Source organism: Carassius auratus, chromosome 14 (genome assembly GCF_003368295.1).
Source record: "Carassius auratus strain Wakin chromosome 14, ASM336829v1, whole genome shotgun sequence".
NCBI lineage: Eukaryota > Metazoa > Chordata > Actinopteri > Cypriniformes > Cyprinidae > Carassius > Carassius auratus.
The window spans coordinates 21,616,216-21,751,149 of NC_039256.1; the positions used below are offsets into that span (position 1 = coordinate 21,616,216).

Here is a 134,934-nt window from a genome sequence, read left to right on the forward strand (position 1 = left end):
GAGATATATTTTCTTCTGTTATGTTGAAAGTATTGCAAGCTTAGTAATAATATATGATTTGTGCAGACTTACCTGCAAACAAAAACCAAATAATTTAGGATCAAAAGGAGCTTTAGGACAATATATGGACTGCAGATAAATAGATTAGCATTTTCAACTCAATTAATTTGTTTTGTTGAATTCTTATGTTGATTTTTATGCTTGTTTTAATGCCTTGCGCTACAATGTCAGTTATGGCTCTCTGATCTACTGATCTAATTGATCAGTTGTAGCATTCAGCACTTAAATAATTTTTAATTAACACAGAACTTTATATTGGTTTTTTATCATACATTTGTTTTCATGTATCACTGTGCAGAGGATAGAGGATTTGTATTTTACAGTTTTCATTTAAAAATGTCTTGATGGATTCGTTTCTTGCAAGCACACAACTATTCACTAATCAAATTAATGGACTGAAGTCATATTGTGTATTATTGTGATGTTTTTATTAGCTGTTTGGACTCTCAGTATAATGGCACCCATTCAATCCACAGGATCCATTGGCAAGCAAGTGATATAACGTAACATTTCTCCAAATCTGTTCTGAGAAAGAAACAACTAATTTACCTCTTGGATGACTTGAGGGTGAGTATATTTTCAGCAGTCTCTGCAGTCTCTTTCCCCTCACGTAATCACTTCAAATCAATATTTTATGTTCATTAATTTACTTATTTGTTAAGTAGCCATGTAATTAGCTGCAGAATTGAAAGTAGTATTTTGCATCACCATCCTGATTAACCTGTCTGGGTTTATTTTGCTATAGATACTAAGTTTTGGCTTGTAAAGACCTGTACTTAAAATTTATGTCTTATATGGTATGCATTTTAAGGCTCCATTCAACAATTAAAAAAGGACATGAAATCTGATTGGTCAGTGGTCCAAGAGTTCTGATATAGACCTTATGCATCAGAGAAACAAACTTGCAGCCATCTTTAGAATTTTGTCTTTGAACTTCTGTTTTTTCTGTTGCTCTATAGCATGGCTGTTAGAAAGTAATTAGCTGGTAAAAAGAGTTAACGAACGTTATAATGAACATTGTAATATACAAAATGAATGTCATGTTCAACATCATTAGACCGGGAAGATTTTTGAATGTGCAGTTAATTCATAAATTCTAACGACCTTACCTTCATGCTGTGGAAATATAAACAGAACACAGAAAACAATGGAGGCAGGGCTGAAAAGGGGCAGGGCTACATAAGCTTTTGTGAATGAGTCATTGAATTATTTACTTGACCGATTTGTTCAAAAAGGCTAGAATGAAATACAACTATTCTATTGCTAGATGTTCAAAAGTCTCTGCTGTTTCTTTATTTGGAACTGTTTGGTGGAGCAAAACTATACAAAGTAACTAGCGATACTGTGGCTAAAATGTCTATCATTTGATATCACACTTGTAATTGTGCTGTTTTTTTAATACACAGGGCTGTCATGTCTAAACTGACTTGACTACTTTTGTGTTTGGGTAATGATTGTTAGGGTAGTGGTTTTATTTGTGGCTGACAGATTGATCCTTGTTTATAAGTGACTAGGATAAAGTACTGAAAGAAAAGCAGATATGTTGTGATATTAATAACTGGAGTATTTCTAATAAAATATTGTTAGAGATGTTATCAGATTGCTGTGAAATGTGAGTATGCGGTGACAAACAGTATTGCTACATGAACATGGCCTTACAGAGCTGGGGAGTTTCTCCAACAGACTTCCCAACTCTCTCCCAGAGAACAAGTTCTGTCAGTTGTGTCTTTTATCTTTTTCTCTCTTTTAGGACATGGTCTGAGCTAGATATGATGCATTTTCATGTATTTTTCATCAGAGGAGACTGATGTAATGCTTCCACATGGTGGTATGGCATGGTGATGACTTAAATTCTGGGTGATGTTTTGCTGTTGTTGTTTTTTATAGATAAATCGTGTAAGTGACTCATCTATTCTCACCAGTTGTCTCGGACTCTTGTTAGCCAGTTTAAATGAACAAATGATATTATCTTTTGAAGTTCTCATGAAGATTTTTTTTTCAAACAATACAGAAGCTAGAGTAGAAATCTCTGACATCAGCTTGTGTATTTCTGAATCATTATATAACATGAAATTAACATATTTATATGAAATTGAATATTTACAATTTGTTTCACAATTAATGTATATCGAAGGTACATTAATTAATTGATGATACTACTGTTGCACGATGATTTTATGATTGCTAAATCTGTTTCCTTTTTAACTATGAATTATTTCACTAAGCTAATGTGATTCAGTGTAAGAAATATCCAGAATTTCTCACTTCATCTTTGACATGTAACACAATGCATGATGATAAAATGACAGCTGATGTTGAATAATGTCTTACAGATGATTGCGCTTTCACTGTTGACAGGAACGTGCAAAAGATTATCTGTCAGTCCAGTGGAAGCTTTCGGATGACTATGTTCACATGTTACAATCCATGCATTCAGGCCTTTCATCCAAGGTGAAGGAGCAAAATAAATAATGATGAAGACACACCATCTATCTCTGTACTCTGCACTCTCTGCTACACTCTTTCCAAACAATAGTATGCAACACCTAAACTCACCAAAGTAAAGAGCTTCCATTTATGCATCTGCCATTTCACACAAAAAAATGTATGCTAGTATTTTTATCCCCACAGACAGTGACTCACCAGTGATTCATTCAATTCATTGCATGCTCCATTTCCACTATACATTGTGTTTTATCAAAAGGTGATTTTGTGCATTTTTTTGTACTTCATTTCTTTCCGACCTCAAAGGAAACAGAAAAAAATAGCAGCCATGATCAGAAGCTTTGTTGTAGCGGGCCTTTGATTTCTAATGGAACTCTGAGGACTAACTGCACATATGCAAATTGAACAAATATCTATGGTCATCAGAAGTCAAATATATTTTCTAACGATGCATCAAGATGTTGTTTTGAGAGTTCTAATGGCAGGGAAGGAAACTGTGTACTGTCAAGAGGCTTTATCATACTATCTGTTAGGGAGTTGTTGTTTTTTCATGTGTGATCATCATTTCAAAGAGCTGCTTGATGGCTGCATGATATTTTTATTTGTTTATGGATCGCTGGTCACCTGGTATTAAAGTGATAATTTATTCTAAAGGAATTAATTATGCATTAATAATCACTTCCACAAGGGATGGACAATGGCACTGGGAGTCTCTTCACTATAGTGCCTTATTTAAATTATGTTCTCTGTGAACAAAACAGCTGAATAATCACAACATGTGGTGCCTTTCCATTCAGGTCTGAAAAACTCAATCAATCTCTGATGATTGCTTTAGCTGGTATAAAGTAAAACTTATATGGTTAAAAGTCCTTCCAAGTAATAATTTCAGAAGTACTTCTATAGCTCTATTCGAATAGGACTATAATTTTCTAAACAAATTATTTAAGATCTTAGAACTTTATAGAAGTTGCTTTTTATTATAAACCTAACCGAGCAGAGAAATCTGTGCATGTGTCTTTCCTGATGCTGATACTAAAGAGGCCAGTCTTAGATGTTTGAGCATCGTGGATCACCTTAATTTTATAAAATGATATTACGTTTCTTTAAGGATGATATCCATGTTGAAAGCTGAAAAAATTAGAGCGCAAATGTTAGATCAGGTTCGTTTTACTCACATTTCTTAATTTGCTAAATTAAAAGTTAAAATTGCTAGATATAAACTCAGAATTGGATATTTAAATAAGAGATAACATTTCAGAATTGCAGGAAAAATTGCAAACTGTAAAATAGTAAAAAAATATATTTTTTATTCCATATAACAGAAACAGCCTTCCATAGAGAGACCATTTGAATCTGCAAAGTACTGTATATGTGGTAAACAAGAATTTCTTTAACCTCTTCCAGAAAACTAGTACCGTCTACATAGGGCTTTAGTATGCTGGCCACATCTTACCTAATTTGAAGTTTGAGAATTACACTTTTAAGAACACACAAGAGGATCCGTTTACATTTGGATGTTCTGCACACTCCTCCTTTACCTAGGGGCGCTTCACCTCTGTGTTCGTGTGTCTGAATTAATGAAGTTTCAGGGTTATATTGGCACGCTGACATAATCTGTAGTCACATAATGTAGAATAAAGCCAAAAACAATTACATGCATGGATGACTCATAATACGTTTATAACTCAAAATAATTTAATTACCCCCTCCTCTTTTTAACACGATTTCACACTTCATTGTGCGGTATTAAATGATAACAATGGCACACATTAAATACAATGTCTTTCTTCTCTCAATGTAACTATTATCATTATTATTAGCCAGTTACTACAGTGCCTATTTTCATAACAGCTAAGCTATTAATGGCCACGCCAGCTGTTCTGTTATTTCACTGTAATTTGAAACTGAAGTAATTCATTTTTTTTTGTCATGATGTCTTTTGTCATCTAGAACTGTCTGCTAATTAGGAAGGCCATTATTCAGTACCATCCGGAATCCTTCCGCCAAAGCCCTTCCCAATGCATTTCTGTCTAAAGAACATATATCTTTTACTTTTTTCTCCCCTCCATTCCATATAGAGGTTCTCCTATGGAACATTACAGGAGTTATTGCCCCTTGAAATACAATAAACCTAAATATCTCTGCTAACTTTAGTACATGTCTGAGGAACCTCCAGACAATGACAGATGAGAGCCACACTATCAGAACAACTGGAGGAGCTTCCGGAGGTGCGCTTTCCACCCCGTACTGATAGACACTTTCATTAAGTCTCTGTCCATACATCATTTGTCACTGGGGGACATTGACAAAGAACCAAACTGATACAATATTCTCCTTTCTATTTCTGTGCCAGCCATAGAAACAACACACACATGGCCACTCATTAAGCCACCGACTAACAAGCATCTGTGTAAGGTTTCAAAATAGTTCATAAATATAATATTAGTATTACATTCACTGTTTTGAAGCATTGAGATTCATTATGTTCTGGTGTTGAAGAGGCTGTGGTTTAATTATGGTTTCTGTGCACACGGCCAGCAGTCAGGACCAAGGACAGCGATAAGGTTAATAACAAACTTGATGTGCTATTAGTGTCGTGTTTTCTGACAGATCCTAATAGAAAATGAGTAGCTTAATTTATCTGAAATCATGTTGGTAATTAGGCTCTGCATGATTGTGAATATCTGTGATGCAATATGTTCCTAATTTTCGATTGTGCAGGTCTCTGTTGCAATTAATGAGTTGGTTATAAGTGCATCACTCATTGAACTCAGAGAGAAGCAATTACAACATGGCAAGTTGAGATTCACTTCTGAAAATTTACTATTTTTTACACTTTGTGTTATTATTTTCACCCCTTTTTGGTCTTTCTTTTCTTCTTGAATTTTGTGTTTAAGAAAAATCTAAAAAGTCTGATTCTGAGTGAAGAGTGTCATATTCTTCTAATATATTTCTAGCCTTTCACTGCAGCATCACTTTCATGGGATTTGAAGTATAAATTTACCTCATTTACTGGACTCATAATGCATTTATAAGTGTTCCTGGACAGATAATGCATTTCAGTAAAAAAAATATATTAGAAATATCTTGCTTTGCCTCTGAAATGACTTTACAGTATCATCAACCACTTTACCTTCAACCATCTTTCATGGAAAGACGATTTTTCAACAATAATTAATTTCTGTTAAATAAAACAAGCACCAACTCTACATGTATTTATGTATTTATAAATAAAACAGATTTAAAATCTTCCAACTTAGAGAAGCCAAAAACAAAGAAGCAATCCATCACTTGAAGATCGAAACCACATACTTTATTTTCATAGTTTTTTTTGTGAGATCCCCTAAACTGATGGAGCAGTTTTTGAATTGAACTCGGAGAGTGAAAGGTATGTTTTTAATACAGAAATATGTGCTGTTTATCTGAATAAGGAAAGAATATTGTTGACAGTGCATAATTTAAATTATAGTCATATCTAAGCTGAACTGAGGTATAAAGTAAACAAACACTTCTTCCATTAAATTCCTGAAACCATTTAAGAGCAATGTATTTCCTTTCTTTTCTATTTTATAAATAATAAAGATGCATAAAAAGTTTTGTGTCATTTTAGTACTAAGTACTATGTTGACATCCCACATTTATGTCACTTAAATGTTCTTAATAACTTATTTTCTAATAATAATATGTCAATAAATATGGCTCCAATCACTATATCACTAATACAATGTCACTATCATTTCCATGTTGGGACTAAAGTCAATTTAAGAGGCACCATTTAGCAAGCAAGTTGCTACACTACAGTTCAGTTCTGCTTAGAGCTTGAAGGTTTAATCTTGCTACTCCTGAGAGGAAAGCTATTTTATATAGTAGTTTAATGACACTTCCGTGGCAGCTCAAGTGGTGTTGGTGCTTCATGCATCACACTAAAACCCTGTTCTTTTTGTGTTGATGGTGCCAAACAGATGCCAGAAGTGTCACATTTCACCTCACTTCTCCCTTTACCTCAGAGACACTGTGAAGGCAAAAACAGTGTAACATTTGACTGATGCTTACAGAGGCTTGGATTACCACCTCAGCAACTAGCCAGATAACTAGTCCCCATGGCACTGCTTAGTTAACTCTTTAATGTGACATGACATTGTTCCAATAAACTGCATCTAATTCCTGTCTGGAGCTGGCCTAAGCTTCAAAACAACTTCTGAGCTTGCAAAAGCTTTTTACTTTAACTGGATTTACATCCAACAAGTCCAGGTGGTTGTCCTTCTGATCTGCTTAGAGTACGCAAGCCCTAGATTAGCACTAAAGAAGATTTGCATTTAGTCTACATTTGTAAGGAAAAAGAATTAGTTGATATTTAATGTAATGTAATTTCGTTTTATGTTTACATTTTTGTTTGTAATATACACATACTGTACCTGTGGAAGCCAATTTCATAACTGAGACTTAATTTCTCACAATTATGACTTCATTTCTCATTGTATATACCATATAACTGTCACAGTGTGAGTATTTCTTTTTTTAGTTTCACATTTATCATCTTACTCTGAGACAGAAACAGTTTCACGTTTCGCGTACCTGGTTACGTAGACAGAATAATTTCCACAAAGCATTTCATTCTTATTATAGGCATAAGAAACTTTGTGATTATGTGTAATCATGTGTAACTTTTGAAAAATATGCAGTTTCATTTTGAATGTCAGCACTAGGAATTCAACTGGAAAGTGTTCAATTTGCAACATGGCAACATTTCATAATGTCGGAAAAAACGTTTGAGGCCCAGGAGACTTTTGAGTCAAATGAAAATTCTCCAATGCTACAAAGCCATTAGCTTTAAAGCTTCCATTTGTGTATGATTTATTGCCCGGCGACAGATGCTTGAATCATTTTCAGCTTTGACAGTGAACAGGTTTAAAACTACAAACACTTCAGCTGTATAGAAATCATCAAGTCTTTATATGGTTTTCATGAAGCAGCAGAATGCATAAAACAATGTTATTTGTAATACACATTATTTTGATAGTTTTCATTTCAGGTAAACAAGGTTAGAGAAAGTTGTTAAAGTTGCATCAAATAGGCCTACATGTATAACCACAGCATACAGACACAGCTAAGATATTCCAGCCATATCATCAATGCCTAATATCTGTTCACTGTGTATTCAGATATGATATGTATTAGTTTAACATGCAGCCTGCATTGTGTTGGTAAAGCAACGTCCTCTAAAATCTGAGCATGATGGATGTTTTTGTGCTCTTTTTGCTAGTTTTACCTTCAGAAGTCATACAGTGTATTTCAATGCATGCACAGGGTCACCTTCCATTAATGCTAAGTGACAAGGTGATTTGAATGGCCACATTTAAAGGGCTAATGAAACACAAGAAGACAAAGCAGCCTGGGCAGCTTCCCTTTCTTAGACACACTGTAATCTGTCAGAGAGTGACAAACCTCCTGCAGGCATGACATAATAACTTTACCCTTGAATCACAGACACATGCATTCTTACAGACGTTTGTATATGCTGTTACTGATTCAAAGTGATCATGCCAAACGAAGTCGGTGGGATCATCAATATTATCCAAAGGAAATGGAATCCAGGGGCACCTCAGTAAAAGTCAGTGTCTCAGTATCTAAAGGACTCCATACGCCTGAGAACAGGCACAAATTGATATTGTAAAGGAAAAATCTGAAAAAATGTTGTGTAGGCAACAGCTTTAGCTTTTGTGGTGAACAATCATGCGTAAAGTGCTGTTTGTGGCACTAGTGATGAAATTGTGTGTTTATGTCATTACACTTCAGTTGCAGTTTGCATTTCTGTAATCTACTGTACAATGTTTTACCCAGTGGAAATATGAAGTTTGAGGCTAGTTTTCATACCTTTCAGTCTAGTGAATAAATCTTAGGGAAGTCTACTTCTGTATAAACACAAAACTTATTATTATTATAAATAATTGTGTTTTGTTTATAATATATATTATTGTTATTATTAATATTATTTATTTTATTTTATTATTTATTTATTTATTTATCTATTGCTAAATATATGGAAGTGTAGGATAAAAAAAATATAATTCTATAATTCTCACCTGGGCTACATTTGTTTGATCAAACTTATATTAATAACTGTAATATTGTGAAAGATTATTACAGTTTAAATAACCATATATATTACTCATTATCTGTCTTATCACATGATCCTTCAGAAATCATTCTGATATGCTGCTCAAGAATTTTTTTTTTTATATAAGTGTAGAAAAAGTAAAAAAATTTTATTAACACATAAAAAACAGCACTTATTTAAAATAATTTTTGTGATCTTTAATTAGTCACTTTTGATTATTTTAATGCATCTTTGCTGAATAAAGGTGTTAATTTCTTTTTTTCTTTTTTTTATTGTTGCTGACCTCAAAGGTTTGAAAAGCGAACCTTTTTCCATTCATCTTCGTTTTAGCTTGTTTGCCTTCCTGAGAGTCGGAGAAATCAGCTCTCCTTTGGTTCAAACTTAAATCTGCAGTCAAATTCATTAATTAATGTGTATTTTACAGTATATAAACCCAGCAGATACGAAGTGAAATGCATCACATTGTGTTTGTGTTTTGATGTAACAGCCCATTAGGTGGGTGCAGCCCTGACTCTGGAGATAAGTTCTATCAGGGGGCATAATCACTGGGAAGTGTTTCATTAATTGAGGATTCTCACTTGGCTGAGCAGCCAGTCTGCTTTTATCACCTGTTTGTGAAAGGCTCATAACTCAAACTCCACTGTGCTTCATTCACCGCTCTGCACGGGGCTGTGCTTGTATTTTAAATCTGTTTCCACAGGAATCTGAATGTTTATAACCAAAAACAGAAATGCTTGAATTTTGTGATGCATACAGATGGTTGCTCATATTCTTAATTTTAATAGACAAACAGGATGCTAGTGGTTCTAAATGGGTTATTGTCAAATTCAAAGGAAAACAAAATTAAACACGCACGCACACACACAAAAAAAATAATAATATTTGAATTAGGGTTATCCAGTATGTTGTCAGAACATGTTACCTGGTATTAAATGATCATTCAATTTATTATCATTCTAGTTGGGCAAAAATATCTTCTTTATTATTATTGTTACTTTCTCTTTTAATGTAAACGTTACAACCTTTTGGTAGGCAATTCATAGGATGATTCTGCTGGATATACTGGATATACTGAATGATTCTTCTGTGGCAAAAAAAAAAAAAAACAAAAAAAACATTCAGCATTGTTTATATTCCCTGTCCCTTGCTAGTGTACTCTGAGGACTTTTAACCAATCCGCTTTAGCCAAAATTGAGATTGTGTGGGATTTTTGGGCAGATTAGCAATGCTATCTCTCTGTAATTGAAACTGAGGCTTGTGCTAGCATCAATTTGGTGAGATTTGATTAGTTTTGCCGAACAAGCTGATCTGTCATTTTGAGAAAAAACTTTTTCATGGCTTGAGAAATGCACAGAAAGCAGTGCTGTTGATGTCAACCAGTGGTCATCATTGCTTGAGATGGGAGAAGAGGTGGATCAGTGCAAATCAATTAAAGAGGTAGGCTATGGAAAAGTTTTTTGTGTGGTGATGGTGTGGAGGATAAAGACTTAAGTTGGCAATCCAAATCTAGAGGTTGATTTTATTTTTATCCAGCTGCAAATACATGGTTTATAAATAATACATGGTTTTAAATTTTGAAATGCTAGTAATGCTATAGGCTAGTTTATGGTTTTATTAAAAAAGTTACAATTGGCTTCGAAAATAAACAGCAAATCATTTCATTGATCTTATATTAAAAACTCATATTGCTGATGAAGTGAGTTTATAAATTGCTACATTTAGTAAACCATTTTGTCTGTTTGAAGAATATTTCATGATGATGCTTGAATAATGTTTTGGTGATCTAAACAGGATTATACTGCCTCCTGCTGGATATACTGAATCATTTTATCTGAAGTGAATTATCCTAGTTATTTTAGAGACTTCGTCTGTCGGTCTTTCTTTCTTTCTTTCTTTCCGACATGTTTTGTTTTCCTTTTAAGGTCTATGCGGAGTAGCCCCCCAAAAAAATCACAGCCGTGAAAGTAATTAACCATTTTGATCTAATATGTAACCAGGTGTATACCAATTTCCTCAACATGAGGGAAAAATCATGCTAAGACGTATTTTTTATTATTACTTAATTAATTAATTATTAGATAGAAAGGTCAAAATGATCAAATATCAGTCATAGGCCTAACTATGAGTTTATAAAAAGTGGTAAGTGACATAAAATGTAGAAATTAGGAGTTAGAAAATCATAATTGTGTTATTATTCAAAAGTCATGATTTCTTTTTAAGTCATAATGCTTCCTTTTTAATTATTGTAATTATAATTGATCATTATAATTTACATATGAATTTTTTTATCGTTTTTATGTGGGGGAAATTGGCTTCCATAAATTGTTGAGACGCTTAAACAGCAAAAAATAAACTCGTGATGATTCTTCTTCCACGAGTAGTGGTGACTGGTAAACCGGTGTAGTGAAAGCTCACTCGTGATCCCTTCTCTGTCTCATGATTCACAACGGACAAATCAAAACATTGAACAAATGAACTTGAACTTCCGTGTTTACTAGGCGAGAGAAGCTCAAGCAGCAGAATGACGGGGGGGGGGGTGTTCGTGTTGTGTGCGTACTCATAAACAATCACAACCTAACTAAATCAAATTAAATAATCTATGCAATTATATTATTATTTGATATTTTATAAGAAAAACGCATGTTAACATTTCCTTAAAAATAACGCATACATATACTTACTGTATCTGAGCACCCCTTACATGATGGTACATTCCGTCGCGAAGCTTATTTCCCGCACTACCTTCCTTCCGCAGGGAATAACTGAACGTTTAGAAAACTTCGCGGAAAGACAATGAAGCCAATTTCAGTTCATGGCTTTATTGTTATATCTTTATGTCTTTTTTCACAGTTTGTTCGAGGGGTAAGAATAAATGCAGTTTCTGCTCCTGAGTGATCTGTTCTTCCTTACAAAGTTTATTAGGCTGTTTTGTGAGCTGTTTCACTTCGTGCTGGTGTCACGCGTTCCTCATTATTGTCTGTATTTCTGTATTTGCAGCTGGAGGATTGCAGAAGTGGAATGTATCCACCTAAAGGACCAACGTACTGCTGTTACTCTCTTCAAATATGCAGTTTGATGTGCTTCTTCATTTCAGATGCTCTGGACTATGTGGAGCTCATATGTTGACTTTAATAACACTTTTTTGGTTTATCTAGGTTTAAAGGTAATGTGACCTGGTACACTGTTAATCTCGATTTACCTCCTAGTGAGAGATGGACGCAAGTGATCAAAGATAAAAACACAGAGGTGAAACTCTTTAATAATGTGCATGTCTCTTATTGTTAAACAAGAAGGCTTTGATTGTTTATACAATTTTTATAAATAATAATGTTGCATTACAGTTGATCACAATGGTACAAACAATAAAAGACCTGGCCAAGGGCTTTTTAGATGGAAAACTTGTTGATTTAGTAGACGAGGAGCTGGTAAGCAATTAAATGTATGAATTAATTCAGACCTCTTAAAAATGCAGTTTGAATATTTTGATAGTATTTATTTAGATTCTTTGCTATAATTTATGTCCTCACTGTTTTATAGCCTTTGATTGTGGATACACTTCCACAACCTTTCCGTGATGAAATTAAGGGAATAGCAGCTGTTTCTGGCATCCCTCTAGGTAAGAATTTATCACTTTAGTTATTTTACTTTTGTTATTATTTATTTTTTATTTGTTAAATAATAATTGTGGTAAATGCATGCAATAAAATAAATTAAAGCTCAAACAAACTCCTTATTTATTCTTAATTATGCCCATTTCTCTAAAAAGGTATTGCAAATGTAATTTATTAATTCGATTTATTTTTGTAAATTTATTTTATGTGTCTCTCTAGGTGAAATTACACTGTTCAATATATTTTATGAGGTTTTCACTGTTTGCACATCAATTGTTGCAGAAGACTTTAATGGTGAGAAAATATAAATCAGTTTGCATAATGTTGTAAATCAAATTAAATTTTAATAAACATTTAATTGCATATATTTAATTTTTTTCTAGGAAATATTTACCATGCCCGGAATTTGGACTTTGGACTGTTTATGGGGTAGGATTTATTTTGATTTATTTTTGGGCAAATATTTAGGAAATAATAGGAAATTATTTACTAATATTCTCCCTATATTAAAAAAAAACATTTACAAAGTGGCAACGTTACCACTTTTAATGTTTTTTTTTTTTTTTTATAAAGGGGGAATAACAGTGTGCTGATTTTTTTTTCCTATTATTTGATGTCCCTTTTGATCTTGCACCTGGCCAAGACATTTTTGGATGTGCGTGCTCTGACCCTTCAAATATTTGCATACATACTTTATGTTATATCACAAGAATGATGTGTTTTTCATAAAGGTGGGATCGACAGAATAAAACCTGGACTTTAACAGAGAAGCTTAAGCCTCTTGTGGTGAATGTCAATTTCCAAAGAGGCAACAAAACCATCTTTAAATCAACAAACTTTGCTGGATATGTTGGCATACTTACTGGAATTAGACCTGTAAGTGAAATAAAAAAAAGAAAAAAATATATATATATACATACTTTTTTGTGTGAATGAAAAACAAGTAATTGTTTTATTTGTTTAGGGTGAATTCAGTCTGACAATGAATGAGCGTTTCAACTTTGATGGGGGTTATGTAGGTAAGATTTTTTTTAAATGATTATGACAATTGAAATGTAAGTGACAGGTATATAAACAGTTATTTTAATGTTTAAAGTCTGTAAACAACTAACACTACACAACACTATATATTTATTTCATCTAAACATTAGCCACAAATCATGGGTGCAACTAGATGTTTGTGATGGTTGACTGTTCGACGACATCATTAATTCTCACAGGGATTCTGGAATGGATTCTTGGATGGAGAGATGGAATGTGGATGGGTTTTCTCACTCGGAAAGTTCTGGAAAATGCTACCAGGTAAAAAAACAAAAAAACACCAGATTAGCTTAACATGAAACCACAACTTCCTTATTTCTCTTTCATGACCACATAGTTCTCCCTCACACACACACTATTTTTGTAATCATTTAAAAATAGCTTTCATCAGCTAAAGTAATAACATTCACGCTCTGAATAGGAACTGTGGGTAGATAAATATCTTTATTTTTATAAAACAAAAATATATAGAATTATAAATCTATTTCAGTGATAAGAGGACACAAGTACTCATAAGTCTTTTTTTTTTTTCTTTTTTTTGTGCAGTTATGAGGATGCCAAAGACCAGCTCTCTCTGACGAAACTGCTTGCACCAGCTTACTTCATCTTGGCTGGGAACCGTTCGGGTCAGGGTTGTGTGATAACCAGGACGAGAATAAACACATTAGACATATGGGAGTGAGTAAATCATGTCACACAGAAGTACCACATTTCTGTCTGCAATCTTTTGAACTGCCCTAAAATGTGGTGTTAATGATGTTAAAGACTTGATATGAAGCTTGGGAGATGGTACGTCCTGGAAACAAACTATGATCACTGGGATGAGCCTATGATATTTGATGACCGCAGAACACCAGCAATGAAGTGCATGAATCGAACCACACAAGCGGTATGAGGCATTTTGTGTTAAAAATAAAATGGCTATGTTGTAATAATTAAGAGAGTAGGCTAAATTTTTAAGTGCTTTTAAAATAATTAGCATATATAGTAACTAATTGTTCGTGAAGACATGTTTTCTAGAAGATAACAAATTGTAATTTCCACAGAATATTTCTCTGGCATCAATATATGATGTTCTGTCTACAAAACCAGTTCTTAATAAAGTAAGTCTTCCTTTCAGTTGAATTAACAACAGCCTTACACTTACATCATACTTATATTTGGTTAATTTTTTTTATTTATTTTTTTTCTTTCACTATTTTTGAGACAGAGGAAAAAAGTCTGTTTGATCACATTTCTGCATCTGGCCTAATGTCATATGAAGTGTAATAGTGAAACCATTTTCTGTCCTGTCTTTACAGTTGACAACCTACACGTCACTGATGGAAGTGTCAGCTGGATCTCTGGAGTCTTATATCAGAGATTGTCCAAATCCATGTACGCCATGGTGATCTGCCATCAAATCTGAATTAACTAAGGCATATGAAATACTGTTCTAGATATCTGTCATTACAGGGCAGTGTATAAGACAAGGAGGATGTTAAAAATCATAATGGTTGCAATTCTGCCTCTGAATGTGCACATCTCTCTTCTCATGGACACGTCTGTTGTAACTGATTTACCACTGCAACATTTGTGAAATTGTGCAAAAGTATAACTATTTCTTTTGCATAATAAACTCTGAATAATCACCCATTTTAAATGGAAATGTTGTTGTTTTTTTATTTATTTATTTTTTCCTTTTTTTTTTGAGTGTTGACTTTTTCTTTAATGTTTTGATGATATAAGGAAGTAAATTTTTCAGAAATTCTTGGTAATGATGCTGAAAATTGTTTTTGTAATTTATACTATTATTTATACTAATATTTTTACGTGTCTCTTTCTGGAACCTGATTTAGTAACTGTTTATGACATGACTACTGAAACTAAGGTCGGTCTCCAGAATTACAACAAGATTATTCACTTGATTTTTAGTTGTTTGATCCCTAGAGTCAAGGTATGCATTCACCTTGAGAACTTCATTTTTGTTTCCAAATGCAATGACTTGTTCTCCCCTTGTTTAACTGAAGAAAGTTCTGGCACATCCAACTGTTCGTTTCATCAATGCATTGGCAGAGGAAGTCAATGGGGCTGTAGTCATTTGGCCTTAATGCTAGGTAAATCTGGGTATTATCGGCATAGCTGTGAATGGCAATTTATTTATTTCTCATTATTTGACATATACATGCTAAACGAGCGGGTGCAAGAATTGATCCTTGTGGGACTCCGCATGTCATGGATAACCACTGCATTTTTCAGGGATTTTGGAAGAGTCCCAGAAAGAATAGATCACTTCTCGACACTTCTAATAGATCTGCTTCTAAACAGTTAAGCACATGTGTCAAGATAGCAGGTTGACATTTTAAGGTGCTGTATTATTTCTTCCAAGATTTTAGTCAGTTGCTTCAAAAACGGACATAGTAACTTCTTTTTGAAATTGCATTTGCTGTCGGAGCGCATTTTGAATCGGGGGGGATTGTCAGTCTCAACAGCAGCAAAAAGAATGCCATTGTTGTTTAAGTTACTGTTTATAAGGTTTGAGAAGAAGGACTGTCTAGCAGTGGCTAGTTCAACATTGAAACCATGAAGGCTGTCTTTATAGATGCTATTGTGCAGGGCCGTAACCACCAATCGCATCAGAAGATCTCATCATACGCCTTACATATTTTAGGTCACTGTTTAAATCATGTATCTTGTGTAATTTTGTCTATCAACCAGTAATTGGAGGGTGGAGTTGGTGTAAATAGCTTCTGCCAACAAGCTAAACTGGAGCTAAACTCTGCAGGGACACAGGCCCTCCAGGATCAATGTTCCCCACCCCTGACTTAGTTTAAATAGACACTTTGTTAATATTAACATTTCAGATTATTTAAATGCTTGGCCTTGCATGCTTTATAGCTACTTTACACCTCTGCTTGATTTAAATTGAACTAAAAAACAAATTGCAGCAAGTTTCTTTTATTTGCTGTACTTTTGGAATGAGAGTCCCTCCCTCTCTCTCTCTCTCTCTTTCTCTCTCTCTCTCTCTCTCTCTCTGATTTTGTTTTATGGGTGTTACAAATCAGGTATTCTTCCCTGTGTACCAGACATTCTTTAATCAAATTTTCTGTTTATTTTGTAAACAAATATCCATGTGTTAGATTTACAGTGAATTAAATGTGTGCATCAATGTAAATTACAGAGAATTATTTATTTATTTATTTTTATGTTAAAAAACATCTAAACTTTGAGGGCCATTCATTTGTTTTACATGAATTTTACTTTAAGGATTGAGATCAAATGTCTCAATTTATTATTTTATTTACAGAAAATGTTCAGTCTTCTTTGTGACGTCTCGGAAGCTGTTTGTAGTTATCTGCACATCTGTTTGGATCCAGAGTGACTCAGCTCAAAGTAGTGCACATCCAGTCACAGGAAAACTTTGTCAGGCACCAGAACAGACCTCAGAAGCATCTGTACAAGTTGTTAAGACTGTAGTTGTTCTTTAGTGCCTAAATTGCACATGACATCACTTGGTTTACAGTCTTTTATCTTTAAATACAGCATTGAATAAGTACATCTACAATGTCAGTTTTGCTTATCATTTGGATGCTTTGTACTACTCTGGATTTGTCAGACTCTGTGAGTATTGTCTTAAAATTAATTTGGCTTCTTTCTTATGTGTTCAAATTACAGTTAGTTACACCTAAATGAAGTGTGTTTATGTGTTATTTGTATGTTGAGTTTTAAGTAGTCATTCTGTGTGTTGTGTGTTTAGACTCCTGTCGAATGTGAAGATGAGATTCAGCTTCTTCGAGCAGAGTTGAAGAGTTTGGAACTTCGCCAGACAAAGCAACAGCAACTGATTCAACGATTAATGAATCACAACCAGATGGAATGAAACATTCCCTAAAAGCGGGCTCATTTTATGACACGGGAGACAATCAGTACATGGGTCAAAGCTCTATATTATTTTCTTAAGATGTAGTATTCATTGTGTAAATATGTTATACTTGTCTGATTATAAAAGCACAATATAATACTAACAAAAACCAATCTGCCACAAACAGATTGTGCTCAGATCTTCAGAAATGGCAATACTCAGAGTGGGTTTTACATGATTAAACCACTGCTAAATCCAACCCAGGTCAGAGTGTACTGCGATATGACCGATGGGGGTGGATGGACAGTCTTCCAGAGACGCTCGGATGGCAGTCAGTCATTTGACAGGTACGGAGAACTCGATTTCATTGTTTTGAGAAGACATGTCTATTTATTAATAAATTAAACATGAAGTCTCAATGTTCATGTATAGAGATTGGAATGATTATAAAACAGGATTTGGTGACATGAAGTCCGCTAATGGAGAGTTCTGGTTAGGGAATGATAATCTGCATTATCTGACATCTCAAGGTGAGTAAATCTATATATCTAAAATGAATGCAAACTGTAAAGCATATGTCATATGGCCATAATTATATGTATTGTATGTATGTATATAGAATAAATGTATATTATATTATATTATGTGACCCTACATATGACAAGCAATTTGAAGAACGGATTGATATTTATTCTATTACATTACATTGCATTATATTATATTATGGACATATTTTAATAAAACACCATCTGTTGCACAGACGATTACACCTTGAGAATCAATCTGGAAGACTTTGAGGGCAGCCCACCGTTTTGCGGTGTACAAAACATTCAAAGTGGAAAATGAACAGGTCTTTTTTATTAATCTCTTCATAATTATGATAAATGATGTTTGGATAAATAATCTGTGCCCGTTAACAGATGGCATGTCAAGTTTCTAATAGATCAGTACAGCAGGTTGTAAAACTGTATTCTATTTCCATTAAGAACAAAAAGAAGTGTTACACAAAATCACAATTTCTACAGTTCATTTGACCTGAATGGTATAATATCTGTTTATTTGGTTAATGTTTTAACGATCGCATTTGTCTTCTCAGAACCATTACCGGCTCCAGTTTGGCGTGTACACAGGAAACGCAGGGGACGCTCTCTCTGGCACTTACCATCCTGAGGTTCAGTGGTGGGCCAGCCATCAAGGAATGAAGTTCAGCACACGAGACAGAGATAATGACCGTTATAATGGAAGTTGTGCTCAGGAGGACAAGGGTGGCTGGTGGTTTAACAGGTTTGCATCTGTAACAGTGACAGAGCTTTTCTCATTATAGTAATAATGACAACTACAAAATCTATGAAGGCAGTTTTTCATACATTAAATATGAATATTTGCCAACCAAAAGGTGTCCACTGTGTTTTATATGTTGTTTCACGTGTATTCCTCTAGATGTCACTCTGCCAATCTGAATGGTTTCTACCACAGAGGTCCCTACAGTGCAGTCACTGATGATGGAATAGTGTGGTACCCGTGGCATGGCTGGTGGTACTCCCTCAAATCTGTGCAGATGAAGATCAGACCGGCCAGCTTTGAGCCTAATGATGTCTAATAAATGGATCTGTTATCTGAACCAGGAAGGAAATGATGAATTTGTGAATGATGCCAACTGACATTAGTCCAGCTTAGTAGTCAAATTTCTAAAGTATTTACATACGTAGTTAAAAAAGCTCTTCTCCTGCATGTAGCGCAAATAAAGTTTTCAACACATCCTTGCTGCATCCATGTGTTCTTTATCTTTAATTTTATTAATTTCCTAGTTAATAAATGAAGAAATACATTTAGAAATAAATCAGAATTAAAGAGTGAAGTTTTATTTAAAGTTGCATTTAAAAAAAAATTATTGAATATAGAATACAAAACTTGTCATCATTTATAACAATATCTGTCAAGGTCTGTCAAGGTTAATGTAGCTAATAATTATCATCCAGTAGTAAATATATAATTCTAAATTCTACAGAAAGTGCAGACACCATCAGTATCAGGGTACTTCGAAAACTGACAGGGTGTTTAGAGAACTGTTTTAATATAGTAAATAAAATTACATTTTATAAAATTGTATAAAATATTTTTATTTCCAAAATATATAGGGGTTGGAGTTTAAGATATAAAAAAATGAATTAATTTTTTTTTTTTTTTGAAGGTTGTATTTAACTTCTAAAACAAATTAAGTAGAAGAGTTTTTATAGTAGATTATTATTATTAAGATATTGTATAAAGTGTCAACCGTCCACATTATTTATTCGTTTATTTTTTTTTATCTTTTGTAATTATCATATTTAGTTCTCTTTAACTTAAACATAAATCCCTATGCTTAAGTGGTCGTGAACTGGAGAGGCTCGTGTCTTTCATGATGTGACGTCATTTAAGGAGAGCGTGAGCTCACCTGATCTCTCACCTTTCCAGTGCACGCGCTGCTGTTAACGGTAGACAAATCTGTGAATCCCAGTTTATCTCACTTGCGACGTGCGACGTAAGTAGGCCTACTCTATATGCTACCTAGATTAAGTTGAGACGTCAGTGTAGATATTTAACATTTTTACAGACGCACTTTTGTACAGTACGTTTTATCCTTGGTTATGTTTGTGTTGTTACTCGAGTCGCGTGAAGTGGTTTCAGTGTTTTTGTTTAGTAACGTTACATTTATTCGAAGGGCATCTTCTGCTTTCTTTCGCTTTACAACTTTGTTTCGCCTTCTCCACGTGTTATTTATAGACGGAGCTGCCAGAGATCCCAAACAGGCCTCTGATGTTTCTGTCAGGTGCACAAGACAATTTAAAGACCGCGATCAGGAAATAGATTGTGAGCTATGAGGGAGAAACATGAGCTCAGCAGGAAAAAAGTTACTAGATGTACAAGAATCCAATGAACTTGTTTTTCACCTTGTTTTACACCGTCCGTTCACCGTTCTGAGTGTCCTGATTTGTTTTTGATTGTGTACTGTGATTAAAATGCTTTCGACGTCAGCCAGCCTATGTAATGGTGTGTTCTATGAATAATTTGAAGTGCATGTTGGTTTGATGTGGCTCAAATGCACCATTAGTTGATGGTACTGTGGGACGTGTGTGTGCTATGCGTTGACCAGATATAGTGTTCAGAAACCGTGAAAAGCTCAAAGGGCAGTAGCTTTGAAGCAGGCTATAGTGCAGGTGCCCTTTAGGACCTCATACTGTAGGGGCAGACTTATCAGATTACTAAAACTTGGTTATTTATTCTATTTTCTTAGAAATATATTATATTTAGAGTAGTGTCAATGGAAAATTATCACCTTTTTTGTTTTGTGATGAGGGTAAAAAAAAAGGCATGTTGATGGCATAAATGCAACAATAACTGACCTTACCGTTTAAAAAAATTCTCTGATATACTGCCATTCAAAAAGTTTGGGCTTGGTAAGATATTTTTTTATGTTTTTGTGTGTTGTATTCACCTAGGCTGCATTTATTTAATCAAAATTACAGTAAAACAGTAATATTGAAATATTGTAAGATGTTTAATTACATTAATAAAATGTTTAAAAATGTGATTTTATTCAAGTGATGGTAGCTAAAGATGAATTTTCAGCATCATTACTCCAGTCTTTACTGGCACATGTTCCTTCAGAAATAATTATAATATTCTGATTTCTTAGTATTGTCTTTGTTGAAAACATTTGTGCTGCATAATAATTTTATTAGTTTTTGTGTGTACAAAACATTCCAGGATAAATAGAATGTTCAAAAGAACAGCAGTTTTGTGAAATAGAATGACACTATAAATGTAGCGTTATAAATAGACTACTGTATTTGTGGTCTATCTGTTCATTCTGATCAGGTTAACATGTTCTTGCTGAATAAAAGTATTAATTTTTATCAATTAAAACTCCTAAAGTTTTGAAGGGTAGCGTATGTCTTGCCAAATAGTCTCAAAAACTTAAAAAGTTATTTAATAAAGTTAGTAGTTATTTAATTAATGAAGATGATTTTGTGCTTATTTTATTGTTTTAGTGCCAGCAGAAATTACAGTCTATTGTTTGCTGAATCAAAATGGGTTGAATGATTTTATTTATCTTTTTTGATTATGGAAGTCTGTGGCCTGGTGTCCAACACTTATTGGTATCTTTTGTTAACCACGATTATGGATTCCTACTCGTGTAAAGACCTTTAAGTAGGGATTAGTCAAGAATAGTACTGTTCCCAGTGACAGATATAATACCCCTCATGCCTGCTATTACATAACTTTAGGAAGTCAAGGTATTACCTCGCATTTGTCAATACAAAGGAAGTGTTGCCGCTTTCTATGCCAAATATGCGTCATTGGATTACTTTTCTAGATAAATATGACATTTAAATTCTTTTGTGTATGGTATGTTTGGTTTTTTTTTTTATTGTTTTAAAATTTGTAACAGTTTTACAATTAGAGGTTTTCCACGGTAGAAAATATCTGCATGGCTGACATCCAGTTTTTCTCTTCATTTATCATCTGATTCCTAAATCCGTAAAAAAAAATGCTACTGGCTGCTTGGCAACAGCAATTGCTGCTTTTGGCCTGACATGCCCTGGCCCCTCCCCTCACGTCAGGCTTGTCTAGGATAGGGTAGCCAGTCACTGTCCTCTGTGAAGTTAGCCTTGAGGCTCTGCAGTGGGTTCAGTCGTGGCCCAGGCTGGAACTTGAAGAGCGCTGTACGAGTAGAGGCGTGTTTTAGTATGTAGGGACAGCCCAAAAGTGTGCTGACAGCAGCCTGGACTGTGCAACATTCCTATGAGACAAACCATTGCTGCGAGCCAGGAGTGGTGCTGAAGGAGGGACTGCTGGGTATTTTAGAGCTGGCAGTCTTTATATACGTGCATTTAGTGTAGTGTTTACCACAGCACTAATAGGATTGATCCTGAGACATGGAGCTGCGAGTGCTGCAGGAGCCTGAATGAGATGTGCTGAACTGACATAATGTTATGCCTGGTAGGGTTTTCTTCTTTTTGTTTTTGAATGTGTTTTAAAAGATTTTAGATGGCATGAAATTGATAAGATTTAGATGAGATAAGGGCATAAATGCTATTAGAATTCTATAGCATTTTTTACAGTTACAAGCTGAGGGTATTTAAATTAGGAGAGATGTAATTATTCATATTTTAGACCTGAATTAAAGTTAATGCAATTTGATTAATACAATACATCTGCATGTGATTTATTTATTTTGATTTATTTTGTTTATTTAACACTAATTGACATGCTGTAAATAAAAAAAAAAAAATTGGTAAGCTTGTCATGCAATGTGCTATGTTTTTATGCCATAAACTGATTTAGTGCTTCATTTGTGAGATTTTTCCTGACTTGGTTCTTAATAGGCTGCTTCAACCCTCAAGAATGAATGATCCATTGTATTCCACTGTTGCTTTTTATGAGAGTTTAACATATCAGTTTTATGTCCCTTCAAAGTTGAAATAAGACACATATATCAATAATTCTCCAGGCGGTAGTGAAGTGTTAACAGAGGGGCTCTTGTTTCTTTAATGCCCAGCCCTTGCATGAGCAGACGGACTGTAAATGACTAAGCACACTGTTAGTTCCTAAGGTAACCTTTCACTCTACCAGTCGAGTCGAGGAAGACATTTTCACACTCCTTTTTATATCAGAATATTAGGGAGAATGATGTTTCAATGAGAGTTGAATTTATTTTATAATTAATTTTTATGTTAGAAAAGGATGAGAAATGAATGGGATCCAGCTTTGAAATTTTTATATCTTGGTCCATTTTATTAACTTAAAGATTTTCTTAACCTACACATTTTATACATTGTAAATAAAACAAAGATTATTGGTGTATGTTTTACAAGGAAATACTAATGTAGTCTTTCTACAGTACTTAAAAAAAAAAACTTAATTAAATGTTACTTGCCATTTCTTTACTGGAAATTTGAGTGAAAATTGTTTCTGCACATTTTTTTCAGTGCACTATGTGATAAAACAGATGGCTTGCTGAAAGTTTGTGTTAATGATTATTCATGAGTAACATTAGAAGAATATCAGTTATTGATGGTCTACATTTTAGAAGCAAATTCCAAGTGACAGTTACTGGTCATTGTTTTCTGAACATTTACACATTAACCTTGTAAACAGGTTCTGGGTCTGTGATGTTTGGTAATGCTATTTATTGTTATACAGTTTTGTCTTATTCAGATTCATTACATAGTCCCACAGTTAAAGTGGTATGTATGGGGTTTATTTCAAAAGAAGTTAGACAGAGAGCTTGTCTCTGGATCTGCATAAACTGGCCTCTCTCCTCATTGTACTTGACAGAAGTGCATTAGAGCATGCAAGGCCTTTCCCTCAGCAGAGGCAAAGTATGCCATGCCTTTTTAACCCCTGTGGAGTAATGCAGTGATGTTAACATGAGGAGACACAACCCAAAAACATTAATGAGTGACTTTGGCACTCAGAAACAAATTGTCATTTCAGCAGATTGCAATTGAATTTTTTTCTTTAATCTTTAAAAACCTGTATTGGGCATCAGATTTCATCAAATTAAGTGACACATTTAGCAATTATTAGTGTTTGTGTTAAGACACAGCCAGCTTTCTGTGTCTGAAAAAGGCATGTCTGCTGGGGTGTAGCCATCCTATCACAGAGCTAGATCTGTCCCTACTAAACACAGTGAGGTGTTTTCACTTGCACTCACATACACATGCTCCCATTGACCCCTCACCAGTCTCCATCGAACCCACGATTTGTATCAAAGTCAGAACATGTTATGTTCAGGCCACTAGACCGCTTTATCTCAGCAGTTACTGTTATTAAAAGTTAATTTGAATAGACTAATTACACCTGTATGGCTGTTATTTGATGTGTTAGTTAAATCATTGTTCAAAATTTTGTGGTCAGTATTTTTTTATTTATTCAGAGTTTCTGAGATTTTTTTATAAAAACACTTTAAAATTAGTTTTTCAGTTCCATTTTAAGAAAAACTTGATAACCCAAGAGTTATCAGGAGGTTGATAACCCAAGAGTAAGCTCTTGCATTTTTAATGGTGTTTCTCTAGGAAACATTAAGAATTGAACAGGGGATCAATTTCATTGTTAGTCTTAAAGTAATTGGTCAGTAGATTATGTAACATCTCCACAAAGAAGATTGTTACTTTTGTAGCAAACAACACAACAGGTTTCACAAATTGTAATTGGCCAGGATGTGTGTTTGTACAGTGAAGTATTGTATGAACAACAGCTAATACCCTTCTAATTTCAGTTCCAGCACATGTTGAGTCACCTTCATATCCTTTATAACCTCTTACATCAATTTAGACTATAGATGCATTTAGAATTTCACATTTGTTTACAACGTATCTCTCTCTCTTTCAGGAACATTCACAGAATGGGTTTCAGTAAATAAAGCTGTGCTGAAGTAAAGGGACGACTAATACAAATCTCATAAAACGAGGTGTTTCAGGTAGATTTGGAATTGCTCAGCATCTGTTCATGGAGACCACAAGTAAATCCATGAATCTTACTTTCTCCATTGAGGACAAAAATGGAAATAACATCACCTGCCCCAGTGAGCATTCTCCTGATTCACTAAGGAGCTCTAGCAGTTTGAGTTGTGGCGGTTCAGACAGTCCTCTTGACGTAGAAATGGAGGACTGTATCACTCGCCCAACAAAAGACAAGACGACTTCCTCAAAGGTAGTGAAATCAAGCAGAGCAATTGCTGTAGACTTTGAGAGCTGGAATGAGAATATGGCTCTCTTGATGATAGTGGACACAAAAAACACTGAATGCAATGGCAGTGACAGAAGCTCGGAAACCTCCCCTGACTGTGGAGCGCGAGAGCTGTCTGAGGTGGACTCCTGCGAGCCATCACGCCGTGGATCCAGTGAGAACTGCTGCTCTGTGAGCTCAGGTGAAATGGTCATGAGGGGTACCAGCTTTGTCTTAAATGAGAATGACCAGCCACTTAGCGTCTCACTAATCGCTGAGTCCAGAACCTCCTTGGATATATCTTCAGATCTCGGCGTGGTATCTGGGATGTTACCTGATGTGTGTGATGGCTTAGCGGAGGTGCCACAAGCAGAGCCCAAGAATCAGGGCCTGGAGTGTACCTACATCCAAGCCAACAATAAGACCTTTCTCCTAGATGAGAAGTCATTGAGCAATGAGAAACTTGAATGTGTTACACCTGTTCATTATCACAAATTCAATGTGCAAAAGTTGGTATGCAACAGCAGTGGATCAAATCAGTCAACACCAGTGGAGGGGAAAACTGTTCTTATTACTGCTTCTGAGGATTTAGACATTAGTGGCAATGCTCAGACATCAACTCCAGTGCAGTCTGTGAATAACAAGACATTTTGCCTCCCATCTTTGTCTGAGTCACCTCTGAATAAAGATGAAGGTGATTCAGTGAGTCCAATGGCTCAATTTATTAGCCAGCAGCAAGGTGCTGCCTCTCAAAACCCCAAAACACCATTGATTTCAGCAAGTAAAAGCAAAAAAATTGAAATAAAACGATTTCCGAAGCCTAACTTCAGTAGTATAAAGTCAAAAATTATGTCACGTGCCACAAACCCCTTTAAGACATCAAGTGCACCAGTTCCAAAGACTTCATCAAACTCCATCCCTCAAACTAATGAAAGCCAGACTACGGACCAGCATAAGTCATCTCCTACCAAATCCACTTCTGCTGAAATAACCAGCACATCTGCCACACCAGCTCGAAATGTAAAAATCTGTAATGCAGCTAAAAGAACTCTCTCATCTTGCCAAGAAAGTGGTCCAGCCTCGAAATCTCGCCCACGTCGATGGTCTGAAAGCGCGACCTCTTCAAAAACAAGCAAGGATGGAACACAAGAGAAGAATTCACAGGTCAATGGTGTTTTGAAAAACCTCGTCACACCACAAAAAAACACTAAAGGAGGTGCAAAGACCAAACCTGTAGAAGCTAAGTCAAATAGAGAGGACTCGCAGGGGAATGAGTTAATGAAGGTTCGTGGGAAGAATCAGAAAGTCAGTCTGTTGGTAAGTATGTCTTGGCAAATAACTGATGTGTGGCTTTTGATGATGAAATGAATCCACAATCAATCCTTTTAGATGCTACAAGTGGATTTAGAGAGCACAACATTAGTAAATCTCAAACTATATACATACCGTAGCGCAAAACACAAAGATTGCATTAAATTAATTTAAGTTAGCGTTAGATGATGGTAAAGGTGATAGGGAAAATGAAGATGCATAATTAAAGTTAGTTTATCCAAAAATAAGATTCGTTGTTTAGTTCCATGTATTAATCCATAAGACTTTTGTTCATCTTCAAAATACAAATGTGAAAAAATAACAAAAGGTATTTTTAAAGAAACATCAGAGATTTCTCTCTATTCAAAATCTATTTAAACTTTAACATCTTGAAAAGTTCATAAATGGTTGGTAAACACAATCCATATGATTTGAGTTGTTTCTTCCAAGTCTTCTGAAGAAACATGGTAGATTAATATGATGAATAGATTAAATGTATAAACATTGATACACAAAGTACAAATAGAGAACATCAAATATGGTAAACAAAAGCAAGTTGGTTGCAATGAGACAAACCTCACGTTTTGAAGTCAAACTTTTGTTTGGAATACAGTAATCTCATTAAAAATGTCATAAAAATATCTAATGTAAAACTATAGAGTACTCGGTTTTAAAGATGAATGAAGGTAATACAGGTTTACAGGTGGTAATACAATTGAGTAAATGATGATAGAATTTATTTCCTCTTTCCTTGTTTCTTTATATATCCAGTATCACCAATAGAGCCAATCTCCACTGATAAAGATTAATTAAATGTCTCATATTTGGCCACTATTAAAATTTGTTAAGTTTTAAAGAAACTTTTGAGTGAGTTTTTAATCATTTAGGTCTGTTTTATTTGGGATTTTGCCATCTCAAACAAAGCACAGCTCACAAACAAAATGTTCATGCAGTGTACTGTAATTGCTGTTTTAATTACTGCTGCAAGAGGGCAGCAAGCTGAGTCTGTGGAAAATGTGTTCCATGTGCGCACATCAAATCATGTTTACAGAGCTAGAGAGAAAAAAAAAAAAAAAAACTTGGCAGTGACTTGAGAATTCCCATGGGGCTGTATTACAATAGCTGCTCACGTCTCAAGTCTGCATGAGTTTCAGTCTCACTCTTCAGATGTGTTATGGCCAACGCTGCTGTAAGCGTGGGGAGCTCAGGGTTGGGGCGGCATGCATGGGAGCGAATTGCTGAAAGGGGACTTCTCTTGCAGCCGGTGTCTGCCAGGCCAGCAGCAGCATGTGAGTGGAGTAGAAGCAGGCTTGGCTCCCAGCCATCCCCAGCCAGGACAGGAAGTGCCTCTACTGCTCACGTTCCAGCTGCAAACTTACGACCACCGCTTTCAGCTTCTAAGCTCAAACGTAGTACAGCGGGAAAAGATGGCAGCAGTACCTTGGACATGCCTTCACCCCGGAGCAAACTGAGCACATCTGATGGTAAGGGCATTTTGCACTGCAGAGCTCTTTTCTTCATGTTGTTTGGTCTGCTTTTATTTTAACGGTGTGAGTTGGTGTATAGACTAATGGTCAAAGTTTTGAGTGATTCATACTGTTTTTCTTTTTATTTGTCTTGTGTAGTGTCATTCCTGTCAGTCTACATTGTATGAAAACAATGGTGTCATGATACATTAAAAGAGAATGAATTGCATGTTGTAACATCAGTTTCTTTATCAGTAAAAATAGTTTTAGGGAGGACTTGATTTATTTGTAGATTTTGTACTCCTGATGTTCTAAAGTTACTTTGAGTATTAAAAAAAGAAAAGAAAAAGTATCTTATATGCTCCCCAGTACTGCATTAATAAAAAAAATATACAGTTTTATTAAATATTATTACAATTAAAAATAATATTTTTTTGCTTTAATATATTTTCAAATGTAATTTATTGCTGTGAGGGTAAACTTTCAGCATCATTACTCCAGTCTTCGGTGTCACATGATCCTTCAGAAATCATTCTAATATGCTGACTTGATGTTTAAGAAACATTTCTTATCAATGGTAAAAACAGTTGTGCTGCTTGATATTTTTGTGGGAGCCTCTAATTCTTCAGGATCCTTTGAATACAACATTTAGAAGAATGGCATTTATTTGAAAAACAAATCTTCATTTCATTAAGTCTTTATATATTGTTAATACTAAAATAATTCCATGTATAAACGGTTTATTTTGTCACAGATTTATGTTGGGCAGTATGTTTAATCACATTTCTACCGTGGGCTAGGCTGCTTAAGGTATCTTAAAAGCCAGATTTGGGTCGTTTTTGGAAGATTTAAAGCAGATGTAGTTAAGTGTCCAATGTGGGGAGAAAAACACAACTTCCTGTAACCATGAACTTGGCACAAAACATTCATTGTGTTTTTGGAGGCTTGCGTTAAATTGCCTTTCCATTGTTTTGTTTTTTTATATAGTGCATCTAAATAACAATGGCTTATTGTTTGTCACTTCCCTCTGCAGTTAAGCTTAAAATGCATTTATCTGTAGGTCCAAGTGCAGTTTCAGGATCCCAGTCCAGATCTGCTCTGTTCGCAGCTCCAGCATCAGCCTCCAAACTGCCTGTGAAGTCCAAATTACAGACCAAGAGCTCCAGCACTTCTCAGACAAATGGACATCCAAAGCAAGGTGAGCCTTCCCAGATTGTCAGCCCGGTGGAGAAAAAAATATATATTTATAAATAATTATTAAAAATGAAAACGAATTATGGATAGTAGTGACTGACTTAGACAAGATCAAACTCATTTTATCCAGCTTGACCCATATTCCCTGATAGGTCAGTGTTGCCTTAAATCTAAAGACTGATGATTAAATCCCTTCTAAAGGATTCAATCTACTTTAACTAGATTTTTGCAACATGTCAACTTTGAAATGATTTTAGCTTAAATATAAAGCTCTTTAAGTCCAAGTAGATTAAATGAACTGATATCTGTTTAATCAGAAGTAGCACACATTAAAATATAGCCTGCTTTTTTCAGTCTAGACAGTGATGCTCTTTTACCTTTTGAACATTGTGCTGCTCTCATTGGTTGATGGACATGTTGTTTGTATGGAGCGAGACACTCAGTCCCAGATGTCTGCGGGGCAGGGTTTGTTCCACCTCAGTTCACTTGGAGGGGTATGAGAAAGCAGTGCACATCCAAATAATGATGATCTACCAATGCAAACAGACCTTATTTTCTCATCATTATGTTTAACTCTCTGTGGAAGGTCATGCCTGTGTATAGAGGCACCTCGACTGAAATCTCAGAGCAAGTTTTTACTAATTCCACTCTGAATCTGCAGCCAAGCTCTTGTGCTCAGTGTGATCTGACTCTTTTGACATGTCTTCTTATCGGATCTTATCGCTTTTGTATTATTCCTTTGTTGTTTGCCTTTAATGGGAAGCCTAAGACTCCGTTGTGGAGAAGTAAGTATTTTGTTTTTTTGGTAGGCTACTGTTCAGATGTACAATTGCAAATATTTCCAAATAACTACAGTAACATGGGTACCTATATTTTATCAGGTAGTAGTGTTACTTTATTGCTGTTTGTGGTCAATTCAAGTCACCTTTATTTCTGTACTTCTTTATACAGTGACGATCATTCCAAAACTGCTTTACATGATTAAAGTAACATAATCAATGATGCAAACTTAAATGAGACTTAAATGATAAGTGTCTGTTAAATGCATACATTTTATATATATTTTTTGAAGCAGGTGTACCAAGACCGTAGTGTGATTATTCAGCTCTTATCAGTTCAGTGTTGGTTCAATTCATTTCGAAAACTGTGTAAAGTTTAATTCATTATGAAATGGCTCAGTTAAGTTCAGCTAGAAGTAGTTCTACTGAATAACAGTGCCATTATTCAGCTCGAGTCAGTTCAATATTGATTCAGTTCAATGATCTGGTATAACATTGTTGATGCTGTGAAATGAATCTATAATGGACAAATTCAGTTCACTTAAAAAGTGGAAGACAATAGCATCATTATTCAGCTTCATTTAGTCAAGCTTTGTTATCATCTGATATTATAAGTGTAGTCAAATTGATAATATTGCTGAATTTTAAGTGTTTTTTAAACCCCAGCTGATCAAGCCAGTGGTGACAAGGAACCCAAACTCCCCAGATCAGGTAACAGAAATGGAGAAAAAAACTTTGGGAGAAAGGCTCTCTTGCTTAAATGAACAAACACTGTCATATTGTGTAAAAAAAAAAAAAAAAAAAAGTTTTTAGTATTATAAGTATCATAACATATCAAAATCACTATATTAGCTCACTGCAGTGGCAGCCCATCAAAGAATGTACAATATCAGGGAGAGATCTTGTTTATAGGAGGTTATCATCAAAAATAGATGGGATGATAAAATCTGCTTACAGTATGTTTTATTGCTTTACATATAAGCCTCCTAGGAAATTTTCTCACAGGTTCACAAACTAATATGCATTAAGAAACTGTTGAATATTTCTGTTGGTTGTATATTTATTTATTTGTTTATTTATTTTAAATCAGACCATGCTGAGCCCCCTGTGGGAACCTTGAGTAAACCTCCTCCTAACAGAACCACATTGTTAAGGACCAAGCTGCAATATCCACCTACCAGGAGTGTATCGTCAGGTATGAGGAGTCATATTTTCAGTATCGTTTTTAGCATTAACCTTTGTGTCTCAGATAGAAGGCTAAAACAGTGAATCCCCTGAAAAGGCTAGGGGATGCCTGGGTCAATTCCCCAAAATTGAAAGAATCATGCAAGACAAGAAAATGTTTAGAAACTAAAGCCTTTTTAGTGCCATTCGTATTTTTTACATTGTGAAATTATTGCACCCCAACCTGTTCATTCAGTACAAGTCAAATGTTTAACAAAAATTATTAGACTTTTCTTATTCTTTACTTTTCGGTCTTTGGTCATCTATTTGGTTTGATTTTGAGTAAATCAAAAACACATCTTCTCCAGGTTCAGAGAAGTCTTCAGGCAGTCCTCTGAAAACCCCTACTACAACCCGATCCATGAGACCTGCTCCAACAGGTTAGACCCAGTTTATTAAATTTGAATTGAAGCATACAGTTATCACAGTAAATTGTCATTTAAAATACCTATACTGAGTGTTTTAAATGTATTTATAAAAATAAAAAAATAGATTTCCAGTATATGGCATTTGTTTCAAAGAAAGACCCTCTAATTCTAATAAATCCTGTTGCTACACTGTGTCTTGTCTGTGATCTGTGAGCGGGTCGGCAGTTGGCTTGCACTGTGTGAGCTCTGTGAATCCCTCTCAGCAATGCAGGATATTTAATCACAGCCAAGTCTGTAACACAGCTGACACAGTCCCTGTCTTGTCTCAGCCTGGCACATGTAATGTGTGCTTTCTTACCACCCATAAGTACTGTAATTAAGAATGGCGAATACATTCCTTTCAGGGATTAAGTCTTGGGTGTATGCATGCAGCATGCCTTCAAGCCAGTGAGACTAGACTCCATCACAATTATCTCTGAGAACGTTTCGTTCCAAAGCAAGTTTACTTTAAATAATTGTTATCCTACACCTTTGGACAGAATCAATTTGAATTTTTTTATGTAGTAAATTGATTCAATAGTTAAGTTTGTTTTACTCTTAGTAAGTGCTAAATCCAGATTTGTGCCATGTAATATAAGCCACTATACCATAACTCTGAGTCCACACTGACTATCTTTTTTCTATGTAATTTAATCAACTTAATTTGGTATTTTAATTAATGAAATCAATATTTTATTAAATTAGATAAGATAAATAGAACCATTAAAAATAGTAAAGTAGAATAATTTTACTTCATCCTTTAACCCCAGTCTTTTATTCCCCACTCTTTTGTTTTTAGATTTTGTGAAATTCCATATTCATGTGCAAGCCTTGTATTTCTTAAGCTTATTTTATGACCCTAGCCTCTAGTTTTTGGACTGCAGCCTGAACTGTGCAGAAATGCATTGTCTGCTGCTGTCAGCAACCCCACATAAACTTAATTATATTTCAAGCATAACATTATGTCGTTCATGGGCTGCATACTTTGTTTTCTGCGTTCTTGCTGGCATCACAGGCGTGTGTTAGACATTTTTTGTGATTCTCTGTTTGTGACCACAACGAAATCTGTTCCCTGGCCTTGTCATGGGTCTTATTTGAGAGGTTTAAATGCAACGTACATCTCAGGACAAATTAATATGTATGTTTGGGTTTTTATTATTATTTTAATTCAAATACTAACTTAAAAAAATCTATTTTTTTCATTCATTTTCTTGATTTGATGACCTAATCAGGGTTCATATCGTTCTGTAAGCTGTTACTTTCTCTCCTGTCATTTTTGACCCTCCCCGATGTGTGAATGAAGGAGAAAGCTGTGAGAGCGTGAACCCACTCACCCACCCACTCCTGCTCTGCTGCTTACTCCTCCCAGCTCCCTCCCTTCCCTCTCTCCTTCCTTCCGTTCACCCAGCATCCTGCACCTCCTTAACACCCAGCGAAGAGCGAGAGATGCTGAGCGTCAGTGGATGAGAGCTCAGACTGGTGGATAAATGCCTTCTGCTCTGCCTCATTTATCTCTGGGTCTCCTGCCTCTCTTTAATCCAGACTGCATCAGTTCATTTGTTTTTGCCAAAGTGTGACGGGGAGACATAGAGGTTTTCTCCTTCCTTCCTTCATCACAATCTTTGCCATTTTTCTTGGCAGATGTATTTATTTTTATATTTTTTGCTTTAGCCTCACATGCTCACCGAGGCTGTTGTTCTTTTTGTTTTGCTTATGAAGAGTTGTCCTTTTTCTGTCTTCTCGGCAAGATGTTTTTCTCTTCCAAATTTTCACTGTCCAACATCCATGTGAGGCTGACAGCGAAGGGATTGCTCAGAAACCTCCAGCTGCTGTCAGGATGCAAGAGCACTTTGGTGTTTCAGGCAGGTCTGTTCCTCAGAAAACGCTGTTGTTGTGGCTTTTCCTTCAATCTGCACAGACGTTTCAGAGTTTTTCTGTACAGCTCTCAAGGTGCCGTCTTCACTCACTGGCAGTGGTGTTGATTCTATCTTTAGACTCTGCTTTTCTCTCTCTGCCAAAGAGTATTTGATATTTTACATGGCCAGTAGGCATCTTCTTGCTAGCCGCAAATAGAGCCTGGGATCTTTTTTGCAAATAACATGTATATTTGTGCCACAATTTGGGTTATGGTCATCACCTACCAAGTCAGTAGATACAGTAAGTTCATATTCTTACCTTATTCCTCTTTTCAAGCGAGTTGGTTCACAGGTTTAGAAACCTAATTTTCCTGTTTTCAGATGCTCCGGTTATTTTGGCCTGCGGACTCGGGTTGAATGTAATATCTTGTAAATATTTTGACACTATTAATTCCCATCATTGAGATGAAGTAGACATGTTTGTGGCAGTAACTCTTCTTTTTATAGTGACTGGCCAAATAAGGAATCTAGTGAATAAGGAAACAACTATTTATTCCATGTTCGTAACATCACAGAGGACTATATTTGATCTCAGTAAGTATTTGGCTAAGGTTTCACCTGTTGAAATCTCCCTCTAAAAATAAATGCATATCAACTCCAATTATAGCATTAATGATAACCTTATTGATTGTTAAATCTATTTCTGCATGCACCTTCAATAGTACCTCTGACCTTTACGATGATTTGGAATCTTTTTATGTGGTTACATTCTCTGTCAGTATACATCGGCTAACCTGAAATTGGTGTAACTGTCAAGGCACTAATTGGGTTTTGCAGGATGGATAGGTTTGATTTATTTACTTGATAGATTTTTTTTTCTGCATTAAGTATCCTTTTTTTTAATCTGCATAACTGATATTATTTCGAGTTACTATAAGTGCTTGCACTTTAATGTACCTTCAGTCTGCTCTTAAGTGAGTTTTCCAGCAGAGGGAGCCACACGGATGTTTGCCTAGCAGTGACACCTTATGGTTTGAATTATACTGCATTTTTAATGTGTTGGCTAACATGATTTCTAATGTGCCACACCAAGACGACGACCTACATTTTTGCCTTTTAGAAATGCACTGCTAGTTTTTAAGAGAATGTCATATGAAAAATAAATTAAATTTAGGACCTCTAGAATCATGTTTGCAAGGCAAAAGCATTCAGAGTTTATTCAGAGTTAATTATTAATGGTGTATTTCTGTTTTGTTTTTAATTGATTTTTTTGTTTAAGGTCTCTGTTTAATGTCTGCCACATAAAATGTTTCTAAAAAGCCAGCCCGGATTACATTTCATTAGCTTGTTAAATATCATGCCAGGAGAGACTGGTCTGCACAAACAGAGGTCAAGGACTGTAGAAGTGTTTATAATATCGCCTCTTTCATTAGTCAGCATAGGCAAGTTTTTAAAAAGGACTAATATTTCCAGTTCCTTCAATCCAAGCTAAACCACTTTATTTATTTTATGGGTGGGTACAGTGAACTAACAGACTTAAGAGCCGTTTGCAACTTTGTCTTGAAGGAGTAACAGGATGCTGGAAAGGAAGAACATTCATATATACTGTATGCAGTCTGAATGTATTGTCAAAGTATTTTTATTTTTTATTTTTTTAATTACAGTATTCTGGACAATGTCTGTTGGAAATAGTTTATTGACATTTGGATCAAGTTCCAAATTGGTCAATGTTTTCATTCTTATTGCTTGGATGTTTCTCAAAAGACCCATGTGGAGTGTTAAACAATGCACGTTTTGTGACCTTCGAAAGCTGTCTCTAAAAGGACTATTGTGAATCCCAGCTTGGATTAATTTAGTTAGTTGTACAATTAAAAATATGCTTATAGACATTCATTTTCATAGCATTAAATGCTGTGCAAAATGTTTTTCTACGGTGTGGACAAACACGCACTGCTGAAACTGTGTGCATAAATGGTATTTAACCTTCAAGTATTCTGTGTGTGTGGTTTTTTTTTTTTCCTGCATTGTTAAGGCATGATATAAAATGCTGAAAATCATGAATCATTGCTAATCATTTTTTTTCCTACTGAAAGTGTTTCTACCTCCTTTTTTGCCTTCTAGAAACCAGAATTTTAATAGTTTAGACAGAAGTTTTGACACATTTTGTATTTTCTTTATTTTTCAGTTTTATATTATTATTATTTATTTATTTCATTCTTTAATTTTCTTTGGCATCTTAATGCCTTTGCAGATGTGTGGTGCTGTGAATCAGTTGCTGTTGGATTGATATCAAAGGAGAAAGGCTTCATGGGGTTCGTTGTCCCACCCCTGCCTTATTAAAGTTGGTATTTCAGAAATGTCAAAGGCTACTCACACCGAACTGTTATGTTATAACTCTGCTAGGACAAACTGGATTAACAACATAAAGACTTTAGGTGTTGGCATTGGGAAAAATGTTTCTATAAAAGCTATTTACACCTCACAGGGGTTTTATGGCTTTATATAGTGCCATTTTACACGCCGGTGACTTACTTCAGGTACCCTTCCTCTAGTAGTAAGGCAGCTTTGTAAGAGGGATTTGAGCCCTGATTATGTCCTGGTGTTATATTTATGAGATGATGTAAATGAAAGCCACTGTGGCATAGCCCTGCTAAAATAAGAGCTCTCTGATGGCCGGATCTGCAGAGGGGGAGATGTTATTTAGTGATGGGGTGAGCTGTTAACTCATTCAGGGTTGCATTTGGTGAAGGGTTGAATCTGTTTTTGGATCATCTCTTGGATTTTAATGAACATCTCTGACGTAGTCGGGTCTAAGGTCTATGAACTGGAGGAGCACGGTGCAGAAAAATAATGCTGAATGTTGTCACAGCACTGAATGCGTGTTCTCTCACAGTTGACAAGAACAAGTCAAGGACGATTTCCCGAAACCAGCAGCCCCCGACAAATGCGCAACCGGATCTGGTACCACCAGAGAGCAAGTCTAGAAATGTGGAGTACTACAAAACTGTGTGTGAGAAGAAGAACCAGACCATTCAACAGCTGGAAAACACGCTCCGATCCAACAACCGCAGATTCGAGGCAGTGGCGGTGGTCATAAAGCATCTATGTGCTGGGGTGAGTATTATGAGTTTATACTTCTTAAATTCATGATGAATCGTTCTGCTATACACCAGAGGTGAATAATACATGAAGGTATGATGTCTTTGATCAGTTAGGATTAGATTTCTTTGGTTCGAGTTCGATATTAAGGTATGTTCTGACCACCCAGCACTGATTATATTGGTTTGTAGACTTGGGTGTGTTTGCAGTCAGGTAATGTTGTGTTACTCCCTTCTGCTCTCTGTTTGTTCTAGTGGTGTTCTTTAACACTTAACTTCTTTATTACTACTTTATCACCTTACTTCTTAAACCTTCCCAATGACCTGTCTTGTATAGCTTTTCTCAAATTCATTCCATATGCAGTATTTTTTAAATAACCCTCCAAAGCTTTGTCTATTCAATTTTCACATTTTATTAACATTTTAATAGTAATTTTAATTTATTAATTACTGGTGCTTCCTCAATATGTAAATGTATACCAAATAATTGATCAATTTCTGTCAATTATTCCTCACCGTCTAAACTTTGGAATTTTACTTATTTGTTTTTTTTTTTAAAGTCATCTCATGTGCACCAAGGCACCAAAAATTATTTCTCAATAATATTTCAGATTATAATCTCTCATAAAATATATTTTTCTTTTGTAATTTACTTTCCACCCTAGATGCATCTATTAAAACTCAGGTTACATGTAATCTCTCCAGCTATTCCTGACTCTGGACCAATTAGAGCATGCTAATTTTGGAATTGTCCTTGTTAAAATGGGAATATGAAGGCAGTTTGGCTGAACATGTTTAAGTTAATGGTGTGAAAAGGACAACCGCCGCTGTGTAAAAGCAGTTTGTTTGAGCTGAAGCTGACAGGTTATAGTCTGGAGTGCATGTTGGCTGCTCCTGCAGAAACTGGACCAAGACCAACTTTAAACTAAAAGGCATTACTGTAATTAAGCTGTGGCACTTAAAGAATCAATCCATTTAAAAAAAAAAAGTGTATTTATGAACACAAAGGTCAAAAGGTTTCTCTTAGCACTGTAGATTGTGGACTAGACATTTTATTTAATTATACCTTTTAAAGTCCAAGGTTCACAGTTTTTCTTGGAGTGGTCTCTGCCATACAGACCACCACACAATAATTTATACAAGTGGAGTACAACATCAGCTCTTCTCTTAAGCCATGATTCTTTCCCTTTGGTCTGTGTGTTTTAAATGTGCGAGGCACAATTTCAATGTGTGCTGCTTTCGAAAATTCAGTGTTCTGTATTGACTGTCACCAGATGTATGAATCTGAAAACTGGGTGCTACAACATAAGATATAGTATATAGTGTATATAGAGCATGAAAGTAAATGTAGTGTTTTAGCACTGTATAGGAATGTGTTAAGCATTCATTAGGAGGTTGGGCTTCAGCATGTCTGTGTGAGAGTGTACCAGCTGCTGCCTTCATATGGTCAGAAGCACCAGAGAGCTGCTGGGGGCTGCTTCATATCCTTTGTTTGCAATGAGCTGTCAGCACACTGTGTGCATTGCCATAATTTCACTCCGAGAGGCCACACATGCTTTCCCTGAAGCAGTAACATTAATTACCATAGTTGATAATGATTGATAAATGTGTTTTCAATATTTTCCCACTAAAGTTCTTGGTATGACCACATAATTCAAAATATTTAGCTTAATTTATTTATTTTTTTATGATATTTAATGCTTTTGATACATTATTAGTTAATATTGTATTTAGTATTGATTTGCTTCACCAAACTGTACAACATTATTCATATGTTATAACTGCATATTTTTACATTTATTTATTTGTTTGTTTGTTTATGATGCAAACAAGTCTGCTGCATACAGAAATGGTTGTTTTTTATTGTGTATAGAAAACCGTTAATAAAAAGGTTACCATTTCTTCATGCCGTAAAAAACAGCATTCCTTTTTTACAACAATCATCATCATGACCAATAACAATAATTAACAATGGTAGTAGAAATAATGGTAAAATAGGTCCTTATGTTTTCCGTCATTTTCTATTCCATACAAAAATAATAGTATTTAATGATGATAATAAATTAAACAATTGTTACTATTATAAATTTTATAATAATTCATTGTTTTCTAAAATATATAAAAATATAATAGACTTATTATTATTATTATTATTATTATTATTATAATTATTATAAAAGTCTATTTTTTTTACTGCATACAGAAATCATAACAATAAAATAGCAACTTATTATTATTATTATTATTATTATTATTATTATTATTATTATTAAAATGTTCTGTATGCAGTAGAAAACAATGGATTATAATAACTTTCATAATAGTAACTATTTTATGGTTTAATTTATTATCATAAATGGAAAATAATGGATAACAACATTAGGACCTATTTTATCCTTTTTATTAACATTGTTATTATTGTTTTATGAGGATGATGTATTTTAATAGTTGTAGTAGTAATAATAATTTATTATTATTATAATTATAATTTTAGTTTTCTGCAGCACTTATTTGGTGTACAGTAAGCAAAAACTTGATATGGACTTCCAAATTTGAATCTGAAAGCCTTGATTTAATTATAGACAAATTAAAAGTGACATCCTTGTAGTTTTGTGTTGTCCAGTTGTTAACTTAATAATAAATATGAAAGTTAAATTGTATCCTGCATTGCTTTCAGGTAGCAAATTCTGAGGAGGAAGGCGTGAAAGACCGCAGTCCTCCTCTGTCCTCTCATGTCCTGTGGAAAGGTCACTGCACACTTCTGTAACACGTACCATTTCATTAAGTGCCACTCAATCATCCATCTGTCAGACATTGCATTTTGCTCTACTTGCTGTGGTTGTCCTAAAGTGCAGCATTTATGTAGCAGCCTACCAGGCACAATACAGCCGCCTCCCTCCATTGCCCTTCTCTTAGATATATTATGGTATCTTTTCACCACTGAGAAGGCGAGCGGTTGGAGGAGGTGAGAGCCAATGAGCTTTTTCCACTAGTCCCTCCGATGTTGAGTGAGACGGCAGAGAGAGGAGGTAGAGGTGGCAGAGGTTCATGCATCTGGGCTGCTGGCGTCCTGCATTCTGGACTGAAGTCACAGAGACGGGATCATGGGCTGCTCAGGCAGCAAAGTGTGCCTTAACGCTCCCTGCGCTGGACACAGGGTAAAGACATTATCCTCTCCGCAGGGTGCAGGGCAGGATAGATTAGCATTTGAAATGGGATAGCTGTGAATGTGTATATACAAAGCATGTCCGTTGTCTAGGATTAGTTTGTGGTATTCTTTAATCTGATTTGTTTCACTGTTTGATTTATTCTAATGAATATGCAATGACGAGTTCATAGCTGTAGTGTAAATGTCCCTCTGCAAGTGTTTGCACTGCTCCTGGGGGGAAGGGGCCGGTCAGGACGGCAGCACGCGGTTTTTGAAGCGTCTTTGTGTTGGTTAAGGAGGCTGACAGCCCTGCAGCTGTGCCGCTGGCTGTCCTCCACTTTAAAAAAGAGACAGTGGTGTGAGAGAGAGAGACTGCTGGTTTCATTGCTCTAAATTCATTTGTTGTCATTCATATGCTTGGTTTTTAATTGAATCTTTAAAGAGCTGTCATAGTGGTGTGTAAGCCACAAAGCTGAGCTATGGGGTGGTTGAATACCCATGCAGATGTCACGACTGTTGCACAACAATGGGTTTTCTTTTAATGCAACAACAAGTTACAAGGAAGCCTGTTTTTCTTTAATGCTTCTGTGCTGCTTTGCTAATGCAGTTATTTATCATGACAATCAAGCACGTACAAAACTGAACTATAACTCCGATCCATCCAGTCGTGTGGTTGACAGTCACCCTTCGAAGGGAAAACCTAATGCATAATTCATGTCTGTCAAAGGAATTTCAGAGCTGTTCATCATGACATTAGATTTCACTTGGCACTGCCCTGCTCTATTGTGACATTCTTTTGGCATATTGAATAATTTGAGTAATATGAAGCATGTGTTGCATTTAGAAATGATAAAGTGATTTTTCTACTGTTTTCCTGCAGCATGAGGAGACGATGAAGCAGCGCAGGGAGCTGTCTCAGGAGCTGGTCACCTTGCGTGAGGAGCTGGGTAAGTGTGTGTGTGTGTGTGTGAGTCATTGTAGAGTTCTTGGCTTTCACTGTCTGCGGAAAGAATGGAAAGACCTGCCAAAATGAAGCCGTTTGTAATTAATGTAATATTTGGATTGCTGGTCACAGGGTAATCATTGGGATGAACAATAGGTGTGCCGTTTCTTGCCGTAACACGCACACTACAGTGACCTCTCATACTACAGTGTGATAGCCTGTATCTGTCTTACCTTTTTTTTTTTTTCTTTTCTCTGCATTTTGCAATAAAAATATCAAAACAGTAGTGGTAATGCACTTTAGAAAACACAAATATGGGTAAATGTGTTATTTTAGCACTGCACAATCCGAGCTTCTTGTCATAGTGTAGTGCATCTTGGGATGCTGTTTAGATCTTATCAGAGTTCCTGCGAACACTACCATTCAAAAGTTTGGGGTTAGTATTTTTTTTTTTTTTTTTTTATTATTATTATTATTAATATTATTATTATTTGTTATTATTATTATTATTTCACTCAAAGTATGCATAAATTTTTTTCACAAGTTACAGTGACTACATTTAGAATTTTACAAAATATTTCTGTATCAAATTAATGCTGTAATAAAGAATCCTGAAATTGTAAAAAAGATTGTATCATGACATCCACAAAAAAATATTAAGCAACGCAACTGGTTTTAGCATTGATTTAAGAACTGTTTCTTGAGCAACAAATCAGCATATTAGAATGATTTCTGAAAAATCATGTGACACTGAAGATTCTGAAAATTCTGCTTTGACAGCACAGGAATAAATAGCTTTTTCAAAGGTATTAATATTTCACAGTATTTCTGCTTTTTAATGTATTTATTTTACATTTAAATAAATGTAGCCATAGTGAGCATTAGAGACGTATCAACCCCAAACTTTTCAGTGGTACTGTATACTAGGGTCTTGTTAAGTTCAGTATTCTGTAATATTTACCCATTAAGTTTATATATAAAAAAATGCATTTAAGCATGCCTACTTAGAACATAATTAATATAATGTATCCAATGTACACTGGTACCATGTTTGAATTAGCCTACAACAGAGTGTGTCTCCTAGTGCATGAATTACCATTTGTTTGTAGATGGAGGCTGGTCTGTTTGTTTTATTGGTCCTGTTGGAAGAGCTCTCCCCTCCCATATGTCTCATTTAGGAGACACGCCTCCAAAAAAGCACATACTCAAAGCAGAAAGGGTGAGCCGTCCTGGAATGTGAAGGTCAATGTGTCTGTCGACAAGGTCAGAGAAGTCTGACGTTCCTCACAGTCTAATGGGCAAAGTAACATGGAGAAATGAATTTAGTACCAGCCAGTGTTTCCCATGAGACGTCTGATCCATTGATTTCACCGCTCATATTTCCACCGGAAAACTGAGCATACAAGGGAGAGATATAAGGATTGTTCTTTCTTTATTGATGTACGGAATCGTCTGAGCAGGGTTCATGTATTTTTGCTTAATCAGAAAAAAGTTATTTTTATTCTTTGACTTGGCAAAGGTAGAAGTCTGGCAAATGATCACTCTTTACTATTATAATCACTGCTTAAGCGTATTAGCACATTCCAGGCCTCCTGACCTCTGTAAGAATTCTACAGACAACCTCCTGAAGCCACAATATAGCTGCAGGAAAATATCAGCAATATTACCCACAGATAGCTTTATTTTCAGCTTTCACCCAAGCATAAAGCGAGTGATGTCACTGTGAATGCTGCAGCATGCCATGTTTTTTGGCACACACCCAGAATTCCCTTTTAAAACAAGAGTGTCTTTTAACACAGGACAACTGCTCTCTTCCAGTGAAGCGAAACCTGCTAGAACTGTGTCCAATTAATTTAGTTTGCTATTTGGCATGTGACTTTATAAACTTCTCTATGAAGAATGTTAACTTAATGTGCCCTTTGTGTCATTTTGTGAATAGATTTAATGTAAAAACATCTGTTTTCAGACTTAACGTCTAGACGATGTCACATGATTTATTTGAGGCACATTCAAACTGGCTTTTTAAATGTATGGTTTAATTTTCCATTTTGGTCAGAAAGTGGATATAAACACGTGTATTTACATAAACAGTACATTTGTCAAGCTTTCTGCTGCCAAGAGCTTTCTGTAATAACCTAAATAAACTGTTTGGATGCATACTGTATGCGCGGTCATTTTTGCTGACTGTCGAGTCATGACCTGTTGTGCCCCGTTTAATTTTTTTTCTTTTGTGGAAAAGAAAAAGGATCCTCCTCCTCCATAACTGTCTGTTTTTCCTCTTGTTTGCATTATTTAGATTATTTATAGGCCTTCAGCTGTGCTCTGCATCGTAAATATAACCTGTAATAGAATTACACTGCAGATTCATGAAATACATCAAGCCATTAGCGAGCTCTGGGTCTGGCTCATCTTCTCTGAGTGGATCTGATCATGGTTTAGCTATGTTAACTGTCTCTTGTACAGCAGGGTCAATAGATACTGTTCTCATTTAACCCCTAACAACAGCTTTATAATGATTCTGATTGAAACTCATTTTAAGACTCTCTTAAAGGGGGAAAATCAGTGGTTTTCATCTCCGAATACAGATGATTCGATTGCAGTGCCAGTAAGGGAGATGACCCAAGTTCCCCCTGGAGAACAACAGCCGTTCTTGTGTTGTGACTCATTCAAGTAATTTATTTTGCTGACATGCTTTTGACCTTTGATAATAGATGAGGTTCAGAAATACCTACTGATGCGCCAGTAAACGGATAAAATGAGCTGAACAATCTGGTGTGATTAAGCTGTTATTCTACAGAAGTTAGGCATAAGTTCCCAAGCACTCACTGAGTGTTTTCACACAAATATGAGCATCACATTAGCCTCATGAAGTGAGTGGACTGGTCAGCTCTGTTTGAAACAGCTGCCTTGATTTCTGCTGTTATTACATTACAGTGACCTGAACCAGGGACAAATAAGTTTCATAAAGAGACTTACTGGCCTTTGCATGCTCATTGCATCACATGACTTTGTTGGTTATGCCACATCTCTTGGATTTGGCAGTTAATTTTTCAAATATCAATAAACACTGAATCATCTTTAATTTTTAGTCAATAATAAAACCTAAAGTAGTTTGGCGTAATCTTTTATTTTCATTCCATTATTATAATTGTTGTGGTTTAATTGTGATGCGAGTACTGTTGTAACACCCTGACATTTCTGTTTTCATGCCTCCCTAAAACATCACTGCGCCTCTTTTAAATCACTATATGTATTGGTATACGTTTGCGTTCAATTCATTTATAAATGAATAATAGCCTCTTATTCTATGTAACAGACTACAAAGAGCAGAGCAGCTGCAGGATTCAGCTTGCTACTTTGTGTGAAAACCGCAGCAGTTCTGTGCAGGGCAGTGAAGTGCCAGCTGTTTCTTTCTATAAGAGCAAAGGTGGTTAATGCTCACAGGGACCGTATCTGTGACCCTGTTCTGATTGAGAGAGAATAGTGGCTGGTTAGGAAACGTCTGTTCATTAGGACTCTTAGGATTAGTGTTCCTTTTGCTGAACCTTCTCTTAGTTGTAATTTGACATGTTCCTTGTAACAGTTGACACATTATTTAGAGATACCGTAACTGTAAAGACAACTGGGACTCATGCAGAATACTTGAGTAATGAATCATAGCATCGAGTGTCAGCAGGGCCTGATGTCAAAGTGGCAAATGGACGTGTTGGCCTTTCAGCATTTGCTCTGGTTATCCCACTGCTGTCTACATATAGCATATCTATATTTTCATATCACAAACTGGTGCATTAGATATCAGATGTCCTTTTTTTATTTTTTTTCCAGAAGAGTGTTGCTGTCATCATGCCAGAAAAAGGGCAATCATCTTAAATGGTGCTTTAAGGGATTGATTTTTGTAAACCGAACTAATCCGTTAATTGATCTTCTAACTTCTCCTCCGATCGGATCTTTTCCTCAGTGAGCTCGGCTCACTCCTGTGAGCGTCTGGAGCAGGAGAAGGAGGAACTGCGTGCAGCTTTTGATGGAGTTCTACAGAAGGTCCAGGAGCAGCACCGCTCGGACCTCACTGACCTCGAGGAGAGACTCAAGACCTTTTACTCCACCGAGTGGGAGAAGGTCCATCAGACCTACCAGGAGGAGGCTGACAAGTGCAAAGCTCAGATGGAGCAGCAGGTGTGGAAGACAGTGGGCCTTTTTTCGTGTCACTACACACTTTTGTTGGACATACTTTATTTCTGATGTCTTAAACTGTAATATTAAACATGATCACTTTCTCAAAACTATGTAGAGTGGTTTCATAGCTTTTGTTTTTCTTGTACCTTGGCAAATGAGCCTTGACCTTTTTAGTTGTTTGGACATATGGTATCTGACTTCCACATAATTTATACACAAAACAAACCAATAAGACTTTTTTTAAAATTACTTTATTTGTACTTGTCTAGCTAAAAGAGTTGCGAGAAAAACATGAGGCTTTGAAGAAGGAACTGGAAGTCAGCCATATGGAGGAGGTGGATGGCCTTAAACTACAGTTTGAAGAGACTTTCAAAGGTAAATAATATTGGGCTTTGTTTTTGTCTAATATGGTCTTTATCGGTCTCTAAAATGTGTGTTTGTGTGTGTATTACTGAGCCATATTTTGGGGACAAATTTGTATCCAGAAGCTAAACGTGACAATCTCCCTAAATCTTCTTTTGGGAACATACTCATTTATGTAAAGTATATATCAAAAAAAAATGTGACATGACATTGTGGGGATAAAGTTTAAGTCCGTATAAGGAAAATGGTTTATAAATAATAAAATGTCTGTTAGGTTTATGAGTAGTGTAAATGGATAAAATATAACCATTTGTACAGTAGATAAAATGTCTATGGAGACTCCTCAAACTCAAAAATTCAACAAAAGTGTTGAAAAGTGTATTACCTATTAATATATCATGCTCTGTCTTGACTCTCTCAGAACTCAGACAGTCCCATGAAAAGGAAATGCAGACTGTCAATGCAACACTGAAGGAATCAGAGGACACGTTATCTGTAAGGCAGTGACCAAGAGCTAAAATTCTCCACGCAGCATCAGTGTTTCCTGCTCACTTTTCCTTTCTTGTAACAGACATTTTCATATCAGTGCATTCTTCCTCAAACAGAATCGAATTCAGGAGCTCATGACGGAGAATAACAACCTCAAAGAAAAACTAGATGCTGAAGTGAAGAGAAGGAAGGATCTGGCTGAGAAAACACAGGTACGTTATCACTCCTGTATAGCTCCCAAACATCTGTGTTATCAAACAGTGCTATTGATAGTAATGCATCTCTGCTTTAAGTAGACTGTGTATTTTCCATGAGTGACCGGTTAATATTAGACTGGTCTTTCCAATCAGAGTTAAAGAGATTCCAGAACACTCAACATTCTGAAAATGCATGCGAGGGCATTTAGATAACTACCCTGCATAATACTGTAACTTGTAATACTGAAAGTTCATATATCAGGGTTTCTTCAACTATGGACACTTTCGACCCTTAAGCTGTTGGGGAAAAAGTAGTGTTTTACATTTATGCATTTAGCAAATGCTTTTATCTAAACACTCTTAAAACACTATTCACATTCTCACATGGGTTTAGTTTGTTCACCAACAACACCCAACATTGTGTATACTCTTACACCACAGGGGAAGGCTTTATTAGAGACAGTAACATAATTTGGGGTGAAATTAGAATTACGCCAAATGTGGAATCCTGAATTTGAGACTTATTTTCTAATTTTACTGGATCTTAATGATCCAGTTTAGGAAAGCCAGTATATATTCTTGATCTCTCTTGCTTATTTTCTTATGTTTAAGGACTCGCATACTCTTTATCTGGAGCAGGAGCTTGAAAGCCTTAAAGTAGTGTTGGACCTCAAGAACAAACAGATCCATGAACAGGCCAAGAAACTCATGCAGATAGACAAACTGGTGAGCTCAATTATCAGTTGTGCATAAAGTGTTTAGATTCTCATCACAGTAAAGAGATTAACATAAATCTGACGATCCAATATATGTGCTGGAGAAACTCTCTAAGATTTGATTTATTGTTAGATGGAGAGGAATGTGAAGCTGGATGAATGTCTTAAGAAACTGCAACAGGAAAACGAGGACCTTAAAGCCAGAATGGACAGACATGCTGCTTTGTCAAGGTAGCCTACCACAAGCTTGTGTTCATAAATGTGATACCCTTGGGATTTTAGAACTTATTTCACTCGATCCACCTGTCTAGCTTCTAACATTTGGGTGCTTTCCCAGTGGGCTTCATTCAGTTAGACCTCTAGCAAACAAAAGTCTTTGAAGTTTTATTATATTTGCATGTGGTATAGGACATTCTACAAAATTGCTTCTGGCTTGACACTTTAATTGCTTTGATTACTTTGTGCTCTTTTTGTGGTAAGAATGGTGTGTTTTGATTGCAAAGCTTTGTGCCGAGAGACCCTCTGCTCTTTCATCTTGTGCAGTAATAGTGACTACTCTAAACATGTTTACTAGAGCTTCCTTGTTCCATTGCAGACAACTGTCCACAGAGCAGGCGGTTTTGCAGGAAACCCTCCAGAAGGAGTCCAAAGTGAACAAACGCCTGTCTATGGAGAATGAAGAGCTGCTCTGGAAGCTCCACAACGGTGATCTGAGCAGCCCCCGTAAGGTCTCCCCTTCCCCGTCCCTGAATCTCCAGTCACCGCGGAACTCTGCAGTGTTCTCCAGCCCTCCTGTCTCGCCCAGATAACAACGGCCTTCAGCTTCCAGGAAGCACTTTCATACAGGACAGAGCACTTCCTGCATGCTGAAGCTGGTCTGGACCATGTCAATGGCTCTCAATATGGAATGGACTTTGTTGACTCTTGTACAGATTAAAAAAAACAAAAAACTGAAGACTATTGCACAGAAGCACTTACCAATGAGGTCACCCTCGTACTTTGCCTTTCACATCAGACTATGGAGGAAAAAAGAAATATCTCAGGGCTTGTAGAAGGTTTCTCTCAAATGTATGGGTTTTTTCCCCTCCTGAATTGCTTTGTTCCCTGAAGGTCCTGACTTTTTTGTTTTTTGGGGTTTATTTTTTAGAGGACTGACATTAGAATCCACGACTGGGGCCTTTATCAACTTTTCCACCAGACGCCTTTAAGTGTACCTGTATATACGCAGATTTATCTTCGCTCTGGGACGAATGCCCAAATGCAAGCTGGCCAATGGACATTTACCAGATGCTGCTGCTCGTGTAGCGTTTGGTTTCCCTTTATTTTATGCAGGACTTCAGATACCAGATGAACTTTTCTAAAGAGGCACTTCATAGATCAACTCATGCCATAAACCGACTGTTACTATTTACTCGAATGGAAACATTCACTGATCACAACCAGGTGTTCTCAAAACCTTATGCAACATTTTTTTTTCTTGTTTATATCATGCCTTTATTTTTGATTTTGTAAATGGTATTTGTTTTAAATCACACATTAAGAACTGCAGAAAGGTGAGCTTTAGCCAGATCATGATGCATGTTTCATCACAAATATGCTCTCCATATCACTCTCATATGCATAGGAGAGATGCAATACAGTGATTAATGCAGAATGAATTGATTAGAAGTCTTGAATGTTTTGATTAATACCTGTTTAAGTGTTGAATTAGCCCCTTTTCCTAATTTCTTGCCAATCAGAGATGCAATGGTATAGTATGCTTGATATGTTAATGGAAAGTCATTGGGCAGCCCTGTGACTGAAGGCATACACTATTGGGAATCTGACTTTTTTTTTATTTTATTTTTTTTATGACTTTCTTGAATACGGGTTTTGTATATTATTCTGTATGATTGAGCCCTACGGCGGATTCGAGTGTTCGTTGTCCTCGTTTCTATATTTATTTCTGATCATGAGACCAATGTAATGACCGAGCATGTTTTGTGGCCTCTAGAGCTCCCCCTCTGTCTGAAACCCCTCCACTGCAGCTTTACATTCAAGCTATTTACAAAGAAGTTAAAAAGCATAAGTAGTAGTTTTTTTTTTCCAATGTTGGTATGTATTGCTAGGCTGTTTGTGTGGATGTTGGTGTGAAACTGAAACTCATTGAAATATGCAATTAATAAAGAATTCAAATAATCTGTTTGTAATTGTCACCCCATGTTTATATCTTTTTAATTGAAATGCTAGTCCACCTAAAAATAAAATTAGCCATTAACAATTTTGTCTCACTGTCATGTTTTTCCAAACCTGTATGGGATTCTGTAGAACACAAATAATGTTGGTAACTGTTTCAGTTCCTGTCAACCTCGATTGTGTTTTTTACCCATATAATGCAACCAAAACTGTCTGGTTACCGATATTCTTCAAAAAAAATCGTTTCACAAAGCAAAAAGTCATACCAGTTTGGAACAACATGAGGGTGAGTAAATGAAGACCGAATTCTCATTTTTGATAACACTGTCAAGTAGCCAAGCAGTGAATGTGTGCAGGAACCTGTTGTATCTATTGGTTTTCTTATTTCTATTCTACTGTAACTTACTCTTTAATTGCTAATAATTCAATAATAGAAATCTCTTTGTGAGGAGGAGAAACATTTGAATGTGTCGCACCAAACCAAAATAAGCTCTGGGCTCCCGCAGCACATTCCACATACGGAGTCAATTAGAGCGGAGCACAAAGCCTTCACGCTCCTCAGACATATTTCATGCATTTAGAACTTAACACCTACCATTCTGAGTATTATAGGTTAGCATGATTGAAAAACACTATTTCACAGACTATGGTGCATCACAAACTGTATTACTGTATGCTGTTGATTTACCATTGAACATGAACCTTGCATTAACTTGCTTCATCATTGAGTCTCAGTTTAAAAGAAGCACTTTATTTTCAAGTCCTATATAGAATGCATGTTTTTCATAATGATTTCATTAAGCAGGATGAAGCCTGAAGTTTGAATGGAGTCCAGCTCAGCTCAATAATATCATCTTTATGTTGTTCTTATTTGTGTGACTTTACCGTTGTGGCCACCAATGTCACTCCATGCTTATTTTTGGTGGTGCAGATGTACTTTCCATAGTCAATGGTTTCAACATCATCCACTATCATGACGCTCTGGGAGATGCGTGTTGTGTGTCCCACTCCACGGTTTATCAGTCGCCAGGAGTCATGAATGCTCACCGGCCTCTGGCCCTAAGAAACACACATCACATGGACACCTATTTATCTGAATCAACATCACCTGCCAAACATTTGGAATAATTAACAGTTTTATGTTTTTGAAAGAAGCCTCTTATGCTAAGGCAGGCTGCATTTAATCACAAATGCAGCGAAAATAGTAATATTGTGAATTATTGTTACAATTTAAAACAACTGTGTCTATTTGCACATATTTTAAATGCAAGTTATTCCTGTGATGGCAAAACTGAATTTTCAGCATCACAAATCAAAAAATCATTCTAATATACTGATTTGCTGCTCAATAAAAAATATTCTTATTATAAATGTTGAAAACAATAGCACTTCTTAATATTTTTGTGGTAACACTACCATTCAAATTCAGTTAAATATATATATATTCCACAAAGACACATTAAATTTATCAAAAGGTACAGTAAAGACATTTATAATGTATATTACATATAAAAGTTTTTTTAACCTGTTCTTCAAATAATCCTGAATAAATGTTGCTATAAACTTTTTATCAATAGTGTATCTCTTCATAATTGTTATGAGCAAAGCTGTAGCATCCACAAAATAGCATAATACTGAAAAACTCAAATATTATTGTCCCAATCATCCTGAATCAGACGCTCAGATCTTAACCAAATCACCTTTTCTAAAAAAAAAAAAAAAAAAATGTAGCACTCACCTTGCCAGGATACCTCCAGCTGAAGCTGACATTCATCTCCGGTTCCCCCAGAACTGTGCATGTAACATTGAAGATGTCTCCACCACTCACTATGTTCGAAGAAGCCTCAATAGTCGCAAAAGGGGGGCCACTAGGCACTACGAGGGAATAAATGAATTTTTTACCAAAAACACTATGTAAAATGTGTGTGCTTTCATTTGTTTATTTATTTAAACAGGGACAGTGTAAGATATACATTAACCTTAAAAGGAGATATGCATTTTACCAGGTTGTAGCACTTGTGCTAATTTACACCTGTAGTCCCTAAACACTAACTAGTGCTAACTAGTTAGTACTAACTAGTGCTAACACTATTATGCTTTCCTCTTACCTTCCACGTACAGCAGCTGGTATTTCGTGGATATTTGTGAAGTGGTTTTCGTGGTGCTGTTGGCCTTGCAGTAATAAGCGCCCTTGTGTTCTGGACTGGGGTTTAGGATGATGAAGCCTTTCATGGGATTGTAAGAGATCTGGGTCCCATCCACAGCAATTTCTTTTGCAGGAACTTCCCTATGCAGCGAGACGTTGATTTTGGGGTTTGACACCCGGCACGGGACAGTGGCAGGCTTGTCAGGGTGCAGGTAGATGATCTCAAAATAGATGGCAGAGGGGACAAACAGCTCTTCTTTGTCTAGATACAAAGAGAATTGTAACAATGTCTTTAGAGTTTTAAGATCACATAGATGATATGTGAGCAGATGGTGTACCTGTAAAGTATATGTATGTAGCAGAGGTGCTTTCTCCATCTTTTGTACATTCTTGTCCGTCACAGAGCACCACCCAGCAGCTGTACTCCCCCGTGTCAGCAGCTGAGGGAGACGACAGAATCAGCTGACTGTACCGCTCATGCTGCTTGATGCTGGAACAACACAAACAATCAAGTCTAGACCTGGGCTATGCATACAATATCATACTACTTGTATTGTTTCTGCAGTATATAATAAGCCTAAATATACTATGGAATGCATGATTCATTCTACAAAGAAAGTTTTTGTTTTATGTCCACTGATGATAACTATTTTTTTTCTGACAATTTTCTTCAGAAAGATCATATTTTATCCATAAAGGAAAGCATATTCGTTAAGTTTAGAAATCATTTCAGTTAGCTTGAAACAGTCTCTTAAATGTAATTTTATGCAGTCCACTTTTGAAGTGAGCGGGATAACTAAAACCTAAAATCCTTTAAAAAGTCCAGCAATTTAAATAAAATAACCTTGAAACTTAAAATAATATTAAACTTAAATTTAATTTAATTTTAGCTACTTGCCAAGGGAAAATTTCTCATTTTAATTAGAATGTAAACAGAAAATAAAAAATATTATAATTAATTAAGAAACTATAATAAAATGAAAGTGACGTGACATTCAGCCAGGTATGGTGACCCATACTCAGAATTTGTGCTCTGCATTTAACCCATCCAAAGTGCGCGCGCGCGCACACACACACACACACACACACACACACACACACCCGGAGCAGTGGGCAGCCATTTATGCTGCGGCGCCCAGGGAGCAGTTCGGGGTTCAATGCCTTGCTCAAGTCGTGGTGTTGAAGGTGGAGAGAGAACTGTACATGCAATCCTCCCACCCACAATTCCTGCCGGCCCAGGACTTGAACTCACAACCTTTCGATTGGGAGTCTGACTCTCTAACCATTAGGCAACGACTTCCCCTTGATAATAAAATACTACTGGGTTAAATTAATTTGAAAGTTAACGCTATATATTGAATGTATGTCTAACAGTGAATGCTTCAGGAAATTCTTTTAAAAATACACATTTTTAAATAATATTATCTAAGATTTTATTTTGCTCATGTCCAAAAAATTTTATCTACAAAAACCTGGTGAAATTATTAACCTACTAGCACAAGCACATAACTGTATCCCAAAAAGCAATGTGTCCGACATGACCTCCCTGAAGTAATTACAGTTGACCACTGAATAAAATAGTCACAATTTTTAACATTTGATTCCTTATCAGACTGCCAAATGTTTGACTGCAATTTTTCAATTGATCTATTTACATTAAAATAGAATTTTGGGTAACAATTTATTTTAAGGTGCCCTTGTTGCATATTACATGTATTTACTACTATAATAACAAAAATTGTGCATAATTTCATTCAATTAACCCTGAGCCAATCCCTTCACTAAACCATAATAAGTACATGTAGTTAATAATATTACTTAGTACTTAATGTATAATTACACTGTTACAATGACACCTTAAAATAAAGTGTAACTGAAACTTGTATTTATTCACATATAGTGTAATTAAACTCTAGTATTCCAAACTGAGAATACTCCAGGAGCTATTAATGTGTTAGATTTATGATTCTAACATATATAAAATAATAAAGAAGAATACCTGAGGCGGTTGTCATTGAAGGTGTCCAGATAAGAAGGATATGCCCAGCCAATATTAGTCCCTTTGCATCTCAGTTCCATTGTTTTGCCAGGACTCAAGGAAAGGCTCTCGCCCAGTCTGAGAAAACGGCCTTTATCAAGGACCTGGGTGAGAATGGACTGGCTCTTGCTTCCTGCCTCCTTTTCTTTTACTTTGGGGTAGCGAACCTTCACCCTCTTTCTGCCGGGTCTAATGCGGTTCTCACCATCCTCTTTCTTACGCTTGACCTGCTGACACACACCTGGGTACACCAAAACACAGTTTTCCTGGTCAACAGCGTGTTGGTTCAGCGTTTGGATGTGACTGGCAAATTTTACATGAGGAACTTCTAAAGAGCAGTAACATTCATTTATTCACTGCTAGTAGGCCATAAACATAGTACGCATATGTGTTTCATTTCTCTTTTTGTGACACTTTATTACTCCTATGACCAAGCCAAAAAAATTCGAAAAAGAAATAGAAGGAGAGACAGAGAGAGAGAGAGAGAGAGAGAGAGAGAGAGAGAGAGAGAGCAAGCATAAGAGGTTTCTGCCATCTGGAAATCTGCTCTATAGTCTTCAGCTAACAGCTGTACAAACAGCAATGCTGGAAGTATGCCTTTCTTGTTCTCTGTGCAAAAGCATACAAATATGAAACAATACTGAGGTTCATTGAATCATAAATTCCTTTTAAATTAATTTTGACATATGCAAGGATCAAGAGGTCTAGAGGAAAACTCTATACAGATCTATACAGATCTTTTGTGATTCCTAAAATAAAATCTTTTTAAAAAATGCCTGGATAGGATGCAAACATATCTGTTTCTCTATCTTTTGTCTTTGCTGTACAATTTAATCATAAGTTTAAGTAAAACTCTGCCCTGATTTGATCTCTCCTCCCCTTTCTACTCTGGAATTTGGTTTCCATTGGCACCACTGTCACCACTGGCACACCATACACATTCATTTACTTCCTTTCCCAGCAATAGAAAGATAGTTTAGTTTTTTTTTTTTTTTTTTTTTTTTGGACTTTCTTCATGTTTGGAAGTTATAATAACAAGGCAGAAAAGAAAAAGAAAAAGAAAAGAAAGGTCTGCTCACCATTTTGGAGCTCCAGCCAGAGCAGTGCCAGTGTGAAGAAGAGCCAGAGCTTCATGATGTCTGAAGTGGAGAGTTTCAGCACAGCACACGGGGCCTGAGAGCAGCACAGGAGCTCTTTGTCCACTGTCTGTCCCGTTTACACTCCGTCAGCTCCATCCTCTGTGAGAAAAGAGGAATTTCCCCAACCCATCTGCACACTCCCCCTTTAGTGTCAGCCTGTGAGCCCAGTCCTGCGATCCTCTAACGCCCTCTGCTGGACTGCAGCTATTTCATTCAAATTTATGTGGGGTGAGGTGGATAAGACACATGCCTTTGGTGTGAGAGACCCGGGTTCGAATCCACTGTGAGACGCCAATGTTTCCCTGAGCAAGACACTTAATCGTAGCTCCTGAGGCGTGTGACATCTAGCAATTGTAAGTCGCTTTGGATAAAAGCCTCAGCTAAATGTAAATAACAATAGTTTACCTAAAAATTGCTGTTATTTTCTCATCCAAGATAAATATGACATTCTTTAGAACACACACACACACACACAAACTGAAGCCATGGTCCAAAAAAGCAGACAACAAAAAATCCTCGGTTTGTACGTCTAATTTATAACCATGCGTTGTGTTTTGTCCTCAGAGTCATATTCATCAATAATCACGCAACGCTGACGTCTTACGTCATCCGCCAGAACTGCTTCTGCGTAAGACAGATCACAGAAATATAGGCTACTCAAAACTTTTCAATTGACAATAGAAATTCCTTTTATTTATTTTTATTAAAAAAAGAAAAGTCTGTAAGTCTGTTTTTTTATGTGTAATATTTGTTTACGAACTGTGATGCCTGTATGTTTGTAATTTGAATTACTGTGATGTTTGTACTTTGTATGATTGTTAATTGAACTCTAATAAATAAAAAATAAAAAAATAACAAAGATGACAGATAAAAAAAGACAGATAACAGAAGTGAAAAAGTGTTTATTACGTTTGAAATATGGATATTTTTCTTACAAAAGCGCATGTATTCACTACAGGAAACTCCCCCGGAGCCGTGTGAGGCATATTTTATTATGGATGTGCGCGCTGTATTTGACGACTTGTGGACTGTTGAACTGCAATAACCCGCTGACTATGATCTTCAAATAGCCAGGATATTTTGTAATATTACTTCGACTGGATTCGTCTGAAAGAGTCATATTCACATAGGATGCCTCTAGGGTGAGTAAAACGCTAGCTTGTTTTCATTTTTGGGTGAACTATTTTATAAATATTAGAATATTCATAGAATATTCAGTATGAAATATTGTGAGATAGTTCTGTGTCATTCATTTTATGCTTCACAAATAGTGGTCACCTTATCAATTATTGTTGGGAAACATTGTTGAAAAGGGTGAACATTTTTATTGTTTCGTATGCAACCACTTTGCAATGTTTTGACAATGGCATAATCCAAACATTACGTACATCATTAAAAAATGATTATAATGATAAGATACAATGATACAAAGGCTTTAAATGGAAGTTGATGTGCATTACTTAGTGAGACACTAACACATTGTTATTAATGGTTGTTCCAGAATCTTAGCCTCTCAGTGACTAATTTACAATGCAATCTACAACCACAAATTAAGTATTTAACGTGGAGAAAGACTTGAGCACTGGATAGCAGAAGAAACACTTTCAGATGCTCATGCTTTCCATTTTTTAGGCCACTGTTTGCATCACTTTGTTAGCTGGATTAAACATATTGTCATGTATTGAATGACCACAGTGGACTACGTAGTGTAGATTGTTGATTATTCATCATAGTGTTTCAGACAATTTTGGATTACTTAATTGTAGAGTAAAAAAATCTAGAAAGTAAATAAAGTGGGAAAAAATGTTAATTTTACATGACAAAACACATACATACTTGCTCCTCTTCAACATCATCAGACCTTCTGGTTGTTAAACAACATATGAATACTGTACATTGTAAGATATCTCTGTCAAACATTCAGCGATAGTTACACAACACATGTAACATAGGTTTAGATAAAAATAGTGTTTATCAGAATACAAGAAGCTTAACATCTCAGGCATATACTGTAAAATTATTAATACTAAATCTTACAATTAAACACTTTAACAAGACAGGTCAATCATGTAGACATGCAGTGAAGCTGGACATTCACCATTATCATGGCTTTACCAATATTTCTTCAGGTGTTCCACATTATTTAATAATGCCACTTTACCACGTGTCCCATACCTTTAAAACTAAGTATAAATGCTATAAAATGTTTTGCTTCCTTTTTTCTTTTTTTTTTTCTTTTTTTACCTTTTTTTCTTTTTTTTTAATTTAACAAACTAACAGTGGAAGAAATCTTAGGATACTGTATCTGGAAATACTTTCATGCAAAAAAAAAAAATAAAAAAAAATAAGCTATCCCTTTTTCATCAAAACACATTTTAAAAGCAAATTGCTTCAAACACAGAGGTATGTCTTATGGGGGTGAAAATATTTGCTATGACAACAATTCAATGCTATTCTAATGATTTATTAATAAAAATTAATAAAATAAAACAATAAAAAAAAATTAGATCACAACTTGGTCACTACTCATGTTTAGTTATTTTGCTACTATTCATTATTATGTATGTTTTATATATCTATTATGTATGTTTTATATTAAGTTACAAATATAAGCTTATATTGGGTATAGAATCAATTCCTTTAATCAATGCATTGAACTTCTAATGCCAGATTGCACACCCCTAACGTCCTGCTATCACATCACAGATGAGAGCATCAGCACTGAGAGGTGTTACAGTGATTGTTCATGATGGCAGTGACTGTAAAGGCAGAGCTGAATACACAGGTCTATCAGCTGGTTGGTGAATGCCGTGGATAACAGCTAGTTACTATTATAGTTTATCTGCTGTTCTTTAACATGGGCTAGTCTTCTCTATGTGCGTCACATATTCCACAGTGCCTTCATTTCCTGTCAGTGTCTTTTTCTCCGTCGCAACACCACAGTTCTGTAGATGCCTCTTACGTTCATCACTATGCCAGATTCCATATCCAAAATAAATGAAGAAACCTGTGGAGTGATATAAAAGTTAAGATTTCTATCAAATTTGTATTCCATTGCATTTGGATCCATTAGGGTGCTTAAAGGCAGTTCATCCAAAAAAAAAAAAAAAAGATAATCAAAGGACATTTTGCTCAATATAAATTTATATATTTATTTATACATACATATATATTTATATACACACACACACACACACTCATACTGCCACTCAAAAGTATTAAAAAATATGATTGATATAGTAAAATATAAAGATACTTTTGTCAGGATTTTTGAAAGAATAAAAAGTTCAAAAGACTGGCATTTATTTAAAATATAAATATTTTGTAACAATATAAACTACTGTTCCAAAGTTTGGGGTCAGTCATTTTAATTTTTTTCTTTTAAAGAAATTAATACTTTTATTCAGCAAAATGTGCTAAATTGATACAAAGTGATAGTAAAGACTTCTCTTGTTACAAAAGAGTTCTATTTTAAATAAATGCTGTTCTTTTTAACTTTTTGATTCATCAAAAAATCCTGACAAAATGTCACAGGTTTAAAAAAAAAAATAATAAGCAGCACATTGATTATGAATCAGCATGATCATGTGGGACACTGAAGACTGGAGTAATGATACTGGAAATTCAGCTTTTATCATAGTAATAAATTAGGTTTTAAAGTATATTAAGATAGTAAACCGTTATTATATTTCACAATATTACAGTTTTTTTCTGTATTTTTGATCAAATAAATGCAGCCTTGATGAGCAGAAGAAATTTCTTTAAAATAAAAAACACACAATTAAAATCCTACTGATCCCAATTTGAGCAGTAATGAATATAGATAGATAGATAGACAGATAGATAGATAGATAGATAGATAGATATGCTATAACAAACTTCATTGGTTAAATACTTGAAAAAGAAAAAAAACAAACAGGGTGCAGGGTTTAGATCAAAACGAGGCTAAGTAAACAATGACAGAATTTATAAAACGTCCTGTCCGATTTTCCACCAACATAAGCCTGACCTGTGAAAACCAGCCTGGACCACCGTGGAACCTATGCTCATCTAAGCTGACCTTTTCTGCAGAGTTTTCTTACTTTTATTTCTGATTATGCCTGTTTTTCAAGCAAACAGCCTTGAAATGGCAACGAGACCTTTAGATTTGTTTGAATGTGGTTCAGGATTGTATCCTCTGTGTGTTTACTCAAAGTTAGCACGTACCTATAGCCATCCAGATGGAGAAACGGATCCACGTGTCTCCGCTGAGCTGAACCATGAGATACACGTTGACAAATACACTCAAGATGGGTAGAAAGGGCAACAGAGGAACCTGAAGCAAAAAATACACACTACTTCAAACATGTGCTTGACTGCACTCTGCTTAGCACTCGCTAATGAAATGACCCAGACTAAAACAGAAAAAACACCATGAATGGAGACTCTCTCGGGTCATATCACATTGTTTTTCATGTTAGATAGCAAGGATAGCACACAATACGGCCCTCCAAAGAACACAGAGTGCTTGGCAAACACAGATATTTTATACAGGCTATTACCCTAAAACCCAGTGCTCTTCTGGACAAAATACACATCAAGATAAACAGAGCAGCAACAGTTCAACATGGTGCACGCTTATTAAAAGGAAAGTACACCCCAAAATGAAAGTTCTGTCATTATATACTCACCTTCACATCATTTCATTTTAGAAATTAGGCAGATTGTTGCTGCTCTTTTTAATACATTAAAACTGAAAGGATTGTAGCAGCAGTCCTCATATAACCTGTGTACTATGTAAGTCTTGTGAAGTAATAGTGGACACCATTCAACTTATATTGTATGGAAAAGAGCAGTATCCTCACAGAGAAAAAAAAAACAGGTTTGGTGATAATTTTGGGTTGAATTATCCCTTTAAGAGTGTGAACACCATGTATATTATGTATATGTTGTTTATATATAATTGTTATAAAGTTTTAAATATTTGGGCTCAAGTCAGTTTTTTTTTTAATAAATTATATTTTATTCAGCATGAAAAGTGACAGTTTTCGTATTTATAATGTTACAAAATATTTATTTTTTAAATAAATCTTTTTCTCTATCGAACTTTCTATTCATCCAAGATTCTTGAACAAAATGCATCGCAGTTTACAATTATTTTTTTTTAATAATTATAATAATTAAGCAGCACAGCTGTTTTCAAAACTGATAATTAGAAGAATAAGAATAAGAATAATTTTTTTTTAGAATGATTTCTGAAAGATCTTCTGATACTTGTAATGCTAAAAATTCAGCTTTGCCTTCGCAGGAACAAATTCGATTTTAAAATATATTCAAATAGAAAACTGTTCTTTTAAACTGTAGTAATATTTCACAGTTTTACTGTATACGAGACCATAAACTTTTATAGTATACATGTATGTTAAGTATGGAAGATTTTAAACCTACAGTACATACCATGAAGGAAACCTTCTTCCTTGTCTGAGGTTGTCTGCAAATCAGAAGGATGCACATGATGAAGATGAACAAAGATGCACCTAAGACCCCCAGGGCCCAAGGCTCCATAGCAATAATGGCCTGTCCGTAGTATGTGTTGAGTGAGCTAATAACACACACAACAAACACTGCAGGGAAAAACAAACACAGATCAGAAATCTACCCCATTGTCATCAGTTAACTTAAAGTCAAATCAGTCTCTATCTGCTTCTGTACTAACCTATGATCACAACAGACACGTTGACCGCAGTGGAGGTCTGTTCAGTGGGCAGCAGTGGAGGGTTGAGCAGAGAGCGCAGGGTAACGCGTCCATCCTTCAGCATGTTCAGGTGAGACTCAGACTCTGTCAGTTCAGACTCACCAACCTTTTCCTTGCCTTCACTGATCCTAGACCTCTCAAACGCAGCATCCGGCTGATACCTGATGCGTGAATCTTAGATTTAAATAGCTACTTCATGCCATTAAAAACAGAAACATTAATGAATTTTTTTTTTTTTTTTTTTTTTTTGTTAAATATGATAAATGCATCATATTATGTGACAGTGTCATTTAAGCTCTACAGAGCATATCATAAGATATTGTCATAAAAAATCTATTCAAAGTCAAATCATAGGTTTATATTCCACAGTTTGAAGAGGACACACGACCAGTAGATGGCAGTATATAATTCTCACTGCATAATTCTCGCAGTAGGGGTTGCACCAACTGCTCTGCATCCTTGTATTAACAGCTGGATTGCAAAGAGTAATGCTGTCATTTGAACTTTTTTGAATGCAAGGGATATACACTAACCTAAGAATTAGGACACAAGCAGCCACCAAAGAGTATGCCAGCAAGGTTCCGATAGACATCATGTCCACCAGCGCTTTCAAGTCAAACAGGAAAGCCATGACAGCTGTTGGGTAGTAAATAAAAGCAGAAGTCAGATGAAGTAAAAAAAAAATTATGAATTGATGCATATTTATATCACAGTAACTTCTATAAATTAAGTAGTTTACATACAGTGGCCCAAATATTTAGACACTTAAGCCATACTTAAAATGCATTAATTGCATGGCATCATTACAATTGAAATACCTATTTTTTCTTGTGATAAATTTCAGCGGTGCTTACAATTACTTCCTAGGTTGATAACCAGAATGTTTTTTTGTTTGTTTGTTTTACTGGATCTTGAGTTTAGCTTGAAAAGTGCGTTATTTTCCAACTTAATACATTGAACCACAAGTGTGGCTTGGTTGTCAAAAATATTTAAAGGCCATTATACAACAACAGAGCATGCACAGTTTATTATTTCATTTGTGTTCACTGAATAAAATAAATCTTCCAGTTTGGAGGAGCCTGATTGGTTAATCATGAAATTTCCAAAGTAATGCAGGTGTAAATGAAAGCTTCATTAAATGTACTGTGGGACTTATAAATAAATCTCAGTCTTTGTCAATAATCAATACAGATATCTTTATTGGGGGATGTCTGACTTTAAACTCAGAATTCAATAGTATTGGTATCTTCTGAGGAAATCCACACCAGATGTGCTCTATGACTTCATATACAGCTGTTTAGACTTCCCTCACAGTAAGAAGGCCATGTACACTAACAAGCATACAGTGCTACAATATAGACTTAACATGTGCAATGTGCAGGGGGCTCTGAAAACCATTATCTGCCCTGGGTTCTCATCCCTTCACTAAGCTTCCCCTCTGCTTTCTCATTCTTTAGAAGTCCTTAGAATCCATAGGCATCCACTGAGCGACCCCTGCTAGCATCAAAGTGCTGTATTACCACTCTGTAGGGAAGTACTAAGAGTCTCTCCTTGCAGCTGTCAGCAGTATATTACACATCTGCACCTGACACGTGAGTTCACATATACAATATAGCTCAAATTTTTGAAATAATTGCTTTATGATTTAATAATATGCTCACCAAGCAAGGTTACTTTTATTTGATCAAAAATATAGTAAAACAGTAATATTTAGCAAAATGTAAAATGTTTTCTATTTTAATGTATTTTAAAATGTGATTTATTCCTCTGATACAAAGCTGAATTTTCAGCATCATTTTTCGAGTCTTTATGTCTTTAAATGTCTTAAAGCTGTCACTTTTTGTCAATTTAATGCATCCTATTTTAATCTTTCTTCACTTATGAATGGTAGTCACAAATATATCATCCATATTTCACAAAATATTATGTTACAAAAACTTATATATATTTAATAGATAAAACTTAAAGTTACTTTAAATTGTATTTTCTAGTATTACTATATTACTAATATTTTTTTTTATTACTGTTATTCTGTTTAAATAAATGCAGCCTAAAGCAAGAGGTTTTCTTTCAATAATATAAAAAATGAATGATTCCCTTTCTTTTCTACATATCACTTTTGCATGCAATAAATAGCTTCCACAGAGATTTCTATCACATATTGTATAATCACAGCAATTTTAGCACCACCACCACCACAGCATGCATCCATTAACAGGCTATACTGTAATTAAGCAGACACACTGCACCTTCACCAGGCTGACACAAACAGGACAGCAGGCCATGCAAGGCCTACCTCGGTCTTAGCTTACCCGCGGTAGCGCCTGCTGCCATAGTGGCAGCCACTGGTGACTGACGCTTACTCACTTTGGAAAGAAATCTGAATAGCACGCCATCTCGTGCCATGGCAAACAGAATGCGGGGAAGAGGGAACATAGAACCCAACAGGCTAAAGACAAAAAAGGATTCATGGTTCAGACACCTGCTACTCTAGAGGGGGAAAAAAACATATTAACCAACACCAGCAAGTGTGAAGGAGCAAAAACTGTCCAAATGCAGCCAATTATGTTTTTTCAGTCATTTGTTATTATTGGAAGATTTGTTTTTTAAAAATAAATGAGCATACATAGACAAACTGATATTCACTAAACTGCCATGAACTGCTATGACTTTTTGGGATTTTATTCATTTGCTTGATTCATCCAGGCTCGGATGTTGCCATTTTTGCCAAGCCCTGATAATTTGATGTATTTTTTTATAGAATAATTCTTCATATTATCCATTTCCGCTCGTTTTCACATTTGCCTGGTGGAACACATTGGCGGTTTGCATGGCAATTGTGCCTCCATCTCTCACCTGCAACTACACCTGAAGACATTGTAGCAATAAGAGGGGTCTTCGTCTTAGGATTGATTTGGGCTAACACTTTGAAAAGCACCCCATCCTGTGCCATAGCATAGATTACACGCGGCATTGGGAAAATGGAGCCCAGCAGACTGCATGTGAAGCAAAGACATCAGCAGAAGCAAGGGGTCAATTAATTACATGCTGCAGACCTGATCCCAAACACTTCTGTTACAGGCCACCACAAACAATGATTTTGATTTTAAAGTCAACATGAAATCTAAGAGTTTCAACTTATTTCAACTCAAATATACAAACACAAAAATAATTTCCCAATAGACAGAATTAAGTTTGCTTATGTTTGTTTTTTACTCTAAAAAGCTAATTACAGAAGTAATATGTTTGCCAAATGGCTGTTTCATGTTGACTTTAGGAATATGAAATTTGACAGCACTTTGCAAATGGGACCAGACGTACAGTTAAATCATCTTGATTTTTTCCTGGGAGTATTGCACAAGAGCCTAAGCTAATAGCATCCTATAAAATGTTTTTGTAAATTCATCAAACAACACTAGTGGCTACAATCAAAATTATCCGTCTTAAGCATAAAACTTTTATAGCAATATGATAACAGCTTTAATTACTTAACAAATCACACACCTTGATGTTTTTGAACAGAATAAAAGTAATATTCAAGCAAATACAATAAAAATACTGTTAAAATGAGTGGGTTGTAATTCATGCTGCTTTAGGGAGCATTGCTAATTACCAAACAATAGTCCTTACTGATTTATGTCACCAGGAAAAAACAAAACCACATTCCACTTGAACATTTTTTTCTGAAAGAGAGCAAGTATAAACCTTAATCATCTTAAAGCTTATAATAATAATCTGGTTAATGCTATGTATAATTATTTATACGGCTCTCTTTCAAACAAATCACCATCAAAAAGTCATTAGAGATGCAAAGCATAGGAATAAATCCACCAAAAGACCCAACTAAGAACTTCATACAAATTAATTAGGAAAGAAATGTTTTACGGAATCACAAACAAATGACAAAGTGAATAAAAGCATTTTTATGTAATTATTCAGAGTGTTTTGATATCGGCATGCTGCCTCAATATACAATCTTGTAAGAAGCCTTGGCCAGCAGAACAGTATTTTAGGAGCAAAGAAAGATGTTTACCTGGTTGATAAAGCACAGAGCGATCCTGCCGCTACAACATATTTGGCAGGCCCCCAGCCCACATATTCAAAAGCCAAAGGAAGGGGACTCCTCTCATCCAGCAGGTAGTAGGGCATCATGAGGGTGAGGGCGGCTGAAACACCAAAGTAGGCGAGAAAGCAGACCAGCAGGGAAACAACTATCCCAATGGGAATGGCCCTCTGGGGATTCTTTACCTCCTCACCTGGTCACAGTTACAAATATCAAAAGAAGTATTTGAGCACAAGACTAGACTGAAGAACCGAAGCTAACTGTTGTATAAAACAGAAGAAGTGATTGAATACCTGTAGTTGCAATGCAATCAAATCCCACGAAGGCATAAAAGCAGGTGGCGGCACCAGCGAGTGTCCCACCAAAGCCATAAGGGAAAAATCCCCCTGACCCATAATCGCTAGTGACATTAGCAGTGTGTGAGAGATTCCTGTAAGCGGATTTTAACATTTTAATGATTATGATCATCAAAAATTCAAACATTAGGATTCGTTTGTTAAGATATAAAAGGAAAGTAATTGAAAAGATATCCTTCACCTTTTGACAACGGTAACGTTTATGAGAGATTCCTCAGATATATTCCAATTGAGCGAGTCTCCTTTGACGAACCCAGAGATGATAACAAACACCAGCACAAGCACGTTTACAGCTGTGAAGATTTTGTTGACCCAAGCTGATTCTTTCACCCCAAAGGAGAGAAGGCCTGGGGCGAAATAACGGCAACAGACATTTCAATTCAGTTTAGGAAATAATTCATGTAATAATTTAGCTGCAAATATGCATTCAGGAGATTTTAGATTTTTTTATTTGTGCTAATCTTAAATGCTAAAAGACATTTAAATGTTTTCATTTATCCAAAGCAACTTACACATGAGGAATACAGCAAGCATTTCATCTTAAAGCAGCAGTAACAGAAGAACTACACTCTCAGAAAAAAGGTACAAAAGCTGTCACCGGGGACATAACCTTTCAAAAGCTTCTCGTATGTAACATATAGGAAATATGTACACTAAAATGCACCCTATAATGGTAAATAAGGTAAAATGGTGTACTTTTTGAAAGGGTACCATCCCAGTGACAGCATTTGTGCCTTTTTTCTGAGAGTGCGGCAATACAATAAAATAGTACAAGCCAGAACAAGGAGAGATGAATGAAGTTCATGATCTTTACCTGACAGTAGTAAGATCAGGCAGACAGCAAAGAAATCAGGGTACTCTGCAAGGCCGGGCAAACTCATTCTGAAGTACATTTTGCAGAACTTTTCAATGTGGCCCCCTATAATCTCATCAAACGTCCCACTCCAGGCACGTGCCACACTAGACGTCCCTGTTCAAAAAAAAAAAATCAGTTTAGGTTGGAAAATTCTGTATAGAACTGCATGCTTTAGTATATTGCTAAACCATAATTACCTATGACGTATGACAGAATGAGGTTCCATCCTGTTATGAAGGCCCAGAGCTCCCCCACAGTCACATAGCTGTACAGATAGGCTGAGCCCGTCTTTGGTACCCGTGCACCAAACTCGGCATAACACAGGCCGGCCATCACAGATGCAAGAGCAGCGATGAGGAAGGACACCACAATGCTGGGGCCTGAACTGCCTTTGGCTACCTCTCCTGCGAGCACATAGACACCGGCCCCAAGTGTACTTCCCACCCCGAGGGCAATCAGATCAACAGTGGAGAGGCAGCGGCACAGCTTGGACTCTTCCAAAGAGTTCTGGTCCACATTCTTCCTCCTCACAAGGGAGCGACCAAATGTGAGGCAACGTTCCAGCATTCTTCCTGTTACCACAAACTGTCAAATAAATAAATCAAATATACAAACTTTTTTAATTTTTAAAGTGAAAGGATACCATTTATTTTCCTTTTTATGTTTGAAATACTCGGGACCGAATCTGAGCGGTGAACATTTGTGTAGTTTTTGGCTAACATTGCACACAATAAATGCACAATGAAATGATTCGATTCTGCAAGATTGTGAACCAAGGTAGAGCTGAGGCATGGAAAAGAACACTGTATTATTCAATAACACTTTTGGCCTTTGTTCTTACTTGCACCTTTATAATTTAACAGGTTTTTAGCATTGCATAATGTACAATAATCCAAAAGCCTTAGGCATTATTGCATAATAGTGGGATAAAGTGCTTTCAACTTGAAAGGCGTAGGTATTTGGCACATCGCTTATTGGTCAGTGCGCTTCTGTGCAGTTAAAGAATTAAATTAGTTATGAGCCACTGGCATCAAGTTAATTAAAAGTAAACATTCTTTATAAATGTATAAAGTATTATGAGTTTATATAAAGTTTATATCAGGTAGATTACCACAGAGGTTTGTTCTGTCATGATTAAATATCATAGCACAATCTCTTTAAATACTGTGTATCTAATCATATATATTATTATACACTTCTATTCAAAGGTTTGGGTTCATTAAGAAACTTGATCAAAAGTGACAGTAAAATATTTATAATGTTACAAAATATTTTAATTTCAAAGTAATGCTATTCTGTTCATCAAATAAAATACTATCAATATTAAGAATTATCACAAAAAATGTACAGTATAAATGATCATACAAATATGAAACAAGAAAAAAACATTTTTAACCATTATTAATAATTGAGCCGAAAATTAGCTTATGAGAATTATTTCTGAAGGATCATGTGACACTGGAGAATTATGCTAAAAATTCAGTTTTTCCATCACAGGAATAAATTACATTAAAATTAAATTATTTATAGGAAAGGTTAATTCATATATTTCTTTTTCACTGTATTTTTTTTTATAAAAATGCATCCTTGGTGATCCTCTTTTAAAACATTATTAAAATCTTAACCCCAAACTTTTGAATGGTAGAATACTTCTTTATATATATATATATAAACACCCACAAGAAAATACTGTAGTAGGCTATACAGAACAGTTTTAGAGATTTGTTTTCCAGTCTAAATTGAAGTCGCAGACCAAATTTGCAGTTAAGTTACTTTCGAAAGAACTTCTTTTACACATAAAACAAATATTTTTACAAATAATTTGGCACGTTGTGGTGTGTGTGTGACCAAACTGCTGAGCATTAGCGTTACACTGTGTCTGCTTACAACCTTTGAAAGGTGTTGATAAATCACACAGGCAGAGAAGATTGACATGCATGAGGCTGTAGCCGTGAGGGCTCATCATGCTAAACTTGACAAACAACTCTGAAGCTCAGATACAGCGTAGCATATTTTATAGTTGGCCTGATTTGATTAAGTCTTACTGTAATAAGTGAATGCATATCATTATTCTACAGCAAGGAGTACAGACAGAATTTGCACATACAATGGTCACAGATTAACATTTATACATTAGTCTGCTTTAAAATGACATTTTCAATGGATTTGCTAAAAGTATTTGAGTGTATGTAAATGCATGTGATCAAATGGAAATGATTGACAACTATGTATTTGCATAAACACAAAATCTAAAACTTACCACCTGATGAGAGAATTGCCTTATGGACGTAATGTAATGTCTTACAATTTCATGCAAACACACACATACACGCCTCCACACACACGCCTCTCAGGGAACTCCACTGATTTCTTTAAAAAGCTCACGGCTCAGAGAGATCCAAGTCAGTCCTTCCAAAGTTTGCTCCTTTCTTCCTCAAGCTCAAATGTCATGTCACCCCACAACTGCACTAGTTTTACTGCCTACTTTACTCTCTTCTGGTTTGCCTAAACTTGTCCTACCCCGCCCCCTCACCGACCCCCCCATGAGGAGGCATGGTCTGGCCAAAGGGGAGGAGAGACACTTCACACAGAGTGAGGCAATGCAATGCTTATTTTCCTATTCAACCAGGTCTCTCTTATTAAAAAAAAAAAAGAATAATGCTTTATTCTGAACATGCTTTAAAAAAAAGAAAGAAAAAAAACCCTGCATGGCCGAGTAAGTCCCAGCTGCCAGTGCACTTATTGACCAGTGATAAATGGTTAAGCAATTGACATTGACAAACATTGAGACAGACATCTGTTTGCCCAGTGCAGTGCGGAAGAGTTGCTAAAAGCATGGACATGATTGGACAAAGAGGCCTGTCACAGGTAAACAGCGTTAATGGATTATTGTTTCCCTTATTTAGAAGCCCATGAGCTGGATACAGGGTCAGTTGGCCTCTCCAGAAATACAGTATAACAAATCTGAGAAACCGAGGGGATTGTCACTCATGGCTGAATTCAAGTCCAGTTACACATAAGGTGAACACAAATTCTTAAACAAGAAAGTATTTGTCAAATATGTGAGCCTAGTAACTAAATGTAAAGAGCAGAGTAGAACTAAAGATCAAGCTTCCATAGACCTTAGTCAGGGTAAAGAAGGAAAGGAAAATGAAAGCAGGGTCTCAAAATGCTTTTTTTGCATTAGTTCACCCAAACATTGGGGTCATACAGTATGATGCTGCTAAAAAGGACACTATTTGGTGTATTTGGTGTAATTGTATTCATGCGGTTTAAGGTTAAAAAAACACATTATTTTCCACATACAGTACATTAATGTTTCACCTCTATGCCCCGTCTTCAGAAACACGTCGATTTTTACATGACTCATCTGTCTCAAAAGCGAGGTGTGCTGTGATTGGTCAGCTAGAAAATCATGACATTTGCCAAGCATGGTAACCCATTCTCAGAATTGGTGCTCTGCATTCAACCCATCCAAGTGCACACACACAGCAGTGAGAAGTGAACACACACCCGGAGCAGTGGGCAGCTATATATCCAGCGCCCAGGGAGCAACTGGGGGTTCAGTGCCTTACTCAAGGCCACTTCAGCCATGGGTATTGAGGGTGTATGTGTATTTAAAATATTTAATTCCGTCTCTCATGTTATTTACTCAGTCCACATTCTGTGTAGAAATTGTGAAAGTTTCTGAAACTGTATGGTGCAATGGAAGTTATTCTTAAATTGCTCTGCTCTAGCATGAGCCAGGCTGTTTCATCTTTCTTCATCAGTTGTAAGGCTGTGTCCATTCTGTGCCCTTTATCTATCTGAACAATACAGTGAAAGCAAATGCCACCCTAAATGGATGGGTAAGAGCCACCATTGCAAACATTCATACACTATCCAAGGAAACAGCAGAACAGACTGCTTTACAGAAATTCAGGGAATGTTGTTTAGCACATTTGCCAGTGCTGGCACAGTCATCAGGTAAAGACAGACCTGACATGAATCAAAAGAAATGACATTAAAAACCTGATGCAATTACTTGCTAAAAGAACTTTTGAAACATCATAAGATGTCTATCATTAGAACAGAACCTCTAGGACCATTTCACTTTGACAACCTTTATATTGCATAAAAGACTACTGAATATGTGCTGGTGAACTTCTCTCATTGTAAGTCTAAAACCCAGAGGCCTTTTCAGGCATCAAATCAAGAGCAGCTGCATTCATCTGCCAATGTAGTCCTTCACAGTAGAGAAAAAAAGAAGACAAGATTCCTTGAGAAATGGGAAGAAACCGGTTGAACTGCTAATTTTTTTCAGCTGCACATTAATTTCAGGTCATACAACCATTTTTTTTTTTTCCAAAATGAGTGAGGGGTTTTCTAAAATAGGTTTTCCTCTGTCTCTCAGGACAGGTAGACCTCACTGATGTACAAGATTGGCAATGTCACGCACATGACCACAGTTAAAATATTGGTTCTAATGTCAACACCGCTATACAGCAGCGCTGAAACTGTTTGTCATAGTGACACTCCACACCACTTAACAGAGCTGTCACCAGGAAATGTTCAAGTCAATTATTAGTGGGAAGACATGAGGACAGTCCAAGCTAATGGGTGCAGATAAGAATATAAGGATGCAAATCAGAAAACCTGAGCAAAAAATTTTAGTTTCATGCAGTGTCATTGTTGCAAAATGCACACAGCTGTTACAAAGATGAACTGCCCTCTCTCCCTCTTTATCTATGAGAGCAAATAACTTTTATGCAATGAGCGTCACTTTGTGCTTGCTTTTGTTTTGATGACACAACCAACAGTGGAGTCCTTAGAGTTTAGTTACCTTTTAACCATCCTCCATTAAAGGACAAAAAGAACCATCTTTAACATTTTCAGCCTGATTGAAGGAATGAGACCAGTAATGATCCTGTGCTCCACTTAAACTCACAACTGTTACCAGAAGACTATAAGTCTAGACTTGAATCATACTGCGCTGACTCTTGAATATCTAGACTAGTCTGATCAGTTAAAATTAGCAAAGGCATGGGAAAATGATCATCTATGACATAACTGCATTTCCTACGGAGGATCTGGTGAAGGTAAGATGACAAAACTTTATTTTTATGCTAAGAAAGCATTATCTGGTACAGTAAGGGTATTGCATTAAGTGCAATAGAAAGGAGTGACTATTACCTCATGCAGTGAATTCACATGCTGACCCAGGAACCTTTGTTAATGCCCATAATCTTATTTATATTGAATACCAAAGTGAAGCCTGAAATGATCACCTCTGTGTATTGCAAGATCTACTTAATGCTTTTTTTATTACAAAGGAGCTCAATTTGTCTAATCCTTTTCAGCACAGTAGTCTTTTGGAAAACTACCCCAAGGAGCATGTATCCAACTTTCTTTTTTTTCTTTGGTTACTAGGCCAGAAGTCAAAATACATTTGTTGATTTTTGCATGTCAACTAATGATATAATAAAAACAAAAGTGTTATGAAGGCTGATGAAGAAATCCTTAGTTACAGAAACTGGGTCATTACTGCGATCACAATCCTGCTTGATTAACCATTATGGCCCTGAGCAGAGCACTTAACATAGGTTGCTCCTGCAGGTCTTTCCTTGCCATTACATATACAATATGATTAAGTGTACTAACATCTGGGTCATGGGTGGTTATCAGAGGTATGTTTAAAGAAGGGGGAATGACGCAGGTGAGTGCATATATGTTTTCAGGCAAAATACATTATAATACATATATGTACTATAGTAGGCCTACTCAAATTCTGCAAGCTTGAAAATATTTTAAGAAAGATGGTAGGCCATAAAATCTACTACTAACAATTGTTGTTATCTGAAATATCTGTAGTAATATATATGTAAAATTATAAGCAAACTATTAAAATAGATCTCCTAAATGCAATGAAACACTGGTTTGCCTTTATTCAATCAAAATGAACAAAAAATATGAAGACCCTGTAAATAGTACTGAACTAAATTACAATGCAATGGTGACTGGAAGTGAAATAGTCAATGGGCAAAATCAAAGTCCTTTAGGCAATTTTCCCCTCAACAAAACTGCACAATCTGAAAAGTCTGAAAAGGCTCACTGATTAACTCAAAGAGACATATGACGTCACAGAAGTGTCAATATGTATTTTGTGTAGGGAGATTGGGGAGATAGGTTTTAAGAATGAGAGATAGTTATCTGTGAACTTAATCTGTGCTGTAAAAAAATGAATAGTTTAAGGGGAAAATATCACTATGATTCATTAAAGATGAAACAGGTCAATAAGAAAATATGTATGCTATGATTGTCAATTGGATATTTTATACAAGTAATCATCATTTTACTTCCATTTAATTATTTTTAAACAAGTAATCATCTGAACTGTTCAAGGTCATAATGATGTTTGATCCTGGTTAAGCGTCATGATTCAGTCACGTAATCTTTGCTCAGTGGTTTCAGGCCCAACAATACGTAATCCACAGTGTGCAAGCTCATATAATAGTCCAACAATACTTTGGTATCAAATCAACAAATTATAATACTTCATAAGACCAATACAAATAAAAAATAAAAACAATTTAGTGAATTGTTGGCCTTCTGTAAAGTATGTTCATTTACTGTACACATACTCAATACTTGGTAGGGGCTCCTTTTGCTTTAATTACTGCCTAAATTCGGCAAGGCATGGAGGTGATCAGTTTGTGGCACTGCTGAGGTGGTATGGAAGCCCAGGTTTCTTTGACAGTGGCCTTCAGTTTATCTGCATTGTTTAGACTCTTGTTTCTCATTTTCCTCTTGACAATACCTCATACAGTAGATACTCTATTGGGTTCAGGTCAGGTGAGTTTGCTGGCCAGCACCATGGTCATTTAGCCAACTTTTGGTGCTTTTGGCAGTGTGGGCAGGTGCCAAATCCTGCTGGAAAATGAAATCAGCATCTTCAAAAAGCTGGTCAGCAGAAGGAAGCATGAAGTGCTCCAAAATTTCTTGGAAAACGGGTGCAGTGACTTTGGTTTTCAAAAAACACAATGGACCAACACCAGCAGATGACATTGCACCCCAAATCATCACAGACTGTGGAAACTTTACACTGGCCTTCAAGCAACTTGGACTATGAGCTTCTCCACCCTTCCTCCAGACTCCAGAACCTTGGTTTCCAAATGAAATACAAAACTTGCTTTCATCTGAAAAGAGGACTTTGGACCACTGGGCAACTGTCCAGTTCTTCTTCACCTTATCCCAGGTAAGACGCCTCTGACATTGTCGGTGGATCAGGAGTGGCTTAACAAGAGGAATACGACAACTGTAGCAAGTTGTGTGGTTGATGCCTTGACCCCAGTCTCAGTCCATTCCTTGTGAAGTTCACTCAAATTCTTGAATCAGTTTTTTGCTTGACAATCATCATAAGGCTGCAGTTCTCTCTGTTGATTGTGCATCTTTTCCTTCCACACTTTATCCTTCCACTCAACTTTCTGTTAACAAGATTGAATACAGCCCTCTGTGAACAGCCAGCTTCATTGAAAATGAATGTTTGTGGCTTACCCTCTTTGTGAAGGCTGTCAATGATTGTCTTCTGGACAATTCTCAGATCAGCACTGTGTAGCCTAGTGAACCAAACTGAGAGAGGCTCAGGAAACCTTTGGACGTGTTTTGAGTTGATTAGCTGATTGGCGTGTCACCATATTCTAATTTATTGAGATTGTGAATTGGTGGGTTTTTGTTAAATGTGAGCCAAAATCATCACAATTAAAAGAACCAAAGACTTAAACTATTTCAGTCTGTGTGCACTTAATTTATTTAATAGACAAGTTTCACAATTGGAGTTGAATTACTGAAATAAATGAATTTTTCATGACATTCTAATTTATTAATATGCACCAGAATATTATATTATATTGTTACAATCGTGAATAAGTCATTTGCTCAAAAAAAAAAAAAAACTCATTCAGCAACAAAAGAAAAAGAGAAAAAGAAATATTGTTGGGTGTTGTGGTTCGGTTAATTGTGGCTTTAGAACTATTTTCAATGGCAAAAACAGACAAAATAACTGACACTTTGTACCTAAAATCTAAAATTAACCTCCTGTTTATTTAAGTGTTAAGTGTTCCTCCATGTTAATCCCATATGCCAACAATGTCTGTAATAGTTCTAACACAATGTTTCTGAAGACTTAAAAACATCCTTTGTGCAACTAGATTGCATTTACCCCTACAGTAGTGTGTCAACAACACACAAGTCAAGTGTCTTTCTTTTCTGGGCAACAGCAATGGAAATGTTTTTTTTTTTTTTTTTTTTATCCAGAACTTCAAAAATCACCTAAATATTCAATGGAGTAAAATATATAACTGATTAGATTAAGAAAACGGCATGCATACGCTATATATTCACACGAAAACCATTGTACTTAACTTTTGGCGTAAAGACAATTTGCTTACATAGAATTAGCCTACACCACCAAACACCTCGGCTTTAGGACCCAGCATCGGTCAGCGTGGCACAGAGACCTTACAGGGACGGTGAATCACTACAGATGACGGGAGGAGGAGCCATGTGTACCGAATCAACCAGTATTCAAAGCAGCTCAACGTTTCTAACAAATCTTCAGATATTATTGTGTTTGAATTAACACAGTATCACTGGAGACAAGTGGTACTAAGAAGTATTTCTGTACCCTGATAAGCTGCACGCGCCAGAAGTGTAGTGGTCAGAGATGGAGCACATCAGAATGCCAAAGGTAAATGTCCAGCATCCATACAATGATAATCTTTCCCTTTCTCATGACATGTACCTCACATCTCCATGCATTTCTTCCAAAAGCTCAACATTAGTCACTTGAAGTTTTATTACTTGTAAATGGATTAATTAATTGAATTAAACACAGTCGAAATACAAGGGCCTACATGTGGTATTGTTTACATTAGTTAAAATAAAATAAAAAGACTCAAAAGCCATATATTTAGGTTTTGCTATTTGATCGCAGATAATTAAAACATGCAGTATCATTTCAGACCACTAATATGTTTGTGCAAATGTTGTCTAATTACTTTGGTAATATATTACAGGTTGGAAATGTGAGTTTAGTGGACAGAAGTTCTTCTCGAAGTGGGCACGCTCTACCTAACAGCTTCACACACTAACTTTGTAGGTAAAGGGTCTGAGGACAGACATTAGCTATTGGGTAAGTAACATTTTCAGTATGTAATTGTGTGGTATTTCTATGCTCTAAATATTTACTATTAAGTTAATTTTCTTTTTTATGAGCACTGTAGCTGACGCTTTATGTTCGTTTTTCACAGGTTCTTCACAGTTTAGTGTGTAATGTTGTAAAGCATAAAGCATCTCGGAGCGGATACTCTTTATTAATATACTGCAAGAACTTTCAGATCATAGAGTTTATCATTCCTCAAGAGAGCGACTGCCACGATGTTTACATTTCACTCTCACGTCTCTCCGTGCCAGGTGGGTCATCTAGCATGCATTTTTGCATGGTTTTAGGTATATACCGTGATTACAATATCATTGCTGCATTTGTACATTTAATAAAATTTTCAAAAGTAATTAAGTAGAAATTATTTCTGTGTGCCAGGACATTGCTGTCATGATTTTGTTTTCTGTCTTGCAGAAAAATATGAGGAGTTGTATTGTTTTTCCTTTAATCCCGATGTTGGCAAAGCTGAAAGGGAGCATTCATTGGACTTTTTTTAGATTTGAAGGCGTACAATCGAATGGGACTTCCAAATAAGCTATGGCATGTCACCCCAATCAACCGAAAGTACTGAGTTAGTATTTCACCAACCATCTCTATGTAAATGCAATCAATATATTATGTAAGTGCTTGTTTTATGCACAACTTTTCTCCTTGTAACACAGGTGTGTGATACTTACCCAGCAGACTTGTTTGTGCCTAAATCCATCACCCTCCCCGTCATCGTAGGAAGCTCGAAGTTTCATAGCAGAGGTCGATTTCCCACGTTGTCATACCGCTGCAAGGAAAACCATGTGAGTCTGGCTGCACATCCGGCACTTCTCTCTGTAGTCTTAGTATTCATCTGCCTCTTTTAATGAGGCTGTGGAGAATTTTGTCATGTCCTTTATATGTCCTTGCCTGCCAAATACTTGTCATTGGATTGAGGAGTTCAAGGTTCAAGAACACAGTGTTCTTGAGACTTGAGTGTTCTTATAAAAATACCTTATTTCTGATTAACCATAAATATGATGCAGCTTGATTTTGCATTAAACTCCAGCTTGATTACAAAAAAGTGCAGACTACTCCAGGTTTTCACAGAGCAAACTAACAATCAGTTCAACATTGAGTTGTAAGACATTTACCTTGACAAGATACTAAATGTGTCATGCATCATATGCGTGCAATAATGGATATTTTAAAGGCAAGGTCAAGCTCCTTCTGCACCCTCTTGGGTTTGGAATTCTGTTAAAAGACATTTCATTTCATTGAGGTCAAATATTCCCCTTGGAGTCTTTGTGTTTTCTTTTGGACACATGAATTCAAACCACATGGATAAACTTGTGTGTGATTTCCACATAAGGATCATGCTGGTGAGGCCCAAAGGGGTCAGTTATAGTTTAATATCTCCCCCATTCATGGTTCGTTAACCCCAAAGTATGATTAGAACATTGTCTAAAAAAGTAATATTGCAACTTCAGGATTTAGAGTTTTATGAGGCCAGGGCCAAATTCTCATGAAATGCCCATTCCACAGAGAGGACAGTGTGATCTTCTGTTCTTTAAGTTTAATTTATTAATCGAGCATGATCAGTCTGGGAATTACTCTGAGACCCTATAATTGTATTTTTAGTAGATTGAGCAGAATTTATTTGAATGAAAAGTATTAAAATATCATTTCGATCATTATTTTTTCACAGTAATTTAGAAACATTTTATACATTTTAATAATTGAATTAAAATTTTCTTATTACTTTTTTTTTAATGCTTTCCTCTTTTCCATTTGTTAAAAAAGCTGAATTTATTTATCAAGCCATGCTGGGAATTACTTTAATACTTTACAATGCACAATTTTAATAGATAATTGGAAAATAAAATATTTTTATACGTATTAATGATGAAACTGAAATATTATTTTGCACCACTTTCATACTAAAGAAAGACTGTACAACTAAACAATTTTGTCCAACCTTTATTTGCCATGTATTATCTTGTCTAGGGTAACTAATGAACAGGGACCATTCATTACTGGTGTCCATTCAAAAAAAATAAAAAAAGAACATGACATCGCAGGATGCCAACATATGCTAACACCTACTCATATGATGTCTTTTTTTTTAGGCCACGATATGTCGCAGCAGTCAGCCTCTTTCTGGCTTCAGTGCTCTCTGCCTGGAGGATGAGCAAATGCTGCAGGCCATCATGAAGTCTAATCCTGGCAGCAGATTCATGTATGTTGTGGACACAAGACCCAAAGTCAGTCCACTTAATAATATCAGTGGACCAGATATCAGAATTTCACGTGAAAGACACTTTATGTAAGGCTCTCATGTATTTCCAGCTAAATGCAATGGCGAACCGAGCTGCGGGCAAAGGCTACGAAAACGAGGACAACTACTGCAACATTAAATTCCAGTTCATTAGCATTGAAAACATCCATGTGATGAGGGACAGTCAGCAGAAACTCATAGAGGGTTTTGTCTCCATCTTATTAAGTGAGAAAATGAATTTCACCTTATAAACCACTGTAGGAGATCCTTCTGTTAAGGTTTTAAAAGGAGAGTTTTGCAGTGGTGCCATTAACAGTTCTTAAAATAAGTTTTTTTCCATTACCTTTTTCAACTAGAAAGAACCTTTCAGAAATGTGGGTGTTAGAGGATCTTCATTCAAACATAGATGCCAAAACTGTTTTTGGGAGTGTAGACAAGCTTGGACTATTAGGGGATCTTCCCATAGTGCATTTAAAAAACCAAGACTTTAGCCTAATTAGAATTTGATTGTCTATTATAAAGATATTCTGCAATGAACCATTGATTGTACCACAGGAGAGTTTCTTGGCAAAGCAGATTGTGTCGTAGGGGTGCTTTGACTCCATCTGGCTTTTATTCCTCGCCTATTTTTGTTTTGTTGACTTAACGATTGGAGACCCCTTTTCCCTGATTGAGAAAAGGAGGGCGTGAGAATGAAATCTTCCAGTGTTGAAGAAATAATAGCGGCAATGGGTGTGATAGCATTCTGACCCGAAAAACACTAGGGAGTCATCTGGCTTAATAATCAGAGATTACCCTTCCAGCAGAGACTCTGTGGCTGTTAGAGATCTCATTACAAAATGCTTGATTCTTCCTGGCAGTTTCCTTGAAATACTGTAAAGTTAGTTTGGTCTCTGCCACCAAGAGTGACCAGGTTTTTCATTATATTGGCTTGGGCCCTCATCTGGAGCGTTCTCATGGGACGTCACCAGGCCTTAAATACTCTTATCACCTTTGAACTGTTGGCATATCAAACCTTTCAGTGCTCACAAGAAATGTTTATGTTGGTTTGGAGAAAAAAGAATCGATGCCGCTTTTAGAAATTCAAATTCTTTCAGTTGTCATGCTAACTTATGAGCCATAAGACAGGACTGTCATCAAGCCAATTTATCAGTTCTGCATATTTTAAGTAACATAAATAAAGAGGACACTCACAGAGGACACTACATATGAGTCACCAGCTTTCTTTGCAAAGCCAAAGTAAATATTGAGCACTTTAAAGAAGAGCTCTCTAAACTACGGATATCCAAAAATACTCCTCACATCAGTTCCCTATTGTAAATTCTCAATAAAGCTCCTGGTTTTCATCATATTATGTATAAACTTAAGTTTAGCAATGAATTTGTCTGGATCTTCTCAAAATGTCTGTTGTCGTTTTTTTAGTTTCGGCTCTGCGTTCTCCCTCCATGGGAGAATTACTAACGGGGCTTGAAAATTCAGACTGGTTGAGACGCATCAAATCGATCATGGAGGCGGGACTATTCATATCTAAGGTAAAAAATCTCTAGTCCATTCCTGGGTGCTCTGGTACTGATTTCATGTTCTCATGTACACAGGCCATGGCAGAGGAAGGGGTCAGCGTCTTGGTTCATTGTTCTGATGGCTGGGATAGGACGGCTCAGGTGTGCTCTGTGGCCAGTGTGCTTCTGGACCCTTACTACAGGACCCTCAAGGGACTGATGGTAAATGAGAGCATGCTACAGTGCAGTTGTAAACTTGACCCCAAAGGTCACAGAGTTCACAGTGTAAAAAGATGCATAACTGACAGGCTGCCAGTGTGGGTCTTACTCATTTAATTGTACGGATCCACTCTGGCTTGATCTCTGCTGGAGGGAGGCTAGATCTCTGCTGGAGAGGTTTCATTCAATAGCCGGGCACAGTTTGGAAAATCTCTCTTCTTTGAAGTTCGCCCTCATATGGGGTCAACATAAAAAGCAGAACCTACTTTCTAGCACAGATTAGTTCTGTCTGTGAATACAGTCTCATTTCCTGATACACTGGTAGCAGAAGGTACAGTATGTGCAGATGCGTAGACTGATTCTGTGACCCATTTACAAAGATGAAGTGTGTCATTTAATGTGCACGCATCATTAAACCGTTTATTGTTTTCAAACAGGTTTTACCAGCAGTTCCTTCCTTTTATTGATCAACTAAACAAGACGATCAGGAGGCTCAAACAAATAGATCAATGTTTTGATAATGTTTTAAGATAATTACTTGCTTATAGTTATTTCTAAACTGGGATATGAAGTATCTTAACATTGGAAATTGACATTTTACCATTATACGTTTCACAAGAACTGTTTGGGTTGGAGGGATTTCTTAATATTTTTTAAAGAAGCCTCTTATGCACACCAGCATCATTACTTCAGTCTTCAGTATCATATTATCCTGCAGAATCCATTCTAAAATGCTGATTTGGTGCTTTATAAACATTTATTTTTTTATTATCATTATATGTTGATTTTTTTTTTTTTGGGGTGAATAGAAAGTTCAAAAGAACAGTATTTATTTGATTATGAATGTCTTTACTGACACTTTACTGAGCTATTTAATTCATCCTTGCTTAAAGTATGAATTTCTTTTAAAAACCCATATTTAATTTGAATGGCATTTTAAGTAAAATCCTGTTTTATTTTATGTGCAGGTGCTGATTTATTTTTGTTTTCACACAGGTTGGCCTCTATCATTTAATTTACAGAGGTTTTCTGATGTATTAACTCAAAAAATGCTCATTCTAAATGTAATTTGCTTTATGGCATTTCAGATATGGTCATCTCATTGGAGAGGTAAAGGAAGTGTCACCTGTCATAGACCAGTTCCTGGATTGTGTATGGCAGCTTATGGAACAGTTTCCTGTGCTTTTGAATACAATTAGAAGTTTCTGATCATCATCCACAACCACATCTACTTCTGACACTATGGCAACTTCATTTGTAACAGCCAGAAGGAGAGGAAAGATCTGTGGTAATTGTCCTGTTTATTTGATGACATGAAAGACAAAACTTAATTTGCTGTTCAATTTTATGGTACTGCGGATGTCAGTACTGAACATGTTTTGTTGCATGTGTTTTTTTCTGTAGCATCAAAGAGAAAACTCATTCCATATGGCCTCATTTGTGGGTGAACAAGCAGGATTTCATAAACCCTCTGTTCAAACCTGATCAGAGCCAGAATCAGGGACTTCTGAGGCCCCCTACTGTTGTAGATATGTTAGAACATGTTAAATAGTTTTTTTTTCTTCTCCTCTATAAAAAATAGATGGATTTTGATTCTCTTTCTCATGCATAATTTGTCTCTCTAGTCTTAAATATCCACCTATCTTTAAGTCAATACAGCTATTACAGAGTAACTGATATATGGCATGTATGTTTGTTTAACTGTAAAAAATGCTTGTCTTTTCCATGTTTAGATACTGGAGAAGGCTGTATAATCGTTTTGATCGTGAGTTGCACCCATGTCAGTCTGAGCTAGATTGTCTGATGACTGTGAAAGAAGAAACGCAACAACTTGAGGAAGAACTGGCTCTCTGTGAGCAGGTAAAATGCCAGATATTTGCCTAAAATGTTTACAACAAGGAGAGAGAGAAAGCGCAGAGCTTTGCCTGTTTGGAGACGAAGCAAAAATCTCTGATGCTGACAATAGTGACCAGGAGTCAGGAGTAGCAGATTTCAGCTCCCATTCTTCTGGTGAAGAGTCCCTGCCAAGTGAGGACAGCATGAAGGATCCTGACTCAGATGAGACTGGCCCCAACAGAGCGTGAAGCTTTGTGAGCAAGATATGAGTGTGGGTATTTCATATTATGCAAAGATATTGGACAATGTGGACATGTGTCTCATGTCTGGCATTACAGAAGCATGTCTTTCTGTCTGGATGTGTAATACAGGTCTACCATATCAAGAGTTCCATTCTAGTATATATTTATAATTTCTCATTAGCATGATTTTTTTCAAGCATTGAATACTTGTGTGCAATAAATGATCTGATCTTAATTTTTTTTGCACTTTATGCACAATAACATGAATACATGAAAAATCAGTTTGTTGTGAAATTAATGATATTTACATTTCTCCAGGTGTGCTTCAGAAGTTTACTTATTTAAAACTATTTAATACTTAGCAGATTGGGTCAGTCCTTGGATAGTTTAGATGGTGTACAACTTCTAAAACTTTCATTGTGGTGAATATTGTATAACTCCTGCACTTTAAACTGAGCCTGGGACATGCACGGAACCAAAAGAAACCAGACCAAAAACAATATTTTCCATTTAATGCACCAAAAGGAATATAATACTAATAAAATACTCATGTATACATTTAGGAAATTTATGTTCTCTTAAATTATTTTGAAGGATTTATGTCAGTTTAGATCCATACTGAAGGTTTGCTCACCTATTATCATGTCTTAACCTCTCCCTTTGTCACATGGTGTGTAATGTTTATATAATTTAAAATAAAGTCAACATTACAAGAAAGAAACATTTCTTGAACTTGACTGATATAGTTTTATCAAATAACTAGGTAGTTGTGATGTCTTTATTCAATTTGTATTTATTTGTAAGTGTTTTTGTGTGTTTTGGGACAATGGAATCACACCTATGTGAATATTAAATCAGTTTAGATTACATTATTGTGTTTATCCCTGTATGTGTGTGTGTGTGTATATATATATATATATATATATGTATTTTTTTATTATTATTATTATTATTTTACATTGTAACATCACAATTTTTACAGGCAGAGACAAACAAAATCTAAGAGGGTTATGGAATTCTGGAATGTTCTAAACTGCATTATAATAAACAACATAAAAGGGTCTTACAAGCAATCAAATGTTTCGAGTTCTTTAAAGAATACATATAAACGTCACCATGAATATAAAACAGCTATCTATTCGAAAGTTCATGAACGTAGAATCCCACAAGGAGTTCAAAGGCCAGGTCACTCTTCGTCGTCGTCTCGTGACGTCACGCCGCAGCGCTGTGATGTAGTTCAGAGTGGCAGCTGGTTGTTGATATCGGTGTTAGCCCAATAAAACTATATAAAAGTAAAGAACAAGGTCCCAGTCCTTTCTAAACAAGGCGATTTTGTATTACAGAAGCAGTATACGCCTTAAGTGTAACTGCCTTGTTTGAGGAAAGGTAAGTCCTGACAGATAAAGTGAACTTTGAGCATAATAAGAGGACAAACTTTTGTGGCTAGGCTAATAGCTAACACTCTAGCCACATGTGCAAATAAACACGTCGACACTAAACAGCCTCATTGACATATTACAAGAGGAAATATTTACAAAAGCTGACTGTAGGTATGATTTCAAGACGTTGGCTTTTTTTTTAGTTTAGCAGATGTTGTGCTAGCTACTTCTGCTAACATGTCAACCTATTAGAAATGATTTGGTTATTTAATAGCTTATGGACATATAAAACAACTTAGAATAGGTTAGAAAGGCACTGTAATAGGCATGTATGTTTATAAGCAATTTTTGGCACACCGCCAATCTTCCCACTTATTTTTTTGACATAACGTTACTGAATGCTGCTTCTGTTAGCTTGCGACCTTTTTGTCTCATCTGGCATTTGTAGCAAAGTTTAGTAACAGTAGTAACAGTTTATTTCTTTATTTTTTTGCATTATATGATTATGTCTGAATCACTGTCCTTTCAATGCTGTCATGAGGCAAGAATAGTAGATGAGTAGTCATGTTTACTAAGACTAAAGTTATCGCAATCTCTCTCCTCTGTTTACAGTCCTCATGATGCTGTCTGGAGTGATAAGGATGAACTAATCTAATATCTAGTTTGAAGTCAGTAAACAAACGACTAATGATTTACCAAAGTCAATCAGCTAGGGCCATGACACAAGAATTAACCACAAACCATAGATCAATTCTCATTTGAAAATATATGTGGAGCTGTTATTGACCATTTTAAAGAATGCAATTTGGTGCAAAAATAAACAGTTTGTCATGCTTTAATATAATATAATATTATATATATATATATATATATATATATATATATATATATATATAAAATAGGCATTTAATATATTTACTCTGCAATTCGAAGTATGGTTTTTGCACATTATTAAATGGTCTTAAATAGTAGCTTTATGATTGTGATGTTTGTTTGTTTGTTTTTTCAGGTAAAAAGAGGGAACAAGCAATTATTATTTCATGAGATTATCCCCTGGGGATTGTTTTTTTTTTTTTTTTTTGGTTTTGATGCAGTAAACCTGGAACTATGCCCGCAGCCACTGTGGATCATAGTCAAAGAATATGTGAGGTTTGGGCCAGCAACCTGGATGAGGAGATGAAGAGGATTCGACAGGTGACCCGAAAATTCAACTATATTGCAATGGTGAGGTTCAAACTCCCAATGCTTTATTCACATCAGTTCAGTTTAATTTCCCAAATGTGATCTTGAACTGACAGTCATTTTCTAAGCTATGAAATCAGATCCATATGTTCAGACAGTGCAGTGTTACTATAACGTAGGTATATGGCAGTTGCCATAGTAATGACTTAAGAGTCAGCCTGATGGCAAGCTTCTGTCACTGTGGAAGGAGAGGACAGGAAATATGGGAAAATTGGGTCAAATGTATTACAGCAAATCATATCAAGTCACTAATTTCCTGTTTGTTGTGCATATTTGTGACCCTGGCCCACAAAACCAGTCTTAAGTCGCTGGGGTATATTTTTAGCCATAGCCTAAAAAAACCATTGTATAGGTCAAAATTATATATTTTTTTATGCCAAAACATCATTAGGATATTAAGTAAAAATATTTTGTAAATTTCCTACCATAAATATATCAAAACAAAATTTTTGATTAGTAATACGAATTGCTAAGAACTTCATCTGGACCACTTCAAAGGTGATTTTATTTAGATGTTTTAAAAAAATATATATTTTGTATTTTATTTTTGTAAAATGTAAATTGTTAAACTTAAAAGACTTAAAAAACTGTTTTACTGAAATAATGAGGTTAGGTTGAAGTACTAAAATTATGAAAATGAATACTGGAGTAAAAATGGATTAAAGCTAAATAAAAGTATTTTAAACTAATAAAAATTCCAGAAGCACATAACACATTTCCTGAAACTTAAACTATTTCCTGCCTGTCTGACTCTGAACAAAACCCTTTTTATTCTCATAAATATACAAATATCCATGTTGTTGCATTTGTAGGACACAGAGTTTCCAGGTGTAGTTGCAAGACCGATCGGTGAATTTAGAAGCAATGCTGATTACCAGTACCAGCTGCTGCGGTGTAATGTTGACCTGTTGAAGATCATCCAGCTTGGCCTTACATTTATGAACGAACAGGGGGAATACCCTCCAGGGACGTCGACGTGGCAGTTCAACTTCAAATTTAACCTCACGTAAGCATTGCACTTTTGTCATTTAAGAGGTATGGCACATATTTTTAACAACAATGCATCAGTCGATGATCTCACTTTTATGTACATAAGTCCGTGTTGAAGACATATGACAAGATGACTTTTCTTGTCTTCAGGTGTATCCATAGCCATCAGTGTGATTCTTTATGAAAGCTGGACATTACACCAACGGTACTGTCTTTTGCAGGGAAGATATGTATGCACAGGATTCCATTGAGTTGCTCACCTCGTCAGGTATCCAGTTTAAGAAGCATGAGGAAGAGGGTATTGAGACACTGTACTTTGCTGAGCTGCTTATGACCTCAGGTGTGGTGCTTTGTGAGGGGGTCAAGTGGCTCTCATTCCATAGGTAATCTTACAGTAATATTCACGCAGTGAAATGAACAGTGTTTCAGTGCTGATTCAAACCACAACTCCATTAAAAGGGGAAGGTTCTTCACATCTTGAGAAAATGTACAGTAGTGTTTAAAAATGTGTTTCTCTTTTGTGCTTGCTCTTCAGTGAATAATGCAATCTATTTTCAAGTTAATTTTCGTCTCTTTTCCGAACAGTGGCTATGACTTTGGGTACCTGATTAAAATTTTGTCCAACTCAAAATTGCCAGATGAAGAGGTTGACTTCTTCGAGATTCTTCGTTTATTTTTTCCCATCATTTATGATGTGAAATACCTCATGAAGAGCTGTAAGAACTTGAAGGTATTTTAGTGTTTAATTGCATTAAAAACAACCTTTACAAAGTATTTAAACACTCAAGGATTTATTCATCAGTATTTCATAGCAATAAGAGAAAATTTTCAATTTATATGGCACAGATATTCGGAATTGATCAGTGTGATTTTAGTATTATTTATATATATATGCTGTTACAGTGTGTATTCATATTTAGCTTTTTTAGATTTTCTTTTTAGTAATTGTGTGCTTTTGTCAATTTTATTCATTTTTATATTTCTATTTAGCTTTAGTTTAAATACATTAAAAATCTTTAAATAGACTAGTCTAAGGAGCAAAAAACAAACAAGCAAAAATATTATTTTAAATTAGCTTTTATTTTCAGTTTACATTTTAATGTATTCACTTTTGTCATTTTTATTATGTTTAAAATATTTATTTGTATTTTTATTATCCGGTTTAGTTTTAGTATTTAAACTTATTTAATTAAGTTGGCAAGGAAGAATTTCTGTTTGTTTTTTTTATATTTTATTTTGAGCTTTATTTAAGTTACTAAAAATTATTTTGAATTAATTTGATTAGAATTTAATTATTAATAATTAATCATCATAATAAAAATAATACATTTTTATAAATTCATTTTTAATAGTTTTAGTTAAAAGATAACAGCACTGACTGATATGTATCCTTATTACCCCAAGGCTAGTACCAAGACTAAACCTAACACACATTATCACTGTCCAAGATGCATATACTAATTACTGACTTAAATGCTTGCATAGTGACATTTTTGTGGTTCAGTGTTATTGTAAAAACCTGAAAACTGGGGTGAATGCTTTTTATTTATAGGCATTGTAGATCTCATTTTTTCGCTGTCATCACTGCAGCATTTGCTGTGAAGTATATCAGTGGTTACTCTAATTTGCAGCAGTCTGTGTGAATAGAAGGAATCTGTGCCTGATTTCTGTCATGTGATGTCAGGGCGGTCTGCAGGAGGTAGCAGAGCAGCTTGAGCTGGAGAGAATTGGACCTCAGCATCAGGCAGGCTCTGACTCACTCCTCACAGGAATGGCTTTCTTCAAGATGAGAGAGGTGTGCCTTGAGATGAAAAAAATATAATCAAGGACAAAGTGCTATGCTTATTCAATATCATTTTTTTTTTAATTGGCACTAAATGCAGCATTTGTACTGACTAGCATCTTTGTCGTTGCAGATGTTTTTTGAGGATCACATTGATGATGCAAAGTATTGTGGTCACTTGTATGGACTGGGTTCAGGTTCATCGTATGTCCAGAATGGCACCGGAAACGCTTATGAGGAGGAGGCAAACAAGCATCAGTCGTGACACAAGAAGAATCCATCACCATAAAGAATCTCATATACAGGGCTCAAAACATGGGTTTTAGTTGTTGTTGTTGTTGTTTTGTTTTTCATGAAAGATTAGATAGGATTTTGCACTTTAAAGTTCCCATCCAACAGAAAAGAACTTCCCTTTGTTGCCTTCTCTGGGTTAAATCTTCTCACACAATGTTCATATTTTATGGTTAAAGAGGAGGAACCATTTGGTGTTTTAGTTCCCCCCCACAGCTCAGCCTTAATATTAAACTATTTTTTATGTTCTTTTTTTAATCGTTAATTTATTGCATTCGTTTCTTCTCGTGTACAGTTGCGTAGTTCATCGACTAACTTTCGAAAGCGAGTGCACCAGTCACCTACGTGAACTGTCATTCCCTGATCACAGGAGTACTGATTTCTCACTCTTTGCAATAGCTTTAGGCAGATGGAGGATCTCACAGACACACAGATAAATACAAGCACTTAATTCTAACGCAAAGCCTTGCACTGATTTTACCCTTTACGTTGGGTTAGCGCAGATTTTACCACACAAGTAAATTAAGAGTGATGATGTAACTGCCACTATTTAAGTGAACTGAGGTCACCTCATACTTCTGGATCAAGATTGTCTTTCCATTTTCATTTTTAAAAGAGATTTAAAGGTTTTGTAGTATTTTAGTATCAAAGAAGTTCAAAGCCTTTTATTCATTTAAGAAATAATGCCTCTTAAAAGAAATCTTAGCCAAGTCAAGTACTCCGTATCAGTGGAATTAGTTTTACTTGTAGTGCTGGTTTTTGAATGGTGCACATTTTGTGCTGTTTGGGGTTTTCCTCTCTTTTTTTTTTGTATTGTATTGCTTTACAATTCTGTGTCGCCTAGATCTGCTGCATGTACTGAAACATTTGAATAAATGCTGTGTTCACTAATCTGAGCTTTTATAGATATGTGAATCGCATGAACACAGCTTGCCAAACTTTCTTTTTTTTATGCCTTGAATGTCCCTCCTCGTTTGTCTATCATCTTGATGTGTACAGTATCCACATTGGTATTAAGCAATATAAAGACTGGCTGTTTTTAGAGCATTTGGAAATAAAAGCCAGATTTTTCTAACATATCCAAAATCTGTTCGTTACAGTTTTATTTCACCATTCCTAAAGGAATAGGTCGCCGAAAAAAACTTTAGGAGTCCATCCAAGATTTAGATGAGTTTGTTTCTTCATCAGAACAGATTTGGACAAATTGAGCATTACTTAACTTGCTCACCAATGGATCATTTGCAGTGAATGGGTGCCGTCAGAATGAGAGTCCAAACAGCTGCTAAAAACAATTTCGCAATTCTAATGAAGAAACAAACTGTTCTACATCTTGGATGGCCCTGAGGGTCAGAGTAAATTATCAGCAAATTTTCATTTATTGGCTGAACTACTTCTTTAATGGACAGATGCTATAAATATAGTACTGTAACACATTTGAAACAATATCGAAACAACACTGTAGCACTTAATAAAATATCACTTTATTTCTCTTACAGTAACACTCAAGGCATATCATTCAATGGCATTATCATACAGAGTCTGACTTTATCTATAAACACATTAAGCTACCAACACAAATAGCCAGCAGTATTTTACATACTCTTAAACTGTTAAAAATAACAAAAGCAGCAACAACAATCGGCTGGTCTACATACACAAAAGCAAGAACCATTAGAAATCTTGTATCACAGTTTATTTTTAATGTGGTGTGTGAACCTAATCATAAAATAAACAACAGACATTTCCATAAAAACTACAAAACGGACAACACACCACAAGTCTTGGCATTTCTGAGGTTTTGTTCACACCTGACAAAATCAAGTACAAGTATGGTTACATTTACATGCAATAACTGCTGAATCAAACTGAGATCAGAAATATGGTAGTAAGTACATTATCAGAGCCCTTAGATGCATCAGATGTGATACAAAAGCACATTAATTTTTGCAGTAATTGTGCAAACAGGGTGATGAAATAATCAAATATACTGACTTTTAATGGTGAAATATTCTCTGCGGTGTAATAATGAATATGGAGTTAACACAATACCTTGTATACTTTGCATACTTAATTCAACAACCTTCAAGCAACCATCAGGACAAAGATGATTTAAAAATTGAAATAATTTGCAGCTTCAAGCGCTGTTCAAAGTGCATATAGAGTAGAGTAGTTTTGTCTTCCCTCTGACTGTTGGGTAAAAACCTGATTAAACAGTGTTTTAGGCTGAATATCCAGTGCTAAAAATGGCCTTAAATATTTGCTACATCAGTCATTTTGCCTGTGTATGACCTTTGCTAAATTAGTGACAGCCGGGATCCAGACTTAAATGTGATGGACAAGATCCTCACTGACACTTTGTTAAAAATAAAAACAGATTATAGTCATGATGTGCAAATGTATCTGTATGGTAATGAATGAAATAAGAGATGCTGCAGCATCTCAACAATGCAGGATCAAAAACAAGGTCAAATTCGTCTAGTGCAAAAGCACTTGGGATTTTCATTGTTCACATTTCAAACATGACAAACGACTACGTACCACCATCACACAGCATGCATAAATACTTCACATTTTCCAGACTAACAAAAACGCCACCTTCTTCAGCACTGCCAACACCACGCAAGCTATATTCAAGGCATTTACCATACAAACTTCTACATATTAAAAAATGTGGGTCTTGTAGGAACCACAGTAAAGTTACCAGATGTTCAACCACATCTGTGGGCATCTTTAGGCACGTTAAGATAGCCATACATTTCGCAAAAAGGACTAGAGACTCTGTGGCCCTGCATGTATGTACAGTACACAGCATAACCCTGCACTGTCAGCTCATTAGGTGGAGAGTAGATGGGCAGTGCAAGTCTGTGCAAGAGCAGAGGAGACGTCCTCACTGTTCCACTGACAACAGACATCACTAGCACAAAACTCCTAGAGAAACAAAGTCAGATCATTTAGAAAGACATTCAGGGATTCCAAGAATATTATATAATATTATATTATATTATATGTGGTAGGTACACTACTGTTCAAACGTCTGGGATCAGTTATATAAAATAAAAAAAATGTTTAAAAAAATTAATACTTCTATTCAGCGTGCCTACATAAAATTAATTAAAAGTGATGGTAAAGGCATTTATAAATGTTTCAGAACATCTCCATTTGATATAAATGTTGTTCTTTTGAACATTTTATTCTTAAAAGAATGAAAGAAAAATTTCAAATTTTTCTGTAATTAAATCAATGAAGACTTGGAGCCCATTAGAGGTCAAAACCCCAAACCCCAAATGGCAGTGTATGTTAAATTACTGTCATTTTGAAATATTTAAAAGTTTAACTATCTGAAAAATATGTCATATCCTATCAAAATAAGTACACATAAAAGTAACAAACCTGTTTCATTATGCACTCCTAAGTTTCCTTCTCAATAGTCAAGGCTGGGTTGTTCGTACCTGTTAGAAAAATACGGCCTGAGGACTGTTACATTATAATGCACATTCATAGCTGCAAATTTATTTCATATCTCTAGTCAAGGAACACAGAACACTCGAATTAGCAGTGTTTTGTGTTGATCTCAGATGTGGCGCATCACCTCGCTTGTCTTTGTCTTCACTTCCCTCTGACTGTCCGTTATTCAGCAGTCGGCTCTGAGACTCTCGCAGAGGTTTAGGTGGAAACTGATGGGATTCTCCAGCACTAGACAAGAATAAAAAAGGCATGAATAGAAGGCTCTGCATATCATCAATATAGTATCACACAATGCAATTTGCATTTCTAATGCTATATAAGAACCAGAAGTAATATCTACATCAAATTTTTTTTCTTGACTCATTGTTTGATTGCATTGATTTGTTTTGATATATATTTTTTCATATTGTTATATACCCTGTAAAATCTAATGTTAGCCTTAAAGGGTTAGTTCGCCCAAAAATGAAATGAAAATTATGTCATTAATAACTCACCCTTATGCTGTTCCAAACATGTAAGGCCTCCTTTTATCTTCGGAACACAGTTTAAGATATTTTAGATTTAGTCTGAGAGCTCTAAGTCCCTCCATTGAAGCTGTGCTTCAAAAAATTCCAACGGACCCTCTGATGTCACATGGACTACTTTGATGATGTTTTTCTTACCTTTCTGGACATGGACAGTATACCGTACACACAGCTTCAATGGAGGGACTGAGAGCTCTCGGACTAAATCTAAAATATCTTAAACTGTGTTCCGAAGATAAAAGGAGGCCTTACATGTTTGGAACAGCATAAGGGTGAGTTATTAATAACATAATTTTCATTTTTGGGCGAACTAACCCTTTAACTAAAGCATGCAAACTGATTGCCTTAAAAACTGAGTAAAAAAAAGACATTTTAGTTTCAATAACTACTTCATTTAAAGTTAAATATACTACTGTATGTGTTTATTCAAATTTAACTCATTTATTTAAGTTGAGCTAAGTAATGTAACATTCACTGCAAACCCATCCTCATCTTCCTTAGCACAATAACATACCAAAAATGCAGACATAACAGAAACCAAAAAAAACTGATCGTTAAACACTAACTATATTGATCTTGTGCAAGAACACAATGTCATTTCAACATTTCCTCCTCTGAAGCAAAGCATGCTGTGAAGTATAAACTAGCTCGACATAATGGTACAAATACCAATCAATTCATCTTAACTAGGGTTTTCTGAGTAACAAGATTTTTACAATTAAAATCAACCAATTGTACATTACGTAAAAACAACTAAAAAGTGTTATTTAGGACATACAACTCAGTTTCCTAAATGAATAATTCATTCTGAGCCATGAACCTTTTGATTGAAGGGTTGCGTCCAGAGGGTGAGGAGGGTTGTTCGGGGTCTGCGTTCACTAGACATGTAGGGTATGAACAGCCATCGCCCAGACTGCAGAAACACAATGTGATGCTGAGGAAATGAGATCACAGAACAATCACACCAGTGCTTTCAGTGCTACTGAACAATAACTGATACCTTGAAAAAACAGGCAACAGCCAGCATTTCTTTTCATCTCCAAACACCTGGCGAAAGTTCTTGCTTGTTCCTAAACTGAAGCCATCCTTGTCTGGTCCGTGCTGGAATGTAGGAGCTCTGAAAGCCTCTGACAAGAAAAACATGTTTCATATACAAACCTACTAACATGATTTTATTTTATGTTTTCTCTAAACACTGAATGCTGCAAAGACTAAAATATGAAATATTAGTCAGAAAAATCTTTATTTTTTATTTTTTTTATAGAACAGTATACTGAACCTTTAAATAAATAAAAAATTCATGTAAAAAAAAAAGTCTAAATCTAAAAAAGAAAAAAGTTGAATATTACATTTGATACATTTTTATAGGCTTTTTTCATAGGATAATATGAAACTCATACTCTTGGAGGGAAAAAAAACACCAGTTTTATTCAAAAGCCCAAACCAAGCAAAAATATGCGATTTGGGGCAATTGCTGATGTATCTATGGCCAAAAATTATGATGAAGCTTGCAATGTGCATCAACATGACACTATAGCAGACATAAAATGCATTTAATGATTTAAATGATTGAGAGATGACTGTCAGTTTATTTATTTTTTATTAAGGTTTATACATCATCTGAAAGCTGAATAAATAAGTGTTCCATTGATATGTATGGTTTGTTAGGATAAGACAATATTTGGCTGAGATACAATTATTTGAAAATCTGGAATCTGAGGTTGCCATAAAAAAAAAAAAAAATCTAATTATTGAGAAAATTGTCTTTAAAGTTGCCCAAATTAAGTTCTTAGCAACACATATTATTAATCAAAAATTACCTTTTTATATATTTACAGTAGGAAATGTACAAAATATCTTCATGGTACATGATCTTTACTTAAAATCCTAATGATTTTTATCATATATTTTTTTTTGACCCATACAACATATTGTTGGCTATTACTACAAATATACCTGTGCATCTTATGACTCATTTTGTGATTGGTCACATATGTGATACTCGCAGTTTCGCACCATTTTCCTAAAAAAATATGTATGGAATATTAAGTTGCTTCTGCCCTGTAAGTGTACATCTCATTACAAACAATATAAAAGTTATTCTTACATTTACTTTATATATATAAAAAAACACTTGTTTTCAAAGCAAAAAATACACGTAAACCACAAATTGAAAGGGTGACATATTTTCAATTATACTAAAAGTCCTTTTACTTGCTAAAAAAAAGTGTAACCTATTAATAAGATGACTGAAACAAGTGATGGATTGTGGATTAACAGGTTTTTCAGTAAAGCTTTGATCAAGAAAATCATTTAGAAGCTTTAGAAATTCACATATCAAATATGACACACTGGGCTTCACAGGGCTAAGACTAGAATATGTCTGTTGCTGAGATGAATTTTCAACATTTTCCACTGTAATGCATCTTGACACAGTTGCTTTTGCCAGAAGAGTGGGCATGTTGTCACAGATACATGTTCCCTTGAGGATCTGCCACAAAGGGCAGACTGCAAGAAGACCTAAACACTACCTGCCCCAGATCTGAGCCACTGGATGTGTGAGACGTATCTGATCAGTGCGTATCAGTGCGTGGACTGACAGATACACACTATTGATGAGCCAGAGTTTACTACTGAAATCCAAGGTTAATTAAAGCACAGCCCACTCACCCAAGGTGGATCTGTTCTTGCAGACAAGCCAGCAGTGATAAGCAAACAAAAACGCTAGGCTCACTGAGAACATGGAGGCAGCGAAAAACAGGAACATGATGTGAAACTTGGCTTGGGTGTCAGGCAGACCATTCTGTGAGAAACATGGGAAAGACTCTAAATGCACCAGAAACAGATATTAAAACAATTAAACAAAAGACAGCCTGTTCTTAATTTAAGCGAGTTGATATTTACAGAATATAATGTGTGGAACACTCCATTCACATCGTAAAGGTTGAAAATATTAAACTGAAGAAGCAGGAGCAAGCAGAAGAGGGATACATGGTCCCTACGGACTGTGTTTGCTTTTCTACTGGATCGAACAGAAATTGCAAATGCTAAGGGAAACGATCCAAACTACTGGAACTAAATGAATGAGTCAGTCAATCAAAGCACATCAATAATGTCTGTGATTGACTCGGTCCTACCAAATATTGGATTAGACGATCGTGTGTTTTACCATCAACCTTTCAAAATAAAAACACACTTTTTAATGAAAAGCAATGATCAAAACATGATATTGTTCTGCCTATTGTTCTATTTAATTACAGACAGACTATGTGCACATTCAAATTATTTCTGTTTCCTAATATAAACCGAAGAAATTAATAATTCATACTTACAGTCCAGAACTGAATGAAATACTGCAAGTCGGTGGCAGTGACGAAGAGGCAGTACAACAAAGAATATGCTAGGAAGAGCATGAAAAACTTGTAGTTGGCGAAGCCCACGCAATTGTTTACCCTGTCAAAGAAGATAAAAGGCATCTATTAGCCTCAATAAAATTGGATATTAATATCTATTTTGATTGAAAAATACTGCCCAATATGCACTGGAACAAGGAAAAATGCGCAGTTGTTACCTTTCTTGACCCTAATATTTTCTGTAAAATGTAGTTAATCAGATTGATTCAGTAAATTTAAATAATAATTTTGACTTAAAACGAATATAGTATTGCATATTTACTAGCTACATAATGTAACTTTTGCCCCTCTTGCAGCTGAAGCATAAAATTGATAAACACTAAAATGTACTATTTATTAATCAATTTTAATTCGTTTATGGTAATGATGTGTGATTTAGTTTGAATATGATGTGAATATGAAAAAAAATGCAAACAAAAAAAGAAAATGCAAGCATGAAGGTTCAACTCTAAATTGTCAGTAGGGCCTAAGCATATCGTACAACTACAAAAAATATATATTTCAAGCAACAATGTACCTTTAAATTACAAAACTGAATATTGTTCATTGAAAAGAAAAAGGATAGTTTTTTTGGTCTAGCAGAAACCCAGAAATGTTTGGTGCATGTGTTCCTTCCGAGACAAAAAGCTATTTATCCTTGCTTTGCATTTAATCTACTGAGCCAGTACATACCATGGACAATGGTGATCCATCTTTAAAATGCACCTGTAAAAGAGCAGAGGGAGGAGCTGTTCAAATGCAGCACAGCAAAATCTAATATGTGTTGTGGCTTTTAAAAAGAAGAGAGATATACATATCACAGGCTGAGCAATGATGACATCGATCAGGCTTCAGCAGCAGACAGTGATCACAGTAGCGGATAGCTGTATCAAAACAGCTTGTTAAGACACAGATCGATAGGATTCACTGAAGACTGAAGACAGATTGAAACAAATGCAATTGTCTGTGGCAATTATTTGTTACTGAACTTGACTGAATTGTTACTGAATTGACTGCTACAAACTTGGCCTGCTAATCGTGGCACAATAGGGAAGTGCTGAACTTAAAGAAAAGTGCCCACCTCCAGACATTGTGCGTGTGTAAATGGGCAAATCCTTAGCAATTCTCCTCAAGATCTCCTGCTGAGATTCTCTCCGATCTTCACGCTCTAATAGCTCTTTGTCAGAATGTGACAGGTGAAACTGAAAGGAACAGACGAAAACCAAAACATTTTGATATTTCTGTGTGACAAGCAGCACGCTCTGCACTCAAAGATGTGAGAGGAGTACGACTGATTGCCAGGATGAGCCATATGTGACTTCTCTATTTCAGTTTGTTTCTCATACTCTTGGCTTGAAATAATAACCGCTTGCAGTGAGGTGCTATGGTTACTGCAACAATCACATGCAATTTACAATGCAACATGCTGTTTATTTCAATATGTGTAACCAACGACTCATCCTAATGGGAGTTATACCACATATTTACAAATATTACATCTGTATAATATTATATCTCTGCCTGCAGGAAATAATATCCATTATAAGCCAACAGCTCATAAATCATGCTGAGTATATGCTGTGCAATAACGTTTAAATTGATTTCTTACTTAGAGAAGACCATAATCTAGTCTGTTCAAGTGTCTTCTATTCATCCCTCATAATGTTTACTATGAAATTAATATCTATTAATATATAACTTATTTCTGTAATTAAAAATACTCACCTCTTTGAGTGGGTTCATAGGTTTTGTGAAGATGGTTTGCCAGTATGACCACACAAACATGATGAAAAGCACATGATATACCAGGAGGTAAACTACTGTGATAAAAAAAACAAAAAAAAAAAAACATTTTTTTAAAGGGCATTAAAAAATTAGAGAGATATCATAATTATATTATTTCTGACAATATGTGTCTTTTTTAAATATTTGTATAATTTGAATAACATTTATATTAAGTAATTAAAGCTTCACTATTATTATTATTGTTATTATTACTATTATTATTCATATTATTGCTTAAGATTGTGATGAAGGATTATCAAACTTCTTAAACTTTGGCATGTAACTCATCCTGGTTTTTATTTTTTGTTCGTTTTTTTTTCCAATTTTCAGCAGGTAAATAATCATTTAAACACACACACACACACACACACACACACACACACATTCAAATATGGGTGAAAATGTCCCATTGACATCCCATCACTACTATTCAAGGGTTTGGGGTCAGTAAGATTTTTTCTTATGCTTTTTAAAGTTTCTTATGCTCACCAGAACTGAATTTATTTTATCAGAAATATGGTAAAACAGTAATATTGTGAAATATTATTACAATTTGTTATGCTAATGTAATTTATATGATTTAAAATAACATTTATTCCTGTGATAGCAAAGCTGAATTTTCAGCATCTAGTCTTCAGTGTCCCATGATCCTTCAGAAATAATTCTAATATGCTTATTTGCTGCTCAAGAAACATTTCTGATTATTATCAGTGTTGAAAAAGGTTGTACAGCTTCCTTGCTGCATAAAAAAAATATTATTGACTTCAAACCTTTGAATGGTATCCTACATTAAAAATCCCACTTAACATTTCCTTTAGAAAATGCAAAAAATAGTTTCCAACAAATAAAAACTCTGTAGAAAAAGCTGACTTACTTTTCTCTCCAATGTTTTCAATAGTATCTGCAGAGGAAAGAGAAAGAGAAAAGTAACTTTTTCTCTACAACTTTGTTAATGCTGTATGATTTGAATTCTGCACTGGCTATTATTGTATAAACAGTAGGTCAGAAACTCCTTGTGCATTTCATAGAAGGTCAGTGAGCAGCAGATGGTTCTCAGCACAGTTCTCTGATCACTGTTGCTGTACGGAGACTCTTGATCAGATGCCCAAATTCACTTGCTTATAATTGCATCTTTTCAACTGGTTTGCTTTCAGAACGATGAGCTACATTGTGGTGATGAAGTTAGAGAAACTAACCACAACCACACAGGAAAATAGCTCAGTTTCAAAAACAAGATACGATCACCCCAACAGATGACACAGAAGGTACCACCTCAGTGACAGCTTTGTACCTTTTTTTCTAAGAGTAAGCAGCATATAGTTTCTTCAATTAATATCTAGTTCTTTAAGTTTACTGTGAAGTTTCAGTGTCCTAAAAGCCTCATTAGATTATCCTCTTATTTAATGTGGTTGGGCTGCACTACTCTCTATCCAAAATATGCTCTTTGAAAGATGAGAGTGCCTGTCACTAAAGTAGAAAAATGCAATTCCTCTAAAGCACAGAGCAGAAATGAAATCCCAGAATGCAGTGCATCTCCAAACAGATATTTTAACTGAGTATGTGTACCCTAGGGAGCACTCAAGCAAACTTAAAAAATGTGATGCGATTGTGACATTATAAAGATTATAAATTTATGCTGAAATTTAAGTGAAAGCTGCATAATACACACAGTATCTACTGCTGCCTATGCTGTTAATATGACTCAAACAATAAAATAATAATGGAAAATCACTCACTGATCTAGACTGAATAACTTTGGTAGCTTTAATAAGATGTCAACAGAAAGGGGGTGGGGCTTGTAAAATATGATTCTGCAAAAGCCTCATTCTGAGACACTTCTAATTTATGGGGGTTGTGTACACACACTGCCAACACACATTTATGTTCAACGAACATGTAAAAGTGAATTTTGCATAATAGGTGCCTTTTAAACACACATTTCTTCTATCCCTTCACAGCCTCAGTTTCAATCCAGTCAGTATATGGTGCTACTCTGTCTAAAATCTACTGGTATATAACCCTCTCCATTAGTGTAATAAAAATCATCAACAGCTGACGAGATACATACAGGTGCATCTCAATAAATTAGAATGTCGTGGAAAAGTTCATTTATTTCAGTAATTCAACTCAAATTGTGAAGTTCTTGTATTAAATAAATTCAGTGCACAAAGACTGAAGTAGTTTAAGTCTTTGGTCATTTTAATTGTGATGATTTTGGCTCACATTAAACAAAAATCCACCAATTCACTATCTCAACAAATTAGAATACTTTATAAGACCAATAAATAAAATGAAATATTTAGTGAATTGTTGGCCTTCTGGAAAGTATGTTAATTTACTGTACACATACTCAATACTTGGTAGGGGCTCTTTTTGCTTTAATTACTGCCTAAATTCGGCAAGGCATGGAGGTGATCAGTTTGTGGCACTGCTGAGGTGGTATGGAAGCCCAGGTTTCTTTGACATTGGCCTTCAGCTCATATGTGTTTTTTGGTCTCTTGTTTCTAATTTTCCTCTTGACAATAGCACATAGATTCTCTATGGGGTTCAGATCTGGTGAGTTTGCTGGCAGTCAAGCACACCAACACCATGGTCATTTAACAAACTTTTGGTGCTTTTGGCAGTGTGGGTAGGTGCCAAATCCTGCTGGAAAATTAAATCAGCATTATCAAAAAGCTGCTCAGCAGAAGGAAGCATGAAGTGCTCCAAAAGTTCTTGGTAAACGGGTGCAGTGACTTTGGTTTTCAAAAAACAAAATGGACCAACACTGCAGATGACATTGCACCCCAAATCATCACAGACTGTGGAAACTTAACACTGGCCTTCAAGCAACTTGGGCTATGAGCTTCTCTAGTTCTTCTTCTCCTTAGCCCAGGTAAGATGCCTCTGAAGTTGTCTGTGGATCAGGAGTGGCTTAACCATAGGAATACGACAACTGTAGCAAGTTGTGTGGTGACTCTTGATGCCTTGACCCCAGTCTCAGGCCCCGTCCACACAGAGACGGAGCTTACCCCAATCCGATCTTTTTTTCCTCATCTCAAGAAATATCCGCGTCCACACGAAACCGCATAATGATGTAGTATACATGCCAGACCAGTATGTGGCGCTGTAATTCTGCCACAGAGATACACTAAAAACAGAGAAGAAGACTTGGACTATGCTCATAAACCTTGCGTGTGGTACACAAGCGAACATGGAACAATACATTTATTAATCAGTGTCTAATCTAAATCTAATCTAATCTAATGTTAGTTAATAAAAAGACAATCGTTCAGTGTTTGTTCATGTTTTTGTTGCTGTTACGTGACGTAGAGGTGTCTGACTAGGGGGGAGACGTGGGCTGATGACGTCATCGTTTCAGAAAATATACGGATTAGCCGTCCAGATGAAAACGCAAAGACGGCGTTTTCAAATTTATCCCATTTGGGACCCGGTTTCAAAAAATAGCGGTTTCACCTTATGAAAACGCCGGTTCCGTGTGGACGAAACGCCTATCCGATAAAAAAGTTGTGCGTATTCACAGAAACGCGTCTCCGTGTGGACGGGGCCTCAGTCCATTCCTTGTGAAGTTCACATTTATGAATCGATTTTGCTTGACATTCCTCATAAGGCTGCGGTTCTCTCGGTTGGTTGTGCATCTTTTTTTCCCACACTTTTTCCTTCCACTCAACTTTCTGTTAACATGCTTGGATACAGCACTCTGTGAACAGCCAGCTTCTTTGGCAATAAATGTTTGTGGCTTACCCTCTTTGTGAAGGGTGTCAATGATTGTCTTAGGGACAACTGTCAGATCAGCAGTCTTCCCCATGATTGTGTAGCCTAGTGAACCAAACTGAGAGACCATTTTGAAGGCTCAGGAAACATTTGCAGGTGTTTTGAGTTGATTAGCTGATTGGCATGTCACCATATTCTATTTTGTTGAGATTGAGAGTGAATTGGTGGGTTTTTGTTAAATGTGAGACAAAATCATCACAATTAAAAGAACAAAAGAATTAAACTACTTCAGTATGTGTGCATTTAATTTATTTAATACACTAGTTTTCATAATTTGAGTTGAATTACTGAAATAAATTAACTTTCTAATTTATTGAGATGCATCCGTAATTAGCCATTTCAACAATTAAACAGTTTCTTTCCCTTAAGGTGTCTGTGTTGCTGTCTAAGAAATGTCAAATGTGTTTGTTGCTAAACTCAGTGTGCAGCACAAGTGATTTGACAGCAGAAATAGGTCAAGTAGAGATTGGTGAGGTTGAGTTTGACAGCTTGGCGCTGAGATTAGCTTTGAGACATAAGGATCTGTAGACAGTACATTTATAACAACATTTGTCACATACTGTTTAGTAAAGACTCATTGACCTCTCATTATCATGGCTTGCTAAGATAGATGCAAAGACAGCATTAACAATTGAATGGATCTTTTAAACCAATACTGTTTGTAATGGGTTTTTGGCTATTCACATGCTTGTTGCAATGAGCCAAATAGATAATCCTCCTGAACCAATGCAAATTTCAAATTCAGACAATAAAGCCTTTATGATTTTCATTCTGTCATCCTGGAGTCAAGTGCTCAGTTTGAGGACAAAGCAAGCATATGAAGACCAACTGTTTGTGGTTCAGCATAAACTGGTATGAACTGCCAGTGGGAACAGCAGTCAGAAGTGAGGCCTGGCCACAGACGCCTCACTCAGTGTAGTCTCTGAGGAACATCACAAAGCTGCCGTTTATGCACAAATATTTGAATGTCATTTGATTCTATTAAAAGGACTTCAAACACAGAAACACCATTAGTCTTCAGTGAAAACCAGGGCATCCTCATGATTATCCACCATTCAGGAGAACAATAAAGCCTCTTCATGCTGTTTTATGGGACCATGATAGCAGATGTTATCAAAGGAGTGAATGATGTTCTGAAGTTAATGTAAACACAACCCTTTGCTTGTTGCACACACATAAATAAGCCACAGTCTAAACAAATGACACAGTACATAACAAAGCTTGAAAATATTTTTTTACAGTTGTTTACAGCAACAAAACACTTAGGTAGACATGTGCCGGTATTCGGTAATACTGATGAGATACTGCACAGTAATAAATATGCATGATGTTGTTATCGTGGGCATTTCTAATCCACCGATCAAAATGCACAACAAAAAAAAAAGTGTGAAAGACACATGCGCACTCTGATGTAAACAAGCACAGAAAAGAAGCGCATGGCGGAACGCATGAAAGACACTCTGGATGAAAGCGCACTTTCACTCTCTGACAACAGATGGTGCTAAACTGCGGAAATGCTGCCGTTACCCCGGAAACCCCATAAACAAAGCAGCTGCAATACTTTCGGTTTCTGAAACGTGTTTAAATGATTAAAACAGTCATTCAGATTTGTGTATTTGCTATGATGTTCATCACAGCGTCAAATACTTATTTTCAAACTTTTTTGACATTTTAATCTGGACTACAACATGCCCTATATATTGTTTGAACGTGTTTTGATTCTTTATTGTTTGGTCACACATTACATTAGAGCTTCATTAGTTAATGTTAGTTAAAGGGATAGTTCACCCAAAAATTTTAATTAGCCTATAAATTACTCACTTTCAAGTCACCCTAGGTGTGTATCACTTTCTTCTTTCAGACAAATCCAGTTGGAGTTATATTAAAAATTGGATTCTGGATTCGTCTGAAAGACGAAGTCATATACATCTAGGATGACTGGAGGGTGAGTAATTCATGGGCTAATTTTCATTTTTGGGTGAACCAACCCTTTAATTCATTAGTTAACATAAACTGCCAATGAAAAATTCTTCTGAACATTCATTAATTATTAATTAATTAATTAGTTATTCCAATAACACATGGTTAAAATCGAAAGTTGCCACTGTGTTATTTAGGCTAATGAGCTAACATGAACTAAAATCTGATATTAGCATATCCCTAACTGGGAGAGAAGTTCTTGTTTTTTATGATGGTCTTAATGACTACCATGGAGTAGCTTTATATTAATGCAAAATTGCTATTTGTATATGGGTTGGTGACATCATGCTTCTTTGACTGGATGTAGGAAATGCATTGCAGTTTCTGAATTATTATTAATATTTAAGGGGCATAAAGTAAAAATATGGTGTTAACTGTCCTGAGTTTGCAACCAAAAATGTTTCATTATTTTTTTTACTGTTTTTAAATGTTCTTAATATTTAAGACTGTCCAGTAATTCAAGGTCAATGTGGAATAACCAACATGAAGAAAACTATTGTCGTCACGTGACAAGAAAACCATAAAACAGAGGCTGGACCCTACACTTGAGTTTGTAATGTATATATATATATATATATATATATAATAAATAAATACACTTCTGTTCAGAAGTTTGGGATCAGTAAGATCTTAACTGTTTTTAAAGAAGTTTCTACTGCTCATTAAGTCTGCATTTAATTATAAAAAAAAACAAAAAAACAGTCATACTGCAAGATATTTTTAAAATTTAGAAACAGCTCTTTTCTATGTAACTACATGTTAAACTGTAATTACTTTCTGTGGTCAAAGCTGAAAGCTTAATATTTTTTGGCAACTGTGCTACTTTTGTCATTGTTTTTTGATTAATAAAAAGTTAAAAAGAACAGCATTTATACAAATTACTTAACTACTAATAAACTACTTATTCATTACTTAAAAACAATTCATGATATTTGTAACATCAGAGAAACAGAGACTATATATATATAGATGTGTTTGTATATATATATATATATTTGTTTTTTTATTTGTTTTTTTTTTAATCTCACACATGCATCCTTATCCTTAATTTTTCACTGACCCATATGTTTTCGGTTTTGTAGTTAAGGTGCAGAGGCATGCTCAGTATTATAATATTAAGGGTTCTTATACAGACACTTTCAGAAACACATGCACATATAAAGAGAGAGGTTAAATAAATTCATCTCATACCACCTGACACTAATCATGACCCACTTAGTATGTTTATAAGCAAATGGAGTCCCTCAGTAACAGAGATATTGCTCTAGTAAGAGAAGCAGACATATGCATAACACATGGTCGAGGCCATGTGTTATTTATTCATTCTCTCGCCGTTTCATTCCAACTTCACCCATAGAGCTGCTTCCAGTCTTACCTATGCAGAGCTGCACTACATAAGCGTAGTAGGACCATGCCACGATCAGACTGATGAACAGCACAGGGATCCAGTATAAAACTCTCCAGCAGTCAACGCTACGCGAACCCGACGGCGCCATCTTTCTATTTGATGACCAAAAGTAGCCAAAACGACAATTTCAGCCTCACCGAGCATGCACTGCTCCTAAAACATCATATCGTCTTCCGCGTGCAGCTGCGCTTCGTCTGCTCCTCCATCCTCCGGTTCTCCGGTCGCTCTTGTTTGCAGTGTAGCAGAGCAGTACCGCCCCTTTCTACAAACTTACACGACGCTCACGCGATGCAGTGAAGGTGTTACTACACTAAAGCCTGATTCTGCCGGTTTTGTATCATCACCATAGGTTTGTCTGCTATAATTTAGCAAAGGTTTTCTATATCTAGTATATGTAAAATGTTACTGATACCGCAATGTGTCCTCACACTACAAAATAGGATTAAAAATGTCACACCAGACCAGCGTGCAATAACACTTTACATTGTTACACTATAATACAATAATATAGTGATAAAAACATGTGAATACGCATTAAGTTGTTCATTTTCTGCTGATAAAAACAGCTTAAACAAGCCAAAGCCGGTTTGCTTGTCTGAGGAACCCCAAAATCTTTTAATGGCTTCATCGTTTAAATAAACAAATATTAATAATAGCTCTGTAGGTCTATTAGTTATAGACATGTCTTCTGACACAAGCAACCATTCCATGGTTTTAATACAAATAAAGCCAAAAACAATGGTAACTATAGCTATACTATAGTATAGTTATACCACAAATTAACCATGGTTTGGCTACACCACAGTTCAAACATGGTATTTGTAGTAAAACTGGTTATACAAACGGTAATCATAAGCCAAAAAAAACATGGTTACTACACTTTTAATACAGTAAAACCATGGTTGATTTTGTAAAGCACAGACCAGAAATGACACAAATTGTTATTCTGATTGTGGTTTTTAAATTTATTCAAACCTTTTAAGCAATCTGAATACACTAATGCATCAAAAGTATACTTCACATAATGGTAATGACAGATGCACATTGTAATACAGAAGTCAAAAAGACTGAAAAAGATGGTTTTAATTTCTTAAGAGATTTACATGAAATAGATAATGATTTTATTATATAGATAATTATAGCTATTTTAGGTTTTAAAGCTCTAAAACATGGCCTATATTCTGTAGAAAAGCATAAGTGAGACTGGAGCTAATTTTTACACAAGGCAGTTGTCACAAAAGTTAATAATAAAACAAAGTTTTGAGTAAAAGATCCAGATAAACAAATGCCTGTCCTGTTTTATGTGGGTTCAAAACTGTCTTACAATAGATTTCTTTTTAAGTATCATATTTCCTGGGCAATTATGTTGGTAATGTCCAACATCTTTTTGTTGCCAATTATTTAAAATATCTGCACATATGTTGACTTAAAAACCCTGAGAATTATTTACCAGAGTAATGTGTTACAACTAGCCCTGGCATCCCCTATAATATTACATATGACAATGATAATTAAAACTGCACACTGTAATATGCTTAATCACCTAAAAGAACAATCATACTCTAAAGCACTGTCAGAATTGGGAAGATTAGTCAGTTAAAACCATTATAAAATGATTCACAGAGATGGCTATCATATCTCTAAACCTACATGAAACCAGGCCTGATTATAGAGTTCAGTGGGATTCAGTTTCTTCTCGTTTGTTGTTTTGGCTTCGCAGGATGTTTCTTAAAGGAGTGGCAGTGTAAGAGACCCATGAAAGAGGTGGAGAGAGGGATCTGTATGTGTAGCACATTGTGAGATTACTGAGGACTCATTATTGCTGTGTGCACTCAGCACTGTCAGACCCTGTGTAAGCTGATCTGGGTGGTGGGCAGTGGACAAGCTCAGAGAAACTATGTTAGCAATGTGCTCATTGTAAGGAAAGATTATCTGGCTTATAACTCCTAGAGAAGCAAAAAGAACAATGCATTGCCAATACATAAATACAGAGGCATTAAGACCCAAGAGAACTGTTTCTTTACACAAAATAGGTCAATAAATAGAATAATTAACTGTACATGCCATCAGAATTCAGCATTTTTCACTTCAACACCCTTTAAATTTATGAAGCAATATGTCATTATATCTAAAGACACTATTTAATTTATCCCAAAATGTGGGCACTGGACCCATTTCAATTTATAAGACTTTTAATAAATAACTCTTTCATTAATAAAAGTATTATGGCTATTCCATTAAAGTGTTATCCCTTTTAGTTAATGGCTTTTAAAGTGCCAGCCGAGTGACAAAGCTGTGACTAGAGTCTAGGGAGGTAGCGTGTTAATCTAATTATGGCAGTATTTGTATCTAACAGAGTTTGACACAGGTCAGGTAGATAATTGCATCGAGTCACTGAGAACCTTAATCCAACTTGAGATTTCTTCTTCAGTGTGATGTGAGGCTGAAGAGAAACACTCAGCGGGACTTTCACCTGCACAAATCAAAGAAATAGAGAAGAACAGCATATCAAATGATGACTTATCTACATCCAGCAGGTCAGACTTTGAATACAAAGTGCTTTCCAACAATAGCAACACCTGGTTATTTCACTCAAACTGCAAATATTCCCACAAAAAGCCTAATTGTTCCCTGTTTTTAGGTGTTTTATAGTGTAAGCCTTTTTCTTGTGGGTTGGGCACTGTATTCTATTACTGTGTTAGGTCCTAATGCACTGTGTTGGGCTGGTATCTTGTATCTCTGGATGGCAGACATTAATTTTACAGAGTAGTCTGATACTGGAGAAAGCGCTTTGGCTGAATGCTGAGCAGTGCTAGCGCTGTACTTCTGTATCATTAATTTAGAATTCTCCAAGGCAATATCATGAAGCCAAACTAAAACACTGCATAATTCCCACTTCATTTGTTCATGAACTTACCTATTTAGCAGTGAGTTCCTTCCTCATGCAGGCCTTAAAGGATGTGAATCTCTCTTCACCTTTATATCCCTGGGTTCACGTGGAGAATATAAAGGATCATTTGGTTTTACATCATCAATAGAAACATTATCTTCAAAATGCTGACATTTAGTTGATGAGACTACTAGAGGAACAATAAATGGCCACTAGAGGTCAGCAAAATTGCACCAACAAGAAGCATTTACTTTGTTGAAATAACATTGGGAAAAGGCAGCAGTAAGTATGGGGTTTGTATGTACAGAAGATTGTGATCTGTAAGATTTCTCCAACTGGAGAAAACCATCAACCGTCCCCCCATATTTACCCAGGAGCCACGATGCAGCCGGTCCTTCATTATCCCAATGAACTCCTTGTAGCTCAGCTGGTCATCATGGTCCACATCAAAGATCTTGAAAACAGTGTTGACGAGGTGTCGTGTCAGCTTCAGGCCAGTGGCCACATAGACTGCCCGTGCAAACTCATCTGTGAGAACCAAACACCATTACCCACAAGCGGTTCAGGAGTAAATGGATTATATGCATGGCTTCTATCTTTACCTTGTCCAATTGGGCGATTTGCATAGTTGTACATTTGCATGGCAATGGTAAAATCCTCTAAGTTGTTGAGGAACTGAAAAAAGGTCCTAAACTCTTCAAACGTGATGCCCTAGAAGAGAAGATCAGCGTTAAATCAGATGAAATCATCAATGTTCCTTTTAAGAGGCACCTTTGGGCAAAAGAAAGATAATTATGACAGAATCTTTAAAATAGGACAGCACTCATGCAGAGAGCTAGTACATATAATGATGAATTTCAAAAAATATAGATAGGGTCTCAGAATAATAAATGCAACACAAACAAGAAAATACTGCATCATGCCACAACTATTCCAACCAGGAGGACACCTTAAGTGTCTGTGGGACCTTGAAGAGCGATAGCAGATCCAAAGACAGAAAACAGCAAAGCCAAACAATCCCAGCACACATCTCTCCTGCTCCTATACAGGTTGAGCTGTCGACACCTTTAGATTGTTTTGTTTAAGGAGAGGTCGGGTAGCTTGTCGACTCTTCCAAAGAAGATTAACCCGATACTTGCATACATAAAAACAAAAGGAGATGTGTCCAAAATATCTCAGCGCTAGCAGATTACCCAAACAGCGGCCCTTTTGATTTCCACTCATCCATTTCCAGGCACTAGACCCACGTCTTTTTCTGAAGCCTCTCTTGCAACCAACAACAACTGTTTTACAAATGATCTAATGAGTAATATGTGACGCTTTGGTGGTTTTACAAGTTAAGCTGTATTGCAATATCTCTTAACTTAAGAATAAAAACCACTTATATAGCAATGGCCATCCACCAACAGCCTCTTTGAGCAGCTGAAAAGAATCTAACCTCATAATGTGAGGGTCAATGTGCAAAAAGGGAAACAACCTGAAGAAAAAATGACACTAGCATCACTCAGATTATAAATATCTGTATCTTTCTACTACTGTATGTGGTCATATTTGTTTACTATGCAATGATTTGAATAGACTCGTTCATGAGAAATACATCAACATAGATAAAGGTAAACGAGTAGCAATTGCAAATTGCAATCAAATTTAAATGGGTTGACTATAGCACTTGATTGGAAAGCCTCCTGACTTTCCTGAGTGATGATGCTTGTGAATGTGTGTGTGTGTGTGTGTGACCAGAACAAATGTATTACCTTCTCATCGGGTATGCTTTGACGCACATTCTCAAGGTAGCCTGTGATGTTCTCCACTGTGGTGTAACGCAGCAGGATCCGAGCGAAGTCTTCCTCACTGATGGTGGTCATTCCCTTGGAATAGCCGACAAACTCAATCTCAAGGACTTCTGTCTGCAGGTTGTCCATGAATCTGTCGACAGAGCGTGACACACTGTGTTAAGAGGAGATGCCATCACTTGCTCAGTAGGACACTAGACTAAGTGCCTGGACCATCCCAAAATGCTTTAAAACCAATACAGCATCCTCACGGACGGCCTCAGGCCATTCAAACTCCTTCTTAAAGGCCATGCATTAATAACATGTATAAAAACAGTCTGAAGAAACCTGAGGCTGTATTACAGAAACTTAATTAAACTTCATGATGGAGTTCATCTTCATTTAAGACAGGAAATCCAGCCGCCTAGATTTGGGTCACAGTCACGCAATCTGTCACTTACCTGTAGAAGTCATCAAAGTTAAGTTCACTTTTGCCCTTTCTTCCAAAGAAATGCACCAGCAGAGTTGTGTCGGTGACATTTTCTGGTTCGTGCTGTGAAAGCAAGTTACGAAACGCATTATTCAGCTGTAAAAACTGAATAAGGGAGCAAAATGTGTCAGAGAATAAGTGTACACAAAAATAGCTTGATGAGGATATTACTGTACAGTCATAAACATCACATATCACAACATAAACAACACAGATACAGACACAAACACAAATAAATGTAAATTGGCAAAGAAAAATATAAAAAGATCAATTAAAAAGCAATTGAGATCAGACTTGAAAAAAGCTAAATCTCTATCAAACATCTTAAAATCACACATTAACAATTGTCATTTGAGTTGGTGCACTTCAGATAGCTGTGAATATTGATTAAAGGGATAATGAAATTTCTGTCATCGTTTTTTTACACTCTTGATGTTACTCTAGCTCTCTTTAGCACATTTTTGAGATATTTTTAATAGTACTTATTGCATCCCTACATTCAATGTAAACTAGATTTGTTACATGATGAGGGCAAGTAAATGATGACAGAATTCATTTTGGACGAACTAGTCATATCTATTAAGTTTTGGAAAGTTAATATGTTTGATAGCGCAAAGACACATCATGGAGCAGCCGACATCATCTCATGCCACGCAAACAACAGGTTGCTCGTGCAGAAAATCTGCATACAAAATATACCTAAATGATCCTTTGCAGCAATGTATCATTACACAAAGTATTTTGGAAATTTGCATTAACATGATATTCTGGATATCATCATATAATAACAATAATTTTATTTCGAACAATAATTTTTATTGACATGCATAAAACCAAATCTCTTTTGTTGTGCGGTTCAGTTATCTTCATATGCAATTTAAGGTCTTGAGCGATCTATTAATAATCTAACTGTAACAACATAAAATGTAGAGACATTAATATATGAAAATGGTGATACCACAAAAAAAAAAAAAAACATGAAACAATGGGCAGAACCTCACATGGGATGGGGGACAGGGAAGGGCCAAGGGTAATACGAGTCGAGATTCGAATGAGAAAACGTGAGCTTGAGGATACTTGTACCTCCATCAGATCTGAAAAGAGAACTATTCTCGCACCATGCCTCAGAACATCCCAGAAACTTCTGGGTTCAGACTGAGGCTGCTCTTTTTTAAGTACCTGCATATCAGAGGTAAAAATATTAAAGGCTTAACAAAACACGATTTAGACAATACAGTGAAAGTCTATTCCACATGCAAAAACCACCTGAATGAATGCAACATAATGTGAAGTAAACGGCACTGCACCCTTCTAATAAATTTCTCCCTATGTGATCAGTGCTGTTTTATCTTAGATCTGTTATATTTTTGTTTTCTAAGTTTTTTTTTTAATTTTCACTTAATGTAAACTGTGCTTTCAAACTAATCGATATAAAACACAGCTCAAATTTCTAGCTATAAGTCACAAAAACCACAGATGAAAACACACAAGATATGTGCAGTGTCAAGTAGAACTAATTGTCCTCTAAAGTTCACCAAAAATGCAGTTGTGAGTCCTGAAAAGGTATGGGTATGAGTTTGGTTAACTCTCATGAACAACAAAACAAGATAAGAGTGTAACCATATTAAACACTAAAATACAGGCCAGACAATCATATTCTGCTAACTGTGTGAACATGACTTCAGTGCTTCAGTCAGTAAACAAGCGTTCTGAATCAATCCAGTTAGGTCCTAGCCAAGATAAACAGTGGATTGTGTTCAGTATTATTATTTATTTAAAATCAGCACAATTATATTGTGGTTTACACAGACAAACACTGACTGAACAGAGCTGAAAGAGCTTCTCATTTCTCATGTTTGTTGCGGAGACTGTTTTTTTCCTCAGCTGCAACTCTCACAAAACTCATGGTCAAGCCGTTGCAAGAAGTAACCTAAACCCAAATACCACTCTTCAAGCAACTGTAAAAATAAAACACGGGGGTCCAGGGAGAGTTGCCATTCTTTAGGTGAGGCCCTTATAATGTGATTCTGTGAGACCGTTCCTCGGCAGAAAGCTCCTGACAGTAGACAAGCAACATAAATGATCTGTTTCAGCCTCTGGATGATTTTTCTGCTCTCCTAGACAATAGAGCTGCATTTCAGACTGAGCCCCATTAGAGCTGCATTGTCCCTCCTCTCTGGAGGTGAGCCATGCGTGAGGGTCAATCTGTAACGCCCTATCCAAACATTTCAGTATGTACAATAATATTGCTCAATGACTGTCTGAAAGAAGCCACTGAATTTGGATGTAACCCTACTGGTTTATTGAGCACTAATTAGAGTGAAGCTACATAAACATTAGTGGTTATGACGAGCATGCATGGTTGCTGTTGATCATGACTGTACAAGTTCAATCAAGTACAGACCACATTAATGGCATGCTGAAAACACGCCATACTTAAGGATTCTTTAGTACACAAATACATACATCGCTGCTGACAGATCCTTGATGTCCATACAGTTCCACGCTCTCACACATCGAAGATTATGATGATGGCGTGCACAACAGGAAAGAAATCAAATATTATCACCATTCAGCATCTGTCATACTTCACTAAGGAATGGTGAAAGACAAAGAACTCAGAATGTGTTTTTCTAATTTCCCCGCCATTAGAGATAAGAGGCTTATTTTAGTCTTGTTGCACCATGCAAATTTGTTCAAATGAACATGCATGAATCATGCACTACAACATCTGTCAAATTCAAATGAGATTAAGAACATGCAACAATAATAATCACAATTCATGGATTCCTTTTTTAACAGATGTGTAAAAAAAATTAAGAAATAGTTCATCCAAAAATGATCATTCACTCATGTCCTTCTAACATGGTGAAATTAATAACAGATAATGGATAGATATAGATGATAATAGTGTTGGGGAAAGTAACTTTTAAAAGTAATGCATTGCAATATTGTGTTACTCACTAAAAAGTAACTAATACTAGTGCTGCAAAATGATTAATCGTGATTAATCGCATTCAAAATAATTCAAAAATTTTTTTAGGTAATATATGTGTACTGTGTATAATTATTATGTATATGTAAATATACAGGCATAAAGTATATATTTAAACAAATATTTATATGTATATACATTTATATTCTTATATTTTATATTCTATAAAAAATATTTTAAATGCGATTAATCAGGATTAATCTTTTGACAGCAATAGTAATTAAATTACTTTTTTACTTTTTGTGGCATGCAATGCACTGTGTTACTTTTGCATTGCGTCTGGGCTGGGCTTACTTGATTGTTTTCAATATAAAAAGTTCTGCTTTTGGCAGAATGTAAAAGCGCTTTCACACCAAAAGTGAAATGAATAAGCCTCAAGCTGAAGGAGATGGAAATTCACATCTGTACAGTAGAGGGCGCAGCTCAAACTAACCTTACTAAAAAAAAAATTAAAAGGTCATTTTTGCTTATTAGTATGATTGAACTAGATAATCAAATGTCAGCAGCAAAGACATTGTTTAATAAAATGGGATTAAATACATGAAGGATATTTGTATTATTTCACATACTTCATTTTTGTAGGTGTGCGTCATATTCCGAGTGCATTTTAGTGTTTTTATACATGTTGAGGAAAACTGAATCTGTTTTTGTGCAGATGACATGAGTAAATGCATATTCACATTTAGTCTATAACTACAGAAAGTCTCATGGTGACACAACACACACAATGTCTCTGCACTCCCGATTTCTCTCAACACTGGACAGGAGGGCTGTCAGTCAATAAATGGGAAAATAAAGAAACTTTTGTTACTAATTTGAAAAGTAACTCAATATTTCCTTGTAAATTAATCGGTTCAGTGTATTAAATTCAGTTCAATAACAGTGCCAATGTTGCAAATGAATCAAACAAACTGACTTAGCTATAAAGCATCTCTGAAGAAGGCAATATCGTCAGTGTTGGGTTCAAGTTTTGTTCTCATCTGAGTGTCAGTGCCATCAAATCAATGATATTACAAATCAGTGAGACTATTAAATCCCCACTAAGCAAGCTATAGTCTTGCCAGATGTTAATCAATCAAATAAGAAAGAACTAAGGGTTTGGATTGACATGAGCATGAGAAAACATGACAGAATTTATTTTTCTAGATGAACTATTTCCTTAGATTACTTTCAGATGCCTACACATCGAATCAAGATATGGCAAAAGAATTTGCTCATGCAACAGAGGACTGTAAAATGCTTTTGGTAGGAAGGCAGAAATGTATTTCTTACCAGTTGAGAGTAACTGTCAGGATCTCCTCCCCGCTCTATTTTCTTTTCATTTTTCTTACGGAATATCTCTTCCAGCTAAATGAAAAATGTAGAAATGTCTCTTTAAGCATTCTGACACTCCTATTAATAATAAACAACAACAAAACCAACCGTACCACCATGAATTCCCTCTTATCCACCATTTCATTGCCATCTGCATCAAACATGTTGAAAGCAATTTTAAATCCTGCATGTGGCTCTAGAAAACAAAAGAAAGACACATAACACATATTGCTATATTTCTCGTGACCATTGTTTGTGCTAAACAAGCATGGATTTAACCTAAAGACAAACTTACTTGTCAAAATGCAAAGGAGAAACAGATACTCTGTGTAAGCGATGACACCTGAAAAAAAGCACATAAACATTTGCTTTTAAGAGTTCAAACAAAGCAACATCCCAGAACCTCCCTTCAAAATAACTTTTACTATCAAATGTCGTTTTAAACTAGAGATCCTTTCTTCTTTTACATTGATAAGATCTAAGAGGATCCCGGTCTTTTCTCTTGTCTGGTGTTCTCTTTGCACAAACAGAGACGTTAAAATGTAAAATAACCAGGCTGGACACAAACCCAAACAAAATTAGAGCTCCTGAGTTCCCCTCTGTTTATTTTCCTAGGTGTAAAACATTCTCAAGTGATCTGTAACTGATTGCAAATGCCTGATGTGGGTTTGTTTTGCTTTTTGAGGTCTGTTAGTCCTTTGTTGTGTGAGAGGAGAAGAAAGGAAGAGCAACTGTCAGGTCTCTGTCTAGAAGAGACTTGAGGAGAATTGTTCCTGCCACTGAAAGCATTCCCAAGCTTTTGTTTGAAGGAGATGATAGTGACTTGGACACAGATAGTTCAGGAGGGCTTCTTTGAGTGCTGTGGGAAACAGACTTCGGAATGTTTATGGAAACGGATGAAGAAAGGTAAAGGAGAACAGAATAGAGAAGATACATTTTCACATTTGTGATCCTGGACCAAAAAAACCAGTCTTAAGTGTCAGTTTCTTTTTATTGAGATTTATACATCATCATCTGAAAGCTTAATAAGTAAGCATTGCATTGATTAATGGTTTATTAGTATCGGACAATATCTGGCTGAGAAACAACTATTTGAAAATCTGGAATCTGCAAAAAAAAAAATATATACATGTTCCTGTAGTTCAATTGGTAGAGCACTGTGTTATCAAGCGCAAGGTTGGGGGTTCGATTCCCCGGGAACACATGATAGGTAAAAACTGATAGCCTGAATGCACTGTTAGTCGCTTTGGATAAAAGTGTCTGCTAAATGCAAAAATGTAATTTAATTTAAATGTAATTTAAATTTAATTTAATTTTACATTTAAAAAACTATATATATATAGAGAGAGAGAGAGAGAGAGAAAATCGCCTTTCAAGTTGTCCAAATGTATTCTTAGCAATGCATATTAATCAAAAAAAAATTTTTGATATTTTTGGTAGGAGAATTAAAAAATATCTTCATGGAACATATTTACTTAATAATCCTAATGATTTTTGGCATAAAAGAAAAATCTATAATTTTGACCCATACAATGTTTTTTTGGCTACTGCCAGGGTCACATTTCAGGCCACTTTGATCATGATGTGTATGTTCATGAATTCACCACTATTTTGTATTTTTATATAACTAATGCTGTGAATTGAAGGTGTTCATTTCAAATGTATTATGCAACAATTATTTTTTTTAACACTGATAATAATGTTGATTGTTTCTTGGGGAGTAAATCAGCATATTAGAATGACTTCTGAAGGATCATGTGACACTGAAGACTGGAGTAATGATGCTGACAATTCAGCTTTGACATCATAGGATTTTTAAAAAGATATATTAAAATAGAAAAAGTTAGATTTTGTAATAACACTTTACTTCATTTGATCAAAAAGTCAGTAATATTACTGTAATATATACAAAACTTAACATATACATACATATATATTCATGTGACTTTAATGTGTTAATTTATTACATATTTTACATTTAATTGAATAAAAATTCGTTATATTCATTTGAATGTAAATTCATGTATATATATATTCAATTCAGTACTTTAAGATTAGATATCTTAAATGCATTTTTTAAAATATCATGAACCCAGATCCATAAATCAATGCCATTAGAGCAATTTAGGCCTGAAGTACAACTTTTTGTAATATCTATTCAATGCTTCATCTGCTATAAGTCTTTTTATTATCTTAATTTACATGCTTTTTTCACCAAATATTCATTTATGTGTTTATTTGTGATGAATTGATTGCCCTATGTATACCCACACTATTCAAAACTTAGTTAAGAGATCGACGGCTGCCTGTGCATTTAGTCTTTTAGGATCCCAGACAGGTTTCATTAGAGCCACACACCTTCAGTCTTGCAGAAAGAAACCCAGCCCAAGAGCTCAAACAGTTGTCAGAACACAAAGACTTCCACAGAAACAATTCATATAGAGTGTCAGTGATGGAGATGTAATCCAACTCCATTCTTCGAATTCATACTGTCCAGAGTGATACAGGGCTGCCACCAGGACAAGTCTCAACACTGCAAAGTTCAAACAGCTCTTTTCATTTTCTGAAGTAAGGCTTTGTTCACAGATCAAGCCTATCTTCTTTTCTTTTTTTTTAACCTAAGTGCAGCTTTAACATTTAACAGCCGGATTAAAAGCCCAAATCCAGGCCCTGGCACTCCAGCAGAGCAACGGTGAGCAGAGATATCATGCACTATGTGGAGTGTTTAAAATGTAAGAAAGAACAATACAAGGAATGTACTGTTAGCATCTTGGAAACCCCCTCGTTAAAAGCTGAATTATAAACTACATGAATGTTCTCTATAAAATAGAAACATTAAAAAATACCATAAATTTCCTTTTAATTTTTCTATTTTTGCTGATAATCAAGTACAATAAGCAAACACTGCTTTTTCTTAGAGCACGTCTAGAAAGTATGACCTCGGGGTAATATAAAGCTTGTTATTTTATGGATTAGTATGAATGTGTGAGAGTGGCGCACCCCTCGGCTGTGTGTGATTATTTTCTATTCAAATGACATACCACGTGTTATGCACTGTTTTTTTTTTTTGTCACCTTCCTATCTGTGATTATCCCAGAGCAAAGTCACAGTAATGTCAGACTGATTGAGAGATAAGAGAGTATTTACAGCCTGTGCACTCTCCTGCCACACGAGGCCAGTTTCAGGATCCAGACTTTCAGAACACTGGGTCTTTGGGTGGCCTAAGCATTTGCACGCTAAAAACTTTATCCTAATTGCACCTACATCACAATATCTGTTTGAATTTTAAGTACATCATCCATAATTTGCACATTACTGTATATTAACTCTGTATTTAGGATGATAGCCACACACGCGGCAGTTTGAAAGCAGATCCTCTCAAAGTCAAATTTCCTGGAGGCATTTACTGTAGTAAACAATGATCAAATGACAAAGTATTATACAATACAAATCAATTTACATAGCAAGATTATTAGATCTCACCTCTTTCCCGCAGGTTTCGGAACAGACGGGATGATCCTTTCCAAACAGGTGGTGTATCTGACAGAATCTTGTCTAGATCCTTTTTTTAAAAAAGCACATATATTCAGTATCATTCAGATTTTCTAAACTCAAGTAGATGAATATTCAGTCGAAGAAAAATCAAACCTGCTTTGTGAGGGATCTCCAAAACCTCTTTTCTAAAAGAATTAAGACGGATGTAAGAATTAGTTATGGTATCATTAAAACTATTTCTTAATGAAAGCAGATAAAAGGTAAAAAATGGGTCAAAAAATATAGCATAACACACTAGTTTATGTACAATATTTTTGTATTAATGACAAATAAGTCTTTTTCGTATCTAAAATGCATGATTACTTGCCAAAGATTTGTTATATATTCTTTATTAAATAAAAGAGATAATATTTAAAACATTTTATTTCTGTTTTCAATACAATTTAATAAATGTAGAAATAAAAAATAAAATCCAAATATTTACAGCGGTAAGCAAATATAAAAGCATTTAAAACCAAACAACTATACAAGGTTCAAATACAAGCTGTAGCTACTGTTTATCTAATGCAGTCAAATTGTGTTTTACAGCCACAGCATAAAACCATAAATACCACTATTCGTTCCGTCACGCATATGCCATTAAAGATGGTGATGCAATGTTTGCCTGCCATATTACAGTTCACATTTTATTCTCGTCTGCACATTCCAGGAAGTCCAAGTTTCAGATAGCAGCAAACATGACTGGTTGAAACACAACTCCCCTACAAGTATAGCTGGGTCCTGAAAATACATTTATAGAGCATATCAACTCTACCATCTGGACCGATCTCAGTGCCTTTCCACTTTATGTGAGATATGAACTTAATGAGATCCACGGTACCTGACACACATGTTTAGAAGTTGTCTGTCTAGCTGGTTTCAGATTTTGCTTACAGAAATAGGTCATAAGTGTGATGCTGGCAGAGAGAGATGACTATCTTCATGCAGGTGTTGCAGCTACATATGTTGATTTTATGCCTGCAGGGTTACTTGCTTTTAAGATAAAAGGGTTATTCCTCAATGAGGCACATATTGCTGATAAAAGTTATAGTTCACCCAAAAATGAAAATTCTGTCATTATTTACTGCTCATGTCATGCTGTTTGAAATCCACAATTGAAGAATATGCTATACTTCCTTTTGAGTTTGGTTTATCAACAAATTGGTTGATCTAGTTATCAGAAACACTACTGTAAATGATTTGTGATTCCTAGCCACTGTAACTTTTCTTTTATGGTGCTTTTAAATTCCTTTTGAAGCTTAAATGCTCCATTGAACACAGCAACTAGCACTTTCTTAAATTTTCACTTTTGATCAACAGAAAAATCATCAACTTTTTTTTGTTTTTATGGTTATGCAAACATTACGGTAACATTCTATTTTGTCATTTTACAACCATTACAGGAACTTTGCTTTTAAAAGTTCTAAAAATATCCTAAAACAAGTAGAAACATATGAAAACATTAAACAAAATAAACTGTTCCTTGAATGATGCATTGTACATTAATGTTTTTGAGCTATTTTTTTGAGCACATTATTAAAGACCAGATAACTCTGAATAAATATTCTAATAACGTTACTAGAAGAACGTTTGTTCATAACTTTTCCAGATTATTAGTCAAAGTTCTGAGCACATTTCCTGTTAGCTGGGTAATTGACCCTTTCATATCAGCTTTCAAATTTTGTCATTTGTAAAAAAAAAAAAAAAAAAAAAAAAAAATACCATTTTGACCCTAATGTGTCATGACAGATCACCATAGCACCTCAGTTCAAGTGGCACTCTTCCTTTTCGTTTCGTTTTAACTGTTTAAAGATGTCAGAACATCCTTTTTCAAGTTCAAGTCCACCGACGTTAATATACTCTACAGTCTGGTTTGTTTGCCAGACAAAAACGGCAAATTCTGCATCAATCAATCCCCCACGAAGAGCCAATTATTTATCTCAATCAGTGTTACTTGCCATTTGTCAGCCAATAGGATTCTGAGTGCTTCATGTGTTAGTCTATAGTTACAAAATCATATAATGAGCTCAAAGAAGGATTATTAACTGCTTGTGTAACTCACTCTTTGGTTCGCTCATAGTGATGGACTCAATGAAGTCGAGGGGAGTCATATAAAGCTGTCCATCATACTCCAGTGAACTGAAGAGCCTGAACCTGTGCTCATGGGCTGACATCGAAACCTCTTCATTTTCAGCAGATGCACTGGCCTATAATTAAGCAAATTCACATCTCAATTAGAGAACACAGAAACACAGGATAAGCTAGCCATCTTCTGTTTGGACAGCCTCCTACTGTACAAAAAAACATACACAAACACACAAACACAAACATCCACAAGCAGAAATATCAAGAAGACAGTTTTCTTCTCACTCTACAGTGGCCGGCAGCCAGGCCCACTGGGCACTGTGCAAACACCCTGGGAATGTGTGCCCTGCTACTTTTTACCCCCATCAAACGTCGACCCGGCTGCCAAGCTGCCGTGTCCAGTTACGTCAACCCTGGATTCCTGCGTCTCAATTCACAACTCAAGGTTACGTTTGACCCAAGCAGATAAGAGTATAAAAACAAAAGGGAACAGTGCAGACAGAATCACACAAGACTGATTCAATCCTGTATGGTTTAATGATCAATCTGATAACAGTCTGATAATAGCTTTTTCGACAACAGTCAAAACCAATAGTAGCCTGTGTGTACCAGAGGCACTTAAACATAATCCAGAGGGTTCTTTTGCAAAGTCAAACCTATAAAATAGAATAATTAATGTAATTAATCTCATGAATAAAAAGCAAATTTTTAAGGAAAAAGTAAATAATATGTGTTATAAGACAAACATATGTGTGGATGACCCTTGTAGCAGAATATTTTTTTTCCTCACATAGTTTTTGTTCTTTTTTGTATAAAAGTGACTTTAAAAGGCCTAACAGGACTAATGGCATTACTCTCTCACAATACGAGTCTAAGAAAAATACTGTAGTTTAGGAAACACCAATGCAGATCAAATACTGATGTACTAATGTAAACCAAAAAAATCTGACTGAAAGCCAAATGGCAAGATATTTTGACAATACAGGAGAAATGGTTGTTGACTGTATTTGCATGCCTAGTAAAATGACCATAAGTCAAATGAGCATAAGTCAATACTACGCATGCAGAATATATCTATAAAATGTACAATATGCACAACACCTATAATATTTGTTCAAACCTTTCTTTAATATGTGTTTTTCATGGAATCACAGTGTATCACCTGACTTATGAAACCGAATTCAGCACCTCTCTAGTGGAGAGCGACAGTTTTGATGGCACCCATTTTAAGATTTTTAATATAATATAATGTAATAATAATAAAAACTGGGATGCTACATAAAAATTTAATGTAAATACAAACATAAACATTTCGAAATGTAGCCTACTAAGATTTACATACCTTCTCTTCTGCAGCAACTGTGGGCAACGGAGAAATCAATGCACGCAGACTCGCATTGTGCTGGTAGTAAACAACAGCGAATCCACCGACAGTGATACACAGTCCTGTCCCTGCTATAACTGCTCTTTCCCTCCATGACTGTCTGCTGTTAAAATAGAGGCTTAAACCGTTTGTAGAGCTGGTGAACTTGTTTCGCAGAGCCAGAAACCGACGCATGGCGGCCATCATGACTGTGTCACCGCGGGCAGACCGCGCGCGCTCACTCCTCGCGAGATGAAATATGTGACCTCGCTGCAACAGCACACGGTGCATCAACACATTAGCAGCTGTATTTGCAGTCATCTGCTCTTTCTATTCAGGTCATAGTTAGAAGTCATAGTTAAAACCCTCAGACCTCAACATGTTATGTTTTAACGTTTGGAGAAAACGTCCATCAAAGGGTTGTTCTTTCTTTCTTCTTCTTCTTCTTCTTCTTTTTTTTTTTTTTTTACAAATTAAATATAGAAATATATAAGAAAAAATAATTATTATTATTATTTTCGAGGGCAAATTCACATGTTCAGAATGATTAAGCCATTGCCCATAATTACTGCCTATTTGTATTGACAATTGTAAGCAAATAAATTATCAGTAAATAAACTGCAGAACAAATGTGGAAACGTAAAATGTGTTAACTTTAAAAACATTAAAAACTCATACAACCTATAAAAACAGTGTTTGGTAATGTGTTAAATGCTGTCTTTTCACAGTCCATTGCAAAAAATGTTATAGGTTCAGAAGTACATTATATTATTTATACACTAATAACAATGTAGGCGTATTTCCTACAGTAAAATAAATAAATATTTTATATAAATATATTTTTTAGGAATTTATAGTGAAATAAATATGTAATAAGTAGTATATACCTTATTATATATTCTACTTATATACTATCTATTTCTATAGATAGATAGATAGATAGATAGATAGATAGATAGATAGATAGATAGATAGATAGATAGGTAGATGATATGCTGCAACATACCTGTACATACAAATATTGTCTGTTGTCTCTAGTGTGTTTGTGTGTGTGTGTGTGTGCTCTTGTTTTTGTGACATGTCAGGACACAACTGTGTATAATGACATGGGTATGAAACAGGTATTACAATGAGAGGGTGACTTATGAGGACATAACCCATGTTCCCATTTTTCAAAACGCTTATAAATCATACAGAATGAGAATTTTTTTTTTTTTTTTTTTTTTTTGAGAAAGTAAAAATGCACAAAGTTTCCTGTGAGGGTTAGGATTAGGTGTAGGGTTGGTGTAGGGCCATAGAATATACAGTTTTTACAGTATAAAAACCATTACGCTTGTGTGTGTGTGTGTTTTCTTTATTTATTTCTTTAGTTATTTTTATTTCTTTATTTATTTATTTATTTTTTGAAGGATCTACCACAATTTTTCATCACAATCTCTACACAATTATTCAGAATGTTTCAGTTTTTTTCCGCCTGCTCCCCATAATGTAGATGGGTTTAGTTTGTACTCTGCTTGTGAGATGTAACATACAAACATAGACATCAACTAAAACACATAACTGAGATTGTGCGCAAAAACACAAGGCTGGACCAAACCGATGTCCCGCCCACAGAAGCCCGATCTCTGCACCTGCCCCGCGCGCACAGCAGCCACTCAGTGCGCAAAGCACTTCCCACAATAACACATACCTGCTGCCTCATACCTGCTCCACAGTTATTCATGTCAGAAAGCACCACCGGCAAACATGTGGATGAGGCATGAGCGCAGAATTTAAAGGACTTGTCTGAAGTCAGCTGTTTGCAGTGACTAAGTTTCTTGCCCACTGGATATGTCTGTATACCCAATCTACAGGAGTCAAGTGATCATTCATATGCGCTCAGCATGGATCCACTAGAAGTGACGTGCTCGCATGGATATTATTCGTCGTAACGTATATCTTTGAACGATTGCTTCACCATATATATCCAGATCCAGTTTCTCTGACCGTTCCTGCTGGATTGGCGGTTCGTGATGGCAGCTATGGGAGAGATCGGGACGTTTTTACAGAGCCTGGAGGGTTTCGGACAGGTCGGATCACAGTTCTTCCTACCACCTCTAGGAGAAAACCTCGGGCTGTTGAATGATCATTTAGTTCCAGCAGAGAGACTGTCACGGAGCACCTCCGCAGATCTAACGCACTTGAAAGGGATCCTGCGGAGAAGACAGTTGTACTGCAGGACTGGATTTCACCTTGAAATACTCCCGAATGGCAGCGTGCAGGGCACGAGAAAGGACCACAGTCGTTTTGGTAATTTTCCACTTTCTTTTCAGCATGACTGGTTTGTTTAAACAGAATACGAATCGTAATATGTAGCACTGACCGTACGCTTTTAAACATGTGTTCTCCCGTTTTCATAGTTCTTGTAGATCAGCTTAGAGTCGTTCTGGTCATTTTTAAATAACCCACAAATTAAATAACTTTATATGAAAAAGATAAAATGTAAAAACAGTTACTTTTTTAAATTTGTAAATATAAATAAATAAACAAGAACCGCAGAAGTATTTACAGAAAATTGTGTAAGAAATACTGAAGAACATTTGCTTTAAATTACATTTATTTTAACTCTACAATAGTCTATTCAGATGGGAAATGCATCGCAATTCATCTTTCTCACAATGTGTGATGAGGGTTCAGACTTCAAAGAACATCTCCTGAACAATTGATTTATTCTTCTCCAGGTATTTTGGAATTCATAAGCCTTGCAGTTGGATTAATAAGCATCCGTGGAGTGGACAGTGGTCTCTACCTTGGGATGAATGACAAGGGAGAACTTTATGGCTCTGTAAGCAGGATTTTGACTTTTTAAAGATATTTAAAAAGTATCAGCATGATTGTTGTTCTTATTCAAGCCCAGTAGATGGCATATATGTTTTAGCACTTTGACCACCTCTCTATGTGTTATCAATTATGCTTGAATTATTTCACTGACATGTTTTTTGTTTCTTAGGAGAAGCTCACAGCAGAATGTGTCTTCCGTGAGCAGTTTGAGGAGAACTGGTACAACACATACTCTTCTAATCTCTACAAGCATGGAGAGAGAGGAGCGAGATATTTCGTGGCTCTTAACAAAGACGGCACGCCACGTGATGGGACAAAATCTAGGAGACATCAAAAGTTCACTCACTTTCTTCCAAGACCAGTGGACCCTGAAAAAGTCCCAGAACTTTACAAAGAAGTGCTTGGACACAGCTGAGACCATCCGTCCCAGTTAAAGGGCCAGAGGGATGCCTAGTTTCTTCTCTACTTAACGTTGAGATGCTAAAGTTCGGCTACAGTGTCCAAACCTGAGATGTGCTCTGGAAATGCATGGGCTAGTACTGATGATGAAGACAACAGTCTCAAAAGACTCCCTACATCGGTGCAGTTGGTGTCTTTGTTGCTGGTTGCAACTGACTAGTGGCATTACATGTCCATGAAAACCAAAACTGAGGGTTTTGGAGGTTTTAACATGGTGCTGCTTTGCTCTGGATATATTTGATATGGGTTTAGAAGGACTTGAAGGAACAATGCATACATGATGCTCAGAGATGACAGAACTGGGACAGTGGAGAACAGGACATGCCATCTCACATGATGTTATTTATACAGTTCTTGATACACATATTTATTGTATGTATTTATTTATTTGAAAATATAAATATATATTTTTACACCTAAAAGTAGATTTTTTTATTAGACCAAACAGTAGAAGGTGATTTGAAATAGTGGCAAAGCTGTTCTTTTTATATGAGTTACTTATCACTGCTATAATATAATGGAGGGCAAGAAAGATTGTGATTTCCTTTTGCAAATGTATGAAGAATGCCATAAGACTCTGAGATTTAAATAGATTTGTTTTCAAGCACGATTTCCCGGAATGGCATGCTGCACAGTATATTTTACAGGCCATTAAATCAAGTATTATCATTAAAAAGCTTGTTTTGTCTGATATGATTTCTTAATTCTGAAATTATTATTATCTGGAAAACATAAAAGAATCTAATAATAATTAGAGTTCTAACTTATATGACAACCATTCTGAAAAAAAAAAAAAAAAAATAAAAAAAAAATATATATATATATATATATATATATATATATATATATATATATATATAATTTTTTTTTACCAAAAATAAATAAATAAATAATAAGAAAGGTAATGAAAAAAGAAAAAAGATTAAATGCTATCTTATTAATAGGATATTTCTTGCTTCAGTGCTCTGCAGAACACAAAAAGCCACAGGTTTGGAACAACTTGAGGGTGAATACATTTTTTTTTTGTTTTGGCTGAACTGATCTCTCTAAGCTGCTGTTTAGCTGAGACCCAGAGTTGTCCTGCACTCATCAGCATCAAAGTTCTTTTGCGAGACCTTCTCAGGTAACAGCTACACAATGACTGAATCTGAGTGAAATAAAAACTGACCTTTTCTTTTGGGTCAAACCCAAACTTAGAGTAATCTCAGCTCATGCTTAGTAATGATGCCTGCTAAATACATCAGGCAAACTTATAAAAAGAAAATGTGTCTGCTGTGCAGTCTATAAGAATAATGAGATCAAAAAAAGTTTAAATACACTTTCAAATATTATTTTAATTCCTCCTATACATAAACCCCACTCGGCTTTCTATTTTCTTTGACAGATAGTACCAGCATTTTCACATGAAAGCAAGCAAGAAGCTCTAGGGAAGATGATATGAGATTTAACACCACAGGCTAAACCTTCCTGAATGTTGTTTAACGGCTGAATGAGACATTTCCACAACAATGACTAAAGAGGCACATCTATACAGTTTCTAAATGGATGAGTGGACATTTTATGTTGAAGCATGAAGATATAGTCTGTGATCTCAGCATCTCTGTGATGGTGAGCCAGGCTCTGTCTTAAGATGGGAGTGTACCTTTAACATTTTACACGAGTTACAATGTGGGATTTTCCCCATCTTAAAACCACAGAGTGACTGTTAACAACAGGTATATGAGGGTGGAGGATATATATGAGGGAATATATGAGCTTCGCTCCATTTCAGAACTGAAAGACAAACAATTGTAAAATTAAAGTGCTCTTATTTCTATTATAACATACAAATTTGATTAAGTCTGTAAAATATGGTTTAATAAATAAAAAGTCCCTAAGTTTCACATAATTATTTTGTTTGTTTTGTGCAAATGTCACTGTAGCTATTAGGTTACCACTTTAACGCGAGAGAGTTCGTGTCACAAAATATTCGCTGGCACTTGAAGAACCAATATTTTTCCGTCTGTCTGTGCTGAAATAGATGCCTCTGTCTGTCCTTCTAGCAGGTGGTCTGAGGCACTTTACAGGCAACACTTAAATCCTTCATCCATGCCCTCTCTTAGCCCTGCCTCATGCACTTAATGGATGCACCCTTATTTTCATCACCTCAGACGTGGCCTCAAAGAGCTCTCAAAGAAACCCTATCAGATAGGTGTGTGTGTGTGTGTGTGTGTGTGTGTGTGAGTGGCATGGGTCCACAGACAGGTGTGTAAGTGAGGGATCTTTCTCTGTGGCCCAATCAGACATTGCAGGTGTTCCCACAGCACATGTCAGCATGTCCCGGGTCTCTGATCTTCAAGGCCCTGTGTTTGTCAGCTGCGAAAATGGGGCAGGAGTTCATGCAAACCCGTGGAAATACAGCCTCGGTAGCTTTGTAGTCCGTGTGGATTACAATAGTACATAATTCATATTTTTACAGACTGGGGGAAGTGGCAAAGTCTCACCTGGTGTTTTAAGTTGTAGTCTCAGGGCAGATTTGTGTTTGCACATGGGTGGTGTCTGACAATATCCTCAGCAACTGTTTATCTGGAACCCTTCTGTATAAATTACCTCTTTAAAGCCAAAGGACAATGCTGAAGGATCAGTTGAATAATACATTAGGGGTAAATAAATAAGTTTTTATTACAATTAAAAAACAAAAAAACTTTTTATTACAGTAGAAAGTAGAAAGTATATGATTATGTCAGTATGACTTTAGATCTCCTTGATGCATTCACAACAGTTCACAGGGCAAAAAGTGGTGCTCAACTGTTAAAGAATGGTTCTTCTGAGTCAAAACATTTTAATAAAACATCTAAAAAATAAGAAGTAACAGTGAATCAACTAAATTCAAGGTTTCCTGAGGATACTTCTGTGTAGAGTAACATCTTGTAGGTGTAGAGGAGTTAATAACATCCTTTCACACCTTTCTGGCACATCACCTTGCCACATTTTGTGCTGTATGTCTCCTCAAGTAGGCAATGAAGACGTGCTGTTTTTCTATTGACTTTTGACTCTTAAGCTGTCAACTGTAGCTAAAATGTTGTTCTGTTGTTTGCATCACTATGGAGACATCAGGAGCAACTCACACGATCCAACTAGTGGTTATGCATTTTAAGACTTTTAAACACCTCTTACAGCATTGCATGTCTTTTTCTATCATGTATTTAGAAACTGGCCCTTTCTAAACATGTCTTTTGCAAACGGATAAACAATAGGCCTACAGTTCAGAGTGTGAAAATGATTTATGTTAAAACCAAAGATCATAATAAGCAAAACAGCTCAGATCAATGTGACATTTTTTTTTAAACAGTCATTTTGAGTATTTCTGCAGTAGACTTCACATCATCTGAAAGGCTTCCCCACCCCCAGACTTTTTATGGAGACCATCTCACATCTGCTGAGCAAACTACTCAGATTCTCCCAGAGGGGCCCGGATCTGGCCCTCTTCTTGGCCCATGTGTCCACATTATAAAGCCACAAATTAGCTCTTGACATTTGGGCACCATAATTGCTCCTCGAAAGCATGAGGCATCAATTAGGCTCGCAGCAGTGTGACAGCTTATCCCTATAGGACATGTCTGATCTGAGGACAGAAGCTACTCATGGCCTGAAAATTGCAGCCCTAAGAAGTATCAGAGATATTAGATGACTTTAAGAATCTAAATAGGAACTACTTACCTTAATAAGATAAACCAACCATTGATTTATATATATAACAAATGATCAGATTCCATCATTTATTCATGTACTATTCAAATTCATATTCATTTTTGAAATGCACGAAAAAAAATATTTTGTAATGGCATCATAGATGTCTTTGATTCTCCACAGCAGTCTTTTCCCACAAAGCTCCCTTAACCTAAAGGTCAACACAAAAGTCAATTGGTTAATTTCCATAATTTCCACCCAAAACATACCTAAAGCACTCTGAGTAATTCAATCAGCCGCTAGAACATGCAATAACATCCTTGAGTGAAATAGAAAATCATTAGTGTTTGTTTTACATGCTAATACAAAAACAACTATGAGATTAACACTTTGCAAACCTGGGTCATTATTTGAGGAGGTCAATGAAACATAAATTGCAAATTTAAATTTATTTGGGAAAACTTGTAAAAAGGGCGATTTAGAGTTTGCAGAGGCATGTGCACTGTACACTCGATGCTAGCAAGTGAAAGTGGAAATGTGCATTGTTGGCCATAAGTGAAGCGGAAAATTGCTAACCCATTTGTCATTGTGCTCCTTGATGGAGAGGTCAATCAATGGATTCTTTCATGACAAGTCTGCAGAACTGAATGTTTTTCCATGGCCTCACCCTTTCACACCTGGACTGCCAGGTAAAATAACAAAACAAGAAGAGCACAAAATAAAGGAGGGTTTAGCAGAGGACTGCCTCGTAGGCCAAGGAAAACTGATAGGTTAGAGGAATTTTTCATTTTTTTTTTTAGAGTGCATGGCAGAAGAAAACATTTAGGATTTTGTCACAAAATCTCTTCATATCTTTTCCAGTATGTAAGGTTAGCATGCAGAAGCTTTTAATGCTCATGCCCTTAAACCCCAAGTGTAATCTTCAAGCATTAATTGTACATCAGAAAACAGTAAAAGGACTCTACAAACGTATTACATCAATGAGGATGTTGAGAGATTACTTTGTTTACCTGGCTCGGCATTAAAGCAGTTCATTCATCATGTGTTTTTCCGATTAACTTTTATTCAGTTCCTACTAGAGTTCCTTTGCATTCAAGGGCGAGAGGGGATTTCAGTTAACATGACAAATTGCTCGTTGTCTAAATGCAAATATCTTTGATTCCCCTTAATAACCCCATCAGAACCTATTGACATCTCTTGAGAAGAAATTATTTCCGCTTGTCAAGCACTTGTCAGGATTCCAGTTGCTTAAATCAATAGTCTCCTCCCTTATTGGGAAGGTGCTTGATTTTGTTGTTCAGAAAGGAAACTTCAAAGGAAAAAGTGTAAAAGGAAAATGTCAGGGTAAACAGACAAATGACTATCAATTTATCAATTTGCATGTATATTAATATATTGTATATGCATTGAATATGTATGTTAATGTATATGTGTAAAATGACAAAATGGCAAACTTTTTAAATAATAATGTATATATATGTATATCAATTTAAATTTAGCTACAAATAAAAATGGAAATAAAAGCCCAGCTTTTAGTCAATGTGAGGAAATAAGTCTCATGCTTCTGTTCTGACAGTGATTGTTATGGCTCAGTTCAATTGAATTAAACCAAAACACCATGTGTTATTTTCCGTCTACATCAACTGTGGTGGCACCTGAAATCCAGAGGATGTTTTTACTTGGTGAAATCCCATGTGTGGAGTCTTGGTTTCTTTGTCATGGCCTGCAGTGATCATATATACAGAGATCAAAGCGTAAATATCAAAAAGAGTGGCCACCTGTCAATGTGTACATATGCAATTAAAACGCTCTCATCAAGACACTTTATAAATCATAGGGCTGAGAACTGCAGGTTCTAACAAGACATCAGACGTGTAGGAAAACACTATCACAGGCAGCTTGGGAAGATGACAAAAGGGTCAGGGGTTAAACGATCATATCCTAATGATATGAAATAAAATGGTAGATTGGTGGATTGGATGTAATATTTAATAATTAATTAATATTTATTTGCAAATGAAAAAGTCAGACTTTTCCATCCAAAGCAACTTGCAAATGAGCAATAGTACAAAAAAAGCTATTTATTTAATGAGAAGCCAAAAGTGTTCCTGTAGCTCAAACAGTAGCAGCAAAATCATGGATTCAATTGCCAGGAATCCATGAATTGACAAGTTTATTTGGATAAGAGTGTCTGACAAATCAGACTGAATGCATGTAAGTACAGCGAGTGCTTCTAAAAGTGCAAAAATGTGAGATGACACTGAGCTATATTTATATGATAGTATACTGTTTTTTTTTTAATGAATGAAGAAATAACACTCATTTCAAGCATGACAGCATCCCTCATCTCTCCTACAAAGATGTCAAAGTAAGAGAATATATAAGACCTGATTGTCCAAACCAAAACACATTTGACCTGCACAAGTGTAAGCTGATGTTGTGAGGGACTTGAAAAACACACTTTACAGTCACTTGAAGTCCTTCAGAAAAATGGAAATCCCCTCACTATGAAAGTCCTATCACCTATGATCACAAGTTGTGGAGAGAAAAGTAAGAGTGTTTCAAGAATTGTGCATCAAACATGTCGTATTTAAGCAAAAATGACTTGTGCAATCAATTTTAATGCAAGAAAGAGATGCAGACCTCCATTTACCATCACTTTGTCAAGACACATTATTTATACAACAAAAAAAGAGAACATGTAAATGAGCCAAACCAAAATCCTTGGCTTTTTTGATAAACCAGCATCAAAATAAATTTGATGTGATCTCCCTTCTGTGCTGCTGGAGTACATGCCCTCAGGCCTGTACATTTCATTAGAACAACGAACACTGACAAATTCAAAAGGCTTGAGATCAAATGTGCACAGCAGGTTATCAAAGCAGCTTTTTTAACATGTGCTTTGTAGTTTTTATCTGTTGAATGTAGTTCATAACACACATTAAAGTCTCCTAAAGAGCTCAGAAGACCACAGGTATGCTTAAGAAGAAAATAAGATATAAACATTGGATGAAAGATTTGTAAAAGTTTCTTCCTGTGAGGAAGAGTTTAAAAAGCTGATATTCATTATTATGATGTGATTTCAAAGATAAGATTTGGCATTTTCAAGCACTGAACAAAATCCAAAGCTTGTCACAGAAAACTCAATAAATGAAACCAACAGGATCCACGGTTGTCGGCTTCTTGAGGATGGATTTTTTTTTTCGGGCCTTATCAGGGAGCTCAGGTACAGAAGTTAATCAGCGGAGTACAAAGGAGGCCTTTATTTTGGTGAAACCTCTATGTTCTCCGATATCAAAGGCAACACAAGCTACCACAACAAGATGCTGCGCAAGGTGATAAGATGTATACCATCTGACATGCAGAAGAACTTCTGGAGGGAACCTGGAGAATTAGAAATGTGAGATTCTGATATGGAAAGGTCATTCATTAAATATAGTTCAGGTCAGATGTCTTTATGGGCATTTCCCAGTCTAATATCTGATTTGGGGATTACTTTTCAAGCAATTAAAATATTTAATAACTTCATATAGCCTAGAGTTAAAATGTGGTTTATACCACTGTTCAAAAGTTGGCAAGATATATCTATATATAAATATATATTTTATTCATCAAGGATACATTTACATGTGAGAGAAAATACATGTCATTTATTTAAAAATAAGTTCTGTTCCTGTGACTGTCTATTAATCAGAAAATCTCTATAAAGATAATATATGTTATTTAAGAAAGATAAACATGGAGCAGCAAATCATTATATTAGAGTGATTTCTGAAAGATCATGTGATACTGAAGACTAGAGTAATGATTCTGAAATTTCAGCCTCGCATCATAGGAATAAATTACATTTTCAAATATATTATAACAGAAAAACTTATTTTAAATTGTAACAATATCTTGTAAAAAAAATTTATAATAATAAATTAAATAAATAAACAAAAACCAGCCTTACCGAGCATAAAAGACTTCTTTCAAAAACATAAATTGAATCTCACAAACCCCATTTTGTTGAACAGTGTATATAATATGTGGTCAGCTCTACTTTGCATTTTTTATATTTTAGATACTAAAACTGAAGGCTATAATAAAAAAAACAGGTTATAATAAAGAAATAAGATTATTACCAAGCAAATAAAAAAATAAAATTGAGTATTTAGTTGTGTTTTCTTCTTTTGAACTGAACTGCTTTAATTTGAGGTTAAAATGTTATTTCTAAGAAGTGCTTGGAAAAACGTCCTGTCATCTGATTTGAGGTTTGGCTTCTGTGATCAGTCTGACCCCAGCTGCAATTATCTGAATGGGAAATGGTTAGGCAGACAGGTATAGATGGAGTTCCCACCGACATACAGCGCTGTGGTCTCAGGGAATAGATAAGCGTTAAACTGACTTCCTCTTGCTCCAAATATAGATTTTACATCAAAAGTCATTATTCTAGTTAAGTTTCAGTTAATCTTTTAATACCCTTCCCATATAGATCCAGTGGAGATATCACGAATGATTAAAGACGAGTGAGCAGCTGAAGAATGCATGTGCCAGCGTTTCCTTACACAGCAGGACTCAGAATGACCCAGTGCTTTAGATGTTAATTATCCCACAGTAATGTATGCACACCCCCCTCTGCCCTCTGCCCCGCCATTCCCTGTCCAAAAAAAAAAAAACGGAAAATGGTTATTTTTGTCTTTCTTTCATATAAAATATTTGCTATTATATTTATACACATTTATTGCAGCCGTTATTCCACTGTCTCCAGTTAACAATCTGCAATACTATTATTTTAGCATGACAGAAAGAACAGACTTTGCTTGGAATAAGAATTAAATAAAAGTAGGAGAGCTACATTCCTAAAATTAGATTCAAGGAATGAGTTACACCAGATTTTGCCCAAAAACGCTGACAATTTGTGTAGAACCAACCAAATAAATAAAACATTATTTGTTCCTGCACTGGTCCCAAGAGATTCCTTCACGGGATGCCATAAATAGTACAGATTCTGAGCAGTCTCAAAGAAACAAACTTTTATTTGTCAAAAAGCAGCTAGACTTTGCAAACATCTACAGGAATGTTCTTTCTCACAGCCGATGATTCCAGAAGGGCCCATTCTAACATGAAAAACAGTCACAGCTATTCAGATTTATTCCAAGCTTGTTGCAGATGTGTAAGAATCAGCAGATCAAAGTAGCTCTGTGTGCACATTAAGGCTTTTCTGAGGTTTTGAAGAGCTGAAGCGCTGCTTAGTCTGACATTCCCCCTGTCACCATCAAACAAAAGCATCTCTCTCCCTTGAGAAAGGGGTGTGAGCTCCAAGATGAGCTTCAGAGATGGTGACCAATCACAACAGTGTGCACAATCCGTTGCCTTGAGGCGAGAAACAGTAAGGTTTATGTTGTCACTTTCAAGACATCATATGTTTTTCTTCTTACGTTCTTGAGCGCTTGTCAAAAAGAAAAAAGCTAAAGCGTTTTTGATTTGCTTTAAATGTAAAAGCACCAGCGATCATGGGAATACATTCCTTGCTCGCATTGGTCATGTATGTGCATTTCCATGTTTCCCTGCGTTTACAAGAAAACAAGCATGGAATAGAACATGTAGTGATGTCTTGATGAGAAATCCCACTCTGTCAACAAGAAACAGTTATGCCATGTTCAAGAGCAGATATAGTGTTCCTCGCCGCTGTCTGCTGTGTGTGTGCACCTGAGAGCTGAATAATGTCTAAATTACAACTGGAACAAAAGATTCTTTTATGCAGGGAGCACTGGGCAGAGATGACAGCTATAATACTGGCCTCGGTACATACTGGTAACATTCTAGGTAAGAGGAAATAGCCTTTTTGAGCTTGACATTGACATGCAGAACCGATAACATAGGGTTAGTGTGTGTTGTGGGATATATGGGGGAAACATTAGATAGCATTAATGTTGTGCTATGCTGTATAGATAAGAAGAAGAACAGCAAACATCTGATTTTGGTTGGTTGGTTGCTTTAGCCCATTTTTGACCTGAATAATATCATAGTATTTACAATGAATGAATCCATTGTATGGTTTATTTTTAGGGGAATTTCAGTAATAATATAAGTGGTATTCTTTGTGTGATTTTTCTCTTATTTATTTGAAAGCAAAAAAAAAAAAAAAAAAAAAAAAAAAAACAATCTGAAATTCATGCAAAATTCTTAATTCAACTTTTCACTTAAATTGTTTTGCTAATAATATAGTTTGCAATTTGAATGTTTGTATTAAACCAGCATATTCAACTAATTAAATGTGTAAGATTTAAACTAGAAGAATATAAGAAAACTACATAAAACATAATTATTACTATGTTTTCTATTTTCATATATTTCAAAAATGCATTTAAATCCAGTATTCAATGTCACATGATCCTTCAAAAATCATTGCTGGTTTGCTGCTCAAGAAACATTTCATATTATAATCAGTGTTAGAAGCATTTGTCATGCTTATTACCTTTGTAGAAACTGTGATACATTTTCTCAGGATTCTTTGATTAATGGAACGTTCAAGAGCACAGCATTTTGTGAAACAGAATGTGCCCATATTAATGCGTTCTTGCTCAATAAAATTCATAATTTATTTTTTATATTCTTCTTAAAGACATGAGTTGGGAATAGAAATGCTTACAGAGAAGAAACTTCAAAGAGACAGAAGCTCGGGTGCTCTGTCACCAGCGAGTGCCTGCCTGTCAACCCATGCTGCATCTCTGCCAACTCCGAGCCCTTTCAGCTGCCCCCTGCTGCCATCATCATGGTGCTGTGGGGAAAAAATAACACAAAAAAAACTGATGACAAGCTCCTTTCATGACACTTATCATTGCATTCTATCTAAAATCTAGATGAGCCAGACAAAGCACCACCAGTCCCTATACCGCAAATCAGAGCATAATCGCTCTTAGCATAAGGAGTTAGGCTCATATCACACTACCTTTATTCCTGTATGTGAAGACCTCCGCCTGGTGGTCCACACATCTAGCCTGAATGCCACATGATGATGCTTGCCTTTATCCTAAAGAGATATCTTGGTGTTTTAACATTGGTTTAACAAATAAAGAAGAACAAAGTCTTGCCGCAGATCCTCAGAGACACAAACTAGCACGCTACTCTTACGTTGCTGATGGATACATTGTGGTGTTGGTTTCAAGATAAGACAATAATGGCCTATGTTTCATCAGAACATACAATGCCACAGTAATGCGGGCTGCAGTCAGAACAACCGAGCGTCCGGCTTGTGCTTCTTCTTTTTTGTGCATTGACATGAAATGCAATTTCATCTTTTTTTTTTTTTTTTTTTATTTCAGTGAATGACACATGAATGATGCCAAGATTAAAGTTTCTGCACCAGTCATGTCAAAACAGCCATTATTTCAGCTGACATACCAGCACATGGAAAACTTCCCACAAAGCTTTTCTTTGGTGTAACATCTCAACCTCAAACATCAAAGAAGACAGGACCGCAAAAACAGCGGGCATGAGTCGCTTCAAAAGACGAGTGAAGCTCCATTCACACACTTAAGACGCAGCCGCACCTTCAGTCTCTTGACTACCATGAGTTTGTTCCATCTGGACCACCTGGAGGATGATTTTATATTGTTAAACGGGGCTTTGAGATCTTTGTGGCTCTCATGCTTATGGACAAGTATCTGTGTCTGCAAAGCCTTCTCCGAAGCACAATCATCCTGCATTGACCATTGATCTCGACGGGCTGTTAGAAGATGTGTATCGTAAACACAGAGGGTAAGATGAAGGTGACTGGGGTTGAGATGGATCACAAAGCCCCCTGTGCATTTAAAAGCCCCTTTTGCAAGGTGCTTTCCTGTCGGTTTTAATGTGGATTTGCCTGGAGGTGCTGTTTCAAGTTCATATGAAAAGCTCTCTTCAAATGTAGTGCAAGGAGGGGAAAAAAAATCACTTTGCATTCAGAAGTCATGACAATGTCTGAGATTTAAATAAATAACTTGTATATTATATTGTGTATATTAATTGTCAGAAATTAAATGACAATTTGTAAAAGAGGTGAAGAATGTAGGTAACATGTACTACGTTATTTCCGCTTTGACTTGAATGAAAACAACGTATCCGTGTGGTGCAGCTGACACAGAATAGCATACGCTGTCTGAGTTCAGTGGACACTCTCCAAAATGGTGCTAGGGTGATGCGAAGGAAACAAATTGTCTTTATTTTTTTTTCTTTGCATACAAAAGTATTCTCGTAGCTTCATAATATCATGGTTGAACCGCTGATGTCAAATGGATTATTTTACTTATCCCCTTGCTACATTTCTGGACCTTGATCGTGGTAATTACATTGCTGTCTATAGAGGGCCAGAGAGCTCTAAGAAATTAATCAAAATATCTTAATTTGTGTTTCGAAGAAGAATGGAGGTCTTACGTGTTTAGCACGACATGAGGGTGAGTAATTGATGACAGAATTAAAAAAATTTTGGGTGAACTATGGGTGTTGTTTGCCTTCAATTCTCAGAGTTTTGATGACATCGAGAAATGTCTCAGTGTCATCAAAACTCTTTCGTTACCTACATTCTTCAAAATGTTCTTTTGTGTTCCACAAATTAGTACAGGTGACATGGGTGAGTAAATGATTACAGTATTTTCATTTTTAGTAGACTATCCCTTTAATAAAATTAAAAAATTATAATAACCTACATGCCTCTACAACCATTTTCTGTATAGCAGCATCTGTATTCACTCTCAGCTGAATCTCTGAGCAAACCTTTTAAGCTGTAATGTGATTATGATGAGCCATATGCACTTACAACACAATAAAAGGCATTTGTATTTGGCTCAAAGCCAGCCTGTACTTTCCAAATGTAACTATGGCACTTTCCCGATTGAATCCACTCGTGCAGCATGGGAAACCCCTCATCCAGGCCAAAGGTTGTTTTCTCAAACTGCTGCAGCAGAGATGCCAGGTGTTAACTAAATGTTTTTAATGCTAGTTTCTACTGCACGTTTCTTGTGAATGACAAACATAAGTTTGCACAAAGTGCCATTTCATTTTTTAAACAGCAACAAAAGTGGTTTCAAATTTTACATTTGAACATTTCGTGTTGGACCAAAGAGTATGAGGTCAAACACATTTGCATGATGACTAGAAAAATGTAGCATAATTAAATCCCATGTTTTCTTTTTTTAAACTATTATTGATTAATTTATCTCTTTCCATTCATTTTGCTTTACAGGCCTGTTTTAAATTTCTGATTTAAATTTATCTTAATGTTTGTTTTAGAGTGCATGAACTAAAAACTGTCAGGGTGATACAACTGTCATAAAATAGTAAGCAGATACAATGTTTCATTGGAACACAACACTGGAGTTCACAATGATTTCAAAGACTTTTGCATGATGACTGGGAAAACAGTAGCATACTTATATCCCATATTTTCTCAAGGAAAAATTTTTTTTTTCAATTAATTCGTTTCATTTTTACACCTCTCATTGTTTTTCAGGCTGATCAAAACCACCTCTCAGTATTTTTAGCCAAAAAAAATAATAATCAACACACTATTTTTAACTGCCGCCAGCTTTTTCCACTGACCTTTGAACTGTTAAGTTGTTCCTGGTTTT

The 134,934-nt window shown here is 35.8% G+C and overlaps 9 protein-coding genes and 1 pseudogene across 17 annotated transcripts; 6 read left to right on the forward strand and 4 right to left on the reverse strand.

The window, feature by feature from the left end:
- The first annotated feature begins 11,339 nt into the window (after positions 1-11,339).
- LOC113113993 (acid ceramidase-like) lies at positions 11,340-14,910 on the forward strand. The gene is made up of 14 exons (XM_026280649.1): positions 11,340-11,485; positions 11,621-11,664; positions 11,779-11,869; positions 11,965-12,048; positions 12,161-12,239; positions 12,454-12,528; positions 12,618-12,663; positions 12,966-13,110; positions 13,199-13,253; positions 13,455-13,536; positions 13,822-13,953; positions 14,041-14,164; positions 14,322-14,378; positions 14,577-14,910. The coding sequence occupies exons 1-14, from the start codon at positions 11,417-11,419 to the stop codon at positions 14,664-14,666; spliced, it is 1,173 nt and encodes a 390-aa protein (XP_026136434.1). The 5' UTR covers positions 11,340-11,416; the 3' UTR covers positions 14,667-14,910.
- Positions 14,911-16,686: 1,776 nt separating this feature from the next.
- Positions 16,687-18,874, forward strand: LOC113114505 (fibrinogen-like protein 1). The gene is given in 9 exon segments (XM_026281418.1): positions 16,687-16,875; positions 17,012-17,131; positions 17,134-17,188; positions 17,304-17,463; positions 17,549-17,646; positions 17,877-17,920; positions 17,922-17,966; positions 18,213-18,400; positions 18,557-18,874. Coding segments are annotated over 9 exon segments (927 nt in total). The 5' UTR covers positions 16,687-16,818; the 3' UTR covers positions 18,717-18,874.
- Positions 18,875-24,610: 5,736 nt separating this feature from the next.
- On the forward strand, positions 24,611-47,660 carry LOC113113995 (microtubule-associated tumor suppressor 1 homolog A-like). 3 transcript variants are annotated; one of them, XM_026280650.1, is made up of 14 exons: positions 24,611-26,146; positions 27,402-27,624; positions 28,667-28,804; positions 30,670-30,774; positions 31,112-31,183; positions 35,960-36,180; positions 40,193-40,259; positions 44,214-44,428; positions 44,698-44,803; positions 45,213-45,286; positions 45,397-45,492; positions 46,090-46,203; positions 46,327-46,424; positions 46,789-47,660. In XM_026280650.1, exons 1-14 carry the CDS (start codon positions 24,611-24,613, stop codon positions 47,000-47,002), a joined length of 3,279 nt encoding a protein of 1,092 aa, XP_026136435.1. In that variant the 3' UTR covers positions 47,003-47,660. The 3 variants fall into 3 exon arrangements, with proteins under 3 accessions (XP_026136435.1, XP_026136437.1, XP_026136436.1); XM_026280652.1 differs by lacking the exons at positions 24,611-26,146; positions 27,402-27,624; positions 28,667-28,804; positions 30,670-30,774; positions 31,112-31,183 and adding an exon at positions 32,944-33,076; XM_026280651.1 differs by lacking the exons at positions 24,611-26,146; positions 27,402-27,624; positions 28,667-28,804; positions 30,670-30,774; positions 31,112-31,183 and adding an exon at positions 33,204-33,367.
- Positions 47,661-49,016: 1,356 nt separating this feature from the next.
- On the reverse strand, positions 49,017-53,784 carry LOC113113996 (platelet-derived growth factor receptor-like protein). The gene is made up of 6 exons (XM_026280653.1): positions 53,632-53,784; positions 52,514-52,793; positions 50,853-51,004; positions 50,477-50,776; positions 50,107-50,243; positions 49,017-49,427 (listed from the first exon to the last, which is right to left on the reverse strand). The coding sequence occupies exons 1-6, from the start codon at positions 53,684-53,686 to the stop codon at positions 49,236-49,238; spliced, it is 1,116 nt and encodes a 371-aa protein (XP_026136438.1). The 5' UTR covers positions 53,687-53,784; the 3' UTR covers positions 49,017-49,235.
- A 2,278-nt stretch (positions 53,785-56,062) lies between these two features.
- LOC113113997 (cationic amino acid transporter 2-like) lies at positions 56,063-67,172 on the reverse strand. 2 transcript variants are annotated; one of them, XM_026280656.1, is made up of 12 exons: positions 66,961-67,172; positions 64,898-65,285; positions 64,659-64,814; positions 64,026-64,191; positions 63,782-63,918; positions 63,459-63,681; positions 62,282-62,421; positions 59,959-60,061; positions 59,387-59,586; positions 59,128-59,294; positions 57,898-58,006; positions 56,063-56,698 (listed from the first exon to the last, which is right to left on the reverse strand). In XM_026280656.1, exons 2-12 carry the CDS (start codon positions 65,265-65,267, stop codon positions 56,544-56,546), a joined length of 1,926 nt encoding a protein of 641 aa, XP_026136441.1. In that variant the 5' UTR covers positions 65,268-65,285; positions 66,961-67,172; the 3' UTR covers positions 56,063-56,543. The 2 variants fall into 2 exon arrangements, with proteins under 2 accessions (XP_026136441.1, XP_026136442.1); XM_026280657.1 differs by lacking the exon at positions 62,282-62,421 and adding an exon at positions 61,738-61,874 and having other exon boundaries at positions 56,065-56,698.
- Positions 67,173-73,401: 6,229 nt separating this feature from the next.
- Positions 73,402-79,946, forward strand: LOC113113320 (myotubularin-related protein 7-like; annotated as a pseudogene).
- A 1,186-nt stretch (positions 79,947-81,132) lies between these two features.
- Positions 81,133-86,718, forward strand: LOC113113998 (CCR4-NOT transcription complex subunit 7). 3 transcript variants are annotated; one of them, XM_026280659.1, is made up of 7 exons: positions 81,133-81,326; positions 82,414-82,543; positions 83,374-83,567; positions 83,773-83,934; positions 84,137-84,281; positions 85,236-85,346; positions 85,468-86,715. In XM_026280659.1, the coding sequence occupies exons 2-7, from the start codon at positions 82,427-82,429 to the stop codon at positions 85,597-85,599; spliced, it is 861 nt and encodes a 286-aa protein (XP_026136444.1). In that variant the 5' UTR covers positions 81,133-81,326; positions 82,414-82,426; the 3' UTR covers positions 85,600-86,715. The 3 variants fall into 3 exon arrangements, with proteins under 3 accessions (XP_026136444.1, XP_026136443.1, XP_026136445.1); XM_026280658.1 differs by having other exon boundaries at positions 81,134-81,326; positions 82,329-82,543; positions 85,468-86,712; XM_026280660.1 differs by lacking the exon at positions 81,133-81,326 and having other exon boundaries at positions 82,402-82,543; positions 83,702-83,934; positions 85,468-86,718.
- Positions 86,719-87,825: 1,107 nt separating this feature from the next.
- On the reverse strand, positions 87,826-102,489 carry LOC113113999 (palmitoyltransferase ZDHHC2-like). 2 transcript variants are annotated; one of them, XM_026280661.1, is made up of 14 exons: positions 101,921-102,489; positions 95,666-95,692; positions 94,732-94,826; positions 94,088-94,208; positions 93,821-93,890; positions 93,700-93,732; positions 92,947-93,067; positions 92,752-92,790; positions 92,285-92,417; positions 90,615-90,741; positions 90,435-90,527; positions 89,215-89,318; positions 89,016-89,074; positions 87,826-88,553 (listed from the first exon to the last, which is right to left on the reverse strand). In XM_026280661.1, the coding sequence occupies exons 1-13, from the start codon at positions 102,039-102,041 to the stop codon at positions 89,034-89,036; spliced, it is 1,125 nt and encodes a 374-aa protein (XP_026136446.1). In that variant the 5' UTR covers positions 102,042-102,489; the 3' UTR covers positions 87,826-88,553; positions 89,016-89,033. The 2 variants fall into 2 exon arrangements, with proteins under 2 accessions (XP_026136446.1, XP_026136447.1); XM_026280662.1 differs by lacking the exon at positions 92,752-92,790 and having other exon boundaries at positions 101,921-102,212.
- A 541-nt stretch (positions 102,490-103,030) lies between these two features.
- Positions 103,031-118,663, reverse strand: LOC113114000 (calcium uptake protein 3, mitochondrial-like). Of its 3 annotated transcripts, XM_026280663.1 has the most exons (15): positions 118,376-118,663; positions 117,011-117,155; positions 115,063-115,094; positions 114,898-114,976; positions 111,710-111,757; positions 111,528-111,610; positions 111,373-111,447; positions 109,572-109,613; positions 108,189-108,284; positions 107,077-107,168; positions 106,598-106,769; positions 105,446-105,554; positions 105,214-105,371; positions 104,871-104,939; positions 103,031-104,426 (listed from the first exon to the last, which is right to left on the reverse strand). In XM_026280663.1, the coding sequence occupies exons 1-14, from the start codon at positions 118,601-118,603 to the stop codon at positions 104,871-104,873; spliced, it is 1,428 nt and encodes a 475-aa protein (XP_026136448.1). In that variant the 5' UTR covers positions 118,604-118,663; the 3' UTR covers positions 103,031-104,426. The 3 variants fall into 3 exon arrangements, with proteins under 3 accessions (XP_026136448.1, XP_026136450.1, XP_026136451.1); XM_026280665.1 differs by lacking the exon at positions 108,189-108,284 and having other exon boundaries at positions 103,034-104,426; positions 118,376-118,661; XM_026280666.1 differs by lacking the exons at positions 108,189-108,284; positions 109,572-109,613 and having other exon boundaries at positions 103,034-104,426; positions 118,376-118,661.
- Positions 118,664-119,918: 1,255 nt separating this feature from the next.
- On the forward strand, positions 119,919-121,640 carry LOC113114506 (fibroblast growth factor 20-like). The gene is made up of 3 exons (XM_026281419.1): positions 119,919-120,685; positions 121,117-121,220; positions 121,386-121,640. Exons 1-3 carry the CDS (start codon positions 120,409-120,411, stop codon positions 121,629-121,631), a joined length of 627 nt encoding a protein of 208 aa, XP_026137204.1. The 5' UTR covers positions 119,919-120,408; the 3' UTR covers positions 121,632-121,640.
- The last annotated feature ends 13,294 nt before the right edge of the window (positions 121,641-134,934 follow it).

Excerpts from the sequence above, each read along its gene's own strand:
- LOC113113993 (XM_026280649.1), top strand. The coding sequence starts at position 11,417 with ATGAAGCCAATTTCAGTTCATGGCTTTATTGTTATATCTTTATGTCTT. Across the intron at positions 12,240-12,453 it reads TGTTTCTGGCATCCCTCTAG|GTGAAATTACACTGTTCAAT; the intron begins GTAAGAATTTAT and ends GTGTCTCTCTAG. Across the intron at positions 13,254-13,454 it reads CTTTGATGGGGGTTATGTAG|GGATTCTGGAATGGATTCTT; the intron begins GTAAGATTTTTT and ends TAATTCTCACAG.
- LOC113113995 (XM_026280650.1), top strand. The coding sequence starts at position 24,611 with ATGGAGACCACAAGTAAATCCATGAATCTTACTTTCTCCATTGAGGAC. Across the intron at positions 27,625-28,666 it reads CAAACTGAGCACATCTGATG|GTCCAAGTGCAGTTTCAGGA; the intron begins GTAAGGGCATTT and ends ATTTATCTGTAG. Across the intron at positions 28,805-30,669 it reads AAATGGACATCCAAAGCAAG|ACCATGCTGAGCCCCCTGTG; the intron begins GTGAGCCTTCCC and ends ATTTTAAATCAG.
- LOC113113996 (XM_026280653.1), bottom strand. The coding sequence starts at position 53,686 with ATGAAGCTCTGGCTCTTCTTCACACTGGCACTGCTCTGGCTGGAGCTC. Across the intron at positions 50,777-50,852 it reads TACATACATATACTTTACAG|ACAAAGAAGAGCTGTTTGTC; the intron begins GTACACCATCTG and ends CTTTGTATCTAG. Across the intron at positions 50,244-50,476 it reads CCAGCTGCTGTACGTGGAAG|TGCCTAGTGGCCCCCCTTTT; the intron begins GTAAGAGGAAAG and ends ATTCCCTCGTAG.
- LOC113113997 (XM_026280656.1), bottom strand. The coding sequence starts at position 65,267 with ATGCTGGAACGTTGCCTCACATTTGGTCGCTCCCTTGTGAGGAGGAAG. Across the intron at positions 60,062-62,281 it reads GTCTTCAGGTGTAGTTGCAG|CTGTCATGGCTTTCCTGTTT; the intron begins GTGAGAGATGGA and ends ACTACCCAACAG. Across the intron at positions 58,007-59,127 it reads GGAAGAAGGTTTCCTTCATG|GTTCCTCTGTTGCCCTTTCT; the intron begins GTATGTACTGTA and ends TTTTTGCTTCAG.
- LOC113113998 (XM_026280659.1), top strand. The coding sequence starts at position 82,427 with ATGCCCGCAGCCACTGTGGATCATAGTCAAAGAATATGTGAGGTTTGG. Across the intron at positions 83,568-83,772 it reads AACTTCAAATTTAACCTCAC|GGAAGATATGTATGCACAGG; the intron begins GTAAGCATTGCA and ends TGTCTTTTGCAG. Across the intron at positions 83,935-84,136 it reads AAGTGGCTCTCATTCCATAG|TGGCTATGACTTTGGGTACC; the intron begins GTAATCTTACAG and ends TTTTCCGAACAG.
- LOC113113999 (XM_026280661.1), bottom strand. The coding sequence starts at position 102,041 with ATGGCGCCGTCGGGTTCGCGTAGCGTTGACTGCTGGAGAGTTTTATAC. Across the intron at positions 93,891-94,087 it reads CACACGCACAATGTCTGGAG|CTATCCGCTACTGTGATCAC; the intron begins GTGGGCACTTTT and ends GTTTTGATACAG. Across the intron at positions 90,742-92,284 it reads CAAGAACAGATCCACCTTGG|AGGCTTTCAGAGCTCCTACA; the intron begins GTGAGTGGGCTG and ends TTTTCTTGTCAG.
- LOC113114000 (XM_026280663.1), bottom strand. The coding sequence starts at position 118,603 with ATGATGGCCGCCATGCGTCGGTTTCTGGCTCTGCGAAACAAGTTCACC. Across the intron at positions 105,555-106,597 it reads AAAGCATACCCGATGAGAAG|GGCATCACGTTTGAAGAGTT; the intron begins GTAATACATTTG and ends CTTCTCTTCTAG. Across the intron at positions 104,940-105,213 it reads GGCTGCATCGTGGCTCCTGG|GGATATAAAGGTGAAGAGAG; the intron begins GTAAATATGGGG and ends ACGTGAACCCAG.
- LOC113114506 (XM_026281419.1), top strand. The coding sequence starts at position 120,409 with ATGGCAGCTATGGGAGAGATCGGGACGTTTTTACAGAGCCTGGAGGGT. Across the intron at positions 120,686-121,116 it reads AAAGGACCACAGTCGTTTTG|GTATTTTGGAATTCATAAGC; the intron begins GTAATTTTCCAC and ends ATTCTTCTCCAG. Across the intron at positions 121,221-121,385 it reads AGGGAGAACTTTATGGCTCT|GAGAAGCTCACAGCAGAATG; the intron begins GTAAGCAGGATT and ends TTTGTTTCTTAG.